Genomic DNA, 131,438 nt, shown 5'->3' on the forward strand with positions numbered 1-131,438 from the left:
AGGAAGAAAGGGAGTACCAAAGGAAGCAGCAGATGATTAGGAAGAAATCGCTCGAGAAAAAAAACACCATTGCACGACAACTGAGTGAGTGCAGCAGCAGAGCTGGCACAATTCCGGATTCTGAACAACAAGTATCCCTGTGGTTGCAACAATGTTCCCCCGAACGAGCTGAAGATGAAATCGATTCCTTAAGGAGTGTACCCCAGAAGCATTACCGGTAATCAATCAAAAACCGTCATTCACCAACACAGCTGAACATCAAAACCCGAATGAGTCGCATGTGGACCAGCAATTTTCTCGGCTCTCGATTGGCGCTCCAAAATACAACCGATTTGAAGACGTTCACGAACGTGCGATTCCTAAGCCGAATCAAGACGTACCGCAGAAGCAAGCAACAAATGCAAACACAGCCAGTCAACGATTCAACCACGATTTTCATTCATATTATGTCAATCATCCGATGGACTCACTTCCGAATGCTGGTCGACAATTTCCGAAGCCTCCTGCAGAACCGGAACTAGAACAAAATATGGACAGGCAATATCAACAATTGTCATACACGTTGCCTCAGCGAAATATGGATCCAGACCCATCTACGATTCCTGTGACGCTCAGTGCGAGCCAACTAGCTGCCAGACAAGTGATGGGGAAGGAATTACCGAACTTCTCTGGCAATCCCGAAGATTGGCCAATATTCATTTGTAGCTTTGAGAAATCTACAGCGGCTTGCGGCTACACCGATGCCGAAAACTTGATTCGACTGTAGCGATGTTTAAGAGGACATGCGCTTGAGTCTGTACGGAGTAGACTTCTACTTCCATCGAGCGTCCGTCAAGTGATCAACACCCTTCAAACACTGTATGGTAGACCAGAGCTTCTCATACGGACGCTTATTGAAAAGGTTCATCGTACTCCTGCACCCAGACACGATCGCTTGGAGACTGTGGTAGAATTCGGATTAGTGGTGCAAAATCTCGTGGACCACTTGAAGGCAGCGAAGCAGTACACGCACTTGGCAAACCCTGTGCTGATGCAAGAATTGGTAGAAAAGCTTCCCGGAGCACTGAAGATGGACTGGGCCATCTATAAAAGCCGACAACCTTATGCGACGTTATCTACGTTTGGTGACTTCATGACTGGATTAGTAGACGCAGCAAGTCAGGTGACATTTGAACTGCCGAACCACGGCCGTTCCAAGGGTGAACAACGAGTAAGAGAAAGAAGTCTGTTACACACCCATTCGTCGATCGCAGCTCCTGCTCCAGGGATGGTAAATCAACCAGTGAAATCAGGTAAGCCATGCGCAGCATGCGAACGTGATGGTCATCGCGTAGTGGATTGCCATCAGTTTAAATCACTGGATGTCGGTAAACGGTGGGAGGTCGTCCATCAAAAGAGACTATGTTGTACGTGCCTTAATAGCCACGGAAAGTGGCGGTGTAAGTCCTGGCAAGGGTGTGGGATTGAGGGATGTCTCCAAAAACACCACACACTCCTTCACTCCTCTTCGGCGTTTCCACCTCGGAATGTCTCTGTCAATCATCTCATGGAAAACAATGGATCGTACCCTATGTTTCGGGTGCTCCCAGTGGTACTATATGCGGGATCGCAGAAGGAACTCGTATTTGCGTTCATCGATGAAGGATCGTCGACAACATTTTTGGAGGAAACCATCGCTGATCGTCTAGGCGTATCTGGTCACGTAGAACCGTTGACCCTTCAGTGGACGGGTAACATAAAACGGGAAGAACGAAATTCCCAACGAATTCAGCTGGATATCACCGGTGAAAATGGTCGAACCCGTTATAAGCTGAGCGAAGTTAGGACAGTCAGTTGTTTAGTCTTGCCTTCTCAAACAATGAATTACAACGATCTCTGCAACCGCTATCCACATTTACGGGGACTTCCACTGAGAGATTATGAATTGATCCAGCCAAAGCTACTAATTGGTTTGGATAATCTTCACCTTGCCGTTCCGTTAAAAGTCCGCGAAGGTGGACCTAAAGACCCGATAGCCGCTAAGTGCCGATTGGGTTGGAGTGTCTACGGGAGTTTAGCTGGAACATCTATACCGCGAGCTGTCGTTCATTTTCATGTAGCTGGACCAGCAAATAGTGACTGTCAATTGAACGATCAGCTCCGAGACTATTATACATTGGAAGATGCCGGAATAAAGGGGCTAAGCGAAACACTAGAGTCTGATGAAGAAAGACGTGCGATTGAAATATTACAACGAACCACGCGACGGACAGGACGGGGATTTGAAACTGGACTTCTGTGGAAAGAAGACGATCCGAATTTCCCCGACAGCTATCCAATGGCAGTTCGGCGGTTGAAGTCTTTGGAGCGTAAGTTAGAAAAGAACCCATTGCTGAAGAATCGTGTTCTGGAGCAAATTGCCGAGTACTTACGAAAAGGATACGCCCACATTGCCACTGATTAGGAGCTTGAAAGGGCAGACCGCAAACGTATGTGGTTCCTGCCGCTTGGAGTGGTCATTCATTCCAAGAAACCTAGCAAAATAAGATTAATATGGGATGCCGCAGCCATGGTAGATGGAGTCTCCTTCAATTCCAAGCATTTGAAGGGTCCCGATCTTTTAACACCATTACCAGCAGTGCTTAGTGGCTTTCGTCAATTTCCCATTGCGGTCTGCGGTGACATCAAAGAGATGTTTCACCAGCTCTCAATTCGCGAAGAGGACCGTTTAGCACAATGTTTCCTATGGCGGAACAACTCTACGGAACCTATTCAACTCTACATCATGGACGTAGCGACGTTCGGCGCGACTTGTTCTCCCGCTGCCGCGCAATACGTAAAAAACCTTAACGCGCAGGAGTTCTCCGAAGTTTATCCACGTGCCGCCACCGCAATCGTAAAAAAAAACATTACGTGGATGACTACTTGGACAGCTTTGCGACCCTTGAAGATGCTGTGGAAGTAGTGAAGGAGGTAACTCAAGTACACTCGCTGGGAGGATTCGAGATTCGAGGCTTTCGCTCTAACTCAACAGGACTTCTCCGGGAAATAGGTCAACCAACCGATGATGAACCGAAGAACTTGATGCTAGAAAGGAACTCCACTACTGAGTCCGTGCTAGGAATGACCTGGAATCCTGTCGATGATTGTTTCTCCTATTCCTTCAATCTGCGAAACGATCTCCACTCAATTCTCGACGAAACACATGTTCCTACCAAGCGTGAGGTTCTGAAGGTAGTAATGAGTCTCTTCGATCCCCTCGGGCTTATCTCACATTTTCTCGTCCACGGAAAGGTTATCATACAAGGAACATGGGCGGCTGGAACGGGATGGGATGAGCCTCTCAACTACGAACTCAATAAAAAATGGCGGCAATAGGTTGAACTTTTTCCAAAACTGAACGATTTAAAGATTGCGCGGTGCTACTTTTCACCATATCCGTCAGAAATCAATGAACTGCAAGTCCATACGTTCGTGGACGCTAGTAACATCGCCTATTCTTGCGCGATTTATTTTCGGTTGGTACACGATGGCCATGTGCAGGTAGCGCTGGTAGGCTCCAAAACCAAAGTGGCACCCCTAAAAACTTTGTCCACTCCGCGACTTGAACTGAAGGCGGCAGTCCTTGGAGTACGATTCGCCACGACGATTGTTGAGTATCACTCGCTTCCTGTATCTAGAAGGTTCTTCTGGAGCGACTCAACCACTACACTGACGTGGATCCGGTCTGATCATCGCAAATTTCACAAGTTTGTGTCGGTACGAGTTGGTGAAATCTTAACTTTGAGCGAACCGCAAGAGTGGAGATGGGTGCAATCAAGGTCCAACATTTCCGATGATGCCACAAAGTGGAAAGATGGACCGAACTTAGATTCTAATAGTGTCTGGTTTAAAAGACCTGAATTTCTACGATGGAATGAAGTATCGTGGCCAGAACAACATATTACAACCACAACCCATGAAGAGCTACGAAGAGTTCAGACACATTGGAATCCTAAAACCCTCATAGAATACTCTCGATTCAACAAATGGTCGAAGTTACAACGAGCAACTGCATACATTGTTCGTTTTATCAACAGCCTACGACGAGAGAATGTCGGCCAAAAGCTGCAGCGGGAAATTCTAACCCAAGAAGAGCTAGCGCGTGCTGAGGTTCTTCTGTGGAAAATGGCACAAATAGAGACCTTTTCAGAGGAACGGAAAGAGTTGATGAAAACGGCTGATTCCCCGGATGCCAAACATGGTAATGTTGCTAAATCCAGTTCCATAGGGCAAGTGTACCATTAGTGGTGCACCTAAGGGAAAACTGCTAAAACACGGTGTTAAGATCATGAAATATATGATTTTAACGTATCATTCGATAGATCTCAAATCCTTCTATCATTCAAATGTATAAAAATCACGATTCATTTGAAATTTCCCTGCAAAAAGCCTTGCACCAATAATAGGAACACTGTTCCTTTAGTGGAGGTATATTTTAAGGATGGTTCCTTTAGTGGCGCAAACCATTGATTTCTTATGGGACCCTCCACTATGGGTACTGATGCACCACTATAGGTGCAAAGGAGCAAAAAAATTAAGCAAAATAATTGTTTTAAATAGTTTTACGGTTAAATTTCATGAATATTATTCGATTACTTGTATCATTTTCGCATCGTACATAATACAAAAATATCACATAATCATTTATTAGCGCGAAACATGCCAAAACACATTACCTCCACTATTGGAGCTACCTCCACTAAGGGAGCGTTTGCCCTATACAAAACTTGGCCTTACATGGACGCCCAAGGAATCCTGAGAATGCGCAGACGCATCGGAGCAGCAGAATACCTACCATTTCAAGCAAGATATCCGGTAATTCTTCCTAAGCTGCACCCGATAACAAACATGATCGTTGACTGGTTTCGTCGCCGTTATCGCCACGCCAATCGCGAAACCGTGATCAATGAGCTTCGTCAACACTTTGAAATAGCAAATCTGAGATCGCTTGTGCAAAAAGTGTCGAAAAACTGCACATGGTGTCGGATTAACAAAGCATTACCGAATCCGCCGGTAATGGCGCCGCTCCCCGGAGAAAGGCTAGAACCGTTCGTGCGACCTTTTACGTACGTCGGCGTGGACTACTTTGGGCCTTTGTATGTTAAGGTTGGTCGATCTCAAGCGAAACGATGGATTGCGCTATTTACTTGCCTTTCAATCCGAGCTATCCATATGGAGGTTGTACCTAGTTTGTCCACAGAGTCGTGCGTCATGGCTATCAGGAGATTTATTGCACGCCGTGGTTCACCAGCTGTGTTTTTCTCGGACAACGGTACCTGTTTTCAAGGGGCCAGCAATCAGCTTAAGGAGGAACTTGAAGCTATGAACAAAGCGGTCGCGGTCACCTTCACAAACGCCGATACCAAATGGAAGTTTATCCCGCCAGCCTCTCCGCATATGGGTGGTGTGTGGGAACGTTTGATCCGGTCGGTAAAAACAGCCTTAGGCTCAGTCTTCGAACATCCACGTAAACCTAACGACGAAACGCTGGAGACAATTATTTACGACGCAGAAGCGCTGATAAATTCCAGACCTCTCACGTACATCCCGCTAGAATCAGCAGACCAACAGTCACTGACGCCGAATCATTTCCTCTTGGGCAGTTCCACGGGTAATAAAATAGAGCCAGCTGACATACCCGAACGAGCTACACTCCGCAGTAGTTGGAAGATGGCTCAATACATAGTTGGAGAGTTTTGGAGAAGGTGGGTAAAAGAATACCTACCAGTAATAACAAGCCGGTGTAAGTGGTTCAAGGAAACCAAGGATATAGTTGAAGGAGATCTGGTCCTTGTTGTAACCTGCTGTGAGGCTAGCGGTGTTAGACGTCGAAGAAAAACGTGAACCTATAGGACTTCGGAAGGACCAGGGACATGACCTAGGTTCACGGGCGGGGGTATGTGCCGACAACACCCCTCGGTGCGGCAACGCTGCTATTGGTCTTACCTGATCAAGCCGTCATACATGACAGAAGACAGGAGAAATGCCAAACGATCGAGAAAAGGATCTTTGCAAGTCATCACGTTGATCTACCGTTGTGGAAAATATCATCTAAAAATTATACTTAAAATCTAATTGAATTATTGCTTAATCTTATAAATACTAGTACGGAATTGCTGCTGAATTTGAACTTAAACCTAGTGACTAGAAATTAAAAACTGTTGTAAGTAGCTAAATCAAACACAATGAACTTAAAACTAACATGCATATTGTACTTATAGCAAACAAATAATCTCGGGTAGCTGATACGATTATTCCTAAACCCACAGAACGTTCACTAAAATTGTGAGTAAACATTCTATTTACCAAATGTTTTATTTTATTTTATTTTATTTTATTGATGTACAAGGGGGTCAGGGGGGGCCAAGTCTCCAGCATAAGTTTGAAAACTCACACCGTCCATAATACACCGAGGGGGTTTTGAAGTTTGGGAAGTAGGCAACGCAACATCTTTGACCAGAAGGTTCTTTAAGTTTTGCTTCTACTCTTGAGTTCCAATACACGTATGAATGATGCAAGGCCAAAAGAACATGAATCAGCCATACATATAGCGGTAGTGAAGTGTTTTGCCTAAGGACATGGAAAAGGAGGGATTTTGTGTGGTGTTTTGTAAATAGCTCTGTGGAACAAGTTTGTTATTAGTTAAAAATTTAGTTGATCTGATTCACCTTGCAATTAATAATAAAAATATTTACGGAAACATAATACTTATCTTGTCTCGGCCAATACGCTGCCATGTCTTTCCTCTCGGATGATTTTTTCCTCGTTGTAATGGCGGGTTAGATATGAAAACAAGGATAAAGAGAGAAGAAATGTTAGTGATTATTACATGCTTAATTGCTGTATTGACCTACAATGAAATCATACAAAATTCGCTCTTTGGATTCCCATGATAACAATCCCCATGCAGCTTCCGAGAAACTCCATGGCAATGATCACTGTACGCCATGTGCGGCATTCAGGACATCTCAACACTACTGATGACGAACAACAAAAAGTGAATCCAAAAGAGTGAAAACCTTAATGTTTCAATGTAGGACAATCCAGCTTTATTGCATGTGAGAAGTTTTTAGTGATATTCTCACAACGGCCATTCAGAATGGTTCGACGGATGTAGATAAAAGATCAATATGATTAAATTAACGCGACATGTTAGTAAGCTCAAAACGATTATTGTATTTGCAACTGTTAATTTAAATAGTTAAGCTAAGGGTCGGTTATTGTATATAACTTTATAAATAAGCAGAAAAATAGCACGAACGCGAAGTAATGACCTTCCATCCCATCTTCAAGTGCTCCCCACAAGCACAACACTTCATTCTGGCACTTTAGAACGTCCATGTTGTAACTTGTTCACACAAGAAATCTGCCTCGACCGAGTTGGCAGAACGCGCCCATACCCCTTTCTGAACCAAAGGACAGGGAACATTCTATTTACCAAATGTTTCTGTTAAGTATTCCCGGTTCGGTAAATCCGCAGAAACCCCAACGGATTCTGATTGAACTACCACGAGCAAACTGTTCAGTACTGTAAATGTATGTGACACCAATGTGTATAAAAAGGAAGCCGAAATAAACCAAATAGTCAGTTCTTAACAGAAATCCTAAAAGTTAATTTATTTCTTATAATAAGAAACGTCTAGAGATATTTAATAAAGTTCTTGTTCACAGAACGGAACAGTGGCGACGAGATAAAATTAATTACAACCTTGTGCAGTGTTAGTGATCGGATATATCATAAGTGATCAAGCCACCGGCTGCTTTGTTCTACACTATAGTGCTACAGCGGAACAGAAAACTTTTGTTTCCAGCGCCGGCTGTGATTTGAAAAAGCCAGACCTAGCGTAGGCAATTGAATGCTGAAACGTAGTGGTTCGTAAATTACGGTGCGAATTAACAGAAAACATATTCGAAGCGGTAAGTGAAATTAGCAAATTTACAAGACCGTGTGCGAGGAATACTTAGTGAATCATTAAAACAGTGAGCAGTGAAAGGCGCGCAAAAGCTGATAACTCAATTGCTGTGAGTGGACGAATAAGAGCTCAGTAACCCAGGACGAGATCATTGAGTGGGTATATCCAGAGAAAACCGAACGTTTTATCGGCGCACAGAAATCAACTTAAGTTGCTGAAGTCTACGAGAGGTTCTGCACTGCTAGTCCCGTCAAAACAATCTCGGAAGCGCAGTAGTAGGAAAATGACAGACGAAAATAGTGTTTGTATGGGCTTTGAAGTAGAGCCTAAGGATCAATCATTCAGCATGTTTATGGATAATCTAGAAAGATCAAGCGGAGCAAACAAACCTAAGAGACTGAAGCGCAGTAGAAGTCCAATAATTACAAGAAGTCGCTCGCGAACATGTGAGATGTAGTATAAGTAGATAGAAATACAATAATGAACTATTAGCATTAAGTAGAATTTTGTCAATATGAAATTATGATAAATTGTTTTCCAAAGAGGGAAGGATTGTTAAGTATTCCCGGTTCGGTAAATCCGCAGAAACCCCAACGGATTCTGATTGAACTACCACGAGCAAACTGTTCAGTACTGTAAATGTATGTGACACCAATGTGTATAAAAAGGAAGCCGAAATAAACCAAATAGTCAGTTCTTAACAGAAATCCTAAAAGTTAATTTATTTCTTATAATAAGAAACGTCTAGAGATATTTAATAAAGTTCTTGTTCACAGAACGGAACAGTTTCAAATAAATAATAAAATGATATTTGTAGCTTGAAGCTTACACAATCCACATCAAGGTGTTTGCTATCCGGATTTAATGAGGCGAAATCCCACCCCCTACATAAGTGTATCTATTTGTTACGATAATCTTTTTATAAGACCATATAAGTCGTTAAATGGTGCTACCTACTTAAAATTAGAGGCCTTTTTTCTCAAAAGCTAAAAATCGCATCATGAAAAGCCATAATAAATCATTATCAGAGCTTTTATCAGACATTTTACCGTAAAACTAAAATACCAAATAAATCCCAACCAAAACAGTACTATTGATAACAAAAAATATGCAGCTTATGACGCCATCAAGACATCTCCATTTTGCACGGCATATTTCCAGGTAAATCCTGATACTCACCCTGATCCTGATTGAAGCCCGCATAAAGCAGTCCATTCCCGTAGGGGTTGTTATCCAAAAGATTCATTTCCGGTCCCTATTTGCAATGATCGAACCGCCAGGAACTTGCTAAAAATCTGCCTACGCAACCAAAATATTCACTCGTCTATCACTTTTCCGCTGAGAAGCTTATCATTTTTTTGGCTTTTTGTTGATGTTTATTGGCTGTGCTTGCAATAGGTAGCCTTACTTGTGTTCTATTTTAACGTTCACTCTTGGCTGCACTGATCAATGTTTAATTAGCAAACATAATTCGATCGTATTTTTATTTATTTTTTTTTTCTTTGGGGTGTCTAGTTAGACGGCTAAGACCGATCACGGTCCATCTCGCCAATATTTTTATTTTTAATCGTCTCAAAAGGAAAAATAATGCACAACTGCGCTTGATAATGAAGATGGATTGCAGATGCAGCAGAAATGGATTCTGTTGTCAAAACTTTTGACTCAAAAGGCTCAAAAGAGATCAACTCCGACACCGACTCCGACATTGTTTTTTTTTTTTTTTTCGTTTACACGGAGAAATCAGACTACCGAGAAATAGGTTCTTTAAACTAAAATTTTAGTCAACTGCATTTAGTTTTCACCCACGTTGCATTTACCCAAATTTGGCTTAAAGGGCCAAAATACCCCATTTTTATTTTATTTCAATATGTTTTTTATTGTTTTAGGCTGGGAGGGAGAAACCAACACAAAATTTCTGTACGTCATAGTGAGCCGAGATTCCGCTGTCACGAACTGTCACTGTGAGCCCAGATCTCAAACATCGGACTAACATGAAAAAAGCGCGTAACTGATTAAAACTCATTTTCGTATTTCTTCAAAAGTGATAAAAATCGAATGAAAACCAATTTATGCACACAACGCAAGTAATGTCACGTGAGCACCATTCAATCTGATTGAACATAAAGCATTGAAAAACGCATCGTTCTACTTTTTCCGATGAAAATGAATATTTAGTGCATAGAAAACTGTGGCCCTTTTTTCATGTTTGTAAGGAAAGATCGAAGGTGCACAACAAAAGGAAACTACCGATTTTCTCGAAGCCTGCCTTGATTTTTGTTGGCAAGCTGGAGTTATCTTGCAGTTCAAAATAACGTTGTCTTATATTTCGTGTGTAGTATCGGCACAGACAAACAGACGTCACACTCTCATCATTGTCCATCGACCACCTTTTTAACGGTCGATTCAAAAATATGGTAGGTGGCCAATCCACCACCTGCAGCGCTTGCATCGTTTTTGTTCGCGTTTGACGTTTACACACTACCGCCATCTGTTGGCCCGTCGGCCAAACACACCAATTACAGCATTGGGCGTACATGTACTCGTGACTATGATTTTGATCGAAATTTGTTCCAAGTGTTACGTCTGTTTGTCTGTGGTATCGGTGCCTCCCTCCCAGGTTTTAGGTATTAATTTATTTTTCGCTATTAGCTTTCTGTCTTCACCACACTGATTTAGCATGAGTTGACGAATAAGGCGGCGTCCACAAATTACGTAATGCTCTAGAGGGAGGGAGGAGTCAGAAAATTTGATTATACTAGAGAAACGCGGAGCAAGGGTGGTACTGGTGGCTCTTTATTGCTACCCCAACGTGTCGCTAGTTCTAAAATGTAAACAACCATACAAAATAACGACCAAACAATGGTGAAGGCCTAACCAATTTTCTCGCAAACATCTATTTTGGGAATTTAGCTGAATTTTCTGATTAAATTGCCAACAGCGCACGCAGTAGCACGTAGCAAATAACTGCTTGCAAACAATTTCTTGCTAGCGCATTGATTACCTGTAATTTTGTGAAGAATGATTTTTACTTTTCCGCGTTAAAGGCCGGTTTGCTACTGACAAGAAAAGGAATCGCCTATCTCGATGCGTGGAAAATTTCTCCCAAGAAATGGTCAAGGAAATCACTTTTTTCTGATCGCAGTACGCAGTTGAGAAGAAATGTCACTTCAAAGGGGGCTCTCTGTAGGAAATTTCTTGACCCTTTCAGTCAAGGAATTTCTTTACTTTTCTTGAGCGAAACAGCATACTTAGCTTTAAAGCTAAAGCCTGATTTGCTGCTGAACAGAAATCGCTAAAGAAATTTCTCGCCGATTCCTTGCAGAAATTTTCTATGGACTGATGCACGAGTTCACTAATTTGACGTTTGAGCAGTGCCGAATTCACTAGTTTCCATGGTCACGTAAATAACACGGCACCGCTCAAACGTCAAAGAATGAACGCGTGCATTGGTCCATAGCGACTCCCGTTTGAACTGACATCTCTTTTCAACTACCTACTGCGATCAGAAAAAAGCGCTTCCTTGATCGATTGCTTGCAGGAATTTTCCATGCATCAAGATAGGCCAAGAAATTACTTGTCAGCAGCGAATCAGGTTTAAAGCTAAGTATGCTGTTCCGCTCAGGAAAAGTAAAAATTTCTGCCCAAGAAATGCTCAAGAAATTTCCTACAGTGGGCTCCATTTGAAATGACATTTCTTTTCAACTGCGTACTGCGATCAAAGAAAAATGCTCTTCTTGACCATTTCTTGCAAGAAATTTCCCACGCATCGAGATAGGCGATTACTTTTCTGTTGAAGTGCGACTAAAAATGGGGGAACCAACGTGCGGAAGTTTGATTTTTGACCAACTCCGCCGCGTCACAACTCGATTTCCAATAGTGCGCATAATGCACACGGCGGAGGGCATAGATACGCACTATAGCAAAGTGACTCGCGACGTGGCGAAGTTGGCCAAAAATCAAGTTTCGCCCGTCGGTTCACCTATTTTTAGTCGCGAAGCAGTATAATAAATTAGTGACGAATAAAATAATGAGAAATTTCTTTGACTTCCCTGGGCATAGAGTATCATCTTACCTGTCACACGACGAATGCGAAAATGACAACTTCGGCAAATAGCTCTCAGTTCATAATTGTGGAAGTGATCAAAGAACACTAAGCTGAGAATCAGGCTCTGTCCAGAGAGGACGTAATGCCAAAACGAAGAAAAATAAAATAATAATAGGGTAACGACTGTTTATTTCGTTCTTAAACGCTAACAGTTGGCGCCAGTGTCAAAAAGTACAGGCAACAACCTTTCGAACATTTGTTTTGGAGGTTATTTGGCAATTTGGAGGTTAAAATCACCTCCAAACACTAGCAATTTTGCGGTGGGATGTTGACGTTTGATCACGAATTCTTAAATTTCTCAAACTTTCAACACAAGCGCATGGAAAAATGGTAGTCGGAGAACCGTCAAAACAATAGAGGTAATAAGCTATAGAGGAAGAATGTCGCTGGCGTCGCTGTCGGAACATATTTTGCAGGCGAAGATAGGCGGGGCTATAAATGTCAAAGCAAAAATGTATGCAGTTTGACAGTTATGTACCCGACATGTTTCCGAGCGAGAACAAAGGGAACACCAGCGACATTCGTCCTCTATAGTTTTCTATCTCTATCGTCAAAACGTTTGAAAAATAATGAAAAACGTAAATTACTTGCAATAGGGTCCTAAAGCCCTGTCCCAATTTTAATTTTAAGTTTAGGCCAAAAACACATGCTTACTCAATTTTTTAATGTTTTTCATTTTTACAAAAAACATTATTTTATGTTTTTATAGATTTTGACACACCCCTTGGTTTAAACTCAAATTTTGGGGGTATTTTGTTTTCCGTGTCCCTTCCGAAATGTCAGATAGGATCAACCCCAGTGTTAAAACTATAACCCCTGTGGTATTTTTGTCGACTAAGCGAACGTCAAACATGATCTCAAGTGTCAAGGTTCATTTATGGATCCAATTTTTAAATTAAAGCTTTAATATGATATATCCGTTATTTCAGCTGGAAAAATTGCTAAAGAAGTTGCAGTAACATGCTCTTTCGTGTTATGAAATGAAAACAAGATTTCATTAAACATTTTAGGACCCTATTAGGAAACTTGATCAAAAGAGTAGTGATTAGAAATCAAGTGTAAAGTGAATACATAACCTGTGACATAACTTTGTGTGTTTAGTTCATCTTCCGATGTGCTTTCTTTGCTTCAGGATTTCGTTTTTACTACTACTGAAAAAGAGCCATCTATTGCCTTTTCAGTTTTGAATATCGCCCTATTAAACACCGTTTTTGATCATTTTAGTATTTGATGACTATTATCTATCCGCTTCTCTTTCATTCTGCAGGTTATTTTCATGCTACATACTTTATTAGCTGTCACTCGCCAAATTTTGTAATGACTTCTACAATGGATGAGGATTGCAAAAGCCGCGTGTTTTTTTTTTTAATTTCTTTATTAGTATCATTCCAAACATTACATTCATTTCTTATATCTAGGTGTTATTAGACAACACTATCGTCCTGATTTGGTAAAAAAAAATAAGATTTTATTATTACTTTGTTAATAACATATTACATTTCATTTGTCGTAGCAGTTCAGATTTTTTACAGGTGAGTTGATTACACCTGCTTATAAGAGAAAAAAAAAAAGAAACACGTTTTCAATTGCAAAAGCCACGTGTAATTTTGCTAATGCCCTATCTATCTTCTATATAAATGAAAATAGAGTGGTGTTTGTATATCACGAATGGATCATTAAAATAACCACAACGGCTGCTATGGAGCATATATAGCGTCACCGTAGCATTCACGCTCGTTCAGATCTACTCACAAGTGAGTAGATTTCGACTCACTTCGGAACAAAGTGGAACTACTCAAAAGTGAGTAACACCATCGTTACTCACTTTAGAGTAACATTGTCAAATGTCAATATGGGAGTAACACTTACTCACTTTGTTTCATCTGAAATTTGCGAAAGTGAGTAGATGTCACTCACTTCAGGAAATAATATTTTTGGAAATAAATTTATTATGTTATTCATAAAATCAGGAGAAATATACAAAAAACATAACATTTATTTATTATCCCTTACATTACTATATGAATAATACATGATAAAAGTAAAACAAGTAAAAAAAAAATGATATATGTGTTGAAAATTTCGCTGCTATGGAATGGATCCCCGGATGTTATAAATCTCTGGGGGATTGATGAAACCATGGAGGATGTAGTTTGACAGTGCCAGTAGCCTTCCCGGTTGAACTGTAAAGAATTGATAATTAGCCCAATAAAAAGTACGACGGTAAAACTTACTGTTTATATTTTTTTCTTGCGGTTGTTCGATCAAAACCAGGACTTGGTCATTTTCACTTCTACCTCGCATCACTTGATATCAGGATTATTGACTTCGCAGCACTAATCTGGAATTCGCCGGTTGGACTTCCGAAGCGAAGTTTCAAGCAAACTAACTGCCATTGCTCTGCCGGATCGGCTTTTGTCTCGACTGTTTTTGAAAACAGTCCGACATCACGTCGACGGAAAAATTTTCACCACAACGGAGGATTTGTCAGTTCGAGCGCGCGCGAAATTTTCACAAGTCTTTGACGTTTACAAAGTGAGTCGAATATGTTTGTGTTTACTCAAAAGTGAGTAAGGTCGTTTTCTTTCATGGTTGAGTAAAAAGTTACTCACTTTGATAAAATAAGGTTACTCACTTTTGACAGCTAACTTGAAACTTCAAAAGTGCACGCTAAGATCAGTTTACCCATAAATAGGTAGTTGATTTACCCATATATGGGTTTATTATATAAAACTCATAATATGGGTAAAATTTACCAATAAAAATTGGTAAAATTCACTCATATTATGAGTAAAGTCGTTTCACCCAAATATGGGTAGTAAAAGTACCCATATTTGGATGAAAAATAAAACATCAATAATTATCGGCACGATATTCAGTAGCAGCAAAGAGCTGATTGCAATCTTTAAGAAGTTTTGCTTAAACACTTGGATAATTTAAAGGTATTTATTTATCTATTTATTATCAATAAGAACATACGGAGACTTGAAACATTCTCTCTTTCAGGTTGTATTTATGGCGATATTTGCTGCATCCAATATTCCTCCGTCAAACTCTGGAATACTTAACGTACTCGGCATCCAATCTCGTCAACCCGAAAATTCCAACCTGTGGGACATCCTTTCATCTGGCTGGCTCAAGGTCGGTCACTCTACTGGGACAGTCATTTGCAACCATCTGCATCATGTGCAACGCTGTTGTGCGGATACATTGGGGATTCGCTCATTGGAGCCCTGCTAGATGGGATGAGTGAATGGTTAGGTGTTCCCTGATTGGAATAAAACCCAACTGACGAGCACTCGAATATCAAAAATCAATTTCTTTATATTTAACTGTCCTATTGACAATACATATTAATTTTTAATAAAACTATTGCATCATGTATTTGCATATTGTAACTAGTTTGTTTATTATTTTCATGATTGAAAATCAGCAAATAAAAGAAAAATTAAAAACTCATATTTGGGTATTTTTTTAATAATTTCGATCTAAATTAAATACCCATTTATGAGTTTTAAGAGTTTACCTATTTATGAGTAGATCCCACTTTACCCATAAAATGGGTGTGTGCACTTTTTGGCGATTATGGGTAAACTTTACCCATATTTGGGTAGACTGACCTTAGCGTGTGAGTCAAAGTTACTCTCTTTTGAGTAGATTTGAACGAGCGTGATTGTGTGTTTGACAGAACAGCAATGCTGTCACAGTGTTAAATCCCATATACAGTGGCGCCTTTGTTTTGTGCCGTGAGCACTGACAAAAACTACCTTCAATGATCGTTTGACTTACACAGCAAAAAAAGTTGTTGAATATTACATCTAAACTGCTGCAACCAAGTCGTTCCCTCGATTGTGGAATATTACACAGCCCGACGTACTCGAGGGCAATTGGTGTAATAAATGCGACCGATGTAATTTTTTCGATGTAATGTATTCCACGTACACAATACGATGTAATTGATGCGATGTAATATGAAAGCTATGTAATCAGAACGATTTTAACAATAAAACGATTGCAAATTCCGTTCAATGGTTGATCAAATTGCCTTTTTATCCTTTTTTATATCAAAATCATTTATGGTGTGAAACGCGTTTTACTCGCAGACAAGATATTCCTATTATTACTATTTTGCATATTCAAAAATGGATAAAAAGCAATTTAAACAGCCATTGTACAGAATTTGATAATAAAAATAACGAATGTTTAAACAAACAGTCATAAATTTTATTTTATTTTATTATAAATCCTTTTTTATATTTATTTTATTTTTTAATTATATGTAGTCCTTCGTAATGGCACCCAGAGAGATGAATTCTAGAAGACGCTCGATCTTGTGTGTTGACTTCCAGAGTAGACTGTGAACCATTTTGAGCAGTTCGTACAAGTCTGTTGAACCTATACCAAAATAAAATAAAATGAAATATTAGAGAAATGTACTGTTTGATAATTTTTAAATGTAAAATGTGATATTTAATAAATAAACACCTTGGAATCCTAGTTCAATCTTGTACCAAAATTTCAAAGGTATAAATCTACGAACAATCTTTTAGGACATCGGTACTTTGTGTACTAGCCGAAAGCTTAAAATTTGAAGATATATTAGCTGACTGTTTAATCAGTTTAATGCTTCTGAAAACAGAAAATAGTGGTACAAGTCAGCCATTATGACGGCTATCTTTGAATTTCGAGATGTTTTACCTTAAATATCTCGCAGGCTACAAATTTTTTGTCATGTTCGGTTATTCATTTTTCAAAACTATCATGTGACGAGAGAATATTGAATCAGATTGGTTCAGAGATCTTCCGAAACGTTTATGACTTAAGACAAGCATTTCAGACAAAAAAGTTCCCACGAATCGAGATAGGCGATTACTTTTCAGGTGCACACCTAGTCCTAATTACAGAAATTTCAGGAAGATTTTTTGCTCAAGCTGCAATTTATGAATTATGTGTATTGCGCGATTAGGGTGTTTTGTGTATTTTGGACAGAGCGTTATGCGTATATAATTTGGCCATCTCCATTTGATTTTGCCGTAAATGGCCAAATTATATACGCGTAACGGTCTGTCCAAATTAATTTGATCACCCTATTCATCGCGATGGTGATCTTGAAAACTTTTTAAAATGCTTGTAGATCGTCGCAGCTACTTCAAATCGTTTTGGTTTCTTCTGCATGATTATTCCTGATTGACCAAGCCAATGCGCAGAAGACACCAAAACTATTTGGAATACCTGCGACGATCTACAAGCGTTTTATGAATAAGATCGCCGACGTGAGAATTTTTCATGCCACTTATATTATAAACGATAATACATCAACTTTATTTGTAGTTATACTGGAATGCAAGCTTTATGTATACCGTTTATTTATATGCCTAAATTGCAGTTTAAGTAGCATGGTTACTTGAGATTTGGCTTAATTTAAGGGTTTTTAACATCTCTTCGCATTTAACTTTCTATACAAATTATTTTTGAAACTCTAGGATATCCTGTAGACATACAGCGATTTCGTGAGATTTACCTGATTATTATTATTTTTTTTATTCCTTTTTCCTTATACGTAATAGGCGTCTCTACGGATTTGGATTCCTCCCGAACTTCTGCTAGCTGGTTTTTCTGAATAGTTGGGTTCAATCCTGAAAAATAATAATTTTCTGGAGCAGTTTGTTCAAGATTCGTAACTGGATAAATTACAGGAGTTATTTCTAAAGAAATTTCTGAGAATAATTCAGATTTCTTTTGTTTTTTTCTCTAGAAAAAAGTTCTTGGGAAATATTAGGAAAAAAGATCGAAGAGAAGTCATTGCAACAGCAGAAGAAGAAATACATGGATTCCAAGGGAAACGATTAGAAGAGATTCTGAAAGCATTACACTGAACTGAATTTTATTGTAGAAACTACTGAATCCATGGTAAAATTAAGAACTGCACCAACGATTTTCAACCGACTACATTAATCTGTTAACTCTACCAAAACATAGTCAACATCACTACACAAGAAAATTAATTCTGTTTATTTAACCACAGTTGTAGTATTTATGACTAGAAACATTCTAGATTTTACGAGTTTGGCATTGTACTTTTGACCACACTGTGTTGTACGGTGGTTGTCACGGATCGAAATACAATGCTGTGTAGTCGAAGTTACTATGGACATAGTCACATTTACTGCACTGCTCAGTGATTTTCACCAGATTATAGTAAACTTAACAGATTTTTGTAGTCGGTTGAAAATCGTTGGTGCAGTTCTTAAATCTACCATGGATTCGGTAGATTATACAACAAAATTTGTTTGCGTGTACCGAACAAATTTCTTGGTACCGTAATCTGGAGTAACATTGATCAGGTTCTTTGAATAATTAAAAAAATCATTTGAAAATATAAATGTTGCTAATTTAATATTTTTAAAACAACTACTGGCACCTATCGCTTGTGCCCTCCCCTTGGTTATGCGACCTTGCCGTGATGGGAGGGCATAATCCATTAGCCCATATGATGGAAACCAAAGGCGTAACCTGTAGTGGTGGTATCACATTTTGGCATTTTTTGCTTAAAGCCGCGTCATAATCCATATGGCATAGACGCAATAATATCTCGGATGTCATCCAACGGACATTCTCCGTCATTGATAGAATTGGGTCCTAAAATTTTTAATAAAATCTAGTTTTTATTTAACAACCCCAAAGGGCATGTTACTTCAACTACTTTAGCATTTTTTTCCCGCTCAAATAACGGCTATATCATATTTAAACTTTAATTTGAAAATTGGGTCCATAAATGAACCTTGACACTTGAGATCATGTTTGACGTTCGCTTAGTCGACAAAAACACCACAGGGGTTTTAGTTTTAACACTGGGATTGTTCCTATCTGACATTTCGGAAGGGACACGGAAAACAAAATGCACCCAAAATTTGAGTTTATGCCAAGGGGTGTGACAAAATCTAAAAAAAATGTTTTTGGACTTAAACCAACGGAAAACATTAGAAAATTGAGTAAACATGTGTTTTTGGCCTAAACTTAAGCGTTTGGCACTAAAATCGGGACAGGTCTTTAGGACCCTATTGATGCCCATTTCAAATAATTAATCTATTCGAAGTGGACCTTAATACTATTGGTGACGATCAGTTTGCCTTTTGCTAACCAGGATGATCCGTAGCCACTCTTACTATTAGCTAGCGAGAAACATCGTTATTATGTACGACGTAGGGAATATTACTTTGAGGAAAATGACTAGTAGATTCACTGAGTAGAAATAAGTTGCGACAATCTTATTTTAATATGGTTTTTACATTGCCATAATAAGAAAAACCTCTTTTGTAACATTGGTATAAATAATCTAATTCCAGCTTCATTTTCGCAAAACTTACAAGTAGAAAGTAGGCTTTGTGAAGCATTGCATTTGCCACCGAAAAGTGAATCTTGTAGGAAACTGTAATATAAGCCTATAGTAACTTTAATCTTAAATATTCACTATAATAATGACTATGGAAAGTAAGACGCTGAGATCGATCATTAGGGTTCACTTGAGACATTGTTGAACAGACAAGGAAAGTGACTTTTTTCTTTAAGGATATGTGAACGTAATGACCAATACATACTTTTAACAACAAAAAATGAAATTAACTAGAACTACTACTAAACAGCCTATTTTTGTTAAGACGACAATTGACATTTAAGACTCTAATCTTACGTGAAAGACAGGATTAATCAGAATAGCACTTAAATGACAAATTCTCGATTACTTTTTCAAATCGACGTAAGTAATTTTCATACGGTTGTGAGAAAATTAATTAGGAAGAATCACAACCTTTCTTCAAAAACTGTTTTAAAATGAATCCCCTTTTTTAATTTTTTTACCGTGTGTATCGCTTAAATTTTGCATGCAATCAGCTCGCGTTAAAACACTAGATAGTTCCTATAATTTCCCACAAAAAATGTATGAATCCGGAAATTAAACGTTCTAAAAGTGGAAAATCGAGTTGGTTTACAGCGGAACGTGTAGAATTTCGTCCGCGAAACACGTAGGATTGATAAAGTAAGTTTGTTAACTTTTCTGACTTGAGTCTGTTTGAATAAGTCTTCGAGAATTATTCAAAACCATTTCGACTAGACAGTATTAGTAATGACACTAATACACTACTATTTCAAACACACACTTAAATTACATTACTGGGGTCGGTAAAATTTTACTGGGTTTAGGAACTACCGAAAAAGTCAGTAAAATGAAAACTGTCGCCACACGTAATTGAAAAGCAAATTTTGTCATGTTTTATTTTTTATCGATATGTGATATAAAAAGAAAGCTCTCTGCAAAATTTCAGAGAAAAATCTCTCTTTTTCGATTTCTGACATTTTATTTTAGTTTACTGACTTTTTCGGTATTTCCAAAACCCAGTTATTTTTACCGAACAGATTGAGTGTGCAAATTCTGATGAGGCTGCTGATTTTCACAATGCTTCCTTTTCTCAGAAGCAAGGAAATATGGGTATTTTTCAAAAACTACCACGTCACAATACTAATAAAAAACAATGTTCATGTGGGCACCATAGCCTAGTCCGTCTGAGTCTTGGTCCTGGTAGAGGGGAAACTTGGCAAAAGCCAGACCGAGGGTTCAGTCTTGACAAGTTAAGCTGTCAGGCAGCTTCAACTGAATACCATAAAAAAAAACTACTGGCACCCATCGCATGTGACTTTTTGTTTTTTTTTTTTTTTTTTTTTTAAGTTTTAAGCATTTTTTGAAAAGTGTTTAAAGCGCTTTTTTGGTTTAGCTGATATAGGGCAACATTGATTACCCAAGTGAACAATGTTCGGTAATGTTGAAAATGTCATTACTAAAATCATGGCCCCTGAAACCGAATATGAAGACCGAACTTTTACAAGTCATTTACTTTTTTAGATAAGGTACCACGGGGCAAGTGAGTAAATAGGGTAAATGAACATAATTTGTGTATTTTACTGAATATGTGAATTAACGTTTTAAACCCATGCCTAATCCTTTGGGGCAATTCTCGCGGAACATTACTAAAGGACCTATCTAACATTGAGAGCCTCTCTTTGTTTACTTTCTCTTTCATCAAAAACTGTGTCACATTAACCTCTTCTGTTGCGTTTTTTGTATGAAACGCTAGTCAAGGAAATTGACTTTCGATCTATAGTGAAAAACTTCCCAAAATCTTTAGTATTCCACTGTTATAATCGAAAAAGAACGAGAGAGAAGAGAATCTCTCATTTGTACATAGGTCCTTTAGTAATGTTCCGCGAGAATTCAGAACATTACGATAGGGAAGAGTTTCCTGAGATTTTTTAACCATTATTGCATAAAAGATTAAAATATTTTTAACTTGTTAACTATAAATCCGCAACAAGTTGGAGGAGTGCAGTCTTATTTCAATATTTTTAGTGGAAAAAAGTTGCGGACAATAATTTTCTGTACCATTTTCAAGTTTCAGTTTCAAACTGAAATAAAAACAATTTTAAAATTAATTCGACGTAGACCTAAAAATAACGAAATTAAAACATTGTCAATTTTCTAATCACGTGGGGCAAGTGAAAAGTTTTTCATTAGGGATTGAATTTTTGCTTGCTCTTTAGGTGAGAGAAAAGCACGTGCTAATAATTAAAGAAACACTTTATTCAAAGTAGTGAAAGCTATTAGAAATCATGAAACTTTTTTAAAAGAGTTTGTCAAACATTACGATATTAATGTGTCTACTTCGTACAGCCGATTGAAAGGAATACGTTGATTAAAAAGTTCAAATATAAAAGAAAACGCACGGAAATTCCGTGGAATTTCTATGTAAGGCTAGTAAAAACATAAAAATGGAGTATAGCTCTATCCACACGAAAAAGATTCTAAACACTTTATTGAAGGAATCCGTTCCTAAAACGGTTTCTCCCGAAATGTTATTCGACGACATTTCCGGCTTGCTTAGAAACAAATAACGAGCGGTGGAAATTCAACAGAGCCGTAGGCGAATTCCGGCACGTATTTTCTTAGAAGAAAAAGATTTTTTTTTGTTGAGTAGTGGAAGAAAATGTCTTCTCTTCGAAGAAATTGTTCGCCGCAATTCACCTACTGAAATGCAATTGCAATTGGGTCCTAAAATTTTTAATGAAATCTTGTTTTTATTCAATAACACGAAAGAGCATCTCACTGCAACTACTTTAGCAATTTTTCCCGCTCAAATAACGGCTATATCATGTTTAAACTGCAATTTAAAAATTGGGTCCTTAAATGGACCTTGACACTTAAGATCATGTTTGACGTTCGCTTAGTCGACAAAAACACCACAGGGGTTTTAGTTTTAACACTGGGGTTGTTCCTATCTGACATTTCGGAAGGGACACGGAAAACAAAATGCACCCAAAATTTGAGTTTAAGCCAAGGGGTGTGACAAAATCTAAAAAAAATGTTTTTTGGACTCAAACCAACGGAAAACATTAGAAAATTGAGTAAACATGTGTTATTGGCCTAAACTTAAGCGTTTGGCACTAAAATTGGGACAGGGCTTTAGGACCCTATTCCATGATATAAGAACTAACATTGAAAATATTATAGTTATAATTAGAGTGCCTGTAAATAAGAGTGACGTCATGTTCCAGTTTTGACAGGTCTCCTGCTCGATTGGAACGCGGATTTGTATGGAAATGACAGTTCGCCGCTGTTCCAATTTTGACATTGACGCCACTCTTATCTAGATCCACTCTGGTTATAATGTTGTCGAATCAATTGAACAAGCATAACTGAACATAAGAAAATTTAAATGACTATAATACAATTTTTTTTGTTAACAAGTCACTTATGTTATTGTTCATTAGGACTGCTTAACAAATGTTAAAGATAATAGAAATCGTAAATATAACTGTTAGTTTATCAATTTATTATTCAAAACTTATGGGGCATGTGAAAAGTAGGTATCCATTTAAAAACTTTTTCTGTTTTTTTTTTAATTTTACATAAAACTCAATTTTAGCATACCGCTTATATTTAGTGGGAGTCAAATTAAAAAATATACACGACCTCATTTATTTCAACTTAATGTCTTTAGAATTTGAAGAGTCTCAACTATAGGATTTTCATTACCCACTTGTTCCACGGTACCTTATTTGAAAATTAAAAACCAAATGTAGGCAATTTGCCAGAGCAATAGGGTCCTAAAGCCCTGTCCCAATTTTAGTGCCAAACGCTTAAGTTTAGGCCAAAAACATATGTTCACTCAATTTTCTAATGTTTTCCGTTGGTTTAAGCCCAAAAAACATTTTTTTAGATTTTGTCACATCCTTTGGCTTAAACTCAAATGTTGGGTGTATTTTGTTTTCCGTGTCCCTTACGAAATGTCAGATAGGAACAACCCCAGTATGGTCGAACTAAAACCCCTGTGGTGTTTTTGTCGACTAAGCGAACGTCAAACATGATCAAAAGTGTCAAGGTTCATTTATGAACCAACTTTTTAAATTAAAGTTTAAACATGTTATAGCCATTATTTGAGCGGGAAAAATTGCTAAAGTAGTTACAATAACATGCTTTTTCGTGTTATTAAATAAAAACAAGATTTCATTAAAAATTTTAGGACCCAATTTGGGATTCTTTATAGTAATTCGCTCTTTTTGCTAAATTGAACATAATTTGAAAAAATGACAACTAAATCGTTTTCGTTGATATTATTTTTAGTAATAACAACAATTTCTTTACGTATTTCATTTGCAGCATTCATGTGAGGCATGAATCTTCGGTAATGTAATCCATAGTCATGGAAATCGTTGTTTTGAAAAGTTCATAAATTTGCGCATAAAAACAAAACTTAATTTTATCAAAAACCTCAATTCCCATAAGTTAATCAATTTAAGAACGAGAACCACCATTCATGCATTGTAAATGTGCCATCGAAAAATGTTGATTCGCACTTTTACGAGGGGGGTAAATAAATGTCAACCCGTTTTACAATAATAAAAATTTCATCAAGGTAAAAGTAAATCAGAATCGATTAATGAATCTTTGGCGAAAATTATAGAAGATTTCGGAAAAACTTCTGGTTATTTTTGAAAAATCTCGGGTGAAATTTTTGAAAGATTTCTTGAAATGAAACACAATATTCGTCAGTCGAAATTAAAAAATATGAGTAAAATTCTAACGGAACAGGGACATTACTTGAAAGTATTACAGGAAAGTAATGGGGCTATCTAAATAATTTTCGAAACTTTAAAAGAAAAGAAACTCTCCTGAAAATTCTTGTAGAAACTAATGGAGGAATTCTTAAATAACTCCCGCAGGAATTTCTGGAGAACCTTCTGGATGAATTTGTGAAAACTCATAGAACAATTTTTAAAGTAATTTCTTTGGAGAAATACATGACGAAATTCCTGATAATACTTGAAGGATTTATTGAAGCAATATTAGAAGAAAATACTGGCGGGAATTCTAAAGGAACTTCCTGGGGAAACTCCTGGTAGAATTCCTGTGATGAATTCCGGAAGAAGTCCTGGATGAATTTCAGGAGAAAATTCTGTAGGAATTTCCAGAGTTATTTTATTTTAGGAATTTCTGTATTTCTGAAGGATCTTCTGATGAAATTCCTGTAGCAATTTAAGAACTCCAAGTGGAATTCCTGTAACAATTAGTTAATGAAATACTGGTGGAATTCCTGACAGAATTCCCGGAGCAATTCCAGGGGGAGCTTTAAGAGGAATACCTGTCTTATTTTATGAAAGAATTCCATTTGGAATTCCTAATGGAATTCCTTGACTTCCTGTAGAGTTTATGAGAGAACTCCTCATGGAATTGTTGAAGAGCAGGTTATCACACATCCTGCAGTGGAGATATCTTCGTGTAAGAATTATAGAGGTAACGCTTAGCGAGTAAGATTGTAAATATGTATAGTACCCAGATGTGGAAGACAAGGTGCTGCTGACATGGCAGCAATATCAGTCAGTAGTAGTCTGTAGTTGGAACGGATAGCCTTGTTGTTTTTTTTTCAACAGGAATCACTGTTGCAAATAATTAAAGAACTCCTTGTGGAATTTCTGAAGGAAATCCTGATGAAATTTTTGAAAATATCTTGAAAGATCCGCTGGAGGAATTCTTGGAGGAACTCCTAGTGAAATTCCTACATGAAATGCCGACAAAACTTATGGGAAGAATTTCGGAAGGAACTCTTGTAAAAATTCCGCTGGGAACACCTGAAGGAACTCCTGGAGAGACTCCTGAAGAAATTACTGGAAGAACTTGGGCAGAAATTTCTAGAGGATCTTTTGGATGAATTTATAGAAACTTCTGGGGTAACCCAGAATTCTAAACAACTCTTTGGAAAAATTCTAGAACGAATTTCTGGAAGAATTTCTGTAGGAAAACCTTAAGAAACTACGGAAGCAATTCCTGGATAAACTTATGGTGGAGTTGCAGAAGAAACTCTGGAAATTCTAGTGGAAACTCTTGTGGAATTCTTGGGAGAGAACCGTTATTATTTCTTGGGAAACTCCTTGTGGAATTCTAGGGAGATACCACGATTAATTCATGGAAAAACTCCTGATAGAATTCCTCTAGTAACTTTTCGAAGAATTTGTGAAAAAGTGCCAGGAGCAATTCCTACAGGAACTCCTGAAGGATGTCCTGGATGGATTTCTGGGGAACTCCTGGGGGAATTTCTAAAGTATTTTTTGAGTAATTCCTGTATTACTGAAGGGGGAATTTATGAAGCAATTTATAAAAGAACTCCTGGTGGAATTTCTGACAGAAGTCCTGTGACAATTTATAAAAGAACTATTGGTGGAATTTTTGAATCCAATCCTGGTGACACTCCTGGAGGAATTCTTGAAAGATTTTCTTAGGGAATTCTTGAAAAAACACCTAGTGAAATTCCTGGATAAAATCCTGGGGAACTACTGAAAGAATTCCTAAAGAAATTCCAATTGCACTCTTGGAGGAACTCCTGAAGAAATTTCTGGACGTATCCTGGATGAATTTCTGGGGAACTTCTGTAGAATTTTCTAGAACTATTTATTTAGAAATTTCTGAAGGAACTACTGATCGTATTCCTGAAGAAACTGCTGATGGAAATCCTGTATTAATTCATGAAAGAACTTTAGGTGATATTTTTGAAGGAATTTCTGGTTGAATACCTGTGGAAACATCTTGTGGAATTTCTGGGAAAAAACCGAGATTATTTCCTGGAAAAACTGCTGGAGGAACTCCTGATAGAATTCCCCGTACAACTAATTAAATAATGTATGAAAAAGTTCCTGGAGCAATTGCTAAAGGAACCCTTATATGAATTTCTGGAGGAAATCCTTTTTTGTATGGTATTCAGTTGGAGCTGCCTGACAGCTTGTCAAGGCTGAACCCTCGGTCTGGCTTTTGCCAAGTTCCCCCTCTACCAGGACCAATACTCAGACGGACTAGGCAATGGCGCCCACATGAACACTGCTTTTTTTATTAGTATTGTGACGTGGTAGTTTTTGAAAAGTACCCATATTTCCTTGCTTCTGAGAAAAGGAAGCATTGTGAAAATCAGCAGCTCCATCTGAATTTGTTTGAAATAGTAGTGTAGTAGTGTCATTACTAATACTGTCTAGTCGAAATGTTTTTGAATAATTTGTCATTCAAGTGCTATTCTGATTACTCCTGTCTTTCACGTAAGATTAGAGTCTTAAACGTCAATTGTCGTCAAGTCTTAACAAAATTAGGCTGTTTAGTAGTAGTTCTAGTAAATTTCATTTTTGTTGTTAAAAGTATTTATTGGTCATTACGTTCATATATCCTTGAAGAAAAAAGTCACTTTCCTTGTCTGTTCAATTTCTCGAAACTAGCAAGTGTACCATAATGATCGATCTCAGCATCTTACTTTCAATAGTCATTATTATAGTGAATATTTAAGAGTAAAGTTCGCTAAGCTTCTATTACAGTCTCCTACAAGATTCACTTTTCGGTGGCAAATGCAATGCTTGCTTCACAACGCCTACTTTCTACTTGTAAATTTTGCGAAAATGAAGCTGGAATTAGATTATTTATACCAATGTTACAAAAGAGGTATTTCTTATTATGGAAATGTAAAAACCATATTAAAATAAGATTGTCGCCACTTATTCTCAGTGAATCTACTAGTCATTTTCCTCAAAGTAATATTTTCTACGTCGTACATAATAACGATGTGTCTAGCTAGCTAATAGCAAGAGTGGCTACGGATCATTCTGGTTAGCAAAAGGCAAACTGATCGTCACCAATAGTATTAATGTACACTTCGAATAGATTAATTATTTGAAATGGGCATCAATTCTATCAATGACGCAGAATGTCCGTTGGATCACATCCGAGATATTATTGCGTTTATGCCATATGAATTATGACATGGCTTTAAGCAAAAAATGCCAAAATGTGATACCACCACTACAGGTTACTGTGGAAATCTAGAATACTACCAAAGATCACCCAGCGCTGCCACATACGCACGACCGGTAATCGAGCGCGTCTCCGATAGACTGACGAACATGCGGAGAACATCATCAGTGCCGCAAGTGCAGTCACTGTCTAGACTGGTCCATACCACACATCTCCCCTCTTCTCGGAAATAAAGACAATGCAACGAAACTTTGACCAAAATGGCATATTTTATCAGTAGAAAGCCTCTTAAGTAGTCTCTATTCAGTGTTCGATAAAGCTATAAATAAAAAAAAATTAACATACTATAGTTACATACAAGCCTCGAGCACTTCAACAGACCTGCAAAGTTAGTTGATTATATCTTCTCATTTACTTGTCAAGGTCCTAGTCACAAAGTATGTGTACTCTTGAATCGCCGACCACATACACCATTGTGTATATTGCTAGAGTCATTGAAGTCTTCCGTGCAACTGTGGCAACCTTTCATTCCTATTTAAAATTTAACCATTGGTCTATAACCATTTGGATTACTAATGTTGAGAACCAGCTCCATTTTCATTTCATCTAAATAATTTTTTTTAATGATTTTCCACGTTTTTACGTAGTTATGATTAACTAGCCAGAAGCCTTCCTTAAACAAAACTATCCCCTGGAACAGCCGTCCCATATATTTTAATGGACCATTTGAACGGTTTTCACAAATATAACTATGGGCAGATCTATATGCATGACTCTAGTCAGATATTGTTACTAAGAGAGCAACTTCAGTCGTCTATTATCAAGACATGAATTTATCTTGCTCAACGACTGAAATCATTCAATGCATGGTAATCCTGATCCGTATGCAACTCTCTTTTCCTAAACGTGGTCATCCCGAGCAACATGGTAATTCATCTTCTTCAAAAACAACCAAATTCATTCAACGCATGGTCATCCCGATCTACATGCTACTATCTTTTCGTATGCGTGGTCAACAACACGCGAATTCATCTTTCTCAAAGAGTGAAATCCTCCGACACATGGTCATCCCGAACCACATGCAACTCTTCTTCCGTATGCGTCGTCATCCCGAGCAACACGCGAATTCATCTTTTTCAAAGAATGAATTCCTCCAGCGCATGGTCATCCCGATTCACATGCAACTTTCTTTTCTTATGCGTGGCCATCCCGAACATCACGCAAATTCATCTTTCTCAAAGAGTGAAATCCTCCAACACATGGTCATCCCGAACCACATGCAACTTTTCTTCCGTATGCGTGGTCATCCCGAGCAACACGCCAATTCATCTTTTTCAAAGAATGAATAGGGTCCTAAAGACCTGTCCCGATTTTAGTGCCAAACGCTTAAGTTTAGGCCAAAAACACATGTTTACTCAATTTTCTAATGTTTTCCGTTGGTTTAAGTCCAAAAACATTTTTTTAGATTTTGTCACACCCCTTGGCATAAACTCAAATTTTGGGTGCATTTTGTTTTCCGTGTCCCTTCCGAAATGTCAGATAGGAACAATCCCAGTGTTAAAACTAAAACCCCTGTGGTGTTTTTGTCGACTAAGCGAACGTCAAACATGATCTCAAGTGTCAAGGTTCATTTATGGACCCAATTTTCAAATTAAAGTTTAAATATGATATAGCCGTTATTTGAGCGGGAAAAAAATGCTAAAGTAGTTGAAGTAACATGCCCTTTGGGGTTGTTAAATAAAAACTAGATTTTATTAAAAATTTTAGGACCCAATTCCTCCAGCACATGGTCATCCCGATCCACATGCAACTTTCTTTTCGTATGCGTGGTCATCCCGAACAACACGCTAATTCATCTTTCTCAAAGAGTGAAATCCTCCAACACATGGTCATCCCGAACCACATGCAACTTTTCTTCCGTATGCGTGGTCATCCCGAGCAACACGCCAATTCATCTTTTTCAAAGAATGAATTCCTCCAGCGCATGGTCATCCCGATCCACATGCTACTTTCTTTTCGTAAGCGTGGTCATCCCGAACAACACGCTAATTCATCTTTCTCAAAGAGTGAAATCCTTTAACACATGGTCATCCCGAACCACATGCAACTTTTCTTCCGTAAGCGTGGTCATCCTGAGCAACACACGAATTCATTTTCCTCAAACTAAATTCCTTCAACACATGGTCATCCCGATCCATATCCATCTCTCTTTTCGTAAGCGTGGTCATCCCGAGCAACACGCGCATTCATCTTCTTCAAAAAACTGAATTCATTCAACGCATGTAGTTTACAACTTTTACACTGATTGTCGAAAATCTTTGTTCATTCCGATTCATTCGCTTGATGATTCTTGATTGCTTTATTAATGCTTTTGCATTAGTTTTTCATATAATTGTGTTGAATTGGAAATTAAAAACTACTTCAATTGTTGCCTTAACGCGAAGCAGCTGCCTTATATGAGCAATGAACTATGATTACTTGAGTTGCTACCAACTTTAGCGACCGAATATCAAACCTTCCACGTTACACGTGGAAATTCTTGTAAATTTTTATATCCTTCTAGTTTCTCCGGCAAACTTTGTTCTGCCATCAAGTAGGCTGTTGAAAAAGTCATGAAACGTTAAAGCAGTTTCCCCTCCCTGTCCTTTTTTGCTGTGTTACAAAAATTACCAAAAAGTTACATAATAAAAAAATCGGTTTAAGTCTAATGTCTTTCTTCAAACATTACCGACAAATCAGTTTAGCGAAAAAAAAATCAAATTAGAAATCGTTCTAGAACTTGTATAAATTGATGTAACCAAGACAAAAAAAAACAAATGAACCATCACAAAACTATCATCAAAATGAACGATATTTTTAGGAAACGAAACTGTGGTCGACAAGTTATACCCATTTCGCCCCGTTAAACTGAGTGTTTTCCCATGCAAACTTTTTATAAATATCTCATATGCAAGAACTGTATCGAAGAACAAACGAATAGCAAAGCCTATTTTCCCTACTGAATGGATCTGACAGACAGCTACCCAAACCTCCATCGAAGAATGCAAGGATTAAAATATAGAACTTTCCCCCAAAATTCTAAATTTTAGTCAACATTTTTTTTACCTTTTTTCCCTTATCCTGCAAACACAGCAATGTCAGAAACAGAGAGAGAGAGAGAAATGAAAGCGTCGAACTAGCAAAAAGTCAAATTTGGGTCATTTGCGGCTAATCCAAATTTAAGTTGTATCAATCCACTGAGGAGATTTCGAAAGCTATCGCTAGGTATAAATCGATGTTATGGATTAAGTGGATTAAGTGAGTAAAATCCATCACATTGGGTAGAAATAACGTTGAACTGGAATGTCTTTCTTCCCGCTCTTTTCAAACAAAAACTACCACTTGAAACTATCTGCTGTTTCGCCAAATTTGGGTAATCGCACGGAAGAGCCGAGTGGAATGAAAAATTTAGGTCGATTTTTGATTCCATGCAATCTGACAACCACTGCATGCAAAATACACTTACACACATTGCAAACATTTTAGAAGCCTCTCCGACTGCGTTCTCGCAAGGTCTGAAACACCAACACACAAACAGGAGCCATAACCACAATCAAAATAATTTCGCTCTTCACGCGAGCTATCAGTCACAACCCCACGTATTGCAGATGCAACAAATAATGAACGGCTGGGACACACACAACCAAACACTGTCATGTGTAAAAAGTTATAAATTAGGAAAAAATAGCAAGCAAATACCTTACATCATCGCGAATTCGGATCCTCCATAAAGTATCGTTTTATCCACTCACTCGAAAGAACACTACAAATCAATATTTTGTACTCCTGCTGGGTGATCATTAGTTTCTTTTATTAAAACAAAACCTGGCAGGAATCGCCAATGTGGAAATCTAGAATACTACCAAAGATCACCCAGCGCTGCCACATACGCACGACCGGTAATCGAGCGCGTCTCCGATAGACTGACGAACATGCGGAGAACATCATCAGTGCCGCAAGTGCAGTCACTGTCTAGACTGGTCCGAATACAGACTGGTCCATACCACACAGTTACGCCTTTGGTTTCCATCATATGGGCTAATGGCAAGGTCGCATAACCAAGGGGAGGGAATTTCTGGAGGAAATCCTGGATGAATTTCTGAAGGAACACTAGGTGAAATTTTTAAGAATTTCTGAACGAATTCCTGGTGAAATTCATAAAGCAATTTATGAAACAACTCCTGGAGGAATCTCTGTAGCAATTTATGAAAGAACTCCTGGAGGAATTCCTGAATGCAATCGTGGTAAAATTTCTGGATGAATTCTTGAAAGAAATACTTGGAATTCCTATATAAAATCCTTGAGTTCTCCTGGAAGAATTCCCAAAAGAATTTCCAATGGAGCTCCTGAAAGAAACAATCCTGGAGGAATTTGTTAAGAAACTAATGATCGAATTCCTATATTTCTGAAGGAATTCCTGAATTCTTGTAGGAATACATGAAAGAACTAATGGTGGGATTCCCAGGGATATTCCTGAAGGATTTCCTAAAGGTGACCATTTTGGCTGGCCGCTTGCAGAGCCGTGTGACTGGCATAGACTCCGTTAACATCGACTTTTACCACTTGGGAGGAATGCTGGGAGCTGGTAGAAAATGAAAGGACATTTTGTGAGGAAGATCCGGAGAGAAATTCTTTTACCTTAGCAACATCACTATTGGCTGCCTTCACCAATTCTTCAGTCGTATCATCAGACGCGTGTGGTTCAAATAACTTTTCCAAAAGTGCCGACAATCGTTCTCCATTTGTAGTAACAGCCGTTGATCCATCCGATGAAAATGCTTATAATTAGAAATTGAGACTTAGAAGATCTTCGACATGGCAAAAAAGCAAATCTTACCACTTGATACTCTCCAAATCACTGCAAATTTCGACAAAATCACCCACAGCAAATTGTTGCAGTGCAGCTCTGATTTTGTCGAAGCCGAAGGCCAGTCCTGAATTACATTGACCTTTTCGCGTCGGCCATTACCACCGTCCTGATTTTCCTACTGCCAATCGACTCCCCGGACAACACGTGCCCCAGGAAAAATCCCCCGCACTGCAATCTTTTTTAATTTGCGTTGCGGTTCCAACAGCGTTTTTTCGCCACCTGGTCTCAAAATTCGATGCAACCGATTCCTCAAATGATGCATATCTCCGTGATAGCAGATCGAGCACAGATCGTAATTGTTACACTCGGCACACTTCCAGGATATGACAATTATCGGCATCTGTCGTACATGGTTCTCTCGTGTTTAATTTCGGTCGGGGCACTATCTGGATTTGAAGATCAGATGCGTCCGCGCACCAATAGTTGCTAGCAGTGCCTTTGTTGTAAACGACGACCACCTCTTCTTGGGACTCGAAATTACGCACCGTTCTAACGAGGCCTTTACTGCCATCCTAAAACAAAACACACAGACAAGAAGATGGGAGAACCGATTAAAAAGTGTTTAAATAGGCAAGCCGGAAGCTGAGCGCCTAATGTAATAGTTATTTATGCAACAAGTTGCAAAATGATGATTTTTTCAGCACGAGTTGTACATTTATCCAACGAGGCTCGCCGAGTTGGATAAATACAACGAGTGCTGAAAAAATCGAGTTTTGCAACGAGTTGCATACAACATTTTTTGCTATTTCGAAAAATGCCGTTTCAACTGGATGAACTCTAAGCACAAACAAACATTTCAAGAGAACCCACATGGGCATACAGCCATGCGTAGTTTCAATTCAGTATTTTTCAATCACGTAGGCTGTGATACAGTAGTACCCATGAATGTCACAAATTTTCTCACTCCCATCGGTATCATGCGGAGCTATACTTCCTATTGGATGAATGAACAGGTAAGACATCGAGGACAGTAGCTGACTACAAACGCTGGACGATCCCATCCCACATCAAAATCGCCAACCTGTGTCGGTACCAGCTCGCACAACGGGCTTAGACTCTAGTGAAGTGGCTCGCCGTGTAAACCAAATGGACAGTCACTTCACTTGAGTCGAGAAATGTCACCTCGCTATAGGATACCGACAATTCTTACCTCACGTCGATTCTACGACCCGCGACCCCAAGAATCAGATACAATTGTGCTTATTCTGTGCGGCATGGCGAGGCGAGTTGGTGAAGTGTCGACTCGCATTAATTTGATTAGCATTAGTCGCCTCACGTCACCCGAGGTGAGAACGATTCATCTCGACTCACACGCAGCGCAGAATAAGCATGGCATGAAGAGACTGGGTTATTCGGTTGACGATTACCAAAAACAGTACTGAAAAGTGCTACTTTTCAGCACCGAAAAGAGTGCTGAAAAGTAGCACTTTTCAGCACTGTTTTTTCGGTAGGAAAAGTAGGCCTTTATGTTGATCAACTTCTCAATGAAAAGTTGATTGATTTGCAACGGAATTGCAAAAATATTATTTCGTGACACTCTTTATCACCCTTCTAGAGATCATTATTATTATTGATTGCTTGTTTGTAAACTACCTCAATGAGAAGATGAATGATATCCTTGGAATTCCTGGATAAAAACCTGATGAACTCCTGGAAGAATTCCTAAAGGAATTCCCAATGGAACTCCTGAAAGAAATTACTATTCAAATCCCTTTGTTTCAGAATGAATTCCTGAATTATTGTAGGAATTTATGAAAGAACTATTGGTGGGATTCCTTGGGATGTTCCTTAAAGATCTCCTAAAGGAACTCTTGTAGAAATTCCAGTGGGAACACCTGAACGAATTCCAGAAGGAACTCCTGGTGGAATTTCTGTACTCTTGAAAGAACTCCAGAAAAAAATCATGGAAAACATCTCTTAGTAGAATTTTATGGAGAACTCCTAGAGGAATTCGTGGCTGATTTCTTAAGGCACTTAAGGAAATTATCGAAGAAAATTTGAAGAAATCCTAGAGTAATTCCTGAAAAACAATCCTGCAGAGTTTCTGAGACACTCATGGAGGAAATCCTGAAGGAACTTCTGGAGAAGTTGTTGAAGAAACTCATGAAGAATTCGTAGAGAAACTTTAAGCAAAATTACCGGAGGAACTTTGGCAGCAATTTCTGGAGGAACTCCTGGATGTACTTCTAGAAACTCCTGGAAGAACTCCTAAAGGAAACCTTCCGAGAAATTCCGGAAGAATTTTTGACCTGGAACGAACAATGTTGAATGGCCATTAATAATTATTATTGGTTTGTTAAAATCATATTTAAACAGGTGTTTACTTACCATTGATTAAATTTATTCTAATAGCAGGAAACAGAGTTGGGAAAAGTTCTGAGATTCACACTACAGTAGGCAAGCGTAGCGAATCACAGTCACCGGAGCCAGTGAAACTCACGCGTATCGCTGCTGTAGGCAAAATACCTTGAAAATAGCAAAACACCCGTTGCTAAGAGCAACCCAAAACTACTGTAGACAAATGTTCTATTTCCCGTTGCATTTCCCGCATTTGCAGCCTTCAATGACACTCCTGAGTTAGAAAATTCATGTACCCTACATAGGCTACTTGATGAGATTCACAACTTTGAACTACTGTATTAGGAGAGCCACGTGATTTTCGCAAAAACTCAAGCCTACTACTATTACCATTCCCAGCACTGGCAGGAAATATCTGCATGCAAACTCGACAAAAATAAAATCTGATGCAAACGCGCACGGAATCTGACGCCATGACACTTCGTCAGACACCGACCGAAACAAAGTCTGGGCAGTGTTGCGGGACTTATTATTGCATTCGTAACGCATGCGAAATAGCATTGAATTTGTGTAATATTACTAAGGCATATCGGAATGACTTGGTTGCATTTGTTTCTGTGTAATATTCATATAGTTTAGATGTGAATATTACACAAAGTCAATGTGATGAAAAATGGTAATGATATTTTTGTGTAATTTCTAAGCGATGTAATATAACATCAAAAATATGCCATTTTGCACTTGAAATTAGCGGTTACATCGACTATTTGTTACATCGGCATGAATTACGTCGATGCAAATTACATTATTTTTTGCTGTGTACGAATGAATCAACGGATTTGAATGATTCTTTCTCCGTTTTATTCGTCAAGGGTTGCGACGTATTTGTGTGCATAAAAATCCAAGGATATTCACCGGGAAAATTGGAAAAACGAGAGTGAACGAAACTGTAATTTTGTATGGTACATAGCGTTTCTCAACAGTCTACTTGATGGCAAGGCGAAGTTTGCCGGGACAACTAGTGGGGAATAAATCAAGCGCCGCGCGGCGTTTACTATTAAAGGAATCTGATAATTTATTGACGGCGCTCGTTTTGATTGTTTTTTATTATCACTGCGACGGTAATATCGAAATTTTCCACCGCCGGATGTTGATTGAACCTTCCACTAGTTACGCAGTTTTCCACCGTACAAACCACCACGACCAACCAGTTTTCCGATTTCTTTATAGATCTTTGTCCAACGATGGCGATCGCCAACGATTCAAAACGAATCGGTATCGATCGCTATCGAAAATCACTGACTGGTTGACCGGGTGTTGTTAACGAAAATCGAGAGTTTTCAACATTGTTATACAAAATACAATAACGCGACAACTGGGTCCTAAAATGTTTAAGGGCCAGTTCACAAATTTCATAACGCTGAAGGGAGTGGATGGGTGTCTTTAAAATATTATAGATCATACAAAATTTAAAAAACTTTCATACAAAAAGCGTTACGAGGGGGTGGGTGGGTATCAAAAATGCCCATTTTTGGTGTTATGAAATTTGAGAATGAACCCTAATGAATTCTTGTTTTTATTTAATAATATGGAAGAGCATGTTCTTGCAACTACTTTAGCAATTTTTCCAGCTTAAATAACGGCTATAACATATTTAAACTTCAATTTTAACACTTCAGTCGTCGTGCTGTTGTATTTTGTACAACACTGCTGAAAAAACCTAAACTTAGCATTTGGCACTAAAATTGGGACAGGGCTTTAGGATCCTATATGCATACAGGCTAACTTGAAAGTACTCATCAATGGGTATTTTTGTACCAAAATCAGGCTATCGACATGCATGGAGACACCATCTTCTATGGTGACAGAGGGCTCGATTGGCTTGTCAGATAGATCGCGCCCGGGACATCCTGTCTACTGCAAATCGCTGCAGTTGATATAGGGCATGTCCATTGCCTGCGCAAAATCAATGGAAAAATAAAAAATAGGACATAAACGTAAAAGAAAAATAGCATATTTTGTTATAAACTGACACTTATATTGAGCTGTTCGGTAATCCAATCCGCATGGTTATTAAATTAATTAACTCATTACGCGTGGTAAAGATGGACAAATTATGGGTGAAAAAATCCACGTGCTCGGCTGGGAGCACGTGGATTTTTTCACCCATAATTTGTCCATCTTTACCACGCGTAATGAGTTAATTAATTTAATATTTTGTTATATTTCTATTTAATTAATACATTGTCTCAATCATAATTGGATCTTGGATCGAATAAAATCACTGAGAAAATGCACCGCATATTGCTTTCGAACAGGCATCCTGGAACGTTTTGAGCCGTACTCCAATCTAGTAGCAGTATTTCACACGGACATTGGTTCGTAATGCCGCTTTCGTTTTCTGTGGAAGATAAATGATGAAGATAATGATCCTTTAGCCCATTCAGACACTGCCACTGACACTTACCTCAATAGATATTTGTATATTGTTCTTCATAAACAGCTTTCGTATTTTTGCAGATTTTACACGTTATAAACATTATTTTCACAAACCAAAGCAACACGTACGAGAATGCAAGAGGAAAATGGCGGTGTTCTTCATGCGTATTATTTACCCATTGAATTGAAGCAAACAATATTGTCATAAAATGTCATAAAATGGATACTTAAACCCCATTTCAGAGACATATTTTGTTATATTTCTATTTAATTAATACATTGTCTCAATCATAATTGGATCTTGGATCGAATAAAATCACTGAGAAAATGCACCGCATATTGCTTTCGAACAGGCATCCTGGAACGTTTTGAGCCGTACTCCAATCTAGTAGCAGTATTTCACACGGACATTGGTTCGTAATGCCGCTTTCGTTTTCTGTGGAAGATAAATGATGAAGATAATGATCCTTTAGCCCATTCAGACACTGCCACTGACACTTACCTCAATAGATATTTGTATATTGTTCTTCATAAACAGCTTTCGTATTTTTGCAGATTTTACACGTTATAAACATTATTTTCACAAACCAAAGCAACACGTACACTCAGGCAAATCGACTATCGACAAACATAGGAACCCCTTATGAAAATTCGCCACAAGGAATCGGGTTGAAATTCATAAATTTGCCTTATGAAACCGAAATTTGAAAATAAAAATAGTTTTCGCGGCAACCTGGAATCAAACCATGGACCTTGCGATCGATAGGCTCGTGCGTACACCCCGCGCCTATCGACGCCTTGGTGTTGTGTGATGCTAAAACGATACATAAAGCGTTCGTATTGCGATAATCATTCCATCTTTCATAAGGCAAAATGTATGAATTTCGATAGTCCAGTTCGCTGCGTGTACGAGAATGCAAGAGGAAAATGGCGGTGTTCTTCATGCGTATTATTTACCCATTGAATTGAAGCAAACAATATTGTCATAAAATGTCATAAAATGGATACTTAAACCCCATTTCAGAGACATATGTCTCTGAAATGGGGTTTAAGTATCCATTTTATGACATTTGTAAAATACCCTTCTTTTGACAACTCCGTACTGTTAATAAAAATGGGTAAATGGAACTCATTTAAAGGGTACTATCAAGTTAGCGTGTACTGAAGTGTTTAAATGAGTACCGCATTATAGGCCTATTCACATGACGTCTCAAATCAGCTGATCGGGAAGCACTTTGACATTTCTTCTATGAAAATGACAGGCCCGTGTTAGCACCGGTCCTCCACCGATGTAAACAAATGCATAGACGGATCTGTCACATGAAAAGGCCTATCGCCATAATATAGATAATAAATAGCATATTGTGTTTTTTTATTTTGCCCCAGATTTTGGATAAGTAAACAAAAATTTAGGTAAAAAATTTCTCCGTGTGCATCGCTGCAAAATTTCCCTTTTTCACAACCCTGCGACTGACGCATCCGGATCGGGGAAATATAAATGTCAAACTTCGTTCGCGCATGACTCGTGCCGACGTTTGGTCTCGTCGTGTCCCTTTTCAGTCCAGCTTTCGCACACGGTTTCTTTCCATCATTGACTGTGATTAGGTAAGCATCGTTGCTAGTGTTGCGATCCGCGTGCTCATCGTGTAGTGCTTCTGGTCAGGCGTTGGAAGTGGAAGTGCCTGTTCCTTTTTTCCTACCTACCTTTGTGGAGCATCTACCCGGGGAGCAGCGGCCACCATCATGTTTATTCTGCCAACGAAACGGATACTAACCGCAGCCATCATTTCTGCTTGCAGCAAAGCGACGCCTTTTAGTAGCGCACGTCGTAGTTCCATCTTCGCCGCAAGAACCTTCAGCTTGCAGCGTCCGGAAGCCATTGCTTACCCGCACAGGTACCTGGCAACAGAGCGAAGGAATTTAACGGTTCTCCAGCAGCAGCAGTACTATTCGACCGCATCATTTACAGTCGACAAGGAGAACAACGAAGAATTCATTGAAATGTAAGTAGCTCTAATTTTTTTTTGTATTTCTACACGTGGCGTAATAAGTGCAAATTTATTCATTTTCTGTGTTTTGTGCTTGTTTTCTGATAAAGAAATATTGATTGGCCTGTAATTTTACTTTTCCATCTACTGAAATTGTTATTTCGAAGTGCTCGTTGCTAAAGTTTCCCTAAAACAAAAATTTTCACTCCGATGGAGAAGAAAAATCAAAATGGCGTCTCAATGTGAACCAGCTTGTGTGAGGTGATCACTTGTGCGAAAACGTGCTGCTGCTGGCTCTAACTGTGTGACGTCAGCCGCCGGGAAGCACCCAGCCAGCCATCATGTTCAAGTTCAAGGAACGTACGGAAAGTGAATTTCAGCAGCTGTGCAAAACTGGTTTCGCAGACGGTGAATCAGCTGTAAGAAAGTGGTGTGACGTCATTGTTGTCTGTTTAGTGGAGCTTGCAACGGTCTGACTTTTGAATCCCTATTTAAATTAGGGGGCGTGGGGTAAAACACATTAGCTGTGTTCAATGACTTTGATCGAACTTGCTCGGGGTTGGTTGTACTAGCTCGTATTTTTTGTCAACAAATAACTGTCAAAGCTACTTCGAGCAACTCCAAGCTGCTTTCTCAATGAACGCTCTTTTTACTCTTTTTACTAATTTACCGGAATTCCACGTGAAAAAAAAAATTCGCGCACTTAACAATCCGTATCGCTTCGGAATTTTGCTTTTTTTTTCTGAATGTTTACGTTTTTAAACGTCAAAAACACGAGCTACTGCGAGCTGGTTGAACTAGCTCGGACTCTAGCTTCCAACCTGTTTCGAGCGACTCGGAGTTGGTTGGACTCGGCTCAATGAACACAAACCCGAGCGACTCGAAGTAGGTTGGAGTGGCTCAATGAACACCAAAAGCTGACTCGCAAGTGGTTGCAACCAAGTTCGAGCAGCTCGTTGAACACAGCTATTACTTAATGTTCCTTGACATGATTTAAAGTTGTAAATACTAACATATTATCGTTTTGCCAATAAATTATATGCCAAAATTAAAACCAAACAAGTGTTCCAACCCGCGCTAACGTTTGATTTATGTCTACCCAGGCCCTAGTAAAAATGGAGGCACAAATGTCAAAGAAGAAGCAGTTTTCTCCGTTATAAATGGTAAATCGAAAAAAATACAGCGTTTTTATATGTTTTATATTTCCCGATGTATTGATTATTATGGAGAATTTTTAAGGCGAAGTAGGCCGTCATTGAAATTTGTACGGGTCGTTAATGATTGTTGCTAATTCATCCCACAATTTCGAATCAAAGAAAATCAGTTGGTTTTGCACTGACACAGCTGAAAAAGTATCAGCATACTTTATGCATGTTAGCGCGTACAGTGATACTTTTTCAAGTCAACAAAAACTATCAAGACTGATTTTTATCACTTTGAAATGCAAGCTGAAAAATCATCATTATTGCCAAAATGAATGACGGGCTACTTAGCCTTAATGCAATGCAATGAGATGCTATGTCTTTTAAATTGAAAGAACCATTATTTATGAAACCTAAATTTTGAATCCAATAAGCCATTTTATGAGACGTTTCGAATCATATGTTTTTTTGCTTGTTTACCAGCTTCGAAACTTGCTGGCGGGCCCATTGTTAGCGCCACATTTGGGAGGAGCTTATTCAATAATGGTGTGCAACGAGCTTTTCAATCTTCCCCAGTAAAATTGAAATCAGCAGGCAGGGAAGAATTTATTTTATTTACTGGTAACATCAGACATGTAACCGCGTAGAAAAATAGCCAGAAAGAGATGAAAATGTCATCACCAACAAAAACGTTACCAGCGCTATTCACATATGCTAGTTTTTAAAACAACAATGAGCGGCCCGCCAGAAAACGTCAACCGACTGTCTCGTAAAATAGCTTATCTCGGTAGACGGATTGCCGAGAATCCAACAGCTTATGGGATGACTTATGTTTTCGGCAGCTTTGTTCTCTTCGTCGATTTTTTAATAGCTGTTTGGCTCAAGATTTGCATCAATACTTTTAGCATAATAAGCGCATCTTACTGCCGATTCCAGAAGATCTGGCCGACAAAACCATCATGACGAAGAAAACAAAAAGGTCGAAAATACATAAGTTCCATATCATCTAAGATATGTTACATATCTCGGAAATTATTAGTCGCATCTCGGTAAAACTTTTACCTAGCTTTACCTATCTTGGTAAATGTTTACCCAAGTTTCGGTTACATTCACAGATATCTCGGTAAAAAATTGACTGCAATCACGATAAATTTCACTGGGATTCGGAATTGAGAAAAAAAAAAACGAAATTTCCACTGTTTGATTCTTGGCACTCCATTTTGCTGAGGTAGGGGAAGTAATCTAAGTTTGTATGTAAAATGAAATATGCTGTTTTTGGCCATCTAAAATTCACCATGTTTCACGGGGAAATTAGGTATCTAAAATTTTACTGAATTTAGAAGAATATTTTTACTAACAAACTGCAACTAAAATTTTTCATGGGTTCTGAACATTATTGAACAGCTATAACGCACTGTTTTCAATAATGTAATCATTAAATGACAAATTTTGTCATTATCTAGCGTTGAGTATTATACAGGCGTATCTGCAGTGGTCGATATCTCTTCATTGATTTTCTGTTTAGCTTATTACTTGGTCGGGCGACTGTTTTCGATTGATGTTTTTGACTCCATAGAAATAACTAATCACCCTTCATCGTACTGCACCGTGAAATTATTTGAAAACCGATTGAATTTCGTGTAATAATGCAATGAGAAAAGGAATCGATCACCGCAGATACGCCTGTATGATACTCAACGCGAGAAATGAAGTGTTATATGTGTTGTAATGGATTGTATAACATTTGGCGGTAATCCACTTCGCGGTGTACCATTTTGCGGTTTGTCAGTACGATTAGTGGGATAAGATTGAAAAATTGGTGTTTGGCAACATAAGTTATAATGTTATAAGTTATGGGAACTGAAAATGCTTCCAATGAAATGAAAATGTACGGTCCGGTTTATGATATAATGATTTCATGACGAACATACTAAAAAATGCATTATTTCGAATTTTGTTATTTATCCGGATACTTGTTATTGCCAAACCATATTTACAACAATAAAAAATTCTGTATGCTAATATTGATTTTATTTAATCTTTGCATGAGCGGCTATTGGAACACACAAAAATACCTATTGATCCAATAGCCGCTCACAGAGTCTTGTGTTTCTAATAAATAAAAAATATTTAAACTTATGAAAATAATGTCAGACGGCTTCATTTGAAAGTTGTCGATGTATCTAGACGATATCCGTGCCAAAAAGATAGCATTTTTATACGAAAAATCTGTTTTTACACTAGTGAGTGGTAATAGGGGCATGAGCGGCTACTAGTGCACTAGGGTGCGGATCATAAGTTCTCAAAATAAAAAATTCGTGTGCACTTCTGAACTCAAATCACTCAATAAAAGGTAAACCTCAAATTTTGGGCCAAAAATATTGGAGGTGGCGCAAGTGACTTGAATGTACTTGAGCTTGTAATTTTTTTTTTCCAAATTGTTCGTCTTTATTAAGAAAAATCGTCTTAGCTTGACCATAAATAACACACAGTGGCGATTCCCTAACCTCAAATCTACCTGTTCCACGAATAGAAATTCTTGAGTTTCAGCTACAAATTTGCATCTATTGAGAAGAGATCTGTTAGAAAGGACGATTCCAATGATTTACTTTTGCTTTTTAATCTAATTCTGCCGAATTAACCATTTTTAGATTCGTAGAACAGGTAAAAAGTGAGGTTACGAGTCGTCTCTGAATACACATCCGATTCAAGATCTTCTAGATGATTTTGAAGCAAATGTATTTGTTTTCAAACTGTTGCATACAACTAATTTAATTCAAAAACTGTTATTTAACTAATATTTAACAAAAAGTGCAAAGAAACAGTTTATTAATGAAAAAAATCAAATTTCATCGAAATTATATTGATAATAAATCTTCGAGCTGTTTAGTAGAATACCTATAAGTAGATGAAAAAACCGAATTTAGTACTATACCATTTAATTCCACAAGAGTTTGTATCCTTTGACAGATACGCGTATTTCGACCTCAACTGTAAGGCCGTCTTCAGTGTCGTGTACAAGTCGAGTCTAGTACACGACACTGAAGACGGCCTTACAGTTGAGGTCGAAATACGCGTATCTGTCAAAGGATACAAACTCTTGTGGAATTAAATGGTATAGTACTAAATTCGAAATTATATTTTTTTCGCTGGAAATTACATTTTTACTGTAAAAGTGAAGTTTATAAAGCATCTTGTTATAACTACGAGTTGAATAATCCATATCTCAAATATAGTTTCGAAAAATTGTTTCTAAGTCCTTTTTGAAGGTTTAACAAATAAGAAAAACCAGTTTCAGCTTAAGTATTAACGTTTGACTGACAAAAAATAGTATTTTTTTGTTGAAAATTTATGTTTTGGGCAGTTTTTGTTAAGTAACTAAGTCAAAATTATTTTTTTTTAATAAATTCATCCGTAGCCACAGCTAAAAAATTACTGAATTTTCTTTAAAAGCATGTACAAATAATGAAATCGGTTAAATAGGTATTCATAAATTGACCAAACAAAGATGTTTTTTTTTATAAAAATAGGAAAAAATGGAGAACCACTTTTAACTAGGATTAATTTCGATTTTAGACAAATTTGATATTCTACAAACTTTTCATAAATTTCATTTTGAAGAAAATGGTAAAAGCTTCAAAATTGAATCGCCAATAACAAACTTCACTAAAGGTTGTATTTTTTAACTTGAATGATTATTTTTTTAGATTTTTAGGCAGATTCGGGGGACTTCCAGGTTAATCCAAATTAACTTGAAATTGGAACATTTTTGAGCTTTTGAATCGAAGCTTTTATTTTATAAATTGGCATTTGGAAAACTCATGCTTAATAATAATTTTAATGCTTCAGGTACTTTGCTTAACAATACTTACTCCGCTGGTCGCATTTATAGCTCTTGAAAGGCACATGCGGTCCGCGGACCGCAGTTGGTTTAAGTGAAGTTTGCGTCAATAATTGTCATTTTAAACTATTTTTATTTAAAATGACGTTCGTTGTTTTTTGCTAGGAGGTTATAATATAAAACAATTCTATTGATTAGCGCATAGGGTCAGTGTTCCCTTAGTGGACAGTCCCCTATAGTCGCACTAGTGGCTTTTTACGGCCGTTTTGCTATGAATCTTTTCAAAATATTTTTTGACATGAAGGTCAGGAGCTATTTATCTAAGTACCATTGATACACAGCTTGATTTTGTTCAAAAAATGATCGAAATAATTAGTTTTGCTTAAAATTTGAGCTCCCTTGCGCCTATAGTTAACCTATTGTTCCTATAGTAGCACTACTGAGAGAAACTATTTTTTATTATACGAAATAATTAATGAAAAAGTACTTTTTTTACATCAAACGAAAGCTTTTGATCCACACTTTCAAGGAAAAATATAAAAGTTTTGTAAAAATACAGTTTTGATTAGTATTTTGCCAACGCCGAGATGCTAGTGCTACTATAGTAACAGAAATTAGAAATAGTGCTACTATAGGCACATGTATTCCTATAGTGGCACAAGCGATAATAAATGCAAACATATGACTTTTCGCAGTTTTCATATTTTTCCCACAAAACCAAGATAAAAAGCTTTCAGATGATGTAAAAATAATGACGCTAGCGTTATTTTTCGATTTTATACGAATATTTGTTCTTAGCTATGCGGCTATTGGTACATCGACCCTAATAGATTTTGATAATGTATGAAGTATTAACCGATTGTTTCTTCTATATCATTTTTTTTCTTACAGGGCTCCGAGATTCGAACGTGACGACTACAAGAAGGACTCGTACCGTGGCGTGAAGCGCACGGGAACGGAATTCAAACGTCCATCCGGCCGAGATGGCCGCGATGGTGGTGGATTCCGTGGAGGTGCCGGTGGAAGTCGCTTTGGCGGCTCATCCGGCGGTGGCCGCGACAAGTGGACCATGGAGTCCAAGCCTCTCCAAAAAATCAACTGGAGCAAAATGCAACTATCTCCATTCAAGAAGGACTTTTACCGGGAACATCCGGCAATCAAAAACCGCTCTCAACGTGACGTTGAACGGTTTTTGGAAAAACACGACATTACACTGATTGGAAATTGTCCCAAGCCAATTACTGAATTTGATGAAATTGACATGCCGGACTACGTATTGAATGAAATCGAAAAGCAAGGCTTCCAAAGGCCTACTCCAATTCAGGCTCAAGGGTGGCCAATCGCCCTTAGTGGTTTGAACATGGTCGGCGTAGCCAAGACCGGCTCCGGCAAAACTCTTGGATATATGCTACCAGCAATTGTGCACATCAACCACCAGAAGCCGGACCCCAGTGTCCGTGGTCCACTGGTGCTTGTTCTTGCCCCAACCCGCGAGTTGGCACAGCAGATTCAACAAGTTGCAACAGATTTTGGATCATCGTCGTACATTCGTAACACTTGCCTGTTCGGAGGTTCCAGCAAGGGCCCTCAGGCTAGCGATTTGCGCCGAGGAGTTGAGATTGTCATTGCAACTCCCGGTCGTTTGATTGATTTCCTGGAAACTGGTACGACCACTCTACAGCGCGTTACCTACTTGGTTCTGGATGAAGCCGATCGTATGTTGGACATGGGCTTCGAACCCCAGATTCGCAAGATTTTGGAGCAAGTGCGCCCCGATCGTCAAATTTTGATGTGGAGTGCCACGTGGCCAAAGGAAGTGCAGCGCTTGGCGCGTGATTTCCTCGGAGATTACGTCCAAATCAATGTTGGATCACTGGAGTTGTCCGCTAATCACAATATTACTCAGTACGTGAAAGTTATTGAGGAACACGAGAAGAATGAACAGTAAGTATCGTAATCTTAACAGTAAATTTCTTTCTTATTTCTTCTACATCACTGTTAGATCTATGTATTGGAAACATGTTATTGAAGTGGCAAATTGTAAGATCCGTACTTATAGTTGTACTTTCACACTCTAAAGCCTTTTTTCCAGTCGTGAAAAACATAGAAAGCTCTAAAATTACAAGCGTATGATAAACAGGCTTCCAACAACAATGTTTCTAAGACATTTTAGCGAGCACAGAGTCGCTGATTGGGATGACAAGTTTCGTACCTCTGTCCCATCAGTGCTTTTTAAAAATCGCTCGTAAAGAAACTTCTTCGGCACATACAAAACTCAACGGCTAATAGGGCGTTGCAGTGTGTTCGTGATGAGCGCTGAAGATACAGACTCACTATTCCCTAAATGCCAAAACTCCCCACCCACTTTACAGTCATCTGATATAAGATCATCCCCTTCACTTTCTTCCACAGGCTTGGTAAGCTATTGGACAATCTTTCTGCCCGGGGTCCAGCCGGCAAGATTCTGATCTTCAGCACTACCAAGCGTAAGTGCGATCAGATTACCAGCTATCTGCGCCGTTACGGTCAGGACGCCGTCGGAATGCATGGTGACAAGAGCCAGCAAGAGCGCGAGAGAGCACTGAACCGCTTCCGCAACTCAAACAGCTGCATCTTGGTCGCTACCGATGTTGCTGCTCGTGGTCTAGGTAAGCCAACATTTGTCAATTCCTCACTTTTGTCCATTTTTTCGCTTTTCTTTGAATCAATTTATATCAATACGAACCACAACAGTCGCCGCCGCAACTGATCAACCGCAGATTAATTCATCGTTAAACACAAGTAGACTAGAGTAAGCCGTTTCAAAACGATTCATTATTGGATCATTTGTAACTCTCACTTTTCGAGAAAAAGCATTGTAGCAGTTGATTCACCAATCGTTTCCCATTTTCTTTTTTCTCACTCTTCTGCTTCCAGAGGCCGGAACGCTTCGTGATGGGGATAAAAACGGTGGCAATCACTTGCGATTGCTGCCAACTGCGCATCTCCGTTATAATTGCACGCCGAGCGCTTTGCATACGTTTCACCCGGTTAGGGTCTCGCCGTAGACTTGCGGAAAACCGGGAAAAGTGTATGTGAAACAAACACGCTGAACAAATCTCGAATACAATCAGCGACAAACGGAAATAACGCGGAGATGGCACACTATCCTCATCCAATGAAGATTATAATTCGGCCTCGCAGAATGGGGGTTTTGTGAAGTGAGAATAGTCACTTATCACCGACGATCAGCACTTCCAACGGCTCGCACAGATCCACGCTCTAGCGAAGCATCAAAGTGTTGGAGTTTGTGGATCTATGGCGGCCGATCGCTGTTGCTGAGGAAACTGAGCAACCGGAATGGAGTCAGTGTTGGACCAACGAAATGGACGGAATTTGAAATGATTCCGGAATCGTTGATGTTGCTGATTGATCGGTGACGGAGGTTGGGTTTAACACTCCCGCGTCTTTTGCGAATTACTGCGAATGTCGACGTCCAATATCAAGTTCGGGAATGTCTTCTGCGTTCAGTACCACTACTGGGTGTGGGAGGCGCTTCCGGATTCCAAAATATGAAAATATTTATTGGACGTAACGGTTTGTATATGGTTCGTTCCTAGATTTCATCAACCTGTCACATTCACTAATTCACCCATTAACATAAATCATCATTATTCCATTGTTATTTTGCGAGCGTTGTAGAAAGGTCACTATCATCGGTTGAGAGAGAAATTCACGAGCATAGAGTCGCTGGTTGTGATGTTTGACGGCTACTCGCCCCTGTCCCGCCAGTGCTTGTTAATATTCGCTCGGATAGAGACATTCTTTGGTACATACAAAACTCAACGTCGCTTTTCCAATGAATGCATGGCGTTGCAGTGTTTTCGTGATGAGCGCTGAAGATACAATGACAACTAAAAAACATCCATTGAGTTACCATAAGTCGATATTTGTGTTTAGTATACAGTCGACTCTCCATAACTCGATATTCAAGGGACCATCGACTTATAGAATTATCGAGTTTTAGAATATACCGACACAAAAAATCACAAAATCGAAGAAACAAATTTCTGTATTTCCGATACATATATGATCACTTCTGTAAGAAAGCAATATTATTTTGTTGATAGTATTTAACAAACTATTATTTGAAGATTTTTTTCGGAATGCTCGAAAAATCACCTTATTTTTACTAGCATAATTTTCATGTTTTTCAATTTTTATTACAAATTGCAAGTATTTATTCACCTACAGACATGAAAAAGACCAAGTTTTCTCAAATAAGAATTATTTCAAAATTAATATCGAGTTATGGAGAGAAATTTACCTCTCACGTGACATCGTGTAGTGGAGATATCGAGTTATAGAAATATCGACTTATGGAGAGCACGATGTATAGAAATTTGAAGGGACCGAAAAATCTATCGAGTTATAGAGTATATCGAGTTATAGAATATCGAGTTGTGGAGAGTCGACTGTAGTTCCATGAGTCGATATCGAGTAGTGGAACATCGAGTCATGTAGGTTAATATGTATCTTAATATTTGAAAGGTATTGAAAGTATGTATTGAGGTATTCAAACTGTTTATTTTGTATGGAAAATTCAAAAAGTTGCAAATGTACAATTGTGTTCAGAACAATAGTAGTAAAAGGCGATTTTCATACAAAATTTTCAACTTTGCCATGCTTTAACTTTGGTTTCTCGCGTTGAGTATCATACAGGCGTATCTGCAGTAATCGATTTCTCTTCATCGATTCTCTCTTTGGATTATTACACGAAGTCTAATCGATTTTGGTAACATTTTACGAAGCAACATGATAAAGGACAATGAGTTCTTTCTAATGAATCGAAAATAGCAGTCGAAAACAGTCGTTCGGCAAGTAATTGGCTGAAGAGAAAATCGATGAAGAGAAATCGATCATTGCAGTTACGCCCTTATGATACTGAACGCGAGGTTTCTTATGAGCAATCGGCATTAACCTTCCAGTCGTCGCGTGGTAGGCCACCGTCAGAACCACCACGCTGCTGTTGTAAACGAAAAGCGAGGTTTTTCACCAGTGTTGTACAAACACGACTGAAGTGTTAAAGTTAAATTATGACAAATTTTCAAATTTTATGATAGGTAATAGGGGTGATCGGGGCAATATGGGCCGCCTAAGGAAAACGTCATGGAATGCATAGAAAAACAGCAAAAATTATGGTTTAAATGCAAGTGACTTGTACTATAAAATGTTATCTTCCATGTTACGTCGATAATTAATGTTAAAATAAACTTGTAAATTATTTCAAGAAGTGTTTGGAACACCATGTTTTTCTACGTGGTCACCAACCATATGGGGCATTATGAGCCACCCTACGGGGCAGTATGAGCCACCTCATTCAATCGAATGATTTTTATTTAAAACAGTATAGAGAAGAGTTAGTGATGTATAGTACATTATTGGAAAGGAAATTGTATTGGCTTTGCTTGAAATTATTGATTCTAGCGGCTTATTTTTTAAAGATACATAATACATAGTAAACAGACCATGTTATATTAGTACTAAATTGCGATACTTGATTCAACATATTTTCTAGCAAAGTGTTCCACTTGTAATGGTGCATAAAGATGACTATGCAGTAAAAAAATAATCTGGTATATTTAGGCAATGCATTTTTATGTTCAAAACATTGTTTGTTTTGCTTCAATCTAGGTGGCTCATTTTGCCCCGCCCCTTCATCTTGAAAATAATATATTGTTTTCCAATAATTTTGTTTGCGAACAAACCTAATTTCGCTCACGAACTGTTCATTATGATCAGAAGTTTCAATGGATTGGTAAAATTTACCAGAATTATAAATATAATTGCCTTATAGACTTAATTAAAAACTGCCAAAATTATAAGCTTTTCATGACGAAGGACAAATTTGTGCATTTTTGTAAATATCTTGAGTGTTTAAACGAATATTCTTACGGTTTTTATTGTGGTGGCTATTTGAGGCATCCTTTAGCAAATCATAATGACACTAGACATTAAAACATTGTTTTTGAGGTCAAAACCGGGGTGGCTCATATTGCCCCGTATGTTCATATTGCCCCCACTGCCCCTAAATCTTGTCATTTGTAATTCTCTGTCCAAATCTCATGCCGATTGCTCATGCGAAACAAAGTCACAGAATGCCAGAGTTATACATTTTTACTACTATTATTCTGAATACAAATGTATGGGTAAGTCCTGTATGCTCGGTGTTCATTATTTTTGGCGTGAATTTTGCTATTAACGGAAAGGTCTACGATTGAACAAACAAACAAAAAATGGCTCGTCTAGCCTGAAAAATCGAAAGAGTTGCAAATGTATTTTTCTAATACTGCAAATCTAGATATATTCATACTGTGACCGTTACAGTAAGGACTTACAGTTGTTAATGATATTTTTTTGCGCGATCATTTCTTAGACCACCAGAGCGCAGGCGATCTAGGTACAAGCACAAATGTGCATTCTAGGGTGCCCCAATTTGTGTGAAAAAGCCAATCCAAAAAAATAAAATTCTACATCCTTTGCATTGAATTATTTGATACTTTGTAAGTTGTTTTATAAGCTTTCCGATCAATGATATGAAAAGCTTTTGAAATACTTTGAAACACTAGACAGATAGGGAGCCGGATCCTATTCTTGGTACTTTTGATTCACTTCGGCAGTGAGGTTTTTTGAAAGCTACTGAGCTCATATTTGGCCACAATATGCGTCATATCGAAGTGCTTCTGATTGCAAAGTTTCAGACAATTCGGCCGAGTAAGACCCCCCATGCCAAAGTGAATCATGGAAGTGCCCAAGTAGCTTTGCACCCTACTAGATAAATTATTTGTTTTTTTTTTTCGTTTTGTCTACTCCCTTCCAAAAATCCATAATATCAACCCAATTTACCCATCCCAATTACCTCTGTTTATATATAGTACCACTAGTAAGATTTCATGCTCTATGATGTGACCTTTCTTTTATGCAAAGCGTGATTTTACAGTGTGAAGAATCTACGGAGAAAAAAAACTCAATTTTTAATCCAAACCTTTCTCCTACCCTTATCAGATGTTGATGGCATCAAGGTGGTCATCAATTACGACTACCCGCAGCAGACGGAGGATTACGTGCACCGTATCGGTCGTACAGGTCGCTCGAACGCCACCGGAGAAGCGTACACCTTCTTCACGTCGAATGAGCGCAAGATGGCCAAGGAATTGGTGGCCATCCTTGAGGAAGCCAAACAGGACGTCCCACCAGAGTTGCTGAAGTGGCGCCACATGGGCGGCGGTGGCATCAACCGTTATGGCAGCGGTGGTGGCAACCGATTTGGCACATTCAAGGGAGGACGTGGTGGTGATTTCGGACGCGGAGGTGGCGACCGATATGGAGGTGGAGACCGAGGCGCAAAGCGATCGTATGGAGGCAGTTCCAGCTACGGAGGCTCGACGTCTAATGGCTACAGTGGTAGCTCGAATGGCTATGGAAATAGTTCAAGCAGCTATCGCAACGGTACTAGTGGAGGCAGTAGTAATACGAAGCACATAAAGTTTGACGACTAAACACGTCGTTCTGTACTACTTTGTCTCATCTCTAGTAGGATTAGTCTTAGCTCGTCGTCTTATCTCTAATCTTAATGATAACCTATTTAATTTAAACAACAATCGTAAAAAAGTATTGTTTTAGTTGATCCACGTGCGCGAGAAATGGACCAATTACGTTTGTCATTTAGATAGTGATAGTGATAGTGAATTTCTACCCTCCGAAGTTGAACGAAAACCATTCATTTGTAAACGATCGCGCACCGATGGAACTCGGGAAGAAGATGAAAATACTTACAAATCTTAATTGCTGTGATAGAGCGTCAGTCGAGTATCACGTTTATATCAATCGGTTTGATTTAGTTTGAAGTTTTAATTTGAAAAGGCAATCATTTACCAAATCTGGAAATTAGGTACACAAATGAAACAATAAACCCAGGAACTGTAAGTTGAAGGCTTTTGTTCGGATTGAACCGTTCAACACAAGGGCGGTGACATTCCAGTGTATTAATTAGCAAACCATGTGGTTCCTCGATGGAAAATAAAACAAAGAGAAATAAAATCAGTTCACTTTACAATAAATACCGGTTTCAATTTATTTCTAACAAACACAACATTCCCGTAAATGGCACATTCTCCAACTCTCCCATTTTTCGTTACGTTTCTAAATACCCAGCGTTTTACAGAGATTGTAATATTTTTTCGTCAACCTAGGATTATCCAAGCAACCATACAAATCATTGATTTTTAAGCAGTCCGTTTTACTAAGCGCTTGACGTTGTCCAATCTTAATCCCCGGCATTTTGGGCTCGATCGTTTGTTTGCCTTTCCCGGTGCTGAAATAGCTCCGTCCGTAGTGCATGATGCTGTTGTAGTCGTATTCGAAGTTGTAGGTGGTGTTCTTGAGCGATTGCTTCTCGAAGTTGGATTTGAATGCTGAAAAGATTAAAAATGGATTCTATTATTAATACACGAAATAAAGGCACTATTCCAACCCATAAGAATTCTATGTGCTAATTTTCGTAAAGTAACCAATACCTAATAGTATTATTCATCATCCCTATTCTTGTTTACGACGGATCCAAATTTTGATCAAAACCTATTCCTTCGAATCCATGGCCCATTTGATTTTGCTGGCGTAAACTGGAATGCAATTTTTTTTCTATCGAAAGAGCATTCGTACGTAAACAAGACTAAATATAAGTGAATAAATCAAAAGTGTATATCGCATTCAATCTGTCTGCGAAACGCGGCTGTTTAGTGCTCTGCGTTTCACCCACGAGTGACGGCCATCTTTGGATTCCGAGCTTAATTCGGCTGTAATTCTCCGGAAAAATATATATTTGAAAACGTTTTTAGCACAAGCTCTTATGCCCACTGTGTTTTGCAATGTCATAATTTTATACAGTGGCCCAATTTCATATTCGTACAGGATACTGTTTTCACATCAAGTTACTAAAAAACTATTAAATGATGTATTGAGTTAAAAATACTTTATCCACATTGAAGATAATAGGTATCATCTATTGTTTGCCAATCACAAAATGTTTCCATTTACATTCATCTTCGAATTAATGGAAAAGTATTGAATTGATATCTCAAATTCACCCAATTCCATATTCGTACACCTACCAAAATTCAAACGGCGCATGAGCCAGTGCAGATGTGATCGTTTGAGCTAGCACATTGCTACATGAGATTTTAAAAAAATGCATCTCAACATAGCACGTGCTCAAGCGCGCGATTATTTTTGTGCGCTCATGGCAAGCTGATCTCAAGCTCATGATATGAAGCGCGTATACATGATGTCTGCGCACAACATTCAAAACTAAATTAAAAAGTTCTATTTGATTGCTGAAGTACTTTATTATGATCACAGACAAACAGACGTCACACTCTCATCACTGTCGATCGACCACCTTTTTAACGGTCGATTCAAAAATATCGTAGGTGGCCATCATTTTCGTTGGCGTTTGACGTTTACACACTACCGCCATCTGTTTTAGCATTGGGCATACATGTCCCTTTGACTATGATTTTGTTCGAAATTTGTTCTAAATGTTAGTCCGCAGACAGACGTTCAAGTTAGACTCAGCCACTTGTGTAAAAACATGGCCGCCACAAATCGCCAAGTGGCAATAAGCTAACAGATGGCGTTAGTGGCGTATCCGTCCCGCCACCACCCCGATCACATTTCGTTGACAGCATGACACACAACCGCTCCCACAGCCGACGTGCTCAACGCTAAAAACTATGCACCTCTTTTTTGCGCTGGGTGGGTGATGTTCCCTTTTGCATCTAATTTCTCATGTAAAAGTTAACTAAATCCTTTGAAATTTTTACCACATGTTGGCATTCAGTTTGTTCACAGATTCATGCTAGAATAATACCCTTGAATGATCGTTACTCATGTAAAAGAAATTGGCGTGAAAGTATCACAATTGTGTGAATTATTTTTAAAGTGATTGTTTTGATATTTTTGTTCAGTGGGTGGTGAACTGGGTGGTAAGCGAGAAGATGAAGCCACGTGCCTTTACGAACTGTCACTGTACTGCAGCAATTTGCTCCCTAGGTGGCACCACGGTAGAATTTACACAGGAATTTTGAATAAATTTGTTGCTGCTTAAACGTCTGTCTGCGGTTAGTCTGTTTGTCTGTGTTATGATGTTCGAATGTAGTGAAGTACATTTGGAAATTTATTAGCATTACAGTAAGGACCCGATTTTGTCAGCCCCTCGATGAATTTTAGGCTGACAAAATGGGGAACCTGTTCCTGTTTTTCAAATTTTGACGTATTAAATGGTTACATGGACTTTTAAGAGGGCGATGGACATGGGCGTAGCCAGTTTTTTTACCAGGGGCCCGCCTCTCCCTTATATTGGTAATATAGATTTTTAACACTTAATAAAAGGCATTGCCCCCTCTGGCTACGCCCATGCGTGCATGACATCAAACATCATCATCAATTTTAATGTAAACGTAGTAAAATATGACGATAACAATTTTTTGACAAATTTAAAACAGGCTGACAAAATCGGGTCCAAAAGCTGACAAAATCGGGGGTAGACAAAATCGGGGGCAGACAAAATCGGGGGCTGACAAAATCGGGTCAGTACTGTATATGAAGTTTAGGTAAAATTATGAGAAATGCCAGTTTTCCAATGATTTTTGTTATAAAATCCAATAATTCAAACATTTCATTTCATTTTTGTCATTGGAGCCAATCTATTAATTATATTCGTTAGCTCTGATAGAAATTTAGTTGAAATGTATATAGTTTACAGAAATCATAAACAGTTTTCATCCCTTTTGAGTTCAGAAAATTATTGTGCCATAGCTTCAACACTCTTCTAAAATTTTATGTTTAATCAATGTCAACCTAGGGTTTCAATGCTAGTAATGGACCCCTTAGTAGCTGAAATTCATTGTAGACGCTTTTCCGCAATGATATCTCAGACGCATATACGTTTTGTGGAGTCTAACAATAAATTCAATGTCTTTACTTCATAGTACGTCTATGAAACATACAAAATCATTCGATTTTTTCAGCGAAATATGCATTTGAAAAACTGTTGTCCGAATGCCTATTATGGACCCTCCCAGGGTCCATAATAGGATTGTTTACAAATTTGACGTTGCGTATTATGGACCCTCCATTTGATTCCCATGTAATCCGGCTCGCTGCCGACGAGCCTATTATGGACTCACCTGGAAATGCGTATTATGGACCCTCTTGTGTGGTTTCATTTGCAAAACTGTTCAAATATCTGTATGTATGCGTCTCAAACCAAATATTTTGCCTGAAACTGCTGACAAACAATGTAAACGAAGTTCCCCCGGTGAATTTTCATAGAAATAAAGTTGCTTTGAGTGTTAATTTTATGTTTTTCTGTAGGGGGTCCATAATACGCAAAGGGTCCATAACCGGCATCGACTCCCTAATTTTCATTCTAAACAACAGGTAAAGGTTAATTTTGAACTTGTCTGTGAAAATAATTTGAACTGCGAACTTCGTTTTACAATAAAGTACCCTAAACTACACTGTACATACCTCCACATAATTGATGTCATCGCAATGTTCAACTATCTATGAATTAATATTCAAATTATATTGAAAATAGCACCCCTAAACGTTTGTGTTGCGGTTACGGCAATAATATTTATTCTATAAATGTTTATAATCATGATTGATAGTAAAATGTAAATTAAAAATAATAATTACGCAACGTTTTGATAGGAACATTAAGTATGGATTATGTATATCCATTTAGGAGTAAAATTGAGAGATGTTGACTAAAATTTCTTATTTTTGATTTTTTATAAAATCCAAAAGTATAAGTTGTCGATATGGGGCTATCCATTAATTATGTAAGGGTTTATGGGGGGAGTGGAATGGGGTTTGAAATTTCTAACGCGCCATACAATTTATTTTTAATTTTCATACTAAAAATCTTATCATGGGGGGAGGGTGGGGGGTGTGGGGTTGAAAAACCCCGAAAATTGTCTTACGTAATTAATGAATCGCCCCTATCCACTCCTAGCTATTCTAAAACCAGGGTAGACAATCGTCACCGTCAAATGGAAAAAGTCGTCGACGAAACTAAAAAAAGAATCGTCATCGTCACTCAACCATCGTTGGATGACGATTTGCTGCAGTGGTCCACCACAAAGGCTCGGCGTCATGACGAAAAAATAAGCCTCCTTCGTTATAGTCGAATCTTCGTTCGGGAGCTCTGAGACGACTAAAAATATGAAGTGAGGCGTCGATAGATTATGAGCCTTTTTTGAAAAAAAAAAAATAAAAACAAAAAAACAAAACGTGTCCAAAATTGAACAAACGATCTCTGCATCGTCAACGTCACGCGCTTACCAACAGAGCTATTGTTGAAACTCGAGAAGTACGGATTGGATCGCCAATACAAGCAATTCTGGGATGGCATTCGCCATTTTGTGCATAGCAAGCGAATGTACAATAAACGCCTCCTTCGTTTGAGAGAGGGGAGCGAACGGAATGAAGACAAAGTTGTTCGTTGATGATTTTGGATTGAAGTTCGACGTGCATTCTTTCGTCGATGACGAGACGACGACCTGCAAGAGTTATTATACTGGCTGACGATGTCTTTTTTTATTTCGTCATCGCACTGTGACGAAGCTGACGATTGCCTGCTCTGTCTAAAACTGATTATAATTTTTTAAAATTTGTGCAATATTCGCAGAAATCATTCTTCAGGAAGTGATGTTGAAAAAAAAAAAATTGTTCGACTTACCGAATATTTTAACGGAAAAACATGGAAAAGGGGTATTTTTCTTAAATTTACTTAAGTTTCAAAAATGTCCGCTTATAAATTTTCCAAATGTACTCTATTGCATCTTAACAACACAACGAAGAGCTTAACCAATTAGTCCATTGAAAATTAGTTTTGAATGTTGTATATTTATTTTTTGTTAGGTGTACGAATATGGAATTGGGTCAATTATAGACACAAACTCAAAACTTATCCATTATTCCAAAGATTTAAGCAAATTAATACAGTTTGTCATTGCCAAGCAATAGATGACACCTATGACCTTTTTTATTGATAAAGTATATCGAAGTCCATGTACCATTTATTGGTTTTTTACCAACTTGATATGAAAGCAGTGCCCCGTACGAAAATGAAATTGAGTCACTGTAAGTTTTTAAGATGTATTTAAGATAATCGAAAATTCCTTTTTTATAATGACATGACTTAAAAAATGATTCATAAGTTTTTGTAACGCTTGATCGCCTTTTAATCAAATGTATTTTCGTAATGCCAGATTATGGAGAAACCACATATAAAATTGATTCAATTCCATAATGGCGAACGGAAGTACAACTTTTCCGAACGCACCAATCTTCAATATTGAGTTAAGAATCTTGAGATATATGGGTTTTAATTATTTGATGTTCAGAATGTCATGTCTACCTAAATCAAGTGATAGTCATTACACTACCCTATGCCTCTGGTACCTTTTACTTTTACTGGCTGCTGTATGAGCAGGAGAGAGAGACTTCCCGGACTGTGGACTGATTAACATATTATTTTATTCTTTATTTGCAGGATATAAAAGTGGCGACGAGTAAACGTGTGTTGGCAATTATTGTTTTTCTTTGAGGTGGCGAGTTTGCCAATTTTATTTATTTGAGTATGGTAAATTGCTAATTTGAGTTGAAGTTGTCGTATATTGTGAACAGTTGCTCTTTTGCGTAGCGAGATATTGTATTGAGATGAACGGAATTGTTCTTTAGTGTTGACGAATTTGTCAAATGTTATGTTTAGCAGTGTGAATCCAATGGTTTGAATGCTTTGTTGTAGTCATGAACAAACAAATGTGATTTGAAGATGAAATTGTGGAATTTTCTGGGCATATTTTCGATTGTTCATTGTATGAGTTATTGTAACGTGTAGGTGTCCTTTTAAAGAGTTACACTGCGGAACACGTTTTTGTCTCCAGCATCAAAATACCTCTATTTACTTAATTAAGGGTTGCTGAATCCATTGCCGTTTACAGAATTATCATAGCACGTCTAGTTTTTGAGATATTAGGTGTTGAAAATGCAAAAATTGACTATTTCAGCCAACTTGCATGCAAGTTTGCCAGCTTGTAAGGCAATTTATTTGCTTAATTTACCACAGAATTCAATATTTATGTGTATAACAATACTTATCATCAAAGTTCATAATACTTTTCATGCGGAAAAGTTATTTTTTGATGGTTTAGAGAAGTATTGTATTTTGCCATATAAGAGTAACGAAGAATTTTGTATGGAGACAGCAATCATGTTGAAAAAATCGGTTTAATCTAAATTTAATCGTGAAATTTCAACCAAAATATATCTAAAACGAAAGTTTAATTCCTCTTTTACATGCTTGGTGGATAAGATCACAAAAAAGTTTGATAAAATATACTTCAAATTTTAGGTAAACATCAATAAAACCAATGTTTTATACAACTTTGGCGACCTGTAGCTAAAAATTGTGACGTGCTGGAAAATTTCTGAAAACGGTATCAGATTCAGCAACTCCAAATCTACTAAAGACACATAATTTGATTCTTGAGACACGCGAAAATGTCATTTTTGTTGCGCTGTGTTATTAGAAAGTTTCTAAAAGGGAAAGGACTGCCATGTCTACCTATATCAAGTGATAGTCATTACACTACCCTATGCCTCTGGTACCTTTTACTTGTTCGTACCTACTGTATTTCTGAGCTATAAATACTGGCTGCTGTATGAGCAGGAGAGAGAGAGACTTCCCGGACTGTGGACTGACTAACATATTATTTTATTCTTTATTTGCAGGATATAAAACATAAATGCCAACTAGTGACACTATTCCATACTTATCAGGTATGCTAATCATTTCTCTTAGCATAACTAGCAAATTTACTGAAAACACAGACAGCTATAGCTTATATATATATGATCTTCATCCTGGAATATGTGAGTTTTGAGAAATTTCTGATAAAATCCGTGGAGGAAATCCTGGTAATCTTCGAGAATCGTTGGAGATTTTGCTGAAGGAATCCTTGAGGAATTTCGGGAGGTATCCTTTGACTAATTCCGGGAGGAATCCCTTAAGGAATTCCAGACTACGTTGAAGAGTTCTTGGGTGAATCTCTTGAAGTATTCTCTAGAAGTTCGGGTAGTATCTTCTAATAAATTTCGAAAAGAATTCATAATAAATTAACCAAAAAAAGCCCTAGAGGGATTCCTGAAGGAACCTTTAGAAGAATTTCTAATAGAATCCCTGACAGAACTTCTGATGAAATCCCAGGAGGATTTATAATAAAATCTTAGAAGTTTTTCTAATGGAATCTATGAAAGAACTTCCGATGAAATCCCTGCAGAAATTCCCAAGTCTTGGTGGAAATTTTGGAGAAACTCCTGATGAAATTCTCAGAAGAACTCTAATGCCCTAAAGGTACTTCTAATATTGGAATTCCTGATAGAATCCCTGGAGGAACTTCTGATGGAATATAAAGATATTGTTGGAGGATATATAGAGGAACTCCTGATAGAATCTCGGGAAATCTGAATTCCGGGTGAAATCTCAGAAGAAACTCTTAATGGCATCCCTGGAGGAAATCCTGATGAAATCCTTGGAGGAAATCCTAAATATACTGTTGAACAAGTTCCTGATGGAATCAATGGAGGAATTTTTGATGAAATTCATAGAATAACTAGTGATGGAATCTCTAGAGAAACCCCTGATAGAATCTCTGGAAGGAATTCCAGGTGGAATCTCTGAAGAAACTGCTGATGAAATCGCTGGAGAAACTTCTAATGGAATTGCTAGAGATATTCCTGATGGAATCCCTGGAGAAGTTCCAGTTGCTATCGCTGAAGGAACTCTTGATGGAATTCCTGGAGGATCAAAACGCATTTTGACTTTCCACTCCTGATGAAATCTCCAGAAGCCCTAAAGGTACTCCCGATAGAATCACTACAGGAGCTCCTGGTGAAATCCCTGGGGGCACTCCTGAAGGAATCCTTGGAAGAATTTGTAAAGATATTCTTGAAGGAACTTTGGATGGAATCATTGGAGGAATTTCTGTTAAAATCCCGTGAAGAACTCCTGATGGAATCCCTAGAGCAACGACGGACAGAGTCCATGGAGAAATTCCAGGTGGAATCTCTGAAATATCTCCTGATAGAATCCCAGGAGAAACTTCTGATGAAATCCCTAGTTGAGTTCCAGGTGCAATCCCTGAAAGACCACCTGATCGAATCTCTGGAGGAAATCCAGATGGAATCCCTGAAGAATTCCTGATGGAATCCCTAGACGAACATCTGATGAAACCCCCAGAAGAATTCTTGATGGAATTCCTAGAGGAACTTCCGATGGAATCCCTAGAGCTAGTCCTGATAAAAGCCCTGAAGAAACTGCTGAATGAAACCTTCGTGAAATTTATGATTGAATCTTTAGAAGCCGTCCTAATGGAATGCCTGGATGAAATCGTGTTTAATTCCCTAGAATAACTCCTGATTCTAGAGGCCTTCCTTAGCCGATTGATCAGAGTCCACGGCTACAAAGCAAAACCATGCTGAAGGTTTTTGGTTTAAATTTCCGGTCGGTCCAGGATCTTTTCATAATGGAAATTTCCTTGACTTCCCTGGGCATAGAGTATCATCGTACCTGCCACACGATATATGAATGTGAAAATGGCAACTTTGGCAAAGAAAGCTCTCAGTTAAAAACTGTGGAAATGCCCATTGAAATCTAAGCTGAGAAGCAGGATCTGTGCCAGTGAGGACGTAACGAAGAAGAAGAACTCCTGATTCTCAGAGGAATCACTGATGGAATCCCTGTCGGAACTCCTGATAGAATCCCATGAGGAATTCCAACGGAAGTTTCGAAAGGAATTTGTTACGCCTGGCAACACGACCCAGCAAACAAGCCCACCTCCCGAGATGAACACACCATGAATACTGTTTCACTTTGATCCATACCCATACCATTGTAATGTTTCTAAAATAAAGTTAGTTATGAGTTTGACTGTTCCAAGAGCAGACGCGAGTTTTATTTCGCCCGTATACAGTCCATTTTGTTTAGCCGAACAGCACATTTTTGGTCCTTCTGAAGTCGGATTGTGCCTGTTCCGGATATTTGACCAACTTATCGCGCGGAAAAGTTGGAATTCGAGTGAATCGTAGTGATACGAAACTGTGAAAAGTACACCCGACTGGTGTACTCGTGAATCGTGGCCGAAAAAAGTGACGCAATTGCGCAGTGAAAAACGGCAGACAGCATTCTCAAACGACGCCATTTTGAAATTTGAACGCTCGACGTGAGGGGAGAGAAAATATCCGAGTGATCACTGTGCAGTGTGATTCGAGAAGAGGACGCCCCGTGGGGCCGAATTCGAAGTGATTTGTAGAAGTTGTCGCTCGAACGGCGGAGCCACCACCGATTGTGGTTGACTTCGGAAAATTCAACTTGGTTGAATTCGATCGTTGTGTTTGTGAATTCCTGTTCGTGGATTAGGTTGATGCTGAAACCGCTCCACATCTATGTGGAAAGAGACCGCTATACAAGTGCGACGGCAACAGTGTAGACGGGTCATGTCTGATTTTAGTGGATTCAGTTGTATTGGTGATTGCTCTTGAAGGAGCCACGACACCACGGTGTGCTTTGTGAATGTACCGTTTGGGTGCGGTTTTCGGGCACAAGTGAAATAAGAACAATGATGTACAGACTCAAATCGGTAGTGAATGTCGTGTGATACACCAATGCCGAAGAAAAACAAAGCTGATCCTCGACGGTTGGTTATGCAAGAAACGGAAGAAGAAAAAACCCCGTCAGTGAGTGCACAAAAATTGAAAATGAAAGCAAAAGAAGCCATGAAGAAAACGGAGGAAAAATTAAAAGTGATGAAGATCCGATTGAATTCGGTCAAAAGCAAGTTGCTGAGAGTGCGTGCGAGCTTGGAGTCAAGTGAAGAAGCTCCAAATCCGAACCTGAGGTGCAAGCAGTTCTTGCAGTTGCAGCTGAAAACCGTTGAGAACGCGTTTGCTGAGTATACTCAGCTCCACCAGCGTGTTTTCGAAGCGGACGTTGGTGACGAGGTACGAGAGGCGGCAGAGGTAGATTACGTTACGTTTGAGCAGCGATACGGTGAGTTATTCATTTTTCTTTCTAAATTGATCGACGACAACATCAAAAAAGAAGATGAAGCTCGAGCCGTGTCGGCCTTCCAGCCAGTACCGAGTTCCTTGACCGCGGCTGCTGATACCCCGTTCCACGTACCACCGTTGAAGGTTCCACTGCCCACATTCGATGGAACCTATGAGAACTGGTTTGCCTTCCGTTCGATGTTCGAGACGATTATGAAGCGGTACAGCACCGAATCTCCAGCCATAAAATTGTACCATCTTCGTAATTCGTTAGTAGGAAAGGCCGCAGGTATTATCGACCAAGAAATCGTCAATAATAATGATTACGATGTGGCCTGGCAGATGTTGATTGATCGTTTCGAAGACAAAAGGCTCATTATCGACAAACACATTGATGCGCTTTTTAATCTTCCGAAATTAGCAAACGAAAACGCCCCTGATCTTCGAAAACTCATTGACACATGCACGAAAAACGTTGACGCTCTAAAAAACCTCGGTCTTCCCGTGGAGGGGTTAGGAGAATGCATGTTGATCAATCGTATCGCTTCCAAACTGGATCAGGAAACTCGAAAGGCCTGGGAATTGAACAGTATCGACGATGAATTACCAGGTTACAACGACACTCTTGAGTTTTTGCGCGAGAGGTGTAAGGTACTAGAAAAAATCCAGTCCGTTGTTAAGCAACCACCCAAGATTCAGAAACCCGTACGAAACGTTCCAGATATGAAGGGGAAAGCGAGTACCCTAGTCGCTACATCTGAAAGGTGTCCACAATGTTCGGAAACTCACGAGCTGTGGCGGTGTGAAGCGTTCAAAAGCGTAAGTTTGTCTGAGAAGTACAATACACTGCGACGCCTCGGGGCCTGCTTCAATTGTCTTCAGAAGGGGCAGAAACGATCAATTGCTCATCGAAAAACACGTGCAAGAAATGTCGGAAATCTCACCACACCCTGCTGCATCCTGAAGATGATGGTACGAAGAAATTCGAACACGCACCAACGTCCGCAACGAAGCCGGAGCTACCAACGAAGGAACCTGAACATCCAACCAAGAGCTCACCGGTTGTAACTGCGTTAGAGGTTGAACAACAATCCAACTTCTGCACGCAGCCGAAGAACAGGGGAAAGCAGATTCTCCTGTCTACCGCTGTTGTCCTCGTCTATGGCAAGAGTGGTCGCCAGTATCCCTGTCGAGTGCTACTCGACTCCGGGTCGCATACGAGCTTCGTAACGGAGCATTTCGCGACTCTTCTGGCACTGAAAAAGGAACCAACGAATGTGAACATCAGCTGCTTGAACGATACCCACACTAAAGTTCGTCTCAAGATCCACACCCAAGTGACGTCGCGTGTAACGGATTACACGGTATGCTTGGAACTGCTGGTGGTTCCAAAAATCACCGGACTATTGCCTACAAGTAAGGTGAATATTGCAACTCTGGACTTGCCGAACGGCATTGAGCTCGCCGATCCCGGGTTCTACGTTCCTGACAAAGTGAACATGTTGTTGGGAGCAGATGTGTTTTTCGACATGTTGATGTCTGGTCGAATTCAACTACCAAGAAGTTCGGCTTTATTGCAAGAAACCCAGTTTGGCTGGGTACTGAGTGGTCCTGTTTCAACCGAAGATGACCAGGTTGTCCATTCGTTTTGCACTACTACGTTGGATGAGAACCTTGACTCAGTGGTGCGTAGGTTCTGGGAAATCGAATCGTTCGGAGAGATCCAGCAGCCTAATCCGACGGTGGAGGAGGAGTGTGTGCAACATTTCAAGGAGACACACGAGCGCACCGACGAAGGCAGATATTCGGTACGTCTGCCGTTCAACGAGAAGAAAACCCAGCTGGGAGATTCCAGACGTATGGCTGAGAAGCGGTTCTACGGGTTGGAGAGGCGCCTGGAAGCAACTCCGGAGCTGAAAGAGCAGTACAATGCATTCCTGAAAGACTACGAATCACTCGGTCACATGATCGAGAACCCGACGCCTGGTGATCAGGCTTTCTATCTCCCACATCACTACGTACTGAAGCCCACTAGTACCTCTACAAAACTACGTGTGGTTTTCGACGGCTCTGCTGCGTCGGACACAGGTGTCTCCATAAACCAAACGCAGATGATCGGACCAATCGTACAGAACGATTTGGTATCAATTCTTTTGAATTTTCGCTCCTACCGATTTGCCTTTACAGCCGACATTCCTAAAATGTATCGGCAAGTCGGTGTACACGAAGATGACCGACGCTATCAGAGAATCTTGTGGAGACAAACCAATAACGATCCCGTGAAGACGTACGACTTACAAACAGTGACGTACGGACTCGCTTCGTCCCCGTTCCTTGCGACGATGTCTCTCCGCCAGCTGGCCGAAGATGAAGGAGACCAGTATCCGCTGGCAGCACATGCGATCAAGAAGTCCTGCTACATGGACGATGTTTTAGTAGGAGCCAACACTCTACCGACAGCGATTGAGTTGAAGAACCAGATTGTCGGTCTTCTAGAGAAGGGATGTTTCAGCGTACACAAGTTTGCGTCGAATTCCTGTGAACTGTTGGCGGATGTTCCCGACGAGCAGCGGGAACGCAGCATCGACATCGAGGATCCCAGCATCAACGTAACTATGAGAACTCTAGGCGTGGCCTGGAATCCTGTGGATGATCAGTTTACAATCGTATTTCCAACTCAACAAGTCAGCGAGAACGTCATCCACACGAAACGAACGATCCTGAGTCAAATTGCGAAGATATTCGACCCGTTGGGCTTCGTAGGTCCGGCGGTTACTGCAGCTAAGCTGATTATGCGTGAGCTGTGGTCGTTGAACTTGGAGTGGGACCAACCGGTTCCACAAGATATGGCGCAGCTGTGGCTAGACTACTCACAACAGCTGCGCTGCTTGAAAAACGTAAAAATTCCACGATGGATCCTGTGTGAAGACAACTGCGGCATCGAACTTCACGGGTTTGCAGATGCGTCGGATCTCGCATACGGCGCCTGTATATATACTCGATTGAAGCGAAGTGACGGCACAGCAGAATTGAAGCTAGTATGCAGTAAGTCAAGAGTGTTACCACGAAAAAAGGAGAAGCAGAAGAAGATCACCACTCCACGCGCGGAGCTGTTGGCCGCAGTTGTCGCGATTGGTGGTGAAGATATTAGAAGCATTCGAAATCCGATTTGATAGTGTGAACTTATGGAGTGACTCTCAAATAGTCTTGTGCTGGATCCGCAAGGCACTCGAAGAGCTGGCGATATACGTCGGCAATCGAGTACGCGAAATACAACATTCAACCGAAAACTTCTCCTGGAAATACATCCCGTCGAAAGAAAACCCCGCTGACTGCGTCTCCCGGGGAATTGCACCGAAGAACATGGAATCTCATTCTTTGTGGTGGACTGGACCACCGACGCTACATGCAGCCGATCCTGCCATCGATGAGCCGCCACCAATAGCGGACGAAGAAATACCAGAAGTGAAGAAGACAGTGCTAGTTGCAGTGACCAGAGAAGATCGACTTCATCTTTTCGATAGAATCAGCCGTTTCCCGATCATCCAGCGCGCAATGGCCTACGTTGTGCGCTTCTGCGACTACGTGCGAAGTGGAAGAAAGCAGCTCACAAAGGGCTTGCCGACTACTGATGAGATGTTGCGATCATCCACTCTAATCGTGAAGCTAGTGCAAGCTGAAGGATTTGCTGGAGAACTGAAGCTTATGCGAATGAAATCTTCGGACTCGAAGTTACCGTTCGGCAACTTGCATCCTTTCGTCGATCTGAACGATGGCGTGCTTCGGGTCGGTGGTCGTTTATCAAATGCTCAAATTCCGTATGATCACAAACATCCTGCTCTACTACCCGAAAAACATCCACTGACTGTTACCCTGATTCGATACCTGCACCAAAATAACCTTCACGTTGGTCAGCGAGGTCTACTAGCCATAGTTAGACAGCAATACTGGCCTCTGCGAGCGAAGAACATTATCCGGAAGGTTGTGCATCAGTGCATTTCCTGCTATCGTTCGAAACCAACAAAGGCCACCCAGCTGATGGGTGACCTACCCGATTACCGAGTCCGACCTTCATTTCCGTTCGCACGCACTGGACTCGACTTTGCCGGTCCATTCAAGATACGTTCAAGCCATAAACTACGTAGCGCCCAGACGATAAAGGGGTACGTCTGCGTATTTGTTTGCATGGCTACCCGTGCACTTCATCTAGAAGCCGTGTCAGACTTGACTTCTGAAGCCTTCCTTGGAGCCCTGCAACGATTCGTCAGTCGTCGGGGTCTTGTAGAGAACCTCTACTCCGACAATGCGACAAATTTCGCCGGTGCCAACAATGAATTGCAGCTTCTCGCCCAGTTGTTTCGTGATGAGCAACATCGACGCGGCTTAGACGTATTCTGTACGCAGCGAGGAATAAAGTGGTCCTTCATTCCACCCCGAAGCCCACATTTCGGCGGGATTTGGGAAGCGGGTGTCAAGTCCGTCAAACTTCACCTCAAGAGAGTCCTTGCCGAGCACAATCTCTCGTTTGAACAGTTTACTACCGTGCTTGCGCAGATAGAGGCTCTTTTAAACTCCCGACCACTGACTCCTGTCTCGGACGACCCGAACGACATTCGGGCTATAACTCCTGCCCATTTCCTGATCGGCCGGGAGTTCCAAGCAATCGCCGAACCATCGTACAAGAAGATTCCTCCTGGTCGACTCTCCAAGTGGCAGTTCCTGCAAGATCTGAAGCAAAAATTCTGGAACCTTTGGATGACCCACTATCTCCACGAGCTTCAACAGCGCCAGAAGGACTTCAAGGTCACCACTTTCAAGGTTGGCGCGCTAGTGCTGATCATCGACGAGAACGTTCCGCCGCTTCAATGGATGTTGGCTCGTATCACTGAGCTGATTCCAGGAAAGGACGGCCACACACGAGTGGTTGGCCTGCTATTACCAAATGGGACAAAAACAACGCGAGCGGTTAAGAAAATCTGTCTACTTCCCTTAGACACCGAGGTAGATTCGCAAGAGCCAAGTTCTTGAAATGACCCATTTCAACGCGTGGGAGGATGTTACGCCTGGCAACACGACCCAGCAAACAAGCCCACCTCCCGAGATGAACACACCATGAATACTGTTTCACTTTGATCCATACCCATACCATTGTAATGTTTCTAAAATAAAGTTAGTTATGAGTTTGACTGTTCCAAGAGCAGACGCGAGTTTTATTTCGCCCGTATACAGTCCATTTTGTTTAGCCGAACAGCACAGAATTTATAAAGGAATTTTTACAGTAGTTTCTTGTTAAATCACTGGACAAAATGTTGATTAAATTTCTGGAAGAACACCTGGTGGAATCATGACGGTACGATCGGTTCGTCAAAGATTTGGCTCCGCCCAGCGGTGGTTTGAGCAAAATCAAACTCGTTTGATTTTGGCCGACTGAATTGTCAACCGTCAAATTGGTTTCACAAACTGTCAAATTGGTTCGTCAAACAGCATCACACACGGTCAAAAATAGCACCAACATGAGCATCAACCTGGGGGGCGGAGTCAATGTTGGTCAAACCGTCTGAGCGTCTGTGGGGTGCACGGGATTTCAACAGAAATTCCTCCAAATTTTTTTCCATAACCCCCCACTAACCTATAACCACTGAGGCCACTGATCTATATTTTTGAAAAGTTCACCGTTCGCTTTACAAAAAAAAAACACCAAGAATAGTTCGCGAATCAACGAAAAGTTAGTAATTTGAGGCTATAATAAACAGTATGTGACATTTGTTAACTCCACTAGATCTTCATTCAATTGAAATTTATGAAATGCTAAACCTAATAATTGAACTTTAACATTTCACTTCACTTTTGCAAAAGAAAAAAAAACTCTAGAAAATCACTAGTAAGGCGAGCAAATATCTTGAGAGATAGGCCTATTTCGTCTGCGACTTACAGACTTCTTCAGTGTCAAGAGCTCGATTTGCTGTACTTGCTTGCCTTATTAGTGATGTTTTAGTATTTTATTTTTTCTTTTGCAAAAGTTAAGTGAACTGTTAACGTTCAATTATGTAGTAGTATTTCTTAACCTTCCTTGTGCATTGGGGTAATTTTTGCAAACATTCTTGTTCTAAAAGGAGCTTTCGGCGACCTCTAGGAGCAGATCTACTAAAAAAGTAATACATTATGCGTTAAGGGTCAAACATGACCCATGACTTTGAAACGCTCTCATAAACTCATTTTTAAACCGATTTTCGTTCTTTTAACTTTATATGTAAGATATAGAACTCAAGAATGAAACAATAAATATTTTTTGGGAGTATGGTCATTCTGGGCACAAGGAAACCTGGAACCTGTTTCAGAAGGAACTGGCATATATCATACACAGAAGTTCCCAACTAACAGTTTTAGCACTATAAGCCAAAGCTTATTTGCTTTGTGCTGTATAAAGGTTGAATTGAAGCAGCGAACGCAGCAAAAAATGAAATCTGTCAAAAATAGAACAATTAGCGTTAATTCAGCTGTAACGCAAACATTTTGCAGCTACAAATCTTATAGCTGAATAAATTTTGTCATTTATCACTTTTGCTGCTTTCACAATGTTGTAAATCAACACCGTAAAAGGTAGCAACCTAATGATGTGGAATAAAAGTTCCCATCATTAATCCGGCTGCTTCTATACAATATGATTTGTTATGCTGCTCAATATACAATTAAGGAGCGTTTTGTCGTCAATTATACATACAGCAGTACGCGCTCATACAGCAGTACACACTTAAACAGAGTGTGAGAGTTAGGTAAATGAAATCACCGAATCTGATCTGTAATTTACTAAACTACACATGTTTCGGTAATTAAGCAGTTTTTGACAGAAAAATTACTGATTTTCGGTAAATTGATATCATTATAAAATATTATATGAACTGTTTTAGATATACCATGCCCACACAGTTACGGATCACCCACAGTGACGGATCACTTTAGCGTTCAACATCGGATAACTCGCTCAAAACATAAACGTTGACGTAAAAACATATTTTCCCATGTTATACTATTTGTCTTCTACCATTTGTAATGTTAAGCACAACATTCAACCGCTAAATAACGGTGTTTTTGAACAAATATTTAGTTGGTACCACACAGCTATCATTATATGGTTGTTTTCTGTAAGAAGTGCCGTCAGCATTCATAAGCTCCCACAGGTGGTAAAATTCAAATGTTATAGCATGTTTTATGCTCGGTCGCTTCGATTTTAGTATGAATTCATCTTTGGAAAACATTTTACATATTTTTTATTCAAAACACCGAATATTGGCACTTCTAACTAGTGATCCATAATATGGACCAGGAAATGATTGTTTACCACGGTTATGGATCACTTCCAAAGAATGTAGATTTCTGCTATTTTATGCATTGGATCCGACATTTTCAGACAATAGCACTAAGGATAAAACTAATAAAACATCAAGGTTTGTAAATTTCAAATTTTTAGCAGACAAAAATGGGTGGAAAACTTGATGTGGAGCGAAAACAGTTCATGTCTCAGTTACTACAATGCAATATCACAATAAAAAGAGCATTTTACCCTTGTTTCCAGCTCTAACACTGCTATTTTTGCAGTTATATATGACACATTGTCAACTTTCGCCATACCATGCAATACAGATGCATTGAGTTGAAAATCTCTTGATTTTGTGCACTGATCCGTAATATGTCACAATTTGATCCATAATATGGTTTTCCAGGAACCGACACAATTTTTAATTTTTTTGCAATCCTATGTAAATATTACACTCAAAACAGTATACTAACCGAAGTTCCAATTTGAAACGATTCGATTCGTGCTTTTAAATTACAATTTTACGTTTTCCATGTCGTTTTATTGAATTTTATATGTTGGACTCCACACTATTTGATCCATAACTGTGGGGTCATGGTAGAACAAAACGGTGTGTTTTCTTTGCCTTCGATATATACTGTGGTGGCAACAAGGACAGCGTCGAGACTTGGGGATGCAGAGATAGTGAGTTTGATTCCAGGAGGTGACAGGTACTTTAATTGAGTAACGTTGGGAACATTAAATTCAGATACTTATGATATGAATTCCGGAAGCTTCCGGAAATAATATTTAATCCATAATACAGGGAAGCTGTATAAAATTATTCAACAGTTGCGAAATGGTTCAGAAAGCGCCTTCCGAAGATGTTACAACAGCTACTTGTCATATAACTGTTGAGATAGAGCAATGGTCGGTATGAATAAGAGCTGCCAACACTCCTTAGCTCAGTGTTCTTATGAGCACTTCCACAGGCAAGACTCTCCCCATTGGACCATTTTTGCTTATGTATATCGTTTGGCTAGCACGAAAATATTTTATGCCTGGGAAGTCGAGAAAATTATCAACCGGGAAAGATCCTCTACCAGTTGAAAAACTGCGCGTTTACCAAATATATTATTATATTCGGATATCATTTCCGTTACAACCAAATTATAAAAAAAAATGATTATACAGTCAACTCTCGATAACTCAATATTTAAAGGACCATAGAGTAAGGAAGGTATAGAGTTAAAGATAGAGTTACTGTGCACGCAGAGAAAGCTATTTTGATATCAAATATATTCAGAATCATTTCAACAATATTTCTGCATTATTTGCCGGCTTATAATTGTTTTTCATTATTTTCATAACTACTAGCAATTTGGTTCAACAATGTTTCTTGTTGAATTTGACAGCTGGGTTCAAAGTGGTTCAACAAAATAAATTTTTGTTTTAAAAAAATGTTTTTTGAAACAACAATATTTTGCTTTGAAATAAAACTTTTTATTTTTAAAACAAAGTTCTGTGATTTTTTGATATTATAATATTTTTATTTGAATTAATAAAATCTTGTTATTGTTCGTGGGCCCTATCTCTTTATTTTTCTTATTGTGGATGAACAAAACGACTATAGCTTTCAAAAGCTAAATTTATTTACAATTTCATGTGTTGCAATTCACTTTAATGCAGATTAAAACATTTGTTATATGTATCTGCTTCTAATTAGCGAACGAATTTGTTCCGCACCGCAAGCAGAAGGGGTTAAACTCATCTGCTCAATTTCCTTCCAGCGGTTCAAATAGAAGATAACTAAATAATGTAAACTAGCTTATTTGATTTAAAATTTAGGAAAGAATGGTCATAACTTACCCAGAAAGGTTTCGATTATGATTTTGGATGTTCTGAAACTATTAAATATGTTGATATATTGAACATTTTAACTCTGTTTAGAGCAAGAAACAAAATGGAAGGTCTGGTCTTTAGCTTTGAACACTGAATCAGAATAAAAAATTGAAGTATTTGAAACAAACAAATCTTCAATTTAAAATGATGATTTTTGTTGTTGTTTTGAAAATAAATCTGATTTAAAATGCTGTCAGTACATTCGAAAATATTTCTGTACTAACTTACCCCAGCGTGGCTAGCCACGCTCGCACAAAAATTTGAAAAGCAGAAAGCTATGCATAATCCTTCAAAGATTGATAATGTTTATGTTTAACTGCAAAATGACAATATGAACTAATGAATTTCTCTGTTCATAACTGTAAAACTGCTCTATAAATAATAGGCAGAGAAATACACTCCGTCCCAGTGGGAGCTGTAACGTTAGAAATAGAGAATAATGGTTATAATTTTATTTAACATCACCGACATTGACATGCATGATACTAATGACCGCAAAATCGCCTAAATTTATACTCTGACCACAATCTATTGAGGCACGTGACCTTAATGCTGTTGTAATGTTCTTATTTGGAATAATAACAGCTGTAATGCTGTTGTAGTGTTTCTTCAGCTGTGAAACATTTCGAAAATTCCAGAACATTTTATGAATTAGAGAAAATAACATTCTCGAATAGTCTACTGGATAGCTGTTGCAAAGTTCCATAATATATTGTTGTCTTTCAAAATCACAGTTGTAATGACGCTTGGAAAATATCGACTCATAGAACAGGAATGCTTTAGAAAAGCAAGTTATTATTCTCTGCGTGTGTAACGTGGCTAAAGCCTTATGTGCACGAGCCACAAGATCCAAGATAATTCTCTCAGGGCCGAATTTTCAAACGTGGGGGCCCGGGGCCAGAGTCTTGCGGGGGCCTTTTTGCTAGAAATTTGTTTGATGGTATTGGAGATCATTTTAATCACCTATCTATTAGAAGAAGCAAGTCTCAGTACCATTCCATTTATCGATGTGAAAATGTATCATTATAATTCAATATATATAGTATACAACCCATTAAATTTTTACTAATACTCGAGATTTTCTTCTGCAATGTTTTGATGATAATTGTTAGAAAGAGACAACATATAGGAAATAAATCGGTCCTACGTGTTATCCTAATGTTTGAATACAATTTAAATTAGATTTTAACTGCTTGAAACTTCTTATAAAGCGCAAGTTGAGGTGTATGGGACAAAACCTACTGAAAAAATGGTTTTTCAGCAATATTTTTACTCTAAACAAATTGTATGAGAGTTAAAAACAAGCCCAATCTTCTACAAATTATGGTATTTTAGACGGAAAACCCGCTTAAAATACTGTTGGAAAGCTTGAAAGTAATACAATATTTCGGAACACCTACACAAAATGGACCAAAATGTTACTTTAACTTACTTCGGGCCCCTCAATTATAATTATTATAACTTATTTGAAGTATATCAAATTAATGTTGGATTTCCTTACCTCTCGACGTACTTGTTCTTATAAAATTTAACAAATTATCACATTCATTTTTAGGCTTATGTTAAAGAGTACCAACAAAACTCTTAAAAACAAACAATAGCTTGAAGCTCTCAAAGTCCAAAAACAATAGGATACTGGCAAACTACAAAAAAGACTAAAAATCATTTACATTTCATGCCAAAAAATTATACACTAATTAAAAATTGGGAAAACTTTTAATTTTCAAACTTTCGATGTGATTCAAACATTGGGCATCATTGCATAGGTTTTTCTGATAATAGGTTCTAAATGTTTAATGAATTCTTGTTTTTTATTTAATAACACAAAAGGCATGTTATTGAAAATATTTTTAGCAATTTTTCCCGCTCAAATAACGACATATATCATATTTAAACAATTTATTTAAAAATTGGTCCATAAATGAACCTTGACACTTTTGATCATGTTTGACGTTCGCTCAGTCGACAAACACACAGGGATTTTAGTTATAACACTGGGCTGTTCCTAACTGACATTTCGGAAGGGACACGGAAACAAATACAAAATCTAAAAACATGAAAAATATTTTTTGGACTTAAACCAACGAAAAACATTTAAACTGAGTGAACTTGTGTTTCTGGCCCAACTTAAGCGTTTGGCACTAAAATTGAGACAGGGCTTTAGGACCCTATTATTAAATGTTTAATAATAATAGTTTAATAGTTTTATGTGGGGGCCCGGGGGCCATGGACCCCTTGGGACCCCCCGTAAATCGGCCCTGTAATCTCTACTGTAATCCTTACAGCGATTTCTCCAGGGATTCCACAAGCGGTTTCCCCTGAGATTCCTCCACACTGAAACAAGCGTTGAAGTAATGAGACCATGAACAGTTTTTAAATTTACTATTTCCAATCACGATTGAGCTATCAAGAACACTTTTTTATTTGCGTTTTGGTCCTCTCAAATCAACCGCATCGATAGCCGAGCGGTAAGCGTTCGCGCTTGATAATCCGCAAGATCCTTGGTTCGATTCTGGCTTGCTGCACGTTTTTAACCATGATATAGTAATTTTTGCTGTCGAAATGGTAACCATGGTAAAATTGAATGCACCAATATTGAAATAAATGCAAATTAAGTCTGCAAAAATCAAGTGGCGTTGTGTATTAATTTAACCTCTAATATAGTATTTTCAACCTCAACGCTGTTATCAGTGCAGGAAGCAAATTTGTTCCCTACCAGACTGGTTTCCGATAGGGCTTCAGCAAAGCTTTTAGCAGTTCGTTCAGGAATTTGCTAGGAGTTTCTTCATGAATTCCTCCATAGATTATTCCAGGAATTTTTGCAGGGATATTTCTGCAGGCATTTCACCAGGAGTTTTCTGCCGGAATGTCTCCAGTGATTCCTCCATAGATTCATCAAGATCTTTACTGAGATTTTTCCCAGTAATTTCTCCAAGGATTCCTCAGGGACTTTTCCAGAGATTACTTCTGGGACTCCTCATGATATTTCTCCAAAACTTCATTCAGAGACCGCATCAGAATCACATAACTAGATTATTTAACATATGTCAAAATATAAACAAATGTTGTAATACCATTTGTTATATTTTTGACTGGCATTTGTGAGTTGTTTGTAAATAACATCTAAAGTTATGAACAGTCACACAATTTGCAATATTTTTTTATATATTATGACATGTCTGAAACAAGTTCTGTAATAATTTTGCTATACAGTCATCTCTCCCTTACTCGATATTGAAGGACATCGAGTTAGGGAGGTATCGAGTTACAGAACACAAAGCAGTGCAACTGCGTTCCAAGGGACCATCGAGTTAGCCATTAAACAACTTTTACTATGGTTCTCTAACTCGATATTGAGATACGGAATATTCGAGTAAGGGAGAGTTAACTGTAATAGGATTTCTTATATTCTATATTTATTTGGTTTAAATGTTGTTAGATTTTTCTAATTTTAACACTACGATGTATGTTTATATAACAACTGGTGATTTATTAAAATCATATCAAAGCAAAACGTTCGTTATAATCTGTCCTTCTTCTGGTCAGGGCTCCTGTAAGGGTTCCTCTAGGAATATATCTACAAGGATTTATGTAGAGACGTTTTCAAGGCTTTTCTCCAAGTTACAGTACGAAGATTTCTTCAAGATTACTCCAGATATGTCTTCCAGTTATTCTCCAGAATTTCATGTGGTAGTCTTCTCGGAGATTCTGAGAATTATTCTTTAGATATCTTCCGGGATCGCTATAAAATTCTCCTAGATAATATCATCTAGGGAATCTACAAGAAATAACTTCATTAAATTCCTATAGGGATTCCTCAGGAGTTTCCTTAAAGAATTCTCTCAGGCATGCATCCAGGAAAACCTTACTTGAATTAATCTAAGAAATTTTTTCAGGCAATCTTCCAGGGATTCCCCTTTAAATATCTCCAGAGATTCGTTCTGGGCCTCCAAAAACTCCTCCGGGAAATTCATCAAGAATTTCTCTAGAAATTCCTATAGAGATTCGCCCATAAATAAGAATTCATCCAGAATTCCATCCGCGATTTTTTTTTGAGATTCATCTAGGAACTCCTTTTCTTAAGAAGTTTAAAAAACCCTATATAAATTTCATAAGGGACTCCTGAAGAAATCCCTGGAGGAACCTTTTTCTTTTTGAAAAAAGACACCTTCACGTAAATGCTTCTAGTGGACGATTTTTCCTTTGAAGGAAGCACCACACCAGACAACGGATTAGCATGCAACGTCCTATTTCATAGTCACAACACGTTCCTGACGAAAAGTTTTCCGGACACTCGCACCCCTTGGCTAAAGGCTATGTAAGTCTAGAAAATTGAGGAATCCCCGGTTAAATTCCTGGAAGCATCCCTGGAGAAATTCTTGCAGAAGCCTATCAAAAGATTCCTGAGGAAAGCTCTGGAAAAAATCCTGAAAAAATCCCTGGAATATCAGGTATGCTTTTTGGCTACGCAGTCTTTATTTTTTCAAGGGTTTTTTTTCATAATAAAAACTGCGTAGACGAAAATCATATTTCATTGAAATATGCAGTTGATTGTCTACCAGCTCATCCTGGAACAATTTCTAGGGGAAATCAGTTAGAGATTTTGCTGGTGAAATTTGCAGAGAAATCACCGAAAAAACCCTACAGAACTTTTTCTGGAGGAATCCCTGGTAAAATTCTTGGAAAAATCCCAGGAGAAACCTCTAGAGGATTGCACGAAGAAATTTTCAAAAAGAAAATGGGGAGCATTAATAAATTAAATCCTAAAGTAATTCTAAGGATAATTTCTAATGAAATTCCTGCAGGAATTCATAGGAGAATCTTTGAAGGAACTTCAAGAAGAAACTCTTGGAGGAATTCCCGAAGGATTTTTTTGAGGCCCAGAACGAGTCCCTAGAGAAATTTCTGGGGAATCCTTGGAGGATTATCTGGAGAAATCATTAGAATAATTCATGTCGCGATTTTCCTCGTGGTAATTATGTGAGAATTCCTGCAACAGTTGTGGAACACCTGCGGGAATTCCTGGAAGAATCCCTAGAGTGATCTAGGGAGGAATCCTTAAAGATATATTCGGAATAATTCTTGGGGATATCTTTGTACGTTTCAGAGGAGGAATCCTCGGGGAAAAATCTGAAAAAATCACTAAAGAAATAGCTTGAGTAAGTCTTGAAAAAATTTTCCTTATGTAACTCCTGCATAAACTCCTGGAGAAAACCTTGAAGATATGAAACCACCAAATGAACTTTAACATACTCTAATAATCCATCCATACAATTAAAAAAAGTGTAGCCTTGAAGATATCTCTGCAAGAATCTTTGGATGATTTTTAGAGGAATCACTAAAGGAATACTACACAGCTAAAAATATGTTGTAAAATCAAGTTTATTATCATGCACATATTTGGAGCATCAAAATAAACCTAAATTTAAACGACCAATCCATTATATTTCAATCGAATTCACTTTAAATTTACATGATGCTGTAACAACACAAATTTGATTTATTTTTACAGTAGACTTCAGTTTACATCACATTGAAAATTAAATATTTTTTTCTGTGTAGAAGAAATCGCTAAAAAAATCTCTAGAAAAGTTCCGGAGCTTGCTGAAAAAAAAATCCTAAAACAGATCTTGGAGAATTTCTGGGAGAAAATCCAAGTACAAATTTTACTGGAGGAATCTATGAAGGAATCACTTGAGACATTCCTGCAGGAATTCTTTGCGAAATCTTTAAAGGAATTCCTGTAAATATTTGTTTGCAAGAATCCTTGGACGAATCTCTGGAGAAAATTCCTGGAGGAAATTGCAAGATATTTCTGGAGTCCTACTCGGAACCGTTCTAAAATGTATCATGGCGAACAAAAGTTCTTATCTGAAGGAATCTCTGGAAAAGCCGTAGTGAAGAAATTGCTGTAAGGTGCTGTTAGCGGTAGAGATTATCCCTGAAGGAAACCTTCTGAAATAATTCATGGAGATGCTCTGGAAGAGTCTCTGGAGAGGAATTCTTGAAGGAATTCTCAAATGTTATAAAATGTCGTTTTACCTATCCGAAACATATTTGTCTTTCTAATTTAGTAATAACGGAAATGGAATTCGACTATGATAACTTTATGTTTGAGACGCCCCATATAGCCTTAACGGTAAACGCGCAGCAAAACTGAGGGGCATGGTTTCGAATCCCACTGGTAGAGATCTTACCGGGTTGCCACACGATTTTACAAAGGCAAAAATAGTCAAATAGCAGAGCTCTTCCGTTAATAACTGTGGAAGTGCTCATAAGAAACACTAAGCTGAGGAGGCATGCTCTGTTCCAGTAGGGACGTAACGCCAGTGTTTGGCATGGTGTTCATTTACATCTGGATAAAAAAACCATGTGTTTTTGCGCCGTCGCATGATGGAATTATAGGAATTGTCTTGAAAATGTCCACATCACACCCTAGCGGAACCCCGTGCCGGAATACTCGACCAAATCCGGCAAATCTAAATACTGGTTTCTTGTAATCGGAATCAAAAACCATGAAATTTAAACCGTCGTATATATACATGCATATGAACTGCTGAATAAATATCTATGGTTCCATTCTAGAGTTCTATATCTTTCATATAAAGCTAAACGGAACGAAAATCGATTCAACAATGGATTTTTGAAGGCGTTTCAAGTTATGAGTCATTTTTGACCCTTAATGCGTAATGTGTAACATTTTCTCAATGCATTAGGAAGGTTAAATATACTCTAATAATCCTTCCATAAATTTAAGAAAAGTATAGTTTAAATGCATCTTTCAGAACAATATCTATCTAAATTTCCTTAAATTAAATACACTTACCTGGGATAATATTGTCCCAATTAATCTTTACAAAACCGATCGCGATCGGCTCGAGATTGTTCGTGGAATAAACCAAGAGCGTGCATTAGCTCATGTATTGCACGACCTTCATTTCCTAAACAATTCACACTTTGGTGGTCTGGTGGTTGTAATGACACGATTTGAGTTCCACCAGTCTTTCCTACGTAACTCCAACATTCCTTTGGGGTACTTGATTGGCCAAATTAACAGGAAATCTTTGTCTTTTCGCGTTCCACTGAACAAACTTAACGCATGTCAATAAATTCACGTCTTAATAGCTTGAAGTATCGTCACTTGATCGTCGATATCGTAATAAAGGACTTATTGCGTACGGAATCCGTTCCATTGGGCCATTTACGTTCCGGAAATACATCCCATTTAAGCCCTACTCTCCAGTACTTGTAACATCGATTATCCATTGCCATGTCTCCTTGGAACAGTCCTGGTGTAACTTCTGGATCTTGTTCTCCATCTTGCAGAGCAGCAGATTTGCTCGATAAGATCAATACTATCTGGTACAGGTGGGTTTAGTACATCCGGAACTCTGGGAAAAATTATCGCTCCGCAAACGAGACTCAGTGAAAACAGCACTCCGGCTGGGTGCCGCAGATACCGAAATGTGCTATGCATTGCACAACGTAAATCGATCACTTTATTTTGCCTTAACGAATAACCGAAACTCGTGTGGGGGCTTATATGCCGTATTTTGTTATTTTTTCGAACGCACGAAACCGTTGTCATATCCGAACTGAGAAAGAGAGAAATGTTCGTTCCGAGCGTCATGATTCCCCACATCCATGCCATCAAGCGAATGCCATGCGGCATGCATGGCTCAACTGATTCTGTAGGGTAGTTTTGTGTGATTTGGACCACCGGGATAAACTGGCGAAGTGCAGAAAAGTTGCCGTTTTCCAGGGTTTCTTTCGATTACTGTGATAGGTTATTGTCATGGATGTTCCGATGAGTCCATTAAGTTCACATTATTTTGAGCATAAATTGGCAAAAAACAATTAATTAAATGCTTACAGTTGCAATTTCATCTGACATTCCTCAAGTTATTATGTTTTTAAGCCATTAAATTTCTTCAACGATATTTTTAAAGATGAGTAAACATTGTTTGCTAAAATTGTCAAATATTAACTTAATGGCATTGACTTCAAACAATGGGATGCCTTTCTATAGGTCCAAATTATCACAAATAACCCTACGTATTTTGAGTTTGTACACTCTCCTACTTCATGCTTGTCCTAATTGTTGATCATTGAACGAAGAAGTAAGTAGGTAGGTAGTGAGATAATTGATTAAGCCGAACGTAAACTTAATTAAATGGTTATGTAATATTGATATTTAAAAAAATGTCATTTTTATTTTAGTCCACTTCCATTTTATATATCAAAATCTAGATATGCTTGAAATTTAAGCAGTTTTCAGTAAGCCACGTTCATCCCAAATAATGCACAACGGGAAAATTATCAATTTTTTGGATAATTTTCACAATAGCGATTTATTTTAGCTTAACATGAATATTTCGTGCTAAAATTAAGATTTATCGTAAATTTGCTATTTTAATGAGTGTATAGAAAAAATAAGGAGAAAATAACTGATTTTTATTTTATTTTTCTGAAGGTTAAGTAGCCCGCCATTTGTTTTTTGGCAGCCTTGGCAGTGTTTTAAAAGTGATAAAACTCAGTCCTCATAGTTCATAATGATCCGGAAAAGTATCACTATATGCGCTGACATGCTGAAAGTATGCTGATACGTTTTCAGAAGGTCAGTGCAATACAAACTGATTTCTTCAATTCAATTCAAAATTATAAATCTTATTCGTAAAAAATATAGCAGTTGTTAAGAAATTTTTTTGAAAAGTTTTTCCCGTTTACGGTAGCCGCAAAATTCTACTGCAGCTACCACAAGTTCTACCGCACGCTTGAAAATCATTCTATTATCGAATCTACTAATCCAATCAAAGCGTGCTTATAGCAAAAAATGCATGGAAGACATCAATAAACAACAACCATCCAGTTGGTATCCAAAGTATCATTGAGTATATACTAATGAAGAACCAGTGCAATCGTCACATCACTGATGATAGATTTCGTTCAGTCGTAAAACGGAAAGTTTTGCAATATTTGAGATTCTTTCCGTTTTTACGGTTGAGCATCGAGCTATCGCAGCTATCATATTACTTGATTTTCACAAAGCATCATCGATCGGCTTGCGATGATACCTGGAAAAACCACCGCTGATGATGTTTGCTACTGTTTTTCAAACCTGTAGACTCTACTACCATACTTTGACTATATGGCTTGGTTCAATGATACAATGATTTTCAAGCCTGCGGTAGTACTTTGACAGCTGCTGTAGAACTTGGCGCCTACCGTAGAGAGGAAATTTTTTTCAAAACAGCAATATTACATCATTTTCATTGATTTATTTGTTTAGTAGTGGTCCCGGCAAACTTCGTCTTGCCACTAAGTAGGCTGTTGAAAAATGACATGCACCCTTTTCTACAAAATGATGGCATAGTCCTCTCCCGTTTTCTGACTATTTTCGGAGACTTTTCTAAACTTTTTCTTCACACGAACACGTCGGAAAACCTAGATGAATTCAACAGTAAAAGAATAGGGTCCTTAAGCCCATGTCCCAATTTTAGTGCCAAACGCTTAAGTTTAGGCCAAAAACACATGCTTACTCAACTTTTTAATGTTTTTTCATTTGTTTAGGTTACAAAAAAACATTTATTTATGTTTTTTATAGATTTTGTCACACCCCTTGGTTTAAACTCAAATTTGGGTGTATTTTGTTTTCCGTGTCCCTTCCGAAATGTCAGATAGGAACATCCCCCAGTGTTAAAACTATAACCCCTGTGGTATTTTTGTCGACTAAGCGAACGTCAAACATGATCTCAAGTGTCAAGGTTCATTTATGGATCCAATTTTTAAATTAAAGCTTTAATATTATATATCCGTTATTTGAGCGGGAAAAAATTGCTAAAGTAGTTGCAGTAACATGCTCTTTTCGTGTTATGAAATGAAAACAAGATTTCATTAAACATTTTAGGACCCTATTGTGCAAATCCATTGACCCCGTTCAGATGTGATTTTCGTGACATACATACACCATTCCATTTTTATTTATATAGATCACCGCCAGACTTATCTTATTTTATGTTCCTTATCGTATTTAAAAACATAATTTTCCGTAGTATTGTCATTTATTTCTTACGAGAATTTGAATAAGTTTTAATATCCAGAAATATTGTTTTCCTTTATCTATTTTCATCCTTAACTTAAATTCGTCAAATTGACCATAGAAATTTGAATTATCCACCTAAAAGTTTTTTTAATCTTTCTGGTATAAAAAACATAAAATAATGCATTTTGCAAATTCAAACAAAACTTTTCGTGGTTTTCTATACTGAGTTGCAAAAGAGCAAAATATACAAATTTCCAATTGACAGCATATTATCATACCTTATTTGACCATATAAATTGTTCTAGACAGATCATACTGATATATTCATAAATAGAATAAAAAAGTTTCTTTTTGTTCTACAAAAAGTAAATACTGCTAATATTTTTTAAACTACGTGTGTTTTTCGAAAACATCGTAAGGATTAACCTCACAATACTTCTGTATAACTTATGTGCATAAATGGATGAATTTTGGATCAAATTATTTTAGTTACAATGTGTTTTTTTTGCTCGAATTAGTGTGAACCAATGTAAAAATAATTTTCATAATATTTCGACAAATACATAATTACACCACATTTGTTTTGAGAACAGATTTTTTATTGATGATCCACTTACCCTACCATGGTGGGGCAAGTGGATCATTTGGTGCAAATTGTTAAGTCCCTCATACTCAACACATAAAAATCAGAAAAATCGAACTAAATGACCATTTGAAGTACATTAGTCTCTATTCGGTTATCCTTAGAAAAAAGATTAAATTACATTATTCACATTAGCTGCAGATAACTATCAAGTTGATTCTTGATTTTCTGTATCCACTTACCCCACGGTACCTCATAGTTTGCATTATTCCTTCTCTTAATGAACTGAAAACTACGATGCAAGATTACAAATATTATTGTCGAAATTGGTTTGTTGCAATTTCGTTATCATCAACTGATGGGACTATTATGCGGGTATTTTCAATATGGACGCACATGTTTTTGGTATTTTTTCACATTTTGTCCATACAAAGATTCAATTTTAAGCATGATTTTGGGAAGTAAATAAAAAAAAACACCATTCACGGAGCTAACTTAAAATTGGATAAAATTCATATGGGACTGTTATGAGAGTATGGGCAGTGAATTAACCTTATGATGTAAACTAAAAAACGATTTTTATGAACTCAACCTGACTTACCACAAACTAACTATTGTGATACTGGGTCACTCAAATTTATGGGTCATTTACATTTGAATTGCATGCAGAACAGAGTAACTACTAATCGTGACTTGGTAATCCATAATAGTCTGGCCAGTGTATATAGCACTTATTATGCCGATAGAATATTGTAATGATTTTTGCGTAAAATTGATGATATTTTTTTGAAATTTGGTCCAATGTTTCAACATTGGATATTAGGGTAAGTGATCCATTAGTTGTGGGTGTTCCTAGAGTTGCGGTAGTGCCATTTTCACTGATTTTATTTCACTAGCCACAGAACCCACACTGCCAATCGACGTATTGGCTTGTTGATACACGGGATAGTTGAAAAGAGCGTTCAAATTGCTTTCAAACTGAAGAAATATCACTAAAATTGCTAAAACTTTACTTACTTGTACCAATAGTTATGGTAAAGTGGTCCTATAGCGGAGGATCTCATAAGAAAACAACCGTAACTATAGGAACACAAATTAAAATATACCGCAAACTAAAGGAACAGTGTACCAATAGTGGAGGTAATATTATTTACTGACATGCATGGGTTCCTGCGATGAAATATTTTTCTCATTGAGTTAATAGTCGTTACTTCCCGTTACAACATTAACATGTACATTAATTGCGCTTCTTGAATTTAGGCGGCTAAATGAAGTTCAATCGTGCTTTGTATCTCCACTATTGGTACATCTACCCTTTATGTAGTTCATTAGTACTGTACTACCCATAACAGCATATTTCGCATTTTTGCGAAATCAAAGTCATAAGTATTTTCAGCAAATCCCAAATCATGAGTACTTTCAGCATCTTCAATGATACTTGCAAGTTTTTTTTCTAGAAAACCCCCACCAAACAATGCCAAGTTGTTTTGTCACATGGGGACAACAACACAATTTCAAACGCATAACAGTACCACAAAAAGTTTATGACCCCATCGTGATGTATTAACAAGTGAGGAGTGTAATTTTATATTTTACATACTCAGAACTAACACATGGCAGGATACTCGATAAACTGGAGATCTAGAAACTAATTCAAATTTACTAGAAATTTATTTAATTTGCTTCGAATTCTATTCTAACAAGAAAAGTCGCAGTGATACAAGACGGCTTGGTGTTTGTTCAAATTTTGTTATTATGGGTATTCTATAGAACACCAGGGAGGCAGTTTCATAATGATCTTCAAATAGTATTTTTAGCAATTTCTCATCGTAATAGCTGTTTTTCATCACGCCAAGCTGTCATAAAACGGCCTACGTCCTGTACTGAAGTATGCAGTGCGGGAATGGTCATTACGTCAGCACTCGTAAACTACTATTACGGAACAAGTTGCAGAATGATGATTTTTAAAGCACAAGTCGTAAATTTATCCAACGAGGATTGGCGAGTGGGATAATTACGACGAGTACTGTAAAAATCGAGTTCTGCAACGAGTTACGTACAACATTTTTTTTTGCAATTTTTCATCGTAATAGGCTGTTTTTCATCACGCCAATCTGTCATGAAACGGCCTACTTTCCTGCACTGAAATATGCAGTGCGGGAATGGTCATTACGCAACTGAAACCAGTGCTGTAATGATTCATTACGCAACGCTTTCTCATTACGCAATTGTTTTGAGTTGCGTAATGAATCATAACACAACAATTTTTCAGAAATTGTAAAATAATGGTGAATGCTTTCCGATATCATTTATGATACCCTCAAGTGGTCTTCTACGAAATTGCAAAAAATGTTGTACGTAACTCGTTGCAGAACTCGATTTTTCCAGCACTCGTCGTAATTATCCTACTCGGCAAGCCTCGACAAATTTACGACTCGTGCTGTAAAAATCACCATTCTGCAACTTGTTCCGTAAACTACTATTGTAATTTTGCAGAATACCACTTGAGGGTATTAGATATCATATTGGGATGCGTTCACCATAAATTTGCAATTTCAGAAATTATTGTGCAATGATTCATTACGCAACTCAAAACAGTTGCGTAATGAAAAGACGTTGCGTAATATTCATTTCGCAACTGATTTTCAATTACGTAATGACGATTACCGTACTGCATAACTCAGTGCAGGAATGTAGGCCGTTCCATGACATATTGACGTGATAAAAAAAGCCTATTACGATAAGAAATTGAAAAAAAAAAAAAATTTTCGAAACTTAGTACAGCTTTTTTCCTGGTAAAATACAGCCTGTATAAATGTTCGAAGTTCATGTACTTAAGACAAAGTTTCGATTTCTATTCATAAGTGGATACAGACATTTTATATACAGTCAACTCTCCATAACTCGGTATTGAAGGGACCTTCGAGTTAAGCGGTATCTAGTTATAGAACACAGAACTAGTGCAAGGTTCTGAATTCTCACTCCCTCTCACGATAATGGATTTCTCCCTCATAACCATTTTCAGCGATAAGCTGCCTTGCGAAATTATCCTCTCTAACTTGAGATTGAAGGGACCATCAAAATAGGGAGATATCGATTGATATAACATAATATAAGTGCAATTGAAGGCACCAAAGTGGTATCTTACTCTGGTTTTGTAACTCAATATACTGAATCGATTGTATTAGCCTAACAGAGGAAAATCAGTCATTTCAACAGTTGTTTTTGCTCACAATTAAACTATTTTTTTTCTATTTTGAATGTTTATCAACGTGTTCAACTTACTATATGGAACTAATTTATGTATTTTAATCGCGAGTTTTGAAGTTCTGACCTATAGTGCGACGGATGAAAGTGAAAGTGAAACTCGTTTGCTGGTGGAGCGCCGTCGTTACCATCATTGATTGCTGCGTCACCTCGTGGTCCTCCTGATAGCTGCGAAATGATGTGAACACACGAGCACACGTTTTGCATTGCCAATTAAACAGGTTTGTTAATACAGGTACGCCGCTGTTGTCGCCGTCTGTGTCCGCGGTCATAATGATTATGATCAAATATCAGTGATCCCGGTATAGGTTGCCTGATGATTTGTGGGTGCTACTTAAGTATGCATGTTTGATTAGTTTCATGTACAAATGCATAATACTTAATAGAGGTGTGCCTTGAATACATACATTATAAGTTTGCTGACATAAGATGAGCTTCAGGTATAAATAAAAGTTATGTCATATTTGCTAATTAGTTTTTCCCCTGATTGATTGATTTACTTATGGGGCCTGCCTTAGCCTAGTGGTAAAGACCATGCAAAGCTAAGCCATATTCAAGGTGTCTGGGTACAGGAAATTTCTTTGAATTCCCAGTACATAAAGCATCATCGTGCCTGTGACACAATATACAAATGCGAAAATGGCAACTTAGTCAAATAATACTAAGCTAAAAATCAGGCTCTGTTCCAGTCAGGCCGTAATGCCGAGAATAAAATAGGATTATTAGTGTACCCAGACAAAGAAGGTTATTTTATCAGTTTTTAATCAGTAAATAAGCTTTGTGTTACAATAATGCTTATTATAGTAAAACTTTTGCAAATTAAAGCTATCGTTCTGAGGGTAAACAAGAATCGAAGTAAAAATTTAAATTTTCAAGAACACAAATCTGGAGAGCTAGATATCCGTTCAAGCTGTAAACATGATCAATTAGTCACTCGCTGATGGTGACCCAAATTTCTAGCGCGAATGGTAGTCTGGTTCACCTGATTTGTACTCTATTGAATGTTGGTAGCGGTCAACGCGCAGCTTTTCAGCAAGACTAAGCTGAGAGTCGAGGGTTCAAAGAAAGCTCACAGTTAATAACTGTGAGGGTGCTTATATGAACCCTAAGCTGAGAAATATAAAAAGCGTCCCGCAAGCCAAAAAGTCTTAAAAAATCCCTGCTCAACCCTATCAGTATACTCTCATTTTTTTTTAAACATGCTGACCGAAAAAAAAACGCGTGGAAATTCAGCAATGTTCACAATATTTTGTACATAGACTTATGAGAAAACATATTGGTAAACTGAAAATAAAAATAAAACGTTTACTTGTTGTTGTAAAAGTATTTAGGAATGCTTTACATTCTATAAGATGCCAAAGTTATGTAAAATACTGATTTCATTGATTTTTTACATTTCAATTACTTATTAGCACCTTTGGAAGCAAAATTTGAAGTGCACCTACCATATCAGGATAGATTTCCACTTAGCGAACAGTTAGATTTTTCAACATGCAACATTTGCGATTAAAAAAATTGCCTTCTCACTAGCGCATGATTGCAGAATTCTGTATTCATCAGAATGCAAAATCTACTGGCCCAAAAAACAATTAAGAAAGTTTTTCTCTTCAAAATATCAAATTTCTCAGACATCTGCAAATCAAAAATTACATGCTCACTAACCTATCTGCTCGCAGAACTTCATTTACAGCTCACTGCATGGACATGACTGTCCTTGACATGACAATTTTGCACAAGACGCCATCTTTCAAAATGGTACCTTTATCTCAAATTCCGAACATTACTCATATTCCAAACAGAGGGGATTTCATAGGTAAGAACTGATATTTTTACAACTTTGAAATAGGGCACTTGATTTTTAATTTATTGTGTATGATCTTCGAGAAAACCGTACAGACCTATTACGCGTTGCAAGAGAAAATTTGATTCCTATAAAATCCTGAGCTAATGATCATCTGAGTACGAAGCGATATATAGTGCGTGGTCTTTTGATTCGGTTGCATGTTCCGGTGGTACGCGAGACGGAATCAAGACAAATCGTGTTCGGTTCGCGTCAATCGAGTGCGGAAAAAATCGACAATAGTGCGTGGTCTTTGGATTCGGTTGTATGTTCCGGAGGGACGAGGTACGGAATCAAGAACAATCGTGTTCGATTCATGTTGATCAAGTGCGAAAAGCTTCGTGTTCAGCCGAGGATGAAGTACTGGTGAGATCATTTCATGTCTATGATAATTTAAAGCTACTTTTATTTTTTTTCAAACAAGCTATGAATGGTACGTCACTACAAGTGTCGACTTTTTCGTGTTTCATTTAAATTTAATATACCATTATATTTTCGTCATTGCTAAAAATAACATTTGAATAGTTCGATAGTATGAATGTCGACGTAAGACATTTTTTTGTTGCAACGTAACTTTTTTTTTAATTTTCAAACAAATTTGAATGGTTCGTCAATACATGAGTCGACAATACCCTTATTTCTGTTACATCTTCTTCTTCTTCTTTCTGGCGTTACATCTCAACTGGGACAGAGCCTGCTCATCAGCTTAGTGTTCTTATGGGCACTTCCACAGTTATTAACTGAGAGCTTTCTATGCCGATTGACCATTCTTTTGCATGCGTATATCGTGTGACAAGTACGATGATACTCTATGCCCAGGGAAGTCGAGAAAATTTCCAACCCAAAAAGATCCTCGACCGGTGGGATTCGAACCCACGACCCTCAGCTTGGTCTTGCTGAATAGCTGCGCGTTTACCGCTACGGCTATCTGGGCCCCTACATACACTTACATACACTTTTAAAATACACAAACCTTTCTGACTTCATCATTACTAAAAATAACCTTTGAATAGTTCGATACTATGAATGTCGACTTTTTATAATTTCTTTCGATATATTTTCACTGCGATACAAAATTCAAAACTAGTTTTAAATGAAGGTCGTATTTTCCCTCATATCACTGACCAAAGGTGACTCCCAGATCTTTTTCCTTCTTCACTAACCACACCTGTCCTGTGATGATTGTGGAGATGCAGAGCTATTCTCGGTCTTTAGAATCAACGATCATTACACACCAACGTTCCTTCCCCGATTCTACCCCATTACCCCGAATGCCATTTCCCAGAATGCCACCACCCGAATTCCATTACCCCCAATGTACCATTACCCCGAATTCCATCACCCCGAATGCTTTTTCCCCGAATTTACAATTATCTTTACATGATGATATTGATGACATTTCCCCATGATATTGGAATTCGGGGTAATGTCATTCGGGGTGATGGATCATTCGGGGTTTTGGAATTCGGGGTAATGGCGTTCAGGTTAATGGCATTCGGGGTAATGGGATTCGGGGTAATGGGGTAGAATCTCCTTCCCCTTCCAAACTGACTGTAGCAATCATTGACATGTATAGTCAGTCTATGCTATGCTATAAAATCCTGAGCTAATGATCATCAAAATTATCATAGTCACCAATGACTTTGAAGATTATTATTGTTGTTTATGTTGTACGAAATATGATGAAATACCGTTTTGTCTCAAATTCCAAACAGACTCATATTCCGAACACTCGATTTTTGTATGGCGATTTGATTGAAATGTTTCGCTGAAATATGTCAATTGCAATTCAGTTTTAACGTCTCCAATATAATATATACCGCGGGACTAGTGATGATTCTCTTGTTTGAGACCAGTAAAACAAGCTCAATTAAATTTATTTGCGAAATTATTCATTTGAATACGATTTATTCGTGCTGTTCGGAATTTGAATCAAGGTGTTCGGAATATGAGACAGAATAAACACAGTGTTCGGCATTTGAATCAAAATGTTGTTCCATACTTTTTCGTAAAAACAATACTAAAACTAATTAAATCAACATAATAATTGGTACACCCAACAGCTAACAGTTAGAATTAGCGAAGAAATTAAAATTTACACAAATATCAGTCAATTTATGCCAATCTGATGCATTTGAAGTCACTTGTTGGCCTTAACCCGTATAGGCCTGAGTGACAGCAAAAATACTGAAACCCTCACCACTCAGAGAATTCTTAACGCCTTTAGACGGGGTACACTTTGGAATTTTGTTTATTTTTTCGTAGCTCGCAAATCAAAATGATTTTATTTTTGGCTTATACCTTGACTCATAACACGCATATAAGAAAAGTTTTTTATGACATTTGAAACTTTTTTGTATTTTTGAAATTGTTTGAAAAATTGCATTCTTATATAACCTACAAATGCCTGGGCTTCATTTAACGTGTAATATAAAAATCGTACCTTTTATATTTTTCTACGATTAAGCCTGGTGGTATTAGAATCATTTCAAAACTGTTTTTCCGTTAGTTACACGGAATATAAAATACGCTCCGAAAAAAAATTAAAAATTTAATATTTTTAAAAATACCGTAACAATTTAAATTTTTATTGTTGCCAAAAATCAACAACTAGAAAAGGCTTCAAGAAAAAATGAAAAAAGCTACACGCAAAAAAATTGTGCGGTAAAAACTACCATTTTAGGGGGTTAACTTAAGCGCTCGCACCGGAAATTTTCAGCAGACCAGAAATGCGCTTGATTTTACCACAGACATGGTCGAAATCAAATTGTTGTAAATTATTTCTCTCAAATGTACCAGTAATGTGGTGGGATGTACCGTAAACATAGTAAATTGGTCTGAAATTCCATGGTAGTTTCAAGAATGGGCGTAGTCAGCTAAAATAGTAATTTTTACCACAGATTTTTTTCCCGTGTAGGGATGTTCAAAAATAAAAATTATAAAAATCAAAAACCAAAATTTAAAAATTTGCGTATAAAAATAAATAAATGCCCAAAACGTGCTTAGAACGATTTTAGATAAAGAAAAATAATACTTAAATCGAAAATAAAAATTTGGGTATTAGAGGGTTAACGGATTCAAATGATTTTTTGTCAGTTCACTGGCCCACATATCTAGTTTCTAGAAGTGGTCAAAGGAACTCGGAAATATTTCTGAGGCCGGAGTTATTACGCGTTGCAAGAAAAATTTTGATTCCTGGAAAATCCAGGGCAATCTGTTGGAAAATTTTCTACTATATTAATCATAGTCACCCGCGACCTCAAATATTGAACTATGTTTGTTTATTATGCGTGGCGCGAAAAATTCTCGCGCCGACTGTCTTGAAAAACGCTTGTAGATCGCCGCAGGTACTTCAGATCGTTATGGCGTCTTCTGCGCGATCATGCCTTGGACAATCAGGAATAATCGCGCAGAAGACACCCAAACGATTTGAAGTACCTGCGGTGATCTACACGCATTTTAAGAAGTTTTCAAGATCGCCGTCGCGATAAATAATCGCGCAATGCACAGTATGACACAGCACAGTATATGCGCTGTCAACGGGCCATTTTGGCCCGCTACACCAAATGAATTATGTTGATTTTTATATGATAATTCTGATTAGAGATAGCCAGTGTTCTGAGTTAGAGAACCTGTGTATTTAAATTCTCTAATCCGGAGCTTTTGAATGAATCAAGTGGCCCAACATTGGTAGGTTAGGGATGGAGCAATTTATGTATTCCTCTCTGAATCGTAGAAGAAAATGCTCAATGAGTGATCCGTTTCTCGATAGCTAGCAAAAGAGCCCGGGTCGCTTATGCACTTCAATGATGTATCAATTAAACGGTTCGTGACCACATCGTCAAATTGCAAGGTCTATTTTCTAAGTCTAAGTTTTCTAAGTGGCTTTGAAAAGTCATGGACGGATTAGGTTTATCTGCTGATCGTCACATCATACCCCATTTAAGAAACAGTAACTTAAACGAAAGATAAGAATAACGCAGCGGTATTAAGAAACTATTGTCATTCTGCTTACTGTCATCAAATTCAATCCACTCTCCTACTACTGAGTAGCAGTGCTTGCTTTGGTTCATTTGTTCTATGCGGAGATTGCTCGCTGCCCGTTTTTTTCCGCGAAGCAATCCAAATTTTTAAATTTCCCCGCAATATTCCGGTGGGTCACTGGGTCAAGTCGGGTAAAAAAGGGCTATTTTTTGGGACATGCCAAGTTACCTTTATTTATTTTCAATGACAATCATTTTAATTTGCATAAATCATAAAGATCTGATATTCAACATTATATATGAAGAGTTAAGCACCGTTTAAAATATACCGGATGTGGCCATTCGGACGTATTGTCCGGAAGAACCGGCTATAGAATTGTTGGATACTAAACCGTTTCAATTCTCGAAAAGCAGAAATTAAACATAATTGTGCATTAAAATGCGTTCCCATAAGCTTGGAACAGATGTTCAGATACAAATTGACCAATTTATCGTAAGTTTGAGGCGTCCCGGGACCCGAAAATGGTCATTTGTAGGATTGATCAAATGCAAAACTCATAATTATCCCATTCAATCGTTTCTCATAAGGTTTACACTGGTGCGATTTTCTTAAAATTCCGTCATGTAGTGGCCACATTATAACCGATTCCGGAAATTATCTGTGACTTGAAATTTGCCTACATCCAGGGGCAAAAACGCACAGTACCCTTCTCACCCGACCTGACCCAGTGATCAACCCGAATAACTCCGACCACAGGAATATTTTTGCGTTCCTCTGTCCACTTAGAGAAATTAGATATGTGTGCTAGTACACTGACAAAAAATCATTTGAATCCATTTAGAATTCGCTGAGCGGTGAAGGTTTTAGAAATTTTGCTTTCACTCAGGCCTATACGGGTTAAGTGTTCGGAATATGAGTCAAAACGGTATATGATTTCAACGGATTTCGTTGCATTCCTCGGTTTTCACATGAACCTTGACTGAAAAATACTAGGCCATGGAGATCCCGCTAGTTTATATGTAATTGCAATTTAATTTAAACGTCTTCAAATCTGTTTATGCCTCGAGAGTAGTGGTGATTCTCTATTCCGAGGTCAGTAAATTGAATACGATGCTGTTCATGGTGTTCGGAATATGAGACAGAATGAACGCAGTGTTCGGCATTAGAATTAAGATGTTGTTCCATACTTTTACGTTAAAACAAAACTAAACAAGAAAAAAGTCGAGCATTCAGCACTGAAGAAGTCTGTAAGTCGCAGACGAAATAGGCCTATCTGTCAAGATAAGCAGCATATTAGAGTTTAAAGGTTCGTGCGCATCGTACCTTCGTGCTGTGCGTACACGAATTCTCTCTGCTCTTGGAAGTTTTCTTGAAAACTACCTAAATCAATGAAACAGTACTTTTCAGTGGTAAACTTAAAAACGGTACTTTTCAGTACTATTTTTTCTACTATTGATCCCTTTACGATCCTTGTTTGGACCAGTGCCTTCGATTTTCCGTTGGACCCGTTGGCGAAAGCTAGCGGTGGTAATCCTTCCTGGACACCGTCTTGGGAAAAAACCTCCTAGGAGGTCTCGTCTTCTCTCGTTTATTCACTAAACATGATTGGAACTACAAAAAAAAGGAAGGGTGAATCTCTGAATTATTCACAACTTCCTTCCAAAAAAGTGGGATTTAAAACTGTCACTACACGTGGCAAGAATGGAAAAAGGAGGTTTTTCCGGAATGCGAAATTTCTTCCAAGGGTGAAATGAATAATGTTGATAATTGTATCGAAATGAGCAATCAGTTCGATGCTCTAGACAAATTTTCCGAACACCAAATCGAAGCAGCCTCTAACCCGGGCTCTTTTATTCAAGTGAAGAAACAAAGAGTGTCGCCTATCGTGGACAGTTGTTTCAAATTTGGGGGATTTAGGCAGGAGATCTTGAACTCCATTAAGGGAATCAAGGATTCCTTTAAAATCGCAAAGAAAGGAGACTGTCGCGTTTTGCCGGAAACTCTTAAAGATCGCGAACTTCTTCTCAAACATCTTGAAGAGAAGAAGCACATTTTTTTTACTTATGACGACAAAACTGGACGTTTGTTCAAAGCCGTCTTGAACGGTCTCTCAAGTGACTATAAGTCACCGGAAGAGATCAAAAATGGAATAAATGATTTACTTGGATTTTACCCAGTCCAAGTAATCATTATGAAAAAGAGAACCCAATCTGGCATTGTTCGGAAAGGGCTTTCTCAAGAATATTATTTAGTTCACTTTAACAAATGAAACTAAATAATATTGAAGCTTTAGAAAAAGCAAAACTTATGTTCGATGTCCGTGTGACATGGGAACATTTCCAGAAACCTGGAGGAAATTACCAGAACACCACTCAGTGCCGTCGGTGTTAAAAGTGGGGTCATGGTACAAAAATTGCCGCATGGATGGCAACGATAAATGCATGATTTGCGGAGCTTCTTCTCACACCAAGGACGTCTGTTCATCCAGTGAAGGAAGATACCACCAAGTTTATATGCTCGAATTGCGGTGGCAATCATAAGTCCAATTTTTGGACTTGCCCTTGGCGAAGGAGAGTAGTCGAGGTTCGCGCCAGGCAGATGAAAGATAATATCCGTTACGATAACGGTCGTTTCCGGAATTTTCCTGGTAGAGTATTGATTAGGAATCAAACCCTCAGGTAGATCATATTCATGCTCGTTCACAAACTAACTTTTTGAATGGTAAAGAGGACGAGCTGTTTAATTTACAGCTAATAACATGCATATAGCAGTTATCACTGAAATATATTTAAAACCTGGATCCAAACTTAAAAAAGATCCTAACTTTTTTGTTTATCGTAATGATCGACTTGATGGGGCATGTGGGGGAGCTGAAATCATCATTCATAGGCGTATAAAACATCAACTATTTTCGTCATTTGAAACTAAGGTTTTTGAAACTTTTGGTGTTAAAGTTGAAACACAGCTTGGTAAACATACTTTCATAGCTGCCTATTTGCTTTTTCAATGCTCTGGACAGCAAGTTAATTTGCTCCAAACTGACTTGTGAAAATTGACGTAATAAGTCAAATTTTTTTGTCATTGGTGACTTTAAGCCAAACATCATGGAATAATTCTCAAAGTAATTCCAACGGCAGAATTTTATTTGATGAGTGCTCTTCAGGATATTTCACAATTCGATACCCTACCGATATGATAGCCCTACATGTTTTTCCTCTTCTAGAAATCCATCTACGATTGACTTGGTCTTAACCGACTCTAGTCATCTTTGTAGCCAATTAGTTACTCAGGCTGATTTTGGTTCTGATCATGTCCTTGTTACATTCTCAATCCTATCAGCTCCACTTTCAACTATTTTCGAGCCGAAAATATATTGACACAAATCGTGACGTTAACATTTCTTTACAAACAAAACTTTATATTGACAATGCTCTTGAAACTTTGACAAATTCCATTGTTGAAGCCAGGAGCATTGCAATTCCGAAATGTGAAGTAAAATTTGAATCTGTGATTATATACGATGATCTTAAACTCTTGATCCGCTTTAAAAACGTGAGGAGAAGGCAATTTCAACGCACTCGCGATCCTGCTATAAAATTATATGGCAGGATATGCAATAACAAATTAAGAAACGTTTTGTACAATTAAGAAACAAAAATTTTTAAAATGAAATTTCTTAATTAGACCCTGGCTCTAAGCCCTTTTGGAAATTATCTAAAATTTTGAAAAAACCTCAGAAGCCAATACCGTCATTGAAAGAGGAAAACAAATTATTACTAACTAATGGCGAAAAAGCTCAAAAACTTGCTATGCAGTTTGAAAGCGCACACAATTTTAATTTAGGACTTACTAGTCCAATTGAAAATCAAGTTACTCAGGACATTGCAAATTGTTGATTGAATATCTATTGCAATTTAACTCCAAATTTGCAGTGTATGCTCTTTGATAGTACATTAACAACTGTCTAAAAATCAAAGAAAAATATTTATTCACTATGGCACTACAAATGAATAAAAAATGACCCAATATCACCCCATAGATGAAACATATTGATTGACAACTATGCAACCAAGACAAAGAGACATCTCACATGTTTCACAAATATGATAAAACCACTTAAAAGCACGACTATACCAAAACAATAAAGAACTATGTGCAAAAAGTATATAAAACCAGCATTTATCGGCAAGTTCACATAAAATTTCTTGTTTTTTCCTCAAATTGTCTTTAAAGTTTTATCCTCATTGCCGTAAAGTTTATTCAGTTCCCCCAAAGGTGTACTGAAACAGTGAAATCTTCGCAAATAGTTAAATTTCGGTGCGACATTCCTCGATCAATAGATTTCTGGCAGTTGTTGACAACATAATCTCGGTATTTCCGAGATCCAAAAACTCTCCGTAATTCCACGCTATGATTTTATAAGTTGAATATACTAATAATCAACTGAATTTGAAAAAAAAAATCCGTTTCATAATTGTACGATGTTGCTGCGCAAGAAAAACAGTTGTTGGTTTTAGTAGCTGGTGAAATGCTTGGGATTGATCTTCAATGCACGGAAACCACAAGTATGTAGACTTGTTTAATGTTTCACCGATGCAGTATTTAGAAAGAATAACACATTTTAATGAGGAAAGAGTACACACTGTACCATAAAACGTCAAAAAAGTATACTTGTGATTTCGTTCACTATCGTCCGTGCCTGACCCAATCTCACCACAGTTTTAAATGTTTTGAACACCATATCAAAAAAAAAAAAAAAAAAATGATTTTTTTGTGGAAAAATCAAATGGATTCCGGAAAATACGAGTGAAGTGTATTGAAAAGATTTGCAACCTTGTGAGGATTTGCAATTGGTGTTTTATTGGGTGTTTACAAGTAAAAAAAATGTCAAATTCCAAGCTTTGAAGGCTAGTGGAAAGCCGTTAAAAAGTTTTAGTGCAACTTTTTCTACTAATGCAATGATTTTTTTTAGATTCTGCTTTACATAACTTTTTTTTTTATAAATATTTTAACCCAAGCAACGTATCATACATTGATGTGCTGTGTCTTGAAATGTCCTATGTTGGTCGTTTGACTAGCAATCATCATTTTCATGCAGAAAGTTCAAAATGATATAACTGTAAGTTACTTTTGATACACATTTTTAAATTAATCACAGATTTTACATAGAAAAAATGAAAGATTTCACAAAGAAAAAAACAATGTTCGTATAAATTTTCTTTTATTTTATACCAAACGTGTAATTGATTGGTTGAGGTATAACAATTATAATGTAGTCGTGAATAAAATGTTTAATTATTTTGCTTATTCATTTGTTTTCATGACGGTGGCAATAAATTTAGATCGAAATTGCCCCACAAGGATAGTCAAAATTGTTTTTTATTTTGTTTAGTGTTTAAGCTAAAATTAACAAAATATATTATCTAATCCTTCTGTACACTATTAAACACTGTAATTTATAGCATATACTTCGACATATTTCTACCGTGTGTGCGGTACAAGGAACGATTTTCAGTCTTGTTTGCGTACGATAAAACGAGTGATATGAATTTCAACTCTAACAAACCAGCCAAAATTGAAACAATCCACGCAAAAATCTTATGTTTTCTACTTAAGGTCAATGACCGGTGCAATTAAAATAATTTTAATCAATGCTACAGAAAATGAAAATGCGTTTATATGTCGATGTGTAGCAAATTTAACCACTGTTGCAAGTTGCCTTGTTTGACTATATTTAGCTCTAAAGATTTGAACAATAACACAGTTGATAAAGATCAACCAACGAAATTTGTGTGTTTTAGTTCTGTTGAGTGGAAACAATGAAACAATCAGCATGTTTGATAGATTTTTGTGTTTATTTTTTCATCCGTTTACCCGTATGACAACGTATAACCCATACTTTCCATCAGAGTTTCCTTAATCGCAGGCTGGAGAGCTTTCTGCATGTAAGTGGTCAGTAGTCCACGGACGCCCTTCGAAAACAGATTATCAATTTCATTAGAGTACGCCTCATCTAGAGCGTCGTTTGTTTCAACCGTTTGCCAACCAGCGCCATTACCAGCATAGGCGTTATAAGCAAACGGATTTCGATCAGTGAACACAGTTCTACTGTCTGCACTGAATGTAGATGGATCATCACTATCGGTATCCAAAAACGCCGCAGGTGAAAGGAATAATGAATCTCCATCGGTTAGTTTGAACACGTCCGCATCTGAGATCCCGTCGTCGTCATCCAAATTGAGTGATCTTTTGTGTTCCATATTACGTTGAAATTCATTTCCATAATCTTTACTGTAAAACGCGTCATAATTCGCTGCTGATGGCTGCTTTGCGAGGAAGTGTCTACGTTTGGAGTTGATTCGATACTTGATTCCAGTAGGACCCTCACAGCTATGAGCAAACACCGAAATGAAACCTGGCTCGGAGAAGTGAGAATCGGTTCTTACATTAGCTTGTCTGCTTCTTTCACCCAAACCACTTGGTAGAAGTGGAATGGTTCTAAACTCAATACCAGCTCGTCGCAATCTTAGGATCATATCACAGCGGCCTCCGATTGGGTGCATTATTATCCTTCCACTAATTTGTAGATCTGGGAATTCAAGCTTGGTGTCCAAGGTTCGATTTTGTTCTATAAAATGACATCGATCAACGACGACCCATTGGAGATTTTGTGGAATCCGAACTTTGAGATTTGCTACTTCTACTTGTGCTGTTGACGATAGTCCAGAAGGTGGAAAAAAAGATCCTCCACTGTTTGGATTTTTGTTGTGGTTATTATACTTATGTTTGTACTCTGACACAATTTGTTCAATATCTTCATCATAATTGTTGTAGGGCGATCGGTTGAATAATGACTGCTTTTGTGGGCCTGTTTCTGAAAAGTCGATTAAAGACTGAAGAGAAAAATAAAACATCATTTCAAGTTGTACCGGTGTAGAGAATTGTGTTCGGCTTACACTCGATCCTGATCGTTGTTGACTTCTACGTAGAGTAGTGTCTAGTGCAGACTCCAATCGGGCGGCACATTTTTGGTTATAAATATTTCGTGTGGATCTCGTTCTGCCTGAAAATGATAAAAATAAAACATTTGATATACTACACTACCTTGAGTACAATAATAATATAAATTTTCAAATTACAAATAAGATGCATTGTAGTTATAACGTACTAACGAAATAGTTCGTAGAATATATACTTGAAATTATCATGCTCCATACTTTATCACTCTGATTTCAATTAGGTACCGTCTCAGCAAGTGTTGGGAATATTGATATAAAATATTAATGTGGTGTTCCTTAAAGCTATCTGCAGCTATAATTAAAATAATAGATTCCTGGGGTAATTAGTTTATTTTCAATAAATCATTCAAAAAACCGTGAAAATAAGAACTTTTAAAATTATTACTTTTAATGTATAGTCACAGATAACTGGTGTTTATGCTAGAACAAAAATTTACTGAAAACCTGTGAAAATATACAATTTGAAACTTCTTGCAATCACTAGCACCGCCACACAACGAATTGCGTCAATCAGTGGTGAATATCAGTATCTTGAAATATTTCATATTCACCACTGACATCGTCATGGGAACTTAGCGATGACAGCAGCACCACGATGTTGCTACTTGTGTTACCATTCAAAATGACCTTTAATTATCTTACACAGTTTTACAGTCGGGCTTCAACGTCTGTTATCTGTGGTATAGTAGAAAATCACCCTCAGTGTATAAGTGCTGGTGATCGCCTATATTTAGGCAACAATGGCGCCTGCCACGTCAGAATGCAGATCAATGTGGGGAAGGGGGAGGAATTGAAGTTGCACTTATACTAGCCCACTGTAGACCGTGTAGTCCGACTGCATCTACGCCAGTTCATGCTGAAGTGTATGGGCTAGGGGAAAGGTATGGCACAGAGGTTTGCTGTTTGGTAAGCAGACTGCCTATGTATCAGGCGTGCTATATTTATACAAGAATGCGTAGGGAAACGGTTTCTTGTCCGCCTCTGGTTCTAGCGTTCGCTATGAACGAATAGTTTTGAGAGAGATAAAGTGAACGATAGAAGCAAGTGAAAGATACAACTACAAAGTACGAGCAAAGGGACGGGCCTGGTATTGAACCCATGACCTTCTGCTTATGAAGCAGAAGCAGTAGTCATTAGACCACCAACCCCGTCAATGAATACTATTTTGAAATTTCACATTAATATCCACCATATCAAATGTTCAATGCGTATCAATTCTAGTTTGTGTGACCCAATGTCCATAAGTTGTTAAACTGCCAATTTCCATATGTTTCGTATTCAAAGGAAAACAAACGAATTTTAATTGTTTATTCAGCATTTGTAAATACATTGCCCATGAACGTATTTTCATACATACCATTACATTTTAAGTCAAATTGTGAGAGTTGTTAAAAAATAAATCAGGACTTACGCATTTTGGCCCAATCTCAGCACCAACGACGGTACTTGTTGAATAAGAGAAGCATCTATAAAACTTTTTTTAGGTTAGGTTGAGCCACTACGTTCATAGCAATGCATATAATATTGGATATTTTTTCACTACTGGACTGCCAAGTGCGGCATCATATGTGCGAATAAAAGTGTGGGATTGCAGTGAATCATGTTGGTGTCTTCAGAACACTTATTATTTGGATTGTGAAGATTAATCCCGCTAATAACGCACTATTATTAGCGTTTTCGCACTTGTAAAAACTTCTGCAATAGAAATGGAAATACTAGAATTCCTTCAAAAACATGATAAAATTGGGAGTTTGGGTAAAATGGGAATGCTACGATCCGTGCGATCAATTTTAATGCCAATAGTTTCTTTCTTATACTTCTATCGCTTATAAAACACTATTTTAATAGTAATATATAATATGAACAATTCTACCAAATACTTGATTAAATGGTGAAATTGAGTCAATTGAGCATAACACTCGGTACGATCAGTTTTAATTCATATGCTCATTTTTCTTTGGTAGTTTCCACTTAGAAAACGTTATTTTGATAGCTTATAAACAGTTTCCCTGCATAAAACATGAGAGATGTCTCAAAAAGAAAAAAAAAAGACTGATAAAAATTTGGATAAAATGAGCATGGTACCGATCCATGCGGTCAGTTTTAATTCCTGTAATCACTTTGTCAGCTTTTAATCGTTTACAAAATGTCATTTCGATAGCTCATAAACAGATTCCCTGCTCATTATATAATATATCATATTATGAAACATAACGGTTCCGCTGGCCAATTGGGTAACACCAACAGTGCGCCGAGCATGACAGACGGAGTGGACTAACTCACGAGGAGGCTGCTTACGAAAAACGAAGGAAAGCGTTGATGCTTGGACGGACCTCAAATCAATGAAGGTTAGTCATACAAGGGTTTCCCATAACCTAGGGGGGACACTTTTTCACCGGGTCTGCGAAGTTTGCAGTACAAACGATACTGTTGAGCACGTAATTTGCGTATGCCCGCTGTACGAATATTCGAGACAAATGCACGGAATTCCAGGCAGCATCCGAAACGCCCTTCAAGACGACATATCCTCGATAGCATCATTGATATCCTTCGTCAAAGGCGCTGGATTATATTTTAAGATTTAAGATGATTATGAAACGAAGCCACACCTCAAATTTTCAAGAGCACAAGACTTGAGAACCAAACAGCACTCCGCGTTGAAAATTTATCCCATTGGTCGTCACCAGCAAGCAAGTAATTTGATTGATTTTCAACGCAAACTGATGTCAGATTTGTAGTATCGGTGCCAGATTTGATGATTTGTAAATCATAGTAGGTCGAGAATATATCGCTTTCTTGTTTGGATTACCATTCTACGAATAAGACGTGTTTTCTTTAAGTATTCCGATACAACATTTGGCGACGAAAGGATAAATTATTTAGTGCAAGCGAACGTTGTTTACTGTAGGGGAAGGGGTGGTAAAATGAACACCTTAAGGAAATCATCTTATTTCTGATAGAAAAACGAGGAATTATTATAGTTCAACCGCACAACATCAAAAACAGGGATGTAATCTATAGCAGCTACATGGATTCAGACTAAAATAGCTAAATTTTCACATATTTTCATCGCTATCAAAAAGCGATGCAAATGTTCATTTTACCTGCACTGTGTGGGTAAAATGAACAGCGGTTGGTGGTAAAATGAACACCATGCAAAAAATATTTCTGAAAATTTTCATTGCTCCACCAAAAATACATCCAATAATGATTGTAACCCATTCAAAAAGAATTCTTAAGGTATCAGATTTGACATCATATCATAACGATATTCACCTCACTGAAAAACCTCAAGTCTTCCGACCTAAAAGTTACGTCAGTTCTAATTTTCAAACGTGGTTTTCTAAAATCATAGTTTTTGTTGATATTTTCACTTCAATTGACCTCCGTATCAACTCAAACACTAAGATTTATGCTCTAAATCGTCCATGCGTGATAAAAATTCATCGAAATTTGTTTTTTCTCCGTAAAAGGCACGGTGTTCATTTTACCACCCCTGTTCATTTTACCACCCTGTTCATTTTACCACCACTTCCCCTAATTTATAATGAGTGAATTTGGTGCTGTTGCTTTCAAGTGTAGTGACTTTCGCGTGATAAAGGCTTCATTGCTGCAAGTGTGGGCGGAAAAAGGTAGGTGCCAGTATGACATTATGTCGGTCACCATAGCAACATAGTGTACATGATAACTAGTGGAAGTATAGAGTTCTCGGCAAATTATGCCAACATGTTGTGTTTGTGTTGTATTCAAATTGATAATCTACGGAATGGGGAGATTATTGCCGGCTCCAGTGATCTTAATAGTATAAGATATGTAGAAGTTTATTTGAATCGCAAACTGTTGCTTATTGAACAGAATTCAGGTGATCGTTCTCAATGTTTTCTTTGGCGGAACACTTATACTATGAGTTTAGTGCTAAATCACCGGAAACAAGTTTGTCAGACACACGGTAAATATGGTGCTTTACTGATTCTGAAAAAAATATTCATCATTTTGTACTTATGAACTGTAAAGCGTTAGATTTGAACTCTACAAGTAAATTCTCGCATGGATCGTGCCCATAAGAGATGTCAAAGTGCAAAATTTCATAAGCATTCTATTGGTAACATGAGAATTCATCAACATTATATTTATTAGTATCTTAGTATTTATTCTATGTATTTTTTTGAAGATCTCAGATTGGTAACAATTGAATTGGCGTTATAATGTAAATGAAATCTCTGAACTTCCATGAGGATTTATTGCTGGAAATATGTTCGGTTATTATTGCATTTTTATAAAATATATTGTGAAGTTTATTTGTTGTGATAAGGTTGAAAAGCTAAATGGAATGATTAGCTAGGAATAACAAAATACTAAATGGAAGATAGTGCAGATAGTGACTCGTGTTTATGCCTCTTTACATGGGCGACTATTATGTCAATGATTATTCTACCAATGTTCTCAATTTCTCATGACACATGCATGAGTTTAGGGTTGAAATTCAGTTTATTGGTACCACTTTCTTTTATTGCTTTTGGAAGCCGTGCTAAAATAGCGGATGTTGATTCTTATGACGCGTTGTTGCATTAAACAGGAAATCAATTGTCAATTACGTAAGCAGGAGTATAACATTGTATGTACATGAAATGCGTATATGGACTTGACACCTAATTAAAAAAATGTTGCAATGCAACTGTGTGCAAATGATAAGGAAAGTGTTTCGAAAAAAAAAAAATGGAATTGGAATTATATGCACATGTGAAACAACTGTCTGCCAAATAAAAATAGATAAACTTTTGAATTGCAAATTAAAGGCAACGTTGTGCCAAATCGAAAAAAAATGAACTGCAACTGTGTGCAAACGGCGGGCAACTGTGGGCCAAATTAAAGTAATGGAACTGCAACTGCGTGCAAATCGAGGGCAACTGTGCGCCATATTAAAAACAAATGGAATTGCAACTGTGTGCAAATGGAGGGCAGCTGTGTACCAAATTAATGTAATTGAACTGCAACTGTGTGCAAAAGGAGGGCAACTGTGTGCCAAATTAAAAAAAAAGGGAATTGCAACTGTGTTTGCACACTGTGTTTGAGGGCAACTGTGTGCCAGATCGACAAAATGGAATTGCAAACGTCTGCAAATGAAGAGCAACTGCCAAATTTAAAATAAAAAATAGAATTGCCACTGTGTATAAATGGACGGCAACTGTGTGCCAAATTAAAGTAATTGAACTGCAACTGTGTGCAAATGGAAGGCAACTGTGTTCCAAATAAAAAAAATGGAATTGCAACTATGTGCAACTGTGTGCCAGATCGAAAAAAAATAGAATTGCAAACGTGTACAAATGAAGAGCAACTGTTTGCAAATTAAGTGGCATCTGTATGCAATGGAAGGGCAACTGTGTGCCAGTATGAAAAATAATAAGGTTTTGCAACTGTGTGTAAATGACAAGGCAACTGAGTAAGAGATTGAAATATAAGCAGAGGAATTGCAACTGTGTGCAAATAAAAGGGAACTGGAAACTAGAATATATAAGAAAGGGAAAGCAATGTGCTGCGAAATTGAAATTTTGTGCAGATTACAAGACAACTGTGTGTCAGAATTATTACATAGTGTAGTATTTGTGAGTTAGATAAATTATATACTAGAATATTAAAACTTTGTGCAAATGGAAAAGCAATTAAGCACTACTCCAAAATATGAGCTGAGGTACTGTAACTTTATCAGATTTCAATATGAACTGTGATCTTGTAACTGTGTGCAAACAGGAAAGTTATCAGTATTGTCTTACATACCATATATGCTGCGGTATTGTAACTATGAGCAAAGGAAAACTACTGTTTGGCTGATCATAAAATAAACTGGTATTTAAAGGTGCGTAAGGCCATGCGGAAACGGAAGCTTTTAAAAGCTGTGGTTTGGACCTTATAATATGTGTACCGTTATAATGATATCTAAATAAAGAGGTTACTATAGTCTTTTTAATTTTGTTAGTTGTAAATTGAGGATTCTGTAAAAATTGTAACATAATTGTATTTAATTGCGTGGAAATTTAACTATAACGTACGTGTGGGTACGTGTATATTACATAGTTGTGGAAATGAAAATAAACTCCAAATAATTACCAAACGCACATAAAAGCAAATTGTGTGAAGCTGTAGTATTATAAAAAAAAATGGTAAGATAATTGAGTCATAAACAGTCTGTTAAGTTTATTATGCATAAAAGGTTGATAATCAATAGCTATCTTAAAACTTATGTATTGTAAAGACCTAGAAACAATAACATATGTGTAAACTACGTGCAAAGTATGGCACAGCAATATTACAACCATTAGTAAACCGTTGTGGATATGTTTTGTTTCAAATAGTAATTTACCTATCTTCTTGAGCTTGAGCTTGAGCTTGATTGGCCGCCCGTGGATGCACTCCGGTATCGCCAGATCAGCTGCACTTACACAAGGAACCAACCGAATGACTGCTTGGGACTAACAGGCATCCTCATTGTATAAGTGCTGGTGATCTTCTATTTTTAGGCAACAATGGCACCTGCCACGTCAGAATGCAGACCAATGAGGGGAAGGGGGAGGAATTGATGATGCATTGAACTGGCTCCCACGTAGACCGTATATTCCACTGCATCCACGTCAGTTCATGCGGGAGTGTATGGATTGGGGGAAAGGCATGGCAGAGAGGTTTGCTTTTGTGGTTAGCAGACTGCCTATGTATCAGGCGTAAGAAAGGCGTGCGCGTGGAAGTAGGAAGCGTTAGGGAAACGGTTTCTTGTCCGTCTCTGATTCTAGCGTTTGCTATGAACGAATAGTTTGAGTGTGATATATTTAGAATGGAAGATAGAAGCAAGTGAGAGATATACAAAGTACGAGGAAAGGGACGGGCCTGGGATTGAACCCATGACCTTCTGCATATGAAGCAGAAGTGGTAGCCATCAGACCACCAACCCCGTCAGTAATTTACCTATCTTCTACATGAACAAAATTGGGATGGTATTTGTGAATCAGGATTTTGCTGAATGATAGGTCAACGGATAAAAAAAAAATCATCAAATTCTCGATACATGGCTGCGACGCATTCGTGTGAAGAAAAAGATTTGAAAAGTCTTCGGAATAAAACAACAGAGAAAAACTGATCGTTTTTTTTTTTTGTATGGGAGATTTTATGGCGTTCTTCAGCAACATACTTGATGGCTAGACGAAGTTTGCCGCGACTACTAGCTTTTACATTTTGGATACTATTAACTCTTAATAAATGTTGATATTACATAATGATTGTGGATTTTTGATGCACGCCACAGCTGAAAAAAAAAAAAACAAAATAAGAGAATGCACTTCTCGCGTTTAGTATCATACAGGCGTATCTACAGTGATCGATTTCTCTTCGTCGATTTTCTCTTTTGGTTAGTACATGAAATCCAATCGATTTTTCGAATCATTTTACGATGCAACATGATGAAAGACGATGAATACTTCCCACTGAACCAAAAATAGCAAGCAAAAACAGTTTCCCGGCCAAGTAATTAACTGAAGAGAAAATCGATGAAGAGAAATCGATCACTGCAGTTACGCCCTTATGATACTGAACGCGAGACTTTAATTAATGGTAAAATCAGTGATATATGCATATCTCGCGTTCAGTATCATAAGGGCGTAACTGCAGTGATCGATTTCTCTTCATCGATTTTCTCTTCAGTTAATTACTTGGCCGGGAAACTGTTTTTGCTTGCTATTTTTGGTTCAGTGGGAAGTATTCATCGTCTTTCATCATGTTGCATCGTAAAATGATTCGAAAATCGATTGGATTTCATGTACTAACCAAAAGAGAAAATCGACGAAGAGAAATCGATCACTGTAGATACGCCTGTATGAAACTAAACGCGAGATATTAATCTAATTGCACTAAGAGCGTATTAGATTCATTGATATTTTGTAAAAGCTAATAGCTGACAATCTAAGAAGAAAAAGGGCTTAGGTTTTACTCAATCATAAAAACTCTGAATAGCGATTAAGTAGTTTGCTTCAAATTACTTAACCGGTCAAAGTTGACTACAATAATAATAATAATCACATACTCGAAGGTATGGTACTTGTCAAATAGTACATAATTTTCATTTATTGTATTCATCGCTTGAAATTATATGATTGTAGCGATTGGTTTATATAAAAAAAGGATAGTTATTCTGACGTATTAGACGAAGTTAACTTGTTAGCTTAATTGTTAGCTATATTAAGTTAATTTGTTAGCTTCACGATAGCCTGATGTATTCGAAAGTTCGGAAAGTTGAAATAAGAATTTATAACATTTGTTTACTTGATTGATGATTTTGTTTTAAGGCTGGTTTGCTACTGACAAGAAAAGGAATCGCCTATCTCGATGCGTGGAAAATTTCTCCCCATGAATGGTCCAGAAAATCATTTTTTTCTGATCGCAGTACGTAGTTGAGAAGAAAAGTCATTTCAAATGGAGCTCTCTGTAGGAAATTTCTTGACCCATTCAGTCAAGGAATTTCTTTACTTTTCTTGAGCGAAACAGCATACATTTACAATACACATTTACAATACACGACGCGAGACTGGACACAACACTTATTGTTCTTACAAACATAAAAAGGAATTAAAATTTACCTTTTCCGTCGACCGGTTTCGGGCTCGATGTTGCCCATCTACAGGACGATGTCCAACCCGTCCCGATGGACATCGTCCTGTAGATGGGCAACATCGAGCCCGAAACCGGTCGACGGAAAAGGTAAATTTTAATTCCTTTTTATGTTTGTAAGAACAATAAGTGTTGTGTCCAGTCTCACGTCGTGTATTGTAAATGTACGATAGTTCTTACGTTAGCACAAACCAAGAATTATGAGCGAAACAGCATACTTAGCTTTAGACTTTACACGGACTTTTGGAAACATTTTACTAGTTTTTGATGTTTTCTAGACGGGCTTGAAATATGTCCCTTGTAGTTCAATACTCCTTGGCAACAAAAAAAAATCATTAGTGTACAATTTTAACATATGTAAGATGTTGTTAGTATCAGAATGAATCAAAGTTAAAAAAAAAAACACTTTTACTAACCGTCATTAAAAAGTTGTCCAAATAATGTATATGATAAACACTGTAGAATTAATTAATAATGCATTGTATTATGTAGATTACCTACAACAAAAATTAAAACCTAGCACCCTTTGTTTTTAAAAGTGTTAAGTGTCCATCCTGGTATGCGTAATTTTTTGAAGATATTATAGTATTTTCGATACATAAAAAACCAACTTCAGTTAAGAATTTAATAGAGAAAACATAGCAAATTTCAATATGCTTCACAATATGTGCTTTTATAAGTTGTCGTGAAAAAGGTACGCATGATTATATCATACATATACAAAAGACTAGAATACGCATAGTCTTGTGCACACCAATCCAATCTTTTATCAATAATAAAAGGGTTTTCGATACCAATGTTAGGTTTTGGGTGAAAATCACTGGGTAATTATTATCATCAAAAATTTAATAATTTTCCTTAGTGTTACCATGGGAAACATGATTATAACGGAATTGGAATGTGTGTAGGACATAAATAAAATGAAAAGAAAACAAAAACTAAATAAATGTAATGTGAGTAGTGGAAGCCAAATATAACCTCATTCAGGTCAATCTTCAAACTCTCGGAAGTATACCAGTGTATTTGTTAAATTATATATTATCTAAACTAATGGAATATTTCGTTTCAGGTATGAACCATCGGCTAAATGACTAAAAATGATAACTTATCAAGAAATTATAAGAGTGGATTACTTTATTTACAATAGGAGCTTGGAGTTGATAAGGATAATTGTCATTTCCACACATGGACCTCGTTATCTGCGTAATTTATTTTGTATTCACAAAACTTATAAGAAAAGGAGGAAATGTAGTATCGGTGCTAGATTTGATGATTTGTAAATCATAGTAGGTCGAGAATATATCGCTTTCTTGTTTGGATTACCATTCTACGAATAAGACGTGTTTTCTTTAAGTATTCCGATACAACAAGATTCTCCAGTCTTGTGCACTTGAAAATTCAAAGTTTGGCGTTTTATAATCACCTTAAGCTTTAGGCAACCGGATCTAACGCATTAGTTACCCCACTATGGTCTAATCCACCGGTGTACTAAATTTACTCGGTCTGAGAATTGTGACACTTGAGCGGGGCACGCTCCCGTTTGATTCCCACGTGATCCGGACCCGCTCTAGTGTCAAAATTCTTCGACCGAGTTGGTTTAGTACACCAGTGGATTAGACCATATGTTAGTTTGCTATGTTTAAGTTCCTCGGATTCTGTTTGTTCTAAATTTTAAACCATTTGTGATAGTTCCTTAGTTATCCTCATGTGTTGTCGTGTGATTTTGTTTTGAATCTTGAACGATAACTGGAAGCTTCTGCAGGATATTTGTCTGCTTTCAAAATAGGTACAATCTTGTCAGGAAAATATGCCAACTGAAAACATTTGTTAAATGCCGTTATACGCATAATTGTCCCATGTTCCTAAATATACAATCGAGAAAAATGCGTTTAAAGACTTCCCTTAACAAAAAACCAAGGTGGAGCAAACTGGTAATTAGGAGATGGCGGAAAATAGCAGAGAGTAGTCGTTCAAATAAGAGAATAGCCGTTCATATTTACAAAGTTCGTGTTATAATTTCATGCATTTTGGGATTGTTTTAAACTATCAACGAATCTTTCTATAGCAACTCGTAGTTATTCGTTTGTTGTGATTGTTCAAAATTGTTTTTTTTTCTTCTTTCCTATGCAATCCGGTTTATGGACAAAAGGTCGAAAGACAAAAGGTCGAAAGGACGAAAGGTCGAAAGATAAAAGGTCGAGAGGACAAAATGTCGCAATTGATTTGCTTGGTGGGAAATTTTTCCTTCTTTGAAATTTTTTTTCGACGAAGGGACAAAACTTCTTTTTTGTTCTTCGACCTTTTGTCCTTTCGACCTTTTGTCTTTCGACTTTCTGTCCTTTCGACCTTATGTCATAGATTCATGCAATCCATTTGCTAATTTTTATCTGTTACAGGTGATCGAGCAAATATTTCAGAAGGATCTCCGAGACATTAGGATTTACTTAACGGCGTAAATCCCCGCGTATATCGTGGTAATTGATTAACTCAAATCTTTCACGAAATCGCGTAAACTGTGAAGGAAACATTTCAAATTGTTGAAATTCGTCAGTTTTTCAATCTAGGAAGGCGTTGTTTATCCTTGTTTCGTTGTCATGATGAGAATAACAAACAAACTTTTTCCCAATTTAGGAAATGAGGTCAGCAAATCTTGAGATAAGATTCACGAGTAGGAATTTTGTTTGATAGGCAGTCTTAAGAGGTCTGAAATGCCTGAAGAACAGTCATGTACACTAAATCTTGTCAATAATTAGGAGGGTCTTTGTAGGAGGGGAGCAGATAGTGATGTAACTGACGACGGTGTTTGCGCTTCAAAAACGAGTAGTGTGTTTAATTCTTTATATCCTCAAATACCCCATTCTTGCAACCCAACTTAACACAATCCGAATCCAATTTTTAATAGAATTCGGTTCAAGTTTTTCTTCCATTCAATCACTTTAATGCTGTGCAACACAATTTTACAACTTAACGACACTTGATCTTGCGCAACCCATTTTTTCATCTCTTAAATGCAACTATCGCATTCATGATTTTCAGTAATTATTATTTAAAACAGCAGTCAAATCTGCAAAAAGCAACAAAATCCTTCCGTTTTTACATTTATTCCATTCCATTTTTCAAGTTCAAACAACAACAATCGTTGAAATGGCATAAGTTTGCTGCGGGTAACTAGATTATTGATCACTCTTTTGACATCGCACTGAGTCAGAAGAGAATTATTTCATTCGAAATATTTCATCGCTACAATTACGCAAAATCACACGTTACGCAGCTCAGCTTTAAGTGAATACCCCTATTGTGTTAAGAAATACATGTGTCTTAAGTCTTGTCCTGAATCCTTACAGAAACGGAATTATTAGCAAGCAGGAGTAGTTAGAGACTCGTTCTCGGGAAGTCCGTAATTTGTAAAGCGACTCCGGACCGGTTTCAAAAGCTTTATTTGATTGTGCAAATCTGTATCGACTTGTAGAAATCAGATTGATCGAAATGAAAAATACAACAAATCATTAAACTTTGACCAAATAGCTCATTTTAATGGCTTCATTAAAGTAGTTGGGAATATAGAGGACACTCAATTCGAGATTTATATTTATCGTTTTCTTCTGCTTCGTTCTTTAGTCGAACTAAACACTTTTTTCTACGGAATGTATATGTGTTTATGTGTGGATTATTTTTTTCATGCCCTGTGAACATTGTCCACAACTATAAGCCATTTTACGAGACGTTTCGGAACAGCTGATCGCCGAAACGGCGTCAATTGACAGGAGACCTGGGATTAAATCCAGCGTGGTTTTTAACAACGCCTCATCTTACCAAATAGGGGACATGGAGAAAATGACAAAAAAGAGATCCAAAAATGTTCGTTACTGCAACATTACACCTAGTTGTTGTATCAGCTACCTCTTTGTTACCCAAATTGCACATAAAAGGCACTTTTGTGATTAGAAATATTTTAATAATTTTTCTACATTTAAGTTTTCGCCTGTATGAAAAGCTACGCTAGAAATGCGCACAGTCATCAACCATCATCGTCGCGAAAACTGACGACGATGATTGAATTCTCCCAGGTCTCCTGTCATTTGACCAGCTTCGTAAAATGGCTCATTCCTTTTGCTCCAGGGTTCATTGAAACCTCTCCGTACGGAGCTTTGTTTTGAACTCGCCTGATATATTCTTTCGGTCAGCGGAAAAGATTCAATAACACAAAAGAATGAAGAAAGTTAACAATGGACCGATGCACGAGTTCACTCGTTGACGTTTTAGCGGGGCCGTGTTATTTATGTTACTGGGCCTTCAGAGTAACTAGAAAGAAAAAATAGAGATAAAGATGAGTATCACTTCCACTGTCACTGCCTTAAAATGGTGTTACTTTTTGAATATGCGGTGACGAACATTCTATGACCAAGTGAACTCATTTAACCGGTAGATAAGTGGTGATGGTAGACGTTCGCTCTTCCCCCTCTAATCGTTCGCAGCCTTCCAACTGTCCGCGGAAAAAATAGGAACATCGTTATCCAAGTATTTAAAACCAATATTCAAATACTGATATTCTGGAAGTGCTACAAAACCTAGGGTTGAATAAATTGTGGATGAGGTAGCAGCTCTTCTTGAATTTGTGATATGATTGGTTTGACACTTTGACAAAGACAACAACCAAACATATGAGCAAGCCATGATTTACACATTTGCTGGAAGTGTGCATTTAAATGCATTTGAATGCATTCAATTTTCTAGAAATATCAAATGCATCAGGAGTGATCCACCCCTTGGGTACAGTACTAAATTCGGTTTTCATTTATTTATAAGTATTCCACTAAACAACTCGAAGGTTTATTATTATTTTCAATTTCGATTTTTATTCCATTAATTATTTTTGAGAAAAAAATCTTACATAATTTTCAAGAATATAAACAAACATAGCAAAACCAAGATGGTTTGGTTGAGACAATTAGTTTTCACACATGTATGTTTACCCATTTTTCTATGACATAGACTAGCTCTTGAATTATAGCGATAAACGTCATCGTCATCTAATGCTTTGAATCTTAGAGAGAATATGAAGTATTTTTATATCTCGTACATTGTTTTCGATCCATTTATGAAAAAATCATATATTATCAAAGTTTTTTTTTTATTTTAATGTACATAAAAATAAACAAAATTATTTCTGGATTTTTGGGTCACCCTATTCCACGAAAGAGCACCCTAATGACGAAATAAAAAAATACGGGTCCAAAATTTTTCAAAAAGGCATGACTGGAACAATTAAAAAAAAAAAAATAAAAACATATTTTTGTTTTTGGGAAAATTGACCGCTTTGGGGACGGACCAGCACAATTGTGCTGGTCTGAATTTGACCCCAAAAAGTTCATAGATTGATAGAATAGCCAAAATAAAGAAAGTTTTGTTCTACGCGATGATGAGTTTATAAGGTAAATTTTGAAATGATCACTCAAATATGGTCCGTCCCGAAAGGGATATGGAGATCGTGTTTTCCTCTGCATCTGAGACGGTTGTTAATGGGGAGGATTGTTGGGTCACAGGATTCACTTTGATATGCGATTAGACCATGATAAACGATTATTTGTGAGATATAAACATACTTATGAATATAATATTTTCAATTGACATTAAAGTGATTATAAAACGAAGCCAAAATTCGAATTTTCAAATGCACAAGACTGGAGAATCTGACAACATTTCGCGTTGAAAATCAATCAAATTAAGGTACCCCGGGGCAAGTGGTACATAAAAAAACGATAGTTCAAACAAATTGTTCAATAAAATTTTCAAGTGTCAATATTTTTCAAATCAAACAACACAATCACATTTTGGCAATATATTTGTTGATGTGTGCATTAAATTGATCGAATAATCTCGAAATTGTGAAAACCTAAGAAGAAAGTTTTAGAATGAGCCATTAGACGTAGTTACCTCGCTAAACGGGGTAAGTGGGACACATCCAGTTTCATGCGTTAAACCACATCAGTAAGACAACAATTACAATAATAGGATTGATAAATCATAGATTTTAAATTTTGAGTACATTTTTGATGTACATATGGGATCATCCATAAATTACGTAACGCTTTAAGAAAAAAACGTTTATTTAATAGTATGTCACATTACACTTAATATTAACTGAACATTCCTCATTAAAAGTGTAAAGAAGAATTTAACATGCTCAAATCATATCATTCATAAGTTTTTAATTAAAAAGTAGCACATAATTGACGAAATTATAAATATGTTCTGTTATTATTGATATGTATGGCAGAAAACCACTTAATGGGATGGAATTGTTTTCCGTAACTACTAAATTTGGTAGAAATAGCAAATAAAGTTTAACTGAAATAGAAAAGTAATCGTTCTTATGATGCATTTCAAATTTCAACTCTGTCTTTGTTCATTTTTGAATTCGTATTCCAAAAATAAAAAAATAATAATATATAGAAGAATTACACTTTTTTTCTCCCTTTTATGCAATTACGTAGTTTGAGATTGATCTTTTTTGATAAAAATTATTTGTTTGAATGTTTTAGTGCTACTCTCTAGGAAAATGTTTGGAACGTGTCGGAAAAGTTTTGATTCTAGTTTTTGTTTTGATAGGTCCTACTTACCCCGGGTATAAAGATATTTGAGGTAAGTTATAGCATCAAAAATTTCATATGAAATGAAAACAAAATTCCGGTTTATCGTTAGCAGTTTGTAATAATACCTAAAGTTGTAGCTTACTGATGGTAATTGTATTTATAACACAATTATTTTTTGCGAGTCAATGCAAGACGTGAAACGTATCACAATTTAACATGCAAGTTGAAAATGGCGCTGAATTGACAATTGTTACAGAACCACATGGCAATAAAAATGACAATATTGTTTGTACTTAATACATTCCTTGTTATTGTATCTTCAACTTTCTAGAAGAACACTTCCATGGAAAACTGTTTCTAAGTGAGCTATGACAGAACGCCCCACTTACCCCGGATTCTCACTTGCCCCGAGGTACCTTACTTGCTTGCTGGTGGTAACCTGAGAGAGACTCGCGAAGAGGAAAAATATCAACGTCATATACAGCCCAGATTCCCCTCTCACGAAACGTCAAATGCAGCCCACCGTTTTTATGGCTGAAAAAGTGAAAAGTATTGTGTTCAAAGTAAATTGTTATTGAAACCCTCAGTCAGCGGAGCAGGTTTTTTCCAAAGTTGCTGATAAATCTAAGCAGAAGATTAATTATTTCTAATATCTGCTACGTTTGCTGGCATGAAATTTCACTCAAACGGCTATTTATGATTCGATGTGATGCAAACTCAATCATTTTTTGCTGAGAGGTTCATGTGAGGATTTGAACGGCTTGCGCATAATTGGTATAAACACCAAATGGAATAAGAAAAAAACTCAGCAATCACAGAAAAAGAAGACCGTCTTCGCGAGTCTCGTCTCAGGTGGTAACCAATGGGATAAATTTTCAACGCGGAGTGCTGTTTGGTTCTCGACTCTTGTGCTATTGAAAATTTGAGGTGTGGCTTCGTTGTATAATCACCTTAAAAAATTTCAAATATGAGAAAATAATGTCGTTACTTGAAGTGACGAACCATTCAAAGTTTGTTGAACAAATAGCTAAAAGCAACATTCCTACAGCTGTTAGGATATTTGACTCAAATTGAAAAAATAAAAAACGATTGGCTGGACCATCACATAGTACAGTCGCCTCTCCACATCTCGATATCGAAGGGACCATGGAGATAGGGAGAGATCGAGACATAGAACATATTTTTAATGAATACTAGATTGAAAATCACTCCGTTACTAGGAAAACTGAAAACAAACAGACGTCATATCGTCTTTGCAATTTGTTTTGAATCCATAAAATCTAGTGTAGTAACCTTTGACAGTGGGCATATCGACATACGGAGAGAAAATCGGGAACGAAAATCACAAGTTTTTAAATTTACTATTCCAATCACGATTGAGCTACACTGAGAACAGCGTTGCAGTTGAAAATACTATATTAGAGGGTTTAATTAAATAGACAACGCCACTTGATTTGTGCAGACAAAATTTGCATTTATTCCAAATATTTTGTGCATTCAATTTTACCATGGTACCATTTCGACAGTAAAAATTACTATACCATGGTTAAAAACTTGCAGCAAGTCAGAATCAAACCGAGGGTCTTGCGATTGTCAAGCGCGAAAGCTTACCGCTCGGCTATCGATGCGGTTGGATTGCGAAGGACCAAAACGCAAATAAAAAGCGTTCTCGATAGCTCAATCGTGATTGGAATAGTAAATTTAAAAACTTGTTCATGGTTCTCATTACTTCAACGCTTGTTTCAGTGTATCAAGAACGCATTTTATTTGCGTTTTGGTCCCTCTCAATCCAACCGCATCGATAGCCGAGCGGTAAGCGTTCGCGCGGGACAAGATCCTCGGTTCGATTCTGGCTTGCTGCAAGTTTTTAACCATGGTATAGTATTTTTTACTGTCGAAATGGTACCATGGTAAAATTGAATGCACAAAATATTTGAAATAAATGCAAATTTAGTCTGCACAAATCAAGTGGCGATGTGTATTTAATTTAACCCTCTAATATAGTATTTTCAACTGCAACGCTGTTCTCAGTGTAGGGAGAGATATCGAGATGTAGAACATCGAGATCTGGAGAGTCGACTGTATTCCTATGCCGACAATTACAGTGGCGAACCATTCGAAGTCTTTTGAATAAAATGAACGTTTTGCAAGTCTACACTTCTAGCACAGACAAACAGACCGAACCATTCAAAGCTTTTTTTTATAAAAATAAAGGTAAGGGGGTTTATGCCGACACTTACTGTGACAAACCATTCATAGTTTGTTGAAAAATCATATTTATGTAACGATTATATGTGCGTCATACATATTTCACAGATTTAAAAAAAACATGAAACGAGCTCTCCAATTGATCCTTCATCCTTGATTGAGCAGCCACAATCCACTTTCAGTTTCACTCGTGTGCTCGGCCATATAAAAGCACTTTGAAAAAAAGGGCGCGTGACCCGAGGAAAAACAAACTAAAATTACTTGGGCTTTCTCCATGCACTCTAAAGAAAGCGCAACCCGAGAAAAAAATTGACGACTTCTCGGGCTTTCTCGACGCACTGTCCGGACTTTCTCGACGCTCTGCTCGGCAGAAAGGAACGTGTCACCAAGAGGGAAAAAACTGACGACTTTTCGGGCGTGCTCGACGCACTGCCCGGCAGAAAAGCTTATGTATGCCCTCACAATTTGCGCTTACAAACTTTTTGGTATCTTCCTTCACTGGATAGACGTCCTTAGCGTGGTGATGCATTTAGCATCCATGCGGCAATTTTTGTACCATGACCCCACTTTTGGCACCGACGGCACTGAGGTGGGTTCTGGTAATTTCCTCCAGGTTTCTCGAAATGTTCCAATGTCACACGGACATCGAACATAAGTCTAGCTTTTTCTAGAGCTTCAATATTGTTTAGATCTTTTTTTGTTAAAGTAAACTAAATAATATTCTCGAGAAAGCCCTTTCCGAAGAATTCCAGATTGGGTTCTCTTTTTCATAATGATTACTTGAACTGGGGAAAATCCAAGTAAATCATTTATCCCATTTTTGATCTCTTCAGGTGACTTATAGTCACTTGAGAGACCCTTTAAGAAGACTTTGAACAAATGTTCAGTTTTGCCGTCATAAGTAAAAAATGTGTATTTCTTCTCTTCATGATGTTTGAGAAGAAGTTCGCGATCTTTAAGAGTTTCCGGCAAAACGCGATAGTCTCCTTACTTTGCGATTGGGAAGTAGACCTTGATTCCCCTAATGGAGTTCAAGATCTCCTGCCGATGTCCCCCAAATTCGGAACAACTGACCACGATAGGCGGCACTCTTTGCTTCCTCACTTGAATCAAAGAGCCTGGGCTAAAGACTGCTTCGATTTGGTGTTCGGAAAAAGTTGTCTAGAGCAATCATTTTGATACAATTATCAACATTAGGGGAAGGGGTGGTAAAATGAACACCTTAAGAAAATCATCTTGTTTCTAATAGAAAAGAGGAATTTGAATGGTACTATCGCACAACATCAAACATAGGGATGTTATCTAAAGTAGTGAGAGGAATTCAGACTAAAATAGTTAAATTTTCACATATTTTTATCGCTAGCAAAAAACGATGAAAATGTTCATTTTACTTGCACTATGTGGGTAAAATGAACAGCTAGTGGTGGTAAAATGAACATCATGCGAAAAACGTGAGCAAAATACATATTTTTGTAAATTTTCGATGCATTCCCGAAAATATATCCATAAATGATTGTAACCCATTCAAAAATAAATTTAAAGGTATCAGATTTGACATCATATCATAACGATATTCACCTCACTGAAAAACCTCAAGACCTCCGTGCTAAAAGTTACGTCAGCTCGTGTTTTAAATCGTGGTTTTCTAAAATCGTAGTTCTCGTTAATATATTCACTTCAATCGACCCCCGTATTAACTCGATTTCTTCCATTCTTGCCACGTTTAGTGACAGTTTTAAATCCCACTTTTTGGAAGGAAGTTGTGAATTCAGAGATTCACCCTTCCTTTTGTGTGTAGTTGCAACCAATAAACGAGAGAAGACGAGACCTCCTAAGAGGTTTTTTTCCCAAGAAAGTGTCCAAGAAGGATTACCACCGCTAGCTTTCGCCAACGGGTCCAACGAAAAATCGAAGGCACGGGTCCAAACAAGGATCGTAAAGGGATCAATAGGAGAAAAAATAGTACTGAAAAGTACTGTTTTAGTAGCACTGAAAAGTACCGTTTTAAATTTTAGCACTAAAAAGTACTGTTTTTGTAGCACTAGTTTTATTGCTTTAGGTAGTTTTTAGAAAAAAAACTTCCAAGAGCAGAGAGAATTAGTGTACGCACAGCACGAAGGTACGATGCGCACTGAATTAAGGTGATTTGTCCCGAATCCCGGATCAATCAAAATGGACACTCTAGCACCGATATATGATCACTGAAGAAGATTATTGCTGTTCTCAGACGTTTATCAAATTATTTTATATGCATCTGCATCTCCATTGATTTCGATGAATCGCTGATTATCAACCATAGATATAAGCAGTCAGTCTAAGCTAGGGCAAGCTAGCTTTTTTTTTTAAATCCCCAATCTAGTACGATTCTTAGCATTCAAGAGTGTTGTACTTTGTTAAAGTTTCCACAGTCACTTTTTCAGTTGATGCACAAAATGTTTATTAGATTAACCTTACTTCAATACGTTTTAGACTATGCTTGTAGGTTGTGTATTATATATTACTGAATTATTCATGGTATATTTCTTTATTATTAATTGGTGTTTCAATTGAGATGCTTGTAAATTCACACTTTTCCTTGTAATTAACTTGAAAAAAAAAACATTTCGAAGCGTGCCTCACCTACGACTAAATCCGATGATGTATAATACAACAGCAAAATCACAATCCATACGTTCATCTTTTCCATGAGTCCATAGGTCATGAACATTCAGCAGAAATGTTCTCTGGTAGTATAAGACACATTTGGGCGTATTGTAAGCTATCAGATTTGTTAAAATTGTTCCTGGAACTTCATCAAACCACGATAAAGTCTCACGCGATTCACGTAAACCATGCGCGAAAACGACGTTACCACTTCCCGAACGCAACTCGCAAGTATTAGAAACAAGTTCTACCTCCGATTCCTTCCGATGTCTGCGACTAACTGATGTTCAGGGAATCGCTTTTGGGAGGCTCTGACCCAGGTCTAAGCATGGTAGATAATGCAGTGCGGTGCCTCTTAGTAGTGCAACAAGTCCATTAAACCAACCGCAAATGGTAGCAAACTAGTAGTGGAAACGAACGAACGGGTATCGCTGAATGGAACCCACCTCTCCCATTGCTTTGCAGCAATGTCGGACAAAAATGTTCGTCACAAACACTCTAATGAGAGCGCATTTTAATGCTTTTTTCGAATTGAATGAGTGACTCCAGCCAAAACCATACGGTAGTTGCTTGGTATACAACGACAACAGTGCAGGTTAAAAGTATCAATACCCATGTCAGTAGCTTGATATTCAAAATACACGCTGCAGTCTTTTCGAAAATTCGAAAAATTAACGGATAACTAGGGGGACTGGGGGCATAATGAACACACGGGGCGAAATGGACATCTCCTTAATATCTGAGTATATGCAAACTTCATCAAAAGTTCATACATTACATGAAATTTGTATTTATTTTTATTATTAACGACACTTTACACCGTTTGGTGCATTCGTGTCGGAGATAAGATTATTTGTAATACCGTCGTTGGGGGTGACAATGGGTCAGAAAAGGATATGTACGATTTATTTATTGAATAACTTTCGCAATTTAACTCCAAAAAACTTCAAATTTGGTGTGTATGTACTTAAATGGTATTGTAACGATTGTCCAAAATATTATAGAAAAATATTTATTCACTGAGGCGCTACAAGTAAATGAAAAATGACCCAATCTCACCCCATAGAGGGGGTGACATTGGGTCACTGTAATTGAAATAACTTGTTTTTGAGAATATGATTGTAAAATCATTCACAGCTGAAAAATATTGATGAAATACGTTGCAAACAAGACGAAAAGCCATCTCAGATGTTTCACAAGTATGATAAGCCCACTTAAACGAACGATTATAGCAAAAAATTGAAGAGCTATGAGAAAAAAATGTAAACCCAGCATTTATGGTCAAGTTTACACAATTTTCTTGTTTTCCCCCTCAAATTATCTTCAAGGTCTCATCCCCACTGCCATAAAACTTATTCAATTTCCCCAAAGGTTTACAGAATCAGTGATTATTTTAAACCTTCGCAAATAGTTAAATTTCGGTTTACGTGTGAAGTGCATTGAAAAGACTTTTAACCGTCTGCTAATATAACAATATAAATTGAAGTACATGCGTTATACTTTGCACAAGAGAAATTTAATGTTGTAAATTTTGTCTAGTTTCAACATATAAGTTTATTGATTTATTAAACAAAAACTACTATTTCTAAAAATGTATATTGTGATTAGTTATGTGTAATAATATGTTCCCTAACATATGTATTATAAATTTTAGTAATATCAGCGTTATTAGCTGAACTATTTCATAAATCATATTTTTCCATTTTGACCCAATTTCACCCCCCAGACCCATTGTCACCCCCATCGACGGTACATTTGAGATGTTTGACGGTATAAAAGTTTATTTTTTGCTTCAATTGTCTTTCGAAATCTGACTTGAAGTTTTTGTCAGTTTCAAATTGGCATAGGGTGCAGAGCTACTTTGGCACTTCCATGATTCACTTTGTCATGAGGGTTTTTTATCGACCAAATTTACTGAAACTTTCCAATCAGAAGCATTTCAATACAACGCATATTGTGGCCAAATATGAACTCAGTAGCTTTCAAAAAACCCAATGCCGAAGTGAATCAAAAGTGCCAAGAATAGGATCTGGCTCCCTATAAGCAAGCCCGTGGAATAATCCAATTTTTGAGCAAAGTAACAAACCCAGAAAAGTTATTTTTAGCTTTTATGATTGAGGGAGAGCCCTTTTTCATATCGCAACGATTGACAGTCATTTAATACATAGGAATCACAAATGTTCCTTTCACCCACTATTTCACGAGCATTTGCGTGTCCATTATGCCCCTATTTCCCCTACATTACACATTGTAGATAGGCCAGCTTATTATTTTATTGCATATCAGATTTTTCTTAGGCTTGTTACTAGAGACCGGATATACTTTTGCATCTCTACAGTTGTCATGAAAAGGATATTGGGTTAGTGCGATAAGGTGGTGATAATTGTGATGCGATCCATAACATCCTAAATTTAAATCACATAGGATGCACATAAAAGAAGCGAACCGTTTGACATAAATTTATGTACATCAGTTCCAAATAAAAAAAAAAAGACTACCTACCACAAATTTAAACAAAAAGCCATCTAGTAGTGAATTTGTTCATGCTCTTGTCGTCTGTGTTCTTAGGGCTATTTAGTACACACCCAGAGCCGTAGCGTGGCCTTATGGCGCCCTTGGCGATCCACAATTTGAGCGCCCCTTGTTCAAAACTCTTTCTTTTTTGCAGGTTAACGTAAAATACCAGAAAATTTTCAAGGATTCTTTTCAAAATTCTATTGTTTCCTGTTAATATTGTTCATCGAAATTCTCAAAAAAAAAAAAAAAAAAAAAAAAATGACATCATAAAACTCCGGTAACACAGCGTAACAAAAATGACATGTTTGCGTGTCTCAAGAACCAAATTATGGGTCTCTAGTAGATTTGGGGCTGCTGAATCTGATGCCGTTCTCAGAAATGTTCCAGCACGTCACAATTTTTAGCTACAGATCGCCAAAGTTGTACAAAACACTGCTTTTATTAATGTTTACATAAAATTAAAAGTACAATTTATCATACTTTTTTGTAATCTAATCCACCAAACATGCAAAATAGAACTTGAACTTTCATTTCAGACATAATTTGATTGAAATTGCGCGATTAAATTTCGATTAAACCGATTTTTTCAACATGCTTGCAGTCTCCATACAAAATTCTTCGTTTCTTCTATATGGCAAAATACAACAATTCTCTAAACCATCAAAAAATAACTTTTCCGTATCGGAAATAATACAAACTTTGATGATAAGTATTGTTATACACATAAATTTTAAATTCAGTGGCAAATTAAGCCAATATATAACCTTACAAGCTGGGAAACTTGCATGCAAGTTGGCTGAAATAGTCATTTTTTGCATTTTCAACAGTCAATATCTCAAAAACTGGACGTGCTATGATATTTCTGAAAACGGCAATGGTTTCAGCAACCCTTAATTAAGTGAATAGCGGTATTTTGGTGCTGTAGACAAAAACGTGTTCCGCAGTGTAATACTTAAATATAAGCTTAAACTAATAAGGCTTGTGCAAGAAGGCATAACTCGATATTCAAGGAAACATCGACTTATAGAATTATCGAGTTATAAACAAAAATAAATCCCAGAATCGAAGACATGTTAACTTCTGTAAGAAAGCATTTTTATTTTGTTGATAGTATTTTACAAACTATTCTTTGGGAACTTTTTACCGAAATGCTAAAAAAATCCCGTTATTTTTACCAACAATTATTTTTATAAAGTATATCGAATTATAGAATATCGAGTTGTGGAGAGTCAACTGTATTTCAAATATCTTTTGAAGGTTAATTGACTGAATAACCGGAGGTTATGGAAGGTTTTCATGTTGTTTTAATGAAATTATACTGTTTATATGGCCAGAACCGAATTTGAAGAAACCACTGGATTCACAGCCCAGAACCTCGCGTCGCGTCTCGTTAAAGTTTCAATGAAATGCATACTCCTGAAAATATTATTGTAGACATTGCTGATGCATTTATTTCTCCATAAATTAACAATATATTTTTCCAATGCTTGTTCCAAAAATCTCGTTAATGCTATTAACGTTTAGTCATATTTAGTTCATTTAAAAACGAGGAGTATTCGCAAAACATGTTCTAAACAAATTCCCTGATCAATTCCTTTAATAATCAAGAATTTATCGAATATGTTTGCCTTGAACCACAGATAACAGGCGTTTAAGTTCGATTGTAAAACTGTGTAAGACAATTGATGGTCTTTTTGAATGGCAACACAAGTAGCAACATCGTGGTGGCGCTTTAATCGCTAAGTTCCCATGGCGATGTCATTGGTGAATATGAAACATTTCAAGATACTTATATTCACCACTGATTGCCGCAAAACGTTGTGTGGAGGCGCAAGTGTTTTCAACGTGTTTCAGTTTGAATATTTACACAAGTTTCCAGAAGATTTTTGTTCTAGCATAAACAATTGTTATCTGTGCTTGAATCATACAAGGAAGTTTTTAAAGAATTTACGTCAAAACAGCGCATTGGATTTGTATAAACAAGTTTCAAAGTTTACGCAATAAATTTGTGTAAAATAACTAAAAATTTTATATTCATGAAATACTCATAAATCAAGATATTCTATAGAAGTTTCATTGAATAAATACCAAATGTTGTCAATCAATGAAATTGATGTTATGACAAGTTCTGTACAGATTCAAGCGTTTATCAGTCAGTTCGGAGCATTGTTTTCAAGATATATAAAATAAATCTCCTGTTTCAACAATACTCTATTCCATTTCTTTTATTCTGTAATAATTTCTTAGGATTGAATCAATTTTTTCGTTAAGATTCTATGCAAATCTTGCTTGAGGTTCTGTGAGTACAAGATTAACTATTACCATACCCACACAGTTACGGATCACCCACAGTGACGGATCACTTTGGCGTTCAACATCGGATAACTCGCTCAAAACATAAACGTTGACGTAAAACATATTTTTCCCATGTTATACTATTTGTCTTCTACCATTTGTAATGTTAAGCACAACATTCGACCGCTTAATAACGGTGTATTTGATAAATGTTTAGTTGGTACCTGAGACGAGACTCGCGAAGACGGTCTTCTTTTTCTGTGATTGCTGAGTTTTTTTCTTATTCCACTTTGTGTTTATACCAATTATGCGCATGCTGTTCAAATCCTCACATGAACCTCTCGCAAAATATGATTGAGTTTGCAAAACATCGAATCATAAATAGCCGTTTGAGTGAAATTTCATGGCAGCAAACGTAGCAGACATTTGAAATAATTAATCTTCTGCTTAGATTTATCATCAACTTTGGAAAAAACTGCTCCGCCGACTGAGGGTTTTAATAACAGTTTATTTTGAACACAATACTTTTCACTTTTTCAGCCATAAAAACGGTGGGCTGCATTTGACGTTTCGTGAGAGGGGAATCTGGGCTGCATATGACGTTGATATTTTTCCTCTTCGCGAGTCTCTCTCAGGTTGGTAGCACACAGCTATCATTATATGGTCGTTTTCTGTAAGAAGTGCCGTCAGCATTCATAAGCTCCCACAGGTGGTAAAATTCAAATGTTATAACATATTTTATGCTCGTTCGCTTCGATTTAGTATGAATTCATCTTTGGAAAACATTTTTCTTGATTGTTGATTCTAAATATCGAATATTAGCACTTCTAACTAGTGATCCATAATATGGACCAGGAAATGATCGTTTACCACGGTTATGGATCACTTCCAAAGAATGTAGATTTCTGCTATTTTGTGCATTGGATTCGACATTTTCAGAAAATAGCACTAAGGATAAAACTAATAAAACATCAAGGTTTGTAAATTTCATTTTTTAGCAGACAAAAATGGATGGTAAACTTGGTGTATAGCGAAAACAGTTCATGTCTCAGTTACTACAATGCAGTATCACAAAAAAAGGCCATTTTACCCTTGTTTCCAGCTCTAACACTGCTATTTTTTGCAGTAATATATGACACATTGTTAACTTTCGCTATACCATGCAATACAGATGCATTGAGTTGAAAATCTCTTGATTTTGCGCACTGATCCGTAATATGTCACATTTTGATCCATAATATGAAAATTGATCTATAATATGGTTTTCAGGAACCGATACAATTTTTAATTTTTATTCAATCCTATGTAAATATTACACTAAAAACAGTTTACTAACCGAAGTTCCAATTTGATACGATTCGATTCGTGCTTTTATATTACAATTTTACGTTTTCCATGTCGTTTTATTGAATTTTATAGGTTGGACTCCACACTATTTGATCCATAACTGTTGGATCGTGGTACCAAAAAATCCTGCTCAGAGTTCTCTCTGGAACTCGTCTGTGAGAATCCCGAGTTGTGTGAGAAACCTTCCAGAAATTTTGTGGAATCCTACTATTTTACTTGTCAGATGTTATCTACATGTTCATTTTGCGAATGTTTTAATGATATTTTTAAAATGAGCTTATTTATCAAATTTCAAATCAATTCGTCAACATGCAATATGTTTCAGAAATACATTTGAAAAATATAAACTCATGAAAAGTTTCACAAATATAAGCATTGTTTAACATATTTTCATCGAATTTTCAAACCACAACAACAAAAAAGCCCCACGTGGCCCCACTTTTCTTTCTTCGGGACAATGAAACTTATGTTCTTGACTAGTCGTTTACAAAAAATTAGCTGCCGCCATCTGCCGCTTCATGAGTTATCCTGGATTTTGTAAAACACTATTTTTAGACTGTTTTTACCAAAAAGATAATTAAATCTGAAAATTTTGCTAGTGAATGATGTAAATTGACTTTGTTATAGTTAAGCTTCTAATGACAAAAAATGTTTTAATAATTTTTTTATGAAAAAATGGTCAAAATCCATTTTTTGACTGTTTTTACTAAATTGTCATATATCGTAATCCACGTCAGTGATAGAGTGTAAGTGTCTTCCGAAGAAATGTCAAAAATGCCTCAATGAACAACTTTGCAGAATGAAGTTTTTTGCTAGGACGCTCCTATCAAAAGATAAAACTGATCTAGATCAGTTTTCACTTATCTAGATCAAATCTGAATGTATCAAAATATAGTACAAGTTATTCCAAAACACTTTGTCGAAGACACCAAACCTCTAGGGTGCATAACTAAAGTACTAGAGGTTTTGGCCGTCGAAAACAGCGATCTGCTCCATTGTGTCTCGGTAATAATGCAACTGCACTTGACAACTATTCGCGCACTCCTTAAGCAAATCACTGTTTGATACGGCAAGTATGAGATCGATCCGGTTTCGGATTGCCCTGTTATAAGCGATAAACGGATACTCAACACCCGCAGATTATGTTTAATTCTGAAAAGCATTTTGCCAGATTCTTATTGAATTACACTCGCGACTACTTGCACTAAAGACGTTCGAAAACAGACTTGCTGGTTTGCATGGTATAACAGCACCGACGCGAATCGACGTAATGTAAATGTACATTTTTGTCTTTAAAAAACATGAAATTGAGTCATTCGTTGAGCTTCCAACACTTGGGACATCATAAATTCAAGTAGCTAAATAATTTTCCGATGTTATTGTAAAAATACGTTATCAGACAATAAAATTTTATGATTCATCAAAAGAAACAGTGTTATTTCCCTTTAAGTTGAAGATGAATCGAAGCCAAACCTAAAATTTTTAAGACCACAAATGTGGAGAGTAGAACATCCGTTTGAGCTGAAAACTTAATCGATTGGTCACCACCAGCGAGTGATCAATCGATTAAGTTTTCAGCTTAAACTGATATTTGTTTCTCCTGATCCGTGCTCTTGAAAATTTGAGGTTTGGCTTCGATTAATCTTCACCTTAAGTCGGTAAATAATTAAGTGATATTAGGTTTACGTCACACGTAAAACTTATTATTTGCACAGTAGACTGGATATACCCCTGCATATACGCCAGTTTTTGCGGGAATGTGCAAGGGTGGTAAATTTATGGCAAAGAGGCTTGCTGCTAAGGGGGTTTGCTTTTGCTTTTGCTTCTGCAATCCTGGAGCGTCTGTACTCCATGCTAGGAGCGGCTCACAACAGCGCCTGTTCTGCATGTCAGGAGCGGCTGATCATCGTCCGAGTGCCAGAGAAGGACTCTAAGCTAAACTGCGCACCATAGTCCTCCGAACAATTAGGGGGAATGGTCCTCCGGAAATCTAGGGGGTTGGTGTCAGGCCGTGCAAGCCAGCCGTCAAAAAAACAAGCAACGAATAATCAACGAGAATTGAATTGTAAATCCCTTTAACTTCATCTGCCGACGTGTGTTGGAAGGGATCAATGGTATGAACGTTTAGAGGTAACCATACCATCTGCGGCAACACATACGAACTGGGAACGGCTTTTATAGTGATGGGTGATATGGGTGGTGGCCGATCAATGAGAGAATGTGCACGTTGAGGCTCAGAGGCCGGTTCTTCAACTTCAGCATAATAAACGTGCACAGCCCTCACTCCGGAAACACTGGAGATGATAAAGACGCTTTTTACGCGCAGATCTAACGCGAGTAAGACAGCTGCCCATGCCACGACGTCAAAATCATCATAGGAGAGCAAAACGCTCAGGTTGGTCAGGAGGAGGAATTCAGACCAACTATTGGAAACTTCAGCCCACCGGCTGGCGAACGAAAACAGCCTACGACTAATTGATTTCACCGCTCCAAGAATATGGCCATTCGTAGCTCCTACTTCCAGCACAGCCTTCCATACTGATACACGTGGAGATCACCACAGCAGGCAGAATCACAAATCGACAACGTTCTGATTGATGGACGGTACTTCTCTGACATTATCGACGTCAGGACCTATCGTGGCGCTAAAATCGACTCTGATCACTATCTGGTTATGGTGAAACTGCGCCCAAAACTCTCCGTCGTTAACAACGTACGGTACGGACAACCGCCCCGGTATGACCTAGAGCGGCTTAAGCAACCGATTGTCGCAACTGCATACGCGTAGCACCTCGAGGCTGCATTACCGGAAAAGGGTGAGCTAGTTTAATCCCCTCTTGAGGACTGCTGGAGGACAGTAAAAGCAGCCATCAACAATTCAGGACGAGGAATGTAGGTCGATAAAGGAGAAGAATGCAGCGCGGGCGGTCATGCTGCAGCAAGGGACTCGATACAACGTGAAACGTTATAGACGGAAACGACAACAGCAGACCCGCCTCTTTCGGAAGAAAAAACGCTGCCTGGAGGAGACGGAGTGCAAGGAGATGGAACAGCTGTACCGGTCTCAAGAAATACGTAAGTTCAATCAGAAGCTCAACGCATCCCGCAACGGCTTCGTGCCGCGAGCCGAAATGTGCAGTAGCGTGATGCAAATTTTGAAACGTTTTCTCCCCTACACACTAAAAAAATCTCAATTTTAACAGTGACTCATTGGCAGAATCTGACTGAATGAACCATGACGGAAATTGAAACATGATTCAATTTTACTTCATATGTTAAACAAACGTGATTGTCAACATTGTAAAATTAATGTATAATCATTTCGGATACATTCTTGGAATATTGAAATGGCGAACTCAATTTTGAGGCATGAGCCTTGTAAATTTACAAGACCGGGGACACAACCACGATAGCTCCGGTGATCTCAAATGTCATCCATGTTTTGCAGTCGTGCGTAATAAAAACATTCCTTGCATTCTAACTATGTTTCTTTCCTTGTTTGAGATTTTACTCATTATCTATAAATGTGAACTGGTGTTTTTGGTGGCCGTAGTGTAATGACAGATATATACATATTTAAAATTAATAAGCGATAATTGGATTCCATCGAAAACAATAGTGCTGAGCAATAAAATAATATGGAAGCATCGGGTGGTTTATCAAAAGAGCACATTTTCATTGTGACAAAAACTACCAAATAAAGTGCAATTATAACGATGCAGTATTTTGTTTAATATTATTTTTGCCCGAACAAGGCATGGGTGTTAAGATAATATAATAATATTTAGATGTATACATGTGATTTAGAAGCCTGACATATTGGCAAAAGTAGAGTTCACACATCATGCAGCATTGAAGTATTGCGTTGTTTGTTGCAAAGTGGTTCACTATACAGCCGCACGGTTCCGAATCGGAAGAAACATCAAGGGCTCATTGGCTTTCCTAGTGCAGTAGGCAGGATTTGTTGATTGAGGATATGATGACAACGAAAATACGTCTACGTGTAAAATTACACGAACAAAATATTGCCGAGTAATTTTACAAATCTGTATAGTCTGGTATCGTGTAAAATTAAGTTCATACCTAATTTCGTGTCATTTAGCTTGCTTTAATATGTCGGTCTTTAATGACACAAAATTACACGATTTTTTCGAAGTGTGTGGGTTGAAGCATCGCTAAGCTTCCACCCAGGTGAAATGACATTTAGTGTAGAAATTCACAGCAGAATGAAAGAAAAGCAGATAGAAAATAGTCATTAATGCATAAACTTTACACACTTCGAAAAAATCGTGTAATTTTGTGTCATTAAAGACCGACATATTAAAGCAAGCTAAATGACACGAAATTAGGTATGAACTTAATTTTACACGATACCAGACTATACAGATTTGTAAAATTACTCGGCAATATTTTGTTCGTGTAATTTTACACGTAGACGTATTTTCGTTGTCATCATATCCTCAATCAACAAATCCTGCCTACTGCACTAGGAAAGCCAATGAGCCCTTGATGTTTCTTCCGATTCGGAACCGTGCGGCTGTATAGTGAACCACTTTGCAACAAACAACGCAATACTTCAATGCTGCATGATGTGTGAACTCTACTTTTGCCAATATGTCAGGCTTCTAAATCACATGTATACATCTAAATATTATTATATTATCTTAACACCCATGCCTTGTTCGGGCAAAAATAATATTAAACAAAATACTGCATCGTTATAATTGCACTTTATTTGGTAGTTTTTGTCACAATGAAAATGTGCTCTTTTGATAAACCACCCGATGCTTCCATATTATTTTATTGCTCAGCACTATTGTTTTCGATGGAATCCAATTATCGCTTATTAATTTTAAATATGTATATATCTGTCATTACACTACGGCCACCAAAAACACCAGTTCACATTTATAGATAATGAGTAAAATCTCAAACAAGGAAAGAAACATAGTTAGAATGCAAGGAATGTTTTTATTACGCACGACTGCAAAACATGGATGACATTTGAGATCACCGGAGCTATCGTGGTTGTGTCCCCGGTCTTGTAAATTTACAAGGCTCATGCCTCAAAATTGAGTTCGCCATTTCAATATTCCAAGAATGTATCCGAAATGATTATACATTAATTTTACAATGTTGACAATCACGTTTGTTTAACATATGAAGTAAAATTGAATCATGTTTCAATTTCCGTCATGGTTCATTCAGTCAGATTCTGCCAATGAATCACTGTTAAAATTGAGATTTTTTTAGTGTGCAGGTAAATTGACAAATAGGAATAAAATTTTCTGCAGAATGAAAAAGAGACAGATATAAAATAGTCATAAATTACTAAAATTTAGTAATTCTGTGACTTATCGTATTTCTGAGTGTACACACTTCGAAAAAATCGTGTAATTTTGTGTCATTAAAGACCGACATATTAAAGCAAGCTAAATGACACGAAATTAGGTATGAACTTAATTTTACACGATACCAGACTATACAGATTTGTAAAATTACTCGGCAATATTTTGTTCGTGTAATTTTACACGTAGACGTATTTTCGTTGTCATCATATCCTCAATCAACAAATCCTGCCTACTGCACTAGGAAAGCCAATGAGCCCTTGATGTTTCTTCCGATTCGGAACCGTGCGGCTGTATAGTGAACCACTTTGCAACAAACAACGCAATACTTCAATGCTGCATGATGTGTGAACTCTACTTTTGCCAATATGTCAGGCTTCTAAATCACATGTATACATCTAAATATTATTATATTATCTTAACACCCATGCCTTGTTCGGGCAAAAATAATATTAAACAAAATACTGCATCGTTATAATTGCACTTTATTTGGTAGTTTTTGTCACAATGAAAATGTGCTCTTTTGATAAACCACCCGATGCTTCCATATTATTTTATTGCTCAGCACTATTGTTTTCGATGGAATCCAATTATCGCTTATTAATTTTAAATATGTATATATCTGTCATTACACTACGGCCACCAAAAACACCAGTTCACATTTATAGATAATGAGTAAAATCTCAAACAAGGAAAGAAACATAGTTAGAATGCAAGGAATGTTTTTATTACGCACGACTGCAAAACATGGATGACATTTGAGATCACCGGAGCTATCGTGGTTGTGTCCCTGGTCTTGTAAATTTACAAGGCTCATGCCTCAAAATTGAGTTCAGCATTTCAATATTCCAAGAATGTATCCGAAATGATTATACATTAATTTTACAATGTTGACAATCACGTTTGTTTAACATATGAAGTAAAATTGAATCATGTTTCAATTTCCGTCATGGTTCATTCAGTCAGATTCTGCCAATGAGTCACTGTTAAAATTGAGATTTTTTTAGTGTGTAGTATTTCTGTGACTATTTTATTTCTGAGTGTACAGCAAAAAAGCAGTGTTGCTATGAAAGTAATTGAATGATCATCTCTGCATGCTTGAGACTTTGTTATCAATAATAACAAATTATCCTTACTTCCCATCGAAATGTGGTCTTCGGCAAAGTTGTAACTGGGAAGTTTTCACATGAGATGAGTATGTTCACTTTTCCATAGATTATTATGAAAAGCAGTTAGAGGACTGAACACAAAAGGTTTGCCGTTTCCATAGTATTACTCATATAAACTTCAAATAGCGTGTGCACAACCAAATTTCTTCCGAACCACTTCAAATTTTGGGAGGATCATTTTCATCATAATTGACATCGTTTAAGCATAGGGGAGCAAAAACTTCAAAATTTGCATCAGTCCAATGTGTAGGGATAAGGATGGGAGCATTTTGACGGACGAACGTTAGGTTAATAAAAGGTGGAATCAGCACTTCGACGAACACCTGAGAGGCACTGAGAGCACAGGGCAATTAATGCCATTCACCAGCTCAAAAACTGGCTGGCCATTTGTCTGCATCGGCTGATAGGCACAATCTGGGAAACCATCAGCCCCATCCACAAGAAAAGCGACAAGCTAGATTGTGAGAACTTCCGATCGATCACCATTCTAAATGCGGCCTTCAAAGTATTATCCCAGATCATCTTCCGTCATCTTTCACCTGTAGTAAACGAGTTCGTGGGAAGTTATCAAGTCGGCTTCGTTGACGGTCGATCG

The 131,438-nt window shown here is 37.6% G+C and overlaps 4 protein-coding genes and 1 long non-coding RNA gene across 5 annotated transcripts in view; 1 reads left to right on the forward strand and 4 right to left on the reverse strand.

The window, feature by feature from the left end:
• Nucleotides 1-9,421, reverse strand: part of LOC5573870 (WD repeat domain phosphoinositide-interacting protein 3) — a 19,020-nt gene extending 9,599 nt beyond the window's left edge. The window contains exon 1 of the mRNA XM_001654852.2: nucleotides 9,114-9,421. Within this exon, the coding sequence (XP_001654902.2) occupies nucleotides 9,114-9,180 (67 nt within the window). The 5' untranslated portion in view covers nucleotides 9,181-9,421. The remainder of the gene's footprint in view (nucleotides 1-9,113) is intronic.
• Nucleotides 9,422-16,257: 6,836 nt separating this feature from the next.
• On the reverse strand, nucleotides 16,258-34,646 carry LOC110679526. The gene is made up of 5 exons (XR_002502555.1): nucleotides 34,419-34,646; nucleotides 32,247-32,791; nucleotides 32,048-32,187; nucleotides 17,561-17,675; nucleotides 16,258-16,434 (listed from the first exon to the last, which is right to left on the reverse strand). It is a non-coding gene; the product is annotated as an uncharacterized LOC110679526 (long non-coding RNA).
• Nucleotides 34,647-38,501: 3,855 nt separating this feature from the next.
• Nucleotides 38,502-52,086, forward strand: LOC5573872 (ATP-dependent RNA helicase dbp2). The gene is made up of 5 exons (XM_001654847.2): nucleotides 38,502-38,621; nucleotides 38,816-39,019; nucleotides 44,879-45,931; nucleotides 46,400-46,635; nucleotides 51,032-52,086. Coding segments are annotated over exons 2-5 (1,785 nt in total). The 5' UTR covers nucleotides 38,502-38,621; nucleotides 38,816-39,017; the 3' UTR covers nucleotides 51,526-52,086.
• LOC5573864 (high choriolytic enzyme 1) lies at nucleotides 51,870-78,867 on the reverse strand. The gene is given in 9 exon segments (XM_001654846.2): nucleotides 51,870-52,440; nucleotides 78,166-78,199; nucleotides 78,201-78,362; nucleotides 78,364-78,411; nucleotides 78,413-78,453; nucleotides 78,456-78,498; nucleotides 78,500-78,523; nucleotides 78,525-78,680; nucleotides 78,682-78,867. Coding segments are annotated over 9 exon segments (915 nt in total). The 5' UTR covers nucleotides 78,817-78,867; the 3' UTR covers nucleotides 51,870-52,168.
• An 18,022-nt stretch (nucleotides 78,868-96,889) lies between these two features.
• LOC5573865 lies at nucleotides 96,890-118,530 on the reverse strand. Its single transcript, XM_021854391.1, has 3 exons — nucleotides 118,144-118,530; nucleotides 98,012-98,118; nucleotides 96,890-97,948 (listed from the first exon to the last, which is right to left on the reverse strand). The coding sequence occupies exons 1-3, from the start codon at nucleotides 118,229-118,231 to the stop codon at nucleotides 96,926-96,928; spliced, it is 1,218 nt and encodes a 405-aa protein (XP_021710083.1). The 5' UTR covers nucleotides 118,232-118,530; the 3' UTR covers nucleotides 96,890-96,925.
• Between the last annotated feature and the right edge of the window lie 12,908 nt (nucleotides 118,531-131,438).

Source organism: Aedes aegypti, chromosome 1 (assembly GCF_002204515.2).
Source record: "Aedes aegypti strain LVP_AGWG chromosome 1, AaegL5.0 Primary Assembly, whole genome shotgun sequence".
Lineage (NCBI taxonomy): Eukaryota > Metazoa > Arthropoda > Insecta > Diptera > Culicidae > Aedes > Aedes aegypti.

What these genes read in the sequence shown, in the direction of transcription:
- LOC5573872 (XM_001654847.2), top strand. An exon ending in GAACACGAGAAGAATGAACA is followed by an intron (nt 45,932 to 46,399) that starts GTAAGTATCGTA and finishes TTTCTTCCACAG; the next exon opens with GCTTGGTAAGCTATTGGACA. An exon ending in TGTTGCTGCTCGTGGTCTAG is followed by an intron (nt 46,636 to 51,031) that starts GTAAGCCAACAT and finishes TACCCTTATCAG; the next exon opens with ATGTTGATGGCATCAAGGTG.
- LOC5573865 (XM_021854391.1), bottom strand. Translation starts at nt 118,231, where the DNA reads ATGTTCATGACCTATGGACTCATGGAAAAGATGAACGTATGGATTGTG. An exon ending in ATCATCGGATTTAGTCGTAG is followed by an intron (nt 98,119 to 118,143) that starts GTGAGGCACGCT and finishes TATCATTTTCAG; the next exon opens with GCAGAACGAGATCCACACGA. An exon ending in AACAACGATCAGGATCGAGT is followed by an intron (nt 97,949 to 98,011) that starts GTAAGCCGAACA and finishes TTTTCTCTTCAG; the next exon opens with TCTTTAATCGACTTTTCAGA.